General features: G+C 39.9%; 4 protein-coding genes and 1 pseudogene across 9 annotated transcripts; 4 read left to right on the forward strand and 1 right to left on the reverse strand.

Moving 5' to 3' along the window:
* Window positions 1-10,499: 10,499 nt before the first annotated feature.
* On the forward strand, window positions 10,500-56,336 carry ZMYM6 (zinc finger MYM-type containing 6). 6 transcript variants are annotated; one of them, XM_005204865.4, is made up of 16 exons: window positions 10,500-10,661; window positions 11,757-11,918; window positions 21,223-21,307; window positions 22,123-22,372; window positions 26,008-26,182; window positions 26,281-26,472; window positions 31,323-31,473; window positions 32,096-32,211; window positions 33,044-33,316; window positions 33,488-33,638; window positions 34,484-34,656; window positions 36,386-36,536; window positions 39,066-39,200; window positions 39,642-39,682; window positions 51,613-51,757; window positions 53,641-55,594. In XM_005204865.4, exons 2-16 carry the CDS (start codon window positions 11,826-11,828, stop codon window positions 55,470-55,472), a joined length of 3,963 nt encoding a protein of 1,320 aa, XP_005204922.1. In that variant the 5' UTR covers window positions 10,500-10,661; window positions 11,757-11,825; the 3' UTR covers window positions 55,473-55,594. The 6 variants fall into 6 exon arrangements, with proteins under 6 accessions (XP_005204922.1, XP_005204923.1, XP_059740881.1 ...); XM_005204866.5 differs by lacking the exon at window positions 10,500-10,661 and adding an exon at window positions 10,731-10,883; XM_059884898.1 differs by lacking the exons at window positions 10,500-10,661; window positions 53,641-55,594 and adding exons at window positions 10,731-10,850; window positions 46,685-48,496 and having other exon boundaries at window positions 51,613-51,699.
* LOC132344947 (small ribosomal subunit protein eS12-like) lies at window positions 13,543-14,870 on the reverse strand (annotated as a pseudogene).
* LOC101904946 (ribonuclease P protein subunit p20-like) lies at window positions 15,913-21,216 on the forward strand. The gene has a single exon (XM_010803823.4). The coding sequence runs from the start codon at window positions 19,107-19,109 to the stop codon at window positions 19,536-19,538; it is 432 nt and encodes a 143-aa protein (XP_010802125.2). The 5' UTR covers window positions 15,913-19,106; the 3' UTR covers window positions 19,539-21,216.
* A 761-nt stretch (window positions 56,337-57,097) lies between the features above and the next one.
* On the forward strand, window positions 57,098-60,367 carry TMEM35B (transmembrane protein 35B). Its single transcript, XM_002686553.7, has 3 exons — window positions 57,098-57,228; window positions 58,679-58,859; window positions 59,813-60,367. Exons 1-3 carry the CDS (start codon window positions 57,121-57,123, stop codon window positions 59,908-59,910), a joined length of 387 nt encoding a protein of 128 aa, XP_002686599.4. The 5' UTR covers window positions 57,098-57,120; the 3' UTR covers window positions 59,911-60,367.
* A 986-nt stretch (window positions 60,368-61,353) lies between these two features.
* On the forward strand, window positions 61,354-67,349 carry LOC101907642 (platelet-activating factor receptor). Its single transcript, XM_024989862.2, has 2 exons — window positions 61,354-63,887; window positions 64,429-67,349. The coding sequence occupies exon 2, from the start codon at window positions 64,442-64,444 to the stop codon at window positions 65,444-65,446; it is 1,005 nt and encodes a 334-aa protein (XP_024845630.1). The 5' UTR covers window positions 61,354-63,887; window positions 64,429-64,441; the 3' UTR covers window positions 65,447-67,349.
* Window positions 67,350-126,157: the final 58,808 nt, after the last annotated feature.

Genomic DNA, 126,157 nt, shown 5'->3' on the forward strand with positions numbered 1-126,157 from the left:
GCAGATTCTTTACTGTCTGAGCCACCAGTTCCTTTTAGTTTTTATTTATCCTATTTAGTATGAAGTCATGAAGTTTTTATAATGTATTTGGTTATGAGGTGCTGCCAAATTTTAAAAAATGGTGACATAAATATGCTACAGGATATATTGTACAATACAGGGAATATAGTCAATATTTTATTATAACTATGAAAGGAATATAAACTTTAAAGATTGAGGGGACTTCCCTGGCAGTCGGGTGGTTAAGACTCAGCTTCCACTGCAGGGAGTGCAGGTTCCGATCCCTGGTTGGGGGAACTAAGATTCCACGTGATGTTGGGTGCAGCCAAAAAAATTAGAATTTTGAGTCACTATGTTGTACACCTGAAACTTATATAAAACTGTACCTCAAAAAAAGTCACCCAGATTTCAAATGGACTTCCTGGTATAAAAATAAAAAAAGGAGTAATTTATAATAAACAGTAAATATGTAAATTTCAATACTATTGACTACATTTCAGCTTTAATGAACTAGAAGTATGTTAAAAAAAAAAGTTGTTGAAGTAAGCCAGAAAAAAAAAACACCAATACAATATACTAACGCATATATATGGAATTTAGAAAGGTGGTAACAATAACCCTGTATACGAGACAGCAAAAGAGACACTGATGTATAGAACAGTCTTATGGACTCTGTGGGAGAGGGAGAGGGTGGGAAGATTTGGGAGAATGACATTGAAACATGTAAAATATCATGTATGAAACGAGTCACCAGTCCAGGTTCGATGCACGATACTGGATGCTTGGGGCTGGTGCACTGGGACAACCCAGAGGGATGGTATGGGGAGGGAGGAGGGAGGAGGGTTCAGGATGGGGAACACATGTATACCTGTGGCGGATTCATTTCAATATTTGGAAAAACCAATACAATATTGTAAAATTTAAAAATAAAATAAAATTTAAAACATAAAAAAAAAAAAGAAAAAAAAATAAAGTTGTAACTGATAGGCAACTCTCCAGTTCATAAGCATAGTGCAGGAGGTGTAAGTGGGAAAAATTCTAAATAAAATAATTCCAGGCATGAAAAAAACAAGAAACAAAAACTTACAAAAGAAAAAGATTAGACTAGCACTGAACTTCTCATCTGCATTACTAAGACAGAAACTAAAATCCAAGAGTGTTAGACACAGTCAAGGCATGATTCATCAAGGCCAACTGATGACATTTCGGAAATACTGTACAAGGTATGGTGGAGATAGCAAGCCTTCTAGTAAAATTCAGTCCTCTTTTTTTGGGATTATAACTGTAGTGTGGAACGTGACACTAGTCCCTCCCTCCACCCTCAGTGCAGCTTTACACGGCCATGTGGACAAAGCTGTCTCTAACAGAATGTACTCAGATGTTATGTGCCATTTCTGAGCCCAGCAACTTAAGACCCATATGTGCCTACTCCACACTCTTAGGAAGATGTGCCTATACCCAGATTCAATAATGGAGAAACAATTTGGGAGGACGCTCTTTCTGTAAATGATTGTGTGGAATCACTACTGCTAATGACCCAGAACACATGCACTGAACTGTGCCATGAGAGAAGGAGAAACTTCAGTTTTACTTGACCAATTACATTTTAGAGTTTCTTTGTTATAGAAATTTAGTCTTTAACACACAGAGTCAACAAACTTATCATTGGGGTTCCCTGGTGGCTCAGAGGAAAAGACTCCCATTTGTCATGGGCTCCATTCCTGATCTAGAAAGATCCCACACGCCGTGGAGCAGCCAAGCCTGTGTGCCACAACGACGGAGCCTGTGCTCCAGAGCCTGGGAGCCCCAGCTACTGAGCCCTGCAACTACTGAAACCCGCAAGCCATGCCCTGCAACAAGAGAAGCCACTGAAAGGGGAAGCCTGCACACTACAGCTAGAGAGTAGCCCCTGCTGGCCGCAACTAGAGAAAAGTCTGTGCAGCAATGAAGATCCAGCACAGCCAAAAATAAATAAAATATAAAAAATGTTTAAAATAAAAAATTTATCATCTTAACTTTGAGGAAAATAACTCAAGATATCTTCTCACTTCGAGGGGTACTTTTCATTCCCTCCACCCTCCAACAACCTTCTGCATAAATCAAGCCTATGAAGATGAAACTCCTCTGGTGTGGTTCGTTCAGTGCAGCTGCTCATATGCAACATTTTCAGCCCAGAGACCTATGAACTAAAATGACCAGCTGTCTGTTTCCCCTATTTCTTGCCCTACACACTCAATACATCAGATGCTACAGAGACATAATGACTCCAGCAACACTCCTGTGCAAAAGAAAGAACAGAAAGCACATAACAGTCATTGATTCATAATAATTCACAACCTGGGCACCTGTTGTTAGATTCTCCTACTCTAGGGGAAGGAAATGTTCTTTGATTATTCTGTTTTCTGGGAATAGCTTCATAATCCATTTTTCAGATGTGTTTGCTCCTCCTCTCTGGGTTTGTGGCTTTACCTCCTGAGAAAATTTCATTTTCCATAAGAAATGGTCCATTTTGGCAGGTTAGTAGACTTTTCAACTTCTCTGTCCATTGAAAGTTGGAGCCCAGAGATCTTTTTCATTTCAAATTGTCATTACCCCTTATAGTCTAATATTTGTTTATTTGTTTGACTGTGCTAGGTCTTAGCACAGGGAGCTAAGGCACGAGGGATCTTCCATCTCCACTGTGCACATCGAATCTTTTAACTGTAGTATGTGGGATCTAGTTCCCTGACCAGAGATTGACCCCAGGCTCATTGGGACATGGAGTCTTAGCCACTGGACCACCAGGGAAGTCTCTATGGGTGTTTTATGAGGTTTTGCTGGATTCATTCCATGCACCCCCCAAAGCATTTCCATACTTCTTTTTTTTGGGGGGGGGTCATATTATTTATTAGAAATCCAGGGCATGTTTGGCAATTACATGAATCAATCAAAATATAGTATGTTCAAGTTGCTGGATCTTTGATTTCACCATTGTTCACCACAAAATGTAACATAACGTGCAGAAATTTTTCTGAAGATAGAGGTCAAAAGTAGAAATGCACATCTTCATGGATGGATCTGCCACCAGTCTTTGTCTTCATATTTGTCTAATGACTTCAGGTAATGAGAGGTTCCCATGTGCGGTAACACAGTTCTAGGACTTGATTTAAAACAAAATGAGCCCTTCTTACTATAAAACAGTCACCTGCAATGTGTCAAGTGAAGATTCTGTAATTTAATGACTTTGCTTATCAAAAGCAGCGCTGGGTTTCTCTAAAGATCTTTAGGGGGTGATTCGGAAAATACTGACACAGATACACATATACAGACAGAGACACTCCTGGCTTCTATGTGGATATTAAACACAATTCTATTTTATTGCAATATGAATGGTTCAAATTTAATATAAAAAAAAAAAAAAACAAGAATTACAGAGGTTTCAAACCTATTAACTTGTTTTTTTTAGAACAAGTTCAAATTAGTAATGATGGTATCATGATGCTAAGGCACATTTTACAATTTTCTGCCCAACACAGGAGACTGAGATTCTGACTCTGGCAACGTTAAAACCTCCCTTTACTTTGAATTAAGGGTGTGAATACTGTGTTTCTCCTTCTGAAATCCATGGTTTATACAAACATGAAAGAAAAGCTTGAAGAGGGAAAAGAAAAAAACGTTGATTCTTATCTGGATCAGTGAGTGAGGTTAGGACTTTTCTCTAAGATGTTCTCAAATAATCTCTATTTTAACCACATCCAGGGCCTGTTCCCTTCCTGAACCTTATTTTTGGAAAGAATTAAAATGTATATCCAACTTCTATTTCCAATATGAAACTGGAAACAATTTTCAGCAGGGTAGAATGCTAAGAAAAGTTTAAATCAATTTGCACCTTTTTATTTACATCCCTCATTCCTTAGAAACGTAACTGCCGCTTTTATGAACTTTGTTTTATGGATCTAATATTTCAGGACAGGTCTATCTTTTACGTCACAGCAAAAAGGTGAACACACCTACAGACTCCCCCACCATGCATCTCTGGCCAGGCTGGGCCCAGTTTCTTCCACCATCCTTAGGAACCTGCCCTCTCTTGGAGCTCAGGCTTGCCCATCCCTGGACTGAAGGCATGACTGTATAACCTGGAACCTGCAGCTCCTCTGGCCTCTGCTGTTGCCATCGGCCCAGAGCCAGGGTGTCCATGCGGCCCCAGGCTTCAGTTCACTGAGCCTCTCATCCCCACCCCACGCCCATACTTCCTTCTGAGGCAGAATATTCATAAAGCTGGCCTGTGACAGTCGCTTTGACCACACTTTGGGTGTGTCAGATTGCTGTGAGACAACATCCTTACACTTCTTAGAAGCTCTTTTGTCAAATGAGTGAAAGGGTCGATGAGATAACATTTAACCCTTTATGAGTTCTTACAGCTGCATTCTTGAACTGATTTTGACCTTGAGGCCACATTCTACCTGTGATGTCCTTATGCAATCTTTCTTCTGAGGCTGTTTCTTTTTAAAAAAAATTATTTATTTATTATTTCTTTTTGGCTGTGCTGGGTCTTCATTGCTATGCAGGCTTTTCTCTAGTTATAGAGAGCAGGGGCTACTCTCGAGTTGCAGTGAGTGGGCTTCTCAGTGCAGTGGAGCGTGGGCTCTAAGACATGTGGACTTCAGTGGTTGTGGCTCCTGGGCTCTAGAGCACAAGCTCAATGGTCGTGGCACATGGGCTTAGTTGCTCCAGGTCACGTGGGATCTTCCCAGATCAGGGATCGAACCCATGTCCCCTGCACTGGCAGGTGGATTCGGTACCACTGAACCACCAGGGAAGCCCCACAATTTCTTATTTTGATGATATTTTACTAGCTGGAGAGACTGTCCTGGATCCTTTATATATTGTGCAATTTCTGCTTGAAAACAAAATTGCTCTTTCTTTAGCTTATTTCTCTTTTACAATACCTTATCAAAGATGGTTGAAATAAATCATTAGGCACCTTTAATATTCTTTCTGGAAATCTCCTAATCTGATAGATCCATAAATTCATTAAGCACATTTTCTATCTTCTGTGTTAGTACAAGTCGCAGTGTTGCCAAAAATTTTGCCACTACATGATATGGGTTAATCTTTTTCTAGCCTCTAGGTTTTAGTTTTGGCAGTACTCCATTTTTAGATATTAATTTTCAAACAGCTGTCTATTGCTAGATAACAGAGCTCCCCAAAACTTATTTATTTAAAACAAGAATTATTTACTTGGATTAAAGATCTAAACATAAGACCAGAAACTATAAAACTCTTAGAGGAGAACATAGGCAGAACACTCTCCGACATAAATCACAGCAGGATCCTCTATGACCCACCTCCCAGAATATTGGAAATAAAAGCAAAAATAAACAAATGGGATCTAATTAAAATTAAAAGCTTCTGCACAACAAAAGAAACTATAAGCAAGGTGAAAAGACAGCCTTCAGAATGGGAGAAAATAATAGCAAATGAAGCAACTGACAAACAACTAATCTCAAAAATATACAAGCAACTCCTGCAGCTCAATTCCAGAAAAATAAACGAACCAATCAAAAAATGGGCCAAAGAACTAAATAGACATTTCTCCAAAGAAGACATACAGATAGCTAACAAACACATGAAAAGATGCTCAACATCACTCATTATCAGAGAAATGCAAATCAAAACCACAATGAGGTACCATTTCATGCCAGTCAGAATGGCTGCTATCCAAAAGTCTACAAGCAATAAATGCTGGAGAGGATGTGGAGAAAAGGGAACCCTCTTACAGTGTTGGTGGGAATGCAAAGTAGTACAGCCACTATGGAGAACAGTGTGGAGATTCCTTAAAAAACTGGAAATAGAACTGCCATACGACCCAGCAATCCCACTGCTGGGCATATACACCGAGGAAACCAGAATTGAAAGAGACACGTGTACCCCAGTGTTCACTGCAGCACTGTTTATAATAGCCAGAACATGGAAGCAACCTAGATGTCCATCAGCAGATGAATGGATAAGAAAGCTGTGGTACATATACACAATGGAATATTACTCAGCCATTAAAAAGAATACATTTGAATCAGTTCTAATGAGGTGGATGAAACTGGAGCCTATTATACAGAGTGAAGTGAGCCAGAAAGAAAAACACCAATACAGTATACTAACACATATATATGGAATTTAGAAAGATAGTAAGATAACCCTGTATGGGAAATAGCAAAAGAGACACAGATATATAGAACAGTCTTTTGGACTCTGTGGGAGAGGGAGGGGGGTGATTTGGGAGAATGGCATTGAAACATGTATAATATCTTATGTGAAATGAATCGCCAGTCCAGGTTCGATGCAGGATACAGGAAGCTTGGGGCTGGTGCACTGGGATGACCCAGAGGGATGGTATGGGGAGGGAGGTGGGAGAGGGGTTCAGGACTGGGAACACGTGTACACCCATGGTGGATTCATGTTGATGTATGGCAAAACCAAAGAAATATTGTAAAGTAATTAGCCTCTAATTAAAATTAATTAAAAAAATAAAATAATCTCCCACTTAAAAAAAAAGGATCATTTACTGATTTGTGATTCTACCATTTTTGGCTTAGTTGGGCAGTTCTTCTGTCTGGGCTCACCTATGAGGCTGAGCAGTCATCTAGCAAGGTGGAGGATCTAAAATAGTTCCACACACAAGTATGGGGCATTGGTGCTGACTCTCGGGCCACTCTGCATGATTTTTTTTTAATCATTCAGTAGTTTAACTTATCTAACTTTGATATATTGTGGGAACGTTCCGAGAAAGTAAAACAGAAGCTGAAAGGACTATAAGCTATACACTTGGAAATTCACATAATATCAGTTCTGTAATATTCTATCAATTCAGTATAATTCACAAGGCCCAACTCAGAATCAAGGGATAGGGAGACAGTTCCTTTTCCTGATGGGAAGAGTTGCAAAGAATTTAGCATATTTAATCTCCCACAAGTGACTGCAAAAACTTAAAGCAAATATAGTACCTAATGATTTTATGTTGAAAGCAACACAGCAGGAAGAAGATACACATGCCCAATGTCACTATTCTATTTAACACATTACTAGAGGTTTTAGCCAGAGCAATAAGGCAATAAATTAAATAAATAAATATCATATGCTTGAAAAGGAAGAGATAACTTTTCACTATTCTCTACATAGTTGGAATTAAAAAAGTTTAAATATATAGATAAACTATTAGAATAAATAAATAAATTTAGCAATGGTGCTGGCTTCAAGACCAACATACAAAAGTCAATTGTAGAGATCTCTCTCCCTCTCTTTATAAATATACATACATATATATATATATATATACACATATATATACTGGAAATAAACTATTAGAAAATGAAACTTTACCATTTAAAATAGAATATCAAAGACCTAGAAAAAATCTTTTTTTTTTTAGAAATATAGTACTTTTTAATGTGGACCATTTTTAAAGTCTTTATTGAATTTGTTACAATATTGCTTTTGTTTTATGCTTTGTTTTTTTGGCCATGACGCATGTGGGATCCTAGCTCCCCAACCAGGGATTGAACCCCTTGCATTGGAAGGTGAAGTCTTAACCACGGGACCACCAGGGAAGTCCTGAAAAAAATCTTAAAAAGATATGAGTTCGCTACACTTAAAAAGTATAAAACATTATTAATTGAAATTATACACATTTAAATAAATGGAGAGATATACCATTTTCATGGACTGGAAGAGTCAACCCTATATAGTGCTATCTTAGTCTCCTGGTCCTCCTGTTATAAAGTGCTACAATAGAAATTTATTGTCTCACAGTTCTGGAAGCTTAATATCTAAAATCAAGTTATCAGTGGAGCCATTCTCTCTCTGAAATCTGTATGGGAGAATCTTTCCTCGCCTCTAACAGCTTCCTGTGTTTATCACCAATCCTTGATTCTCCTCAGCTTGAAGCTACAGCACTTTAATTTCTGCTGCAGTTGTCACCTGGTGTTCTTCCCCCACGTGTCTGTCTCTACATCTCCTTTTCATATAAGGACAACAGTTATATTGGATTAAGGGCCAACTCTACTCCAATATGACCCCTTCTTAAATAATTATATCTGCAATAACCCTATTTCCAAATAAGCTCATATCTGAGGGTTAGGACTTCAACATATCTTTTTTGGGGACACATCCAACACAGTGAATAACAAATGCCAATTCTCCAAAACAGGCCTATAGCTTTAGTGTAATCCTAAACAAAATCCTAACTGGTTTTAAAATGCATATAGATATGCAAAGGATCAAGAAGAGTCAAGACAGTCTTGAAAACATAATGGGATGAAGGACTTTTTCTGCTAGATATCAACATTCAGTGGATCTTCCCAGGTGGCTCAAGTGGTAAAGAATCCGCCTGCCAATGCAGGAGATGCAAGAGAGTCGGGTTCGATCCCTGGGTTGGGACGATGGCCTGGAGTAGGAAATAGCCACCTAGTCCAGTATTCTTGCCTAGAAAATTCCACGGACAGAGGAGCCTGGTGAGCTATAGTCCATGGGGCTGCAAAGAGTTGGACATAACGGAGCACATAGATCAAGATTTGTTATATAGTCATTATAGAAATTAAGACAGAGTTGTATTTCTACAAAAAAGACAAAAAGAATAGATTACATAGTCTTCAAATAAGCTAACACATTTATAGACAACTTATATATGTAAAGGTGATGATAAAGAACAGTGGGGGAAAGGACAGACCTTTAAAAAATAGTACTTAATCAGTTTAATATTCACATCAAAAAAATGAAACCTGACTTATCTTACACTCATACACAAAACTCAGCTGGAGATGGGCTGTACATCTAATGAGGAAGGCAAATTAATGATAATTCTATAAATTAATCAGAACCTTTGGTAGGAAAAAATTTTTTTGACAGGATACAAGAAACACTTAAATGTCTTATATATATATATATATATCTATATATATATATATATATATCTATATATATCAAAGTGAAGTGAAAGTCGCTCAGTTGTGTCTGACTCTTTGTGACCCCATGGACTATACAGTCCATGTAATTCTTCAGGCTAGAATACTGGAGTGGGTAGCCTTTCCCTTCTCCAGGGGATCTTCCCAACCCAGGGATCAAACCCAAGTCTCCCACATTGCAGGTGGATTCTTTACCAGCTGAGGCACAAGGGAAGCCCATGTTCATCAAAGGACACCAATAATAAAGTGCAAAGGCTGGCAACGGAGTGGGAGAAGATAGTTGCAACACATGTATTCAACAAGGAACTCATATCCATAAGAAGATAGCAGACAATCCAATACAAAAATGAGTAAGACACTTGAACAGGCAATTCATAAAAGAGGCTATCCAGATATCAAAAAACAGGAAAATGGGTTCAGTCTCATTAGAAACCTAGGAAATCCAAATTAAAATTACAGTAAGATACGACTATACCCCACCAGAATGTTTAAAATTTAAAAGGTGTAAAGCAGGGACAGGGAAGTCTAGCATGTTGCAGTCCGTGGGGTTGCAAAGAGTCAGAGATGACTTGGTGACTGAACATCAACAGTAACAGTAGTAATTATCTGCAGGGATGTGGGGCAACTGAAATTCTTATAAATGGCTGGTGGGAGTACAAATCGAAACCACCATTTTCTAAAGTTGTTTGAGGACCTCCCAATGCAGGGTGTCCAGGGTCAATGGAAAGTAGATCTTGAATGTCACAGCTTAAGATGCTTCATGTCCCATTTAGAAGATCTTGCACATCTTAAGGAAGATCCCATGTGGTACAACTAATATATGTGTCCAACTCTTTGTGACCCCACATACTGTAGCCCACCAAGACCTAGGGCAACCAAATAAATAAATTAAATATCTTAAATAATAAATTTGAAACTATTTGCTTAACTTTCATATAAACAAAACAAGCAATTTCACTGCTATGTATAAACCTAGCATATGTGTCACAAGAGGAAAGAATGTTCACAGCAGTATTATTTCTAATAGCCAGAAATTGGAAATAACTCAAATGTCCATCACTAGCAGATAAATTGTATCACATTCATAAAATGGAATATTATACAGCAGTCAAAATGAATAAATGACAGCCTCACAAATCATAGCTGCATCTCCAAAACAATGTTGAATGCAAATGTACCAAATCTTGACTTTGAACAAATTCATTAATCTCTTCATTTACAGCTCCCAGAGAAACATTTGTACCATTGGAGTTGTAGTCAGGAATAAGTGGAAAGAGTCATACCAAGTGTTTACCAAACACTTGGCTTAATAAATATTAGTTATTACTTATTCAACTTCTCTTAGGAGGTCACCTTTCCGGAAATAAGAATGGTGCAGAGCACTTACAGTACCATCTTAGGCCCCTTAGATTCTTCCCCCAAATCCCTTCCTCTAGCTTCTCACTATTGGATCTCTGTCTCTTTAAGAAGTCAACCATATATGAGGAGAGAGAATGCTGGGAAATCAGCTCAGCTCAGATCTGGAGCATGATGGGAAAGGGCGAAGGGGGCGGGGCGGTAACCGAGGCTGCGCACGCGCAGTTGTATGGTTGTTGCGTTGCGATGCATCGTGTAGAAGAATTCCAGTAAGAGAAAGTAATCATTGTCCCGGCGTGGGGCCCCCAGGTTCTGTCCCCGCTTCCCGGAGCGACGAGGGCTTCTCAGGAGCGACGAGGGCAGCAGACGGTGAGCGCGGTCGACCCCAGCAGGAGGGGCCGTATGGGGCGGGGCTGCGGCCGCGCCACGTGACGAGGCGGGCGCAGGGCGGAAGAAGCGCAGTCTGGCTGGGTGGCTGAAACGTTGGGGTTTCGCCGCAGAGATGGGCTGACAGGCATATGCGGGTCGCGTTCCCTCCATCAGATACAGCGTTGCCGTGTTTGTACCCACTGACAGGCGTGGGAGTTAATGGTGGGGGACGAGATTTGGGGAGCGAATAAGACATGAGCGCTCATAGACTGTTAGAACTGTGGCAAGTGGGCACATAAGTTCTCATCTCTCGCACTGGCTTTTAAGCCTGGCGTTGACCATTTCCATGCCTGGCTTGACTGGGTCAAGACAACTTTGCAGAGTTTTCGTTTGCTTTAGGTGTACTACGTCCAATTTAGTATGTTGACTCCTAGGAGAAGGGAAATCTGCTGAATGACTAATCTTGTTTACGAGAAGACGATTGGGCAATGGAGCTCAGAGGGGCTCCTTCCTGGGCATGGACCCCATGAGACCCTGAAAGGTGCAGGTGGACCACTTTAAGGGTATACCAGTTCATTTGGTGGCATCTTGAGCTTAGAGCTTGTCTTAAGGCCAGAGATGGGGTCCCTATGGAGACCTCCAGTGAAGGCTGAGTTAGAGGTGGGGGTGGGGAGCTTGGTGTGCCCCACTTTGAGACATATAAGCTGGAGGTATGCTTCAAGTACTAATTCTCATGGTCTCAGAAACTGTATTTCTAGGTCCTTTCTTCCAAGAGCTTGGTAACTTCCTCTCCCGTCTTGGTCTTCTAGTCTCAATCCCACGGTAACTTTCAACGTACAAAAAATCAAGAGTGTTTGTCTTTAAGATATCAGGGAAGTGGGAACTATTGTTCTAAGACACTTTTTTTTAAAATGTGAAGGCAGCTACTGAAGGAGAAGGCAGGAAGGAGTATAGTCATGGCCTCAGAAGAGTTGTTTTTTCAAATGCTTAGCCCTAAAATCTTGCGCTCAACACAGAGCTTTTGATACAGATACACATGAAGGAGGAAAAAAACAAGAATAAGCTTGAGTACCAATCCTTTATGTTGTGTTTTAGGAATCCAGCTATCTACCACCAAGAAGAAATCTATTTAGACTGAGAAATCCCTTTACGTAAAAAATTAGGATGAAAGAACCTTTGGATGGTGAATGTGGCAAAGCACTGGCACCACAGCAAGCCCTTCTGGACAAAATTAAAGAAGAACCTGACAATGCTCAAGTAAGCATTTCAGCTTTAATTAAAAAAATTTTTTTTTAAATTTCTTTTCTTGTATCTGTTGAATTCAAATTTTTAGTTAAGTTTCTGACTTGTAACCCAAATTGATTTTTTCCCCACATTAGATGGGTAAATTACCTCTTATGTTCCTTGAATGAAAAAAGATCTTGATAACTCTTTCTTTTTGTGGGAGGAAAGTAATGTGTATTACCCTTTTCCCATTATTTGGTACCTTTACAAAGAATTCTTATGTATCTGATAGTAGTTTTCTTTTATTCTGTAAGTATTTGTGGTCTACTCTATGCTAGGCTTTGGAAATCCAGCAGTGAGCAAGGTCAGTTTAATCTCTTCCCTCATAGAGCTTGCCAGTTAGTAGAGGAAATGGACATTACACAAGTAATTGATCACGTTTATATCAGATGTATATCAGATGTATTCAGTTCAGTTCAGTTCAGTAAATATATATAATTACAAACTATGTCAAATGCTGTGGAAAAAAGGCCTAAAATGGGAGATCTGGCTTAGTTCTGATTGGCAGGTGCAGGCTGGAGGAGGATTTGTAAGCTGAATTTTGCAGAATGAATTGACTAGGCAAAGGCATGGAGGATAGTGTTCCAGACAGAGTGATCTGTATATAGGAAAGCTCTCATCTGGGAAGATGCATGGTTCTTTTGAAGAACTGCAAGACCAGTGGGCCTGGGACATAAAAACTGAAAATGGTGATGACGATGATAATGGTGATCATAATGACAATACTAATAGTGGTATTGATATATCAATATGTAGAGTATATCATAATAACATGACATTATAAATAGTAACTTGTTAAAACTTACATGTGCTTAGACAGTGATGAGCACCACTCTTACAACCTTATCATTAGCCCCATTTTTGAGATGAGGAAACCAAAGTACATAGAGATCAAGGAGTTTACCACAGATCATAGCTCCTAAATGGCAAAAACTGAATTCAAATCCAGGTATCAGACTTGAGAGCCTGTGCTATCCTGCTTCTAGGATGAGGCACTGTAAGTAATTTGAGGCCAGATTATGCAGGACTTTGTTACAAATTTTGGTCTTATGTTGGTCTTATCATGAGAACCTTGTGAAGCCATTGTAGGGTATTACTTGGTAGAATAAGATAAACATGTTTGGAAAGATCATATGGCTACCCTTTAGGGACCCAGATTAGAAATCTGTGGACGTCAATGTAGAGAGACCAGCTAGTTGTTTTGGCAAAAAGTGATTTTTTTTGTCTTGGACAATTCCTTTGCCATATACTCCAGTTACTGGCTTTATTGCAGAAGCAAACCAATAATACTGAAAATATAAATAATAATGATTTTATTTCTCATATTATCTCAAAGGCAGTATCATTCCAGGACAGGATGTCAAATAGTTTGTCTGTTCATCAACTCCACGCCTTCCTAAAGGGCTGTGCTGTGAAGGGTTCGGAGGGAGTGTCTGCAGGATGTGGGGTGGGGGATGGTGGTATCTATGACACTTATTTTCCCTCCAGATAGTAATTCTTCTTCCTTTGCCAGAAGTAACCATTTGTTTGCCACGTTTTGTGGATTCTAACCTTTTAAGAGTTTTTCACTCTTCCTTTTCCTCTCTTCATTATTTCTCATCTGGACTTTTATAACATTGAGTTTCCTGTTAAACATCATCTCTTCAGTCACATTCATGAAAATCTTGTATAGTGATACCATGGTACTCTTTCTCTCTCTCTCTCTTTTTTTTTTTTTGAGTAACAAGAGCCAAGTTTTTAATTAAATCATTTCTTCTATTAGAAGTACCCCTCAATGACATCCTTTGCTTGAGACTCTCTGCTGTAGTCCATAACCACCACACAACTGCAACTATCTGTTTTACAGGGTTTTTTCCCCTCTCTTGTCAGTTTTACAGAGGCCTGCCCTTTCTTCTGTTTTTTTGTTATCATTGTCCTTAATTAGGTTGATTTGTCATTCATTACAAGGGCCTTCACCAACTTGAGATAAGCTCATCAGAGTTAGATGCAAACACAAAAAGATGGGTTTGGCACGTGTCTAAGGCTTTGGTAGCTTTGAAACCCCCCGTGCTGGGCCATCCTGGGTAAGGGTGGTCTTGAGCACCTCTTGTAAAGCGGCTTTAATGTCCATTACACCTCCAGCAGAAATGCCTTCCCCCACCGAGGTGCGGTGGGTTACAGCCATGGTGCCATGGCAGTGGTGGAGCCGAAGCTTGAATGCTCCTAAACCTCTGCCTCCCATGTGACTCACAGCGGCAGGGAAAGAGCCCTAAGGTACTCTTTACAAGTTTGATGACATGGTTCTCTTTAAAGACCTTGTCTCCTCATGTGGGATAAAACATAAACTTTTTCATGTTATATCCAAACTATCCACATTTAGACCTTTGTTTCCCTCTTCACTATCACCACTCATCCTTCCCACCTTTTCTAATCTAGGATCCTGCAAACTATTTGCATTTCACAAAAAGGTATATTCTGTTAATTTTTGTTTCCTTGCCTTTGCACATGCCATTTCTTCTGCCTTTGTATCCTAAACTAGGTAGCTTGGCAGAAAGTTTCTCCTCTTTTAAGATACGGTTTAACTGTCTTGTCACTTAGAATTAGCCACTCTCTCTCTCTCTTTATTCTTTAAATTGTGTGTAGTGCTTTCATTTTTATGAATTTTGTTTTCAGAGTCTGGTCTTACTTGACCTCAGTTGCTTGCACAATGACTGCATGTGCTCAATAATTAAAATAAAAGAGCCTGTGTTTCACAGACGAGGAAACAGCATGAAGGAGTAAGTGACTTCATCAAGGTCTCATGGCAAAGCTGGCATACAAAACCAGTTTTTAAGATTCCAGATCCAATATTTCTTTCATTGTACTTTGCCTGTAGTCGAAAAGTTTAAGAAATATTGAACTATGAATTAATTGAGTATTCTTTCTGAATATAAAAATTGTGGTAAAGAAAATCCCACTGACAGCTTGCAATGTAAATTTATGTGGATGGGGGCTTCTTCAGTTCTCTTTGGTTTATATTAATGCTTGAAGGTGAATGGGCTATGATTTTCCATGATTGAGTGTCGGCTATGATGGAAAAGCCAATTGAACAAATAGTGTGTGCTCCTTTTCATGTTTGCATATTGTAAATATTTGAATACTGGAAAATAGTAGAGAAGAAGTTGAAAAAGTTGGCTATTTCCTCATGTACCAGGGGTCTGCTCTGGATACTAAAGCTATATGAATTGTCACTCAGTGATTCAGTGAGCTTTTATTCCTGCTTATATGACCTATAGCACTTGTTGAACACTGTTGAAAGCAGTTTATACATGACACTCACAAATCCTGTGAGTTAAGTATGTTATTATTCCCGTTTTACACACAAGGATACAGACACACAGATAAAACGTAACACAACCTAGTACATCGATGAGCTAGCATTTGAACCCAAGTGGTCTGGTTCAAGAGCCCAAACCCTTAACCAGGATGCTAAGCTGTGTGAGTTATTTTGTTTTCAGAGGCGCTACAGAGATGAAAAGATAGGGCCGCTGCTCTCAAGTGAATTGATGGCATGAGGGGGAGTAAAGGTATGGAAATGGGAGAGGTATTATTTGTGGTGACTGTGCCCTGCCAAAGGTATGCTGATTGTGTCTTGCCCATTCTCATTTAAACTCTACAAACATAGGAGGGAAGTATCCTTACCCCATTTTAAAAAGGAGGAAACTGAAGGAAGGACAGGTTAGGTAACTTACCAAACTCAAAGGAAGCATCAGAGTTAGAGTAGGAACTTAGCTTGGACTGACTTCAAACGTGTTCTTTCTGTTGCTTTGTGCTCCCTCTGTACAAATACAGAATCTGTGCAGATAATCTGTACAGATACAGAATCAGAATATGATATAATTACCATAATTTTAAATATTGTGTAAGGTGCATGGGGAACATAGGAAAAGGATACCTATGTCTGTCTAGGGAGAAGAGGAAGGTTTCACAGGGCGGGTAGTGCTTGAGTTACAGCAGTTGATTAAAACCTTCAGACAGAGAAGAGAGCATGTGCCAAATCATTGAGGGGTGAGAGAATGTGATATATTCAGTGGTTGGGTATTTCAACAGTAAAGTGGGAGAAGAGAATAAATTTTAGATATTTAGATAGAATTGATCCGACTTAAAGATAGTATATGAGGTATGAGGGTCAAGGAGGATCCAGGAAAACTCAGAGGTTTCTGGCTTCAGTAAGTTCAGTTTGTGATGATACTATTTACTGAGGGGCTAGGAACAGGATTTAAGGGGAAAGAATAAGTGTAGTTGGAGATCTGTTGTGTTCAAGGGGCTCATGGGGGCATTCAAGTGATAATTTTGCCCTCGGAGGCGCCTGCATGTATTTAGAGATGAGAGAGTTATCTGTATGTAGGTATTGTGTTGCCAGTTAAAAACAATGTTCAGTTACATTTGCCTATCAAATGAACAATGAATATTTTTTTCATGTAAGTATTGGTGGAGCTAGTGGTAAAGAACCTGCTTGCCAATATAGGTAGATGTAAGAGATGTAGGTTTGGTCCCTGGGTTGGGAAGATCCCCTGGAGAAGGGCATGGCAGCCCACTCCAGTATTCTTGCCTGGAAGACCCCCTGGACAAAGGAGCCTGGTGGGCCATAGTCCATAGGGTTGCAAAGAGTCGGACACGACTGAAGTGACTTAGCATGCCTGTTGCATGCAGTATTTGGGACTTATACTAAAAAATTATTTGTTGTTTATTTGAAATTTAAAATTAACTGGTTGTTTTATATTTTTATTTGCTCTATTTGGTCACCCTATATAGGTGATTGTTGAAGACATGAAAGTGGATGAGATTGTTCAGGGAACAAAAATAGAAAAAAGAGTAGAGCTCAGGATAGAGCGCTGGGAACTGGATTAATTTAATGCTTCAAAATGGCTTCAAGTAATCTCCCAAGCAGCAGCCTTGTTATTACCTGGGAACCTATTAGAAATGTATGTTCTTGGTGGTTCATGCTCCAGACCTGCTGAATAAGAAATTTTGAGGCTGAAACCCAAAAATCTATGTCTTAACAAGATTTTAAGGGTTTCCAATGCCACTGAATTTGGGACCATTGACTTTGTTGTTGCTTAGTTGCTAAGTTGAGTCCAACTCTTTTGTGACCCCATGGACTGTAGCCCACCAAACTTCTCTGTCCGTGGGATTTCCCAAGCAAGAATACTGGAGTGGGTTGCCATTTCCTTCTCCAGAGGATCTTCCCAACCTAGTGATTGAACCTGTGTCTCCTGCATTGGCAGGCAGATTCTTTACCACTGAACCACCTGGGGAGCCCACCTTTTACTTGGGATGAGTATAAGATTAACGAAGGATACTAAGAAATAGTAATGATGAATTGAAATAACATAATCAGAAGGCAACCAATAGAATTATTGGTGATGTCAGATGTTTTTGAGAGACCAAGAAAGATAAAACCTAAAATTGTTTATTGAATTATGCAATTTGAGATAATTGGTTATCTTTCAGTTGAAGCAACAGCTTGATTGCATTGTGTTCAGGAGGGAATCAAAGTGAAGAAGTAGAGAAAGAATGGAATACTTTTTCTGTTAAGTTTGGTTGAAAAGGGAGAGAGAAGAGAGGTCAGTAGTTCCCTATGGAATAGGTTCCTTATAAGCTGAAGGGAAGAAACCAACATGGAAGTTGTAAAAGGAACAAAGGCAGGAATGACTGAGACTCCTTGAGGGTCATGATATTTGGTACCCATGCCAAACTCTTGCTGAACTCTGTAACGTAAAATTGCTGAATAGTTGCTGAGTTGCCGAAAGGAAAGAACAGTGCTAAGAACTGGACTATTTCCAGACTAAGGAAACCATACCTTTCTCTAGAAACAGATGAGGTGTGCTCGATAACCCAATCAAATGTACAGAACAGATTTATCCTCCAATCCAAATTCTTAGTCAACAGCTTGTGTAAGCCTGCTTGAACTTCCTTCTTTGCCCCGTAAAATCTCCTATGCATTCTCCTCCACTGGGACGCTATTCTGGCTTCCTCCAGAATCTGTGATCCCTGAATTGCAGTTCTAAGAACCCATATAGACTACCTTTTTGCCTCTTTACAGTTCATGCCGCTTTCATTGACAAGGTGGAGAGAGGCTTAGGATATACAAAGAAAGTATGAAGTGCTGTAAGAAGGGGGAGGGAAAGGGACTCCGAAAACAGGCATGGTTTCAGCCATGGCTGAGGAGGTTGCCTTTTCCTGTGAGGTTCAAGGACAGTTTGCCAGCCCGTGTGTAGGCATGGTGGAGGAGGCAGTCAGGATGCTGAGGGAATTCTTACTTAGCTGCCTCTATTTTCTTGGTGAAATAGAAGCATTACTGAGTCAGAAATATATGGGGTTTGGACTTATGAGTGATGGAGGTGTGGAACAGTTACTTTGTGAAGTAAGAGAAACTGACTAGGGAAATGTAGCAGGCATATTAGAAAAATATTAAGAGATTGAGTTGATGATAGACGATCTTTTATTGAGTCGTAAGTGTTCTTTTTGGTTAAGTTGAAGGCAGTCTATATATGTACTTTTAACTTCTCCTTTTTCACAAGTGCCAGTAAATGAATATTGTTATTTAAGTATAGTGTTTAAGAATGTCCACTTTGAATTGCCAGGTGGTTCAGTGGTAAAAGACTCTAGTATTCTTGCCTGGAAAATTCCGTGGACAGAGGAGCCTGGTGGGCTACAGCCTATGGGGTTGCAAAGAGTTGGACACGACTGAGTGACTGAGCACACACACACACTTTGAATTGAATGAATTTGGACTCACTCATTCAACAAATATTTATTCGGTGTTATAATTATGAAAACAATAATAAGAGCTAGCATTTTGCTGATGAGTCATATTTAACTTTTGGCTAATTGTAAGGCATCATGCTATGTACTTTATTTGTTTTAAATCATATGTCCCATAAATTCACTCCAGTGAGTTAGGTAATACTGTCTTTTTAGATAAGGAAATTGGAACTGAAAAAGATTAAATAACTTGTTCCTAAATACTGGGATTGCTAGCGTTGTCATTCCTGCAGCGCACCCTTTCCTTCTCTCCCTTTCTTAGAGCTGGGGGTTGTGGACAGCGTCTTGTATCCCAGCCAATTGCTTGAGTGGCCTGGCAGGGGAGTGGGCCACGAGCATGTGGAGGGCACTGTGGACTGAAGAGAGACACACAGCATGGCTGAAAATCGAGAGCCTATTGGGGTTGTCAAGGCTGAGCCTGACCCAGTGGAGTATACCCTGTGGGAGCGGCTTCCCCACCGCCTGCCCTGGAGGCCCAGTGACATTTATGTCCACAAGAAGACTGGCCTTATGGTCCAGCTGGCCTGCTGCCAGAAACTGCTAGGCCGAAGGGCAGGGATTCAGAGTGCCTGCACTGAGATCTTCACCCACCACTTGGGCCTGCCTGTCACCCGTGTCGTTCACATTGCCCTACAGCTGCAGGCTGGCAGCTTCAGGTCTTTGCACACGGCTGCCAGAACCTCCGCCTGGGAGCTTGTGCATGAGTGGGAACCAGGGCCGGGTACAGGAGAGCCGCCGCTCCAGGTCTGCAACAACTCAGCCATCCCTATCTGTGTCTTCAGGGTCACCCTCAAGAAATTGAAATGAGGCTGGCCCGCCTTAGCCACCCAGCCGCCTACAGCTAGACTCAGATGTGGCTCTTCTTGTATCGATTACTGTCATGGACCTTCTGCTAGAGCCGCGTAGGAAAAAGCCTGTCCCCTTGCAGCCCAGAGAACTGTGAACTGAGCAGGCAAATAGTGTCTTTTGTTGGGCCCAAGCAGTGGGTTTTCCTGAATCTTTGTGTTCTGTAGCCATCGTCCTATACGATAAAAAGTTTCAAGTTGTGTCCGTGCCTGGCCACCCCACTGCAAAAAAAGAACCAGGATTGCACTTGTTTCTGTCTGTCAGAGCCCTTAGTCTTCTCCGTTGTGTAATGTTGACTGTGCTGGGTGTTGAATGTACAGAAGTGGAAAAACAGATAGGATCCCTGCCTGTGGTGGACACGGTCCTTTCAGTCTAGTGTGGGAGGAAGAGGGATGTTAGACATTAAGCAGATTATCACCCAAATAAATATGAAGTGATGAATTATGACAAGTGCTGTGAGTGAAAGGAGATGGGAGAGCCTATACCAGGGAAACTTCACTTGGGGGCCAGGGTTGGAATTCATTATTGTAATTATGTTATATTGTATTTGTACATTTGTGAGGGAGAGAGCATGGGTTTTGAAACAGACCTAGGTTTGATTCCCATTTGTGCACTTGCTATTTTTGTGACCTTGTGCAAGTTGATGAACGTCTCTAAAGCTCACTTTTCTCATCCATAGAGAAGGTTCAGTAGGTCTTACGTTATAGGCAGTAGCTTGTTTGGTGCCATGGAAAGTGGTAAATTAATGCAGTGGTTTTTAATCTTTGGCATTTACTATTCCAGAGAAATGCCCGAGTAACTTTGGAAACTGATACATCAGTTATTTTGCTAAGTACAGGGAGATTAAAACAGTTACTGCTTATTATCACCATTGTTTCAAAAAAAGTAAGACTATTTTTAAAAAAGCTTTTTATTTTGAAATATGTAGGGCTATTTTAACATCTGTTCCCTCCCCCCAAATGTAGGATAGTTCATATCTCAGAATAAAGGGCAGTCTTTTCCAAGGGAGATTCGTGTATTTAAATTTTTTTCCATGATTATATATTATTTTAAAGCATTTTGAAGAATATATTAAAGATAAATCTGATTTAAGCTGTGATGATTTTGTATATAATGAGCAGATTGCATTGAAACACATATCTTTTCTGCCATTAACAGATATGACAGCTTGCAAATCTGTTGGATAAAATTACTAATGTGATCCAAACTCGAAATCACTCAGATTTAATTTCATTTATTGCTCCCTTATAAACACAGCCTAAAAAAAAGTAGTGCTCAGCATTGAAATATCTGTGTATAGCAAGATTAAATTAAAAAAAATTTTTAATTGGAGGATAATTGCCTTACAATATTCTGTTGGTTTCTGCCATATAGCAACACAGGTATACGTATGTCCCCTCCCTTTCAAGATTACATGTGGTAAGTAAATATAAGTATCATAAAAGATTCTCCAGTTACAGGATCCTTTTTGTAAAGATTAAATCAGCCTAATAACTCGTAAATTTTGACTTTTGAAGTATTTGTGAAGGTGACTAGGATTATAAGGTAGAAGAGATAAATATGACGATTATTTTTTTTGTTTGAATTTCTGGTTTACTCAGGTACTAACACTATACTGTTTCTCTGTCTCTTCTTTTTCTTTAAGGAATATATACATGCTTCAAAGCCCAAAGCTCAGGAAAGTGAACTGAAAATCAGTGCTGTGTTTTCAGTCAGTGATAGTCCTCTTGGTAAGAAGCAGAACTGTAAGTTAGTTGCGATCCGTATCTGTTCTATTCTGACTAGTAGAATGGATGGAAAGTACCTCCTCGTGTAAGTCTGTTTTCTTCCTTTAGACAAAGCAGTGCTTTTCAGACTGGCTGGTTGGTCTTGACCACAATTGTAAAAAGTGGAATATGATTACAGTTGATCCTTGAACACATGGATTTGAATGGGTGCAGGTCAGCTTATTTGGGTGATTTTTTTCAATAAATACAGTACCAGTATTTTCATTTTATAGATCTGTAAATTAAGTATGGGGAGATTTTTATGTTCAGTTGGAAATCGCAATATGTGAAATCAAAAGAATTAGAGTTTGAGTCCTGATTCTATCCAAAGTTTCAGCTGCCTGCCCTTGGATGAGTCATTTGTCTGTTCTTTTGGTTTTGAGGCAGACATAGCAGGACATGGATTTTCGACTGCATGGGGTTGGCACCCCCGCCCCTGAATTGCTCATGGGTCAACTGTATATCAGAGTGTGATGCATATAGTAAGGAAACATATTATTTCATAAAACTGTTGTTTCAGCTATTTAATTTTGTATGCTTATTCACATACATACAAATCTGCGTATGTGTCTCCTGGGTTGTAATGTGAAATGTGGTTCTTTCTGTGTGTCACGGTTAAATAAATTGGAAATCACCTGTTCTGGAGTGGTTCATTGTCTCAATATTGGATTTCCAGACTGAGGGAATTTGTCCTAAAAAATAGAGAATGTATATATGTTCATGTTGATATGAAAATTTTTTTTTTCTGTTTGTTTCTTTTTCTTATTTTGTTTTTATAGCCCAACAGTTGACCCCAGGCTTTCAGCTTTCTCTTGCATCATCTGGCCCAAATGTATCACTTCCTTCAGTTCCAGCTGTAGCTCTTCAGGTTTTTTGCTCTGGTTGTAAAAAAATGCTTTATAAAGGTCAAACTGCATTTCATAAGACAGGATCTACTCAGCTCTTTTGCTCCACAAGGTGCATCATCGGACATTCTTCGTCTGTCTGCCTACTACCTCCTCCCAAGAAAACCTGTGCAAACTGCTCAAAGTATGAGTTTCTTAATTATATCTTTTTATTTTTTTAGTGTATTTAGTTCAAACATACTATCACTACTATAAATTTCTTTAGCACATTTCTTTGGAAATATTTTTTAGCTAATTGAGAAATTTGCAAATTCTAAAGTTTATAAAGTTAAATAAGTGACTTGATGTAAAAAAGGATTGCCTAACCCAGTTTTCCTATGTCTTTCAATTTAAATTTTACTAGAAAGAAACTCTTTGAGAGATTGCAGGATCACTCATATATTGTATGTCTGTTGTAATTGTAGACAACCATTTAAAATTATTTGTTATCTTGAAAGTTACTGAAGTATAGAATGAAATAATATCACCCTTATAATGGTATTTGAAAGTTATTTAATTCTTTAGAAGGTAATTGGCCACAAAAGTAATGCATTTATTCCTGAGAAGTCCTTGTGAGCTTTTGTTGGAGGTCACTGTTGCCTTGTAATAACGCGTAGATGCAGAGAGAGGAAGAAGTAGCAACAGCGTCCTATAAATTTCTTTCTTGGGAATTACTTGGTGGTCCAGTGGTTAGGACTCTGCACTTCCAGTGCGGGGGGCATGGGTTTGGTCCCTGGTTGGGGAACTAGGTAAGACCCTGCGTGCTAGGCATGGTGTGGGCAGAAAAATAAAAAATAATAAAGTTAATAATAATCATAAACTTATCTCAGGAAGTTTGAAGAATTTGGCATGTTTTGCCTATTTGTGAGGTACTGTAATTCTAGGAATATAGTGAGTTGTGGAGTAGTCACTAATGTGGAGCAAGAAACAAGCGTGGTTTTAGATTGTATTAATAGCTCTATCACTTACTAGCTGTATGACCTTGGGCTAGATATTTAACTTTTCTCAGCCTCAGTTTCTTCATGAGTAAGTAATATCTACTTCCTCAGGTTTTAGTGAGAAAGTGTTAGCACAGGACCTAGCACATAGCAAATGCTTAATAAGTGGGATCCTATTATTTTAAATAATAAATTTGATATTATGTATAGTTAACATATAATTTGTGACCTCTATTTTGTCTTTGGAGACATAACGATAGTTTCTTTATCTGATTGGTTGTGTTGACCTTAGGTATCTAAAAGTAGATCCTATTAAAATGGAAATCCCCAACTAAAAGGAAAGAGAAATTTTAAAATACTTTACTTAAATATTCAGATTTACTTTTATTACAAAATGCCCAATACCTTACTTTAACTTTTTTGTGTCATTCTCATGAAACTGATCTGGAAGAATAAATTCTCCTCTGTCTCCCAGTTTGTTCAAGGTCGTGTCCATTGAGTTGGTGATGCTATCTAACCATCCCATACCATTTCATTCTCTGCTGCCCCCTTTTCTTTCTGCCTCAGTCTTTCCCAGTATCAGGGTCTTTTCCAGTGAGTTGGTTCTTTGTATCAGGTGGCCAAAGTATTGGAGCTTTAGCTTCAGCAGTGATCCTTCCAATGAATATTCAGGGTTGATTTCCTTTAGGATTGACTGGTTTGATCTTGCAGTCCAAGGGACTCTCAAGAGTCTTCTCCTGCACCGTAGTTCGAAAGCATGAATTCTTTGGTGCTCAGCTTTCTTTATGGTCCAACTCTCACATCCATACATAACTACGGGGAAAACCAAATTTAGTTTTCTGATTTTAGGTGTTCAGCTTCAGTATATCAAATATCAAGAGGAAATTAATTAAATTTTACTTTATTTTATTTTTTGACCAAGTCACACGGTACATGGGATCTTAGTTCCACCCGAAGATTGAACCCATGCCCCCTGCAGTAGAAATGTGGAGTCTTAACCACTGGGCCGAGGAAGCCCAAATTAATTAAATTGGAAAGAATAGAGCATGACTTATACATCCAAATACATATTATTTTCTTAAAAATAGTCACTCTTGTCATTGGCTTTTTACCACAGTACTGTTGTTGAGAAAAATTTTTTGTCTCCTGATCTGGCATTGCCTTCAGAGACTGTGAAACATTCCTTTAGGCTAAGTTAGGTGATAAATCTATCTTTTCAGCTAGGGTTTGATTTTTGCAAGTTGCCAGAAGTTACTTGATGTCTCCAACTGACTGTTGTAGATGATTAAATTGAGTCATACTGTTAAACATGATATCTGACTATAAAATTAAGAAGTTGTGCTTAGAGTTCTTATAAACTAAATGAGAAATTAGAGAAAGTGTTTGAGCCATGTTGTTGTTGGAAGAGGTATAGTTTTTCTAAGGTGAATGTTTAGGTGTAGCATATACATTTGGATGTGTAAGGTTTAGAATGCATTTATATTCATGTGCACAGATTTTCATTAAAAAGTCATTCTCATTGGTATATGTATGTATACATGGCACTTGTAGGTTTTCATTATTAAATGAAATTCTTAATTGCTTTGATTTTAGTAGAAGAATCACTTTTCAGTATTAGTATTTCATGTGCATGTAAGCATATCCACTTGGTCCTCAAGATTGACTATTTTTTTATTAAGGCTGAGTTATAGAAGATTAAAGTAGTGCTCTGTCGCCTTTGGAATTCTTTTGTAGTTTACCATAGAATAGTTAAGTGTGGTGAAGGTGCAGGATGGAAGGTAGAGTAGTGAAATGATGAGCTGCGTAGATGGTAGAATCAGCGCTTATCCAGCTTCACTGCTTATCCAGCTGAATGACTTTGACAAGCTATTTAACCTTTCTGATGTGGTCTCCCAATAATACTTACCTTATAGAGTTTTTTGTGATCATTAGATTGGATAATTTGAGTCAAGAGAACAATATCTGGCACATAGTAATTACCCAGTACGTTATTATAGTACATAATATTATTGCCAGTATTATTCTTTACTATGTGGCCTGCACTAGTGTTTCTAATTAATGACTATTTCCTTCAGTTTTTTATACTTGTCAGAAGAATGGCAGTAACTTAGCCTCTGTTTTTACTGGCAGTGCTTATTGTAACAGTGAGCTCTCACAAAATAACTCTAGGAGTCTCCTAGAACAACTCAGTTATTTCTGTTCTTTTTGTCTCATTCTTGTTTCCATCTGTCCTCTGATACCAAGCCTTAATAACCCTTGTTTGTCATTTGTTTCTTGGATCTCTTCAGTTACAGTGAAGTTTTCTATATCATGCTAATTTTTAATGCAAATCTTTGATAATTTGTTTCTCAAATCTTACATTTGAATAAAAAATTTTTTCATTCGTTGTTTCATTTATGCTTCTACTCTTGGCAGCTGCTGGCTCATAGGAGGACAAGTGTTTTGTGGTCTGGTTGTGGGATGGACACTTGTTCTTTTTGGCTCCAGTAGATGAAACTTGGTTGGAACTGGAAGCCTCAATGTTTTTTTCATGAGCATCTGGCTGGATATCTTTTAAATGTAATTCTCCCTCAACACGTCTATAAATTAAGTTTTATGAACTCCATTTTATACATGAGGAAATTGAGCCAGTAATTGCCTGTTGCCTCACTCATTGTCCCTCAGCTGAGAAGTAATAGAACTAATCATCAAACCCAGTTTTCCAGAAGCCTGTCGCAGGGCCAGCCATTTTCTGCTTATACAATAGCTGTCCTTAGTAAATGTAGTTATTTTAGCTCACAAAGAGGAAGAAATTACAATTAGGGAGAACACATTTCATTTTGCCTTTGTTATTTATTTTTAGAGACATTTTAAATCCAAAGGATGTGATCACAACCCAATTTGAAAATTCCTCTCCTAGCAAAGATTTCTGCAGCCAATCATGCCTTTCTTCTTATGAGCTGAAGAGAAAACCTGTTGTTACCATATATACCAATAGCATTTCAACTAAGTGCAGTATGTGTCAGAAGAATGCTGATGTAAGTTCTATTTCGTCTTTATTCAGATTCTGTTCACAGATCAGAGGTTTTCTACTGGCTCTGCTTACTTTGTATCTCTGTGTGTTTTTCTTTCCTAGATTCGATTTGAAGTTAAATATCAAAATGTGGTACATGGTCTTTGTAGCGATGCCTGTTTTTCAAAATTTCATTCTACCAACAACCTCACCATGAACTGTTGTGAGAACTGTGGGAGCTACTGCTACAGTAGCTCTGGTCCCTGCCAGTCCCAGAAGGTCTTTAGTTCCACAAGTATCATGGCGTATAAGCAGGTACGAACGGCAGGCTCCTGTGCCCTGTCAGGCGCGCCCCTTTCCAGGTGGCGGCACAGGGACAAAGCGCAGAATAGAGGGAGCTCTGCCCATCAGTTGATCTTGTGTGTGATTTCCCCTCCAGAAAAATGGGATAGATTGTGAAACTTTAAGGGTTGATTTTGATAGGAAGATAAGATAGATGAACTAGATCGTTCTTCAGGGTTTCCTTCATGGCCACGAATTCACAAACATAATTTCATGAGTGTGAAATATTTTGTGCTCTATTGATAGTGAAGAAAACCCCATATTATTGTGGATAAACTATGACCAAGAGTTAAAAAATGATACAATCAGCAAATATAAAACATATCTTTTTCATTTTAGAAAGTATGTATTTTAAATGTGTTTTGGAATTAATTATCATTATTTTGGCAACATTGCTTTATTAGGATGCTTTAGGTATTTTTTTTTTTTGGATTTTTCTGTTTTCCAACTGCCTTTTTTTTAACTTTAGCTAATTTTTATTTATTAGTTTTGTTACTAAATGTATTAATTTGTGTCAATTTAATCATTGCTGAATATTTAAGAAATAAACTGAAAATTTATTTTTATTTATTTATGTTTTGGCTGTACCATGTGACATGTGGGATCTTAGTTCCCTGACCAAGGATTGAACCTGTGCCCCCTGCATTGGAAGCACAGAGTCTTACTCACTGGACTACCAGGGAAGTCCTAAAAAAAAGAAGTTATTATTTTCAAAAAACGTGTAAATGATAATTAAATTTTTTTTTCAGTTAGGGAGTTTGGTTTAATTCCTCTGAGCAGTTAGTAATGGACATTCATCTTTATAAAGTATCCTTTTTCTAGGAACTTAGCCACTTTTGGCAGTCTGCTTACTATTTTCGCAAGAATAGAATCCATGTTATATGTGTATGGATGTGTGTGTGTGTGTGTATAGTCCTCAGATCAGTTCCATTCCTGATTTTGTTACTGGTATTGTATTCTGTCCACTTCGTAAGTGGTGTTCCTCTTTTACCCAGAGGATTATGTAAAGAAACTTTGCAATTTATGTTTTCCTACCTTTTACTTCCCTGTGTAACTTATTAGTGAAAGATTTTACAGTGTGCCAGTGACAGTATAGGCTAGTGGCTAGGAGCCTGGACTTTGGATCCAGATGAAGTAAGTTCAGTCTCCTACTTTTCTGGTTTTTGGTTTTTTTTGGTTAAGTTAATTAAAGTTACAGTTTATTAATATAATTTTTTAAAGTATCTCACTATGTTATTGGAAGGATTTTACGGTACAGTGTACATAAAATTGCTTAGTATGGGGCCTGGCTCATGATGAGCACTCAGTAAGTAATAATATTTTTAATTTATATAAATGGTGGCCAGTATTATTGTGTTTCTTAAAACGTGAATAAACTTATAGGCAAATTTTATTGTGAAACTCAGCTTGAAAAACAGGTAGTTCTGCAGAATCTCCTCATATACATTAAACATCTTTTTTGTCTCCTGCTAAAGAGTTTTACTAGTTAAGTGACCTTCAAGGTGGTAGACTATCTCTTAGACTGATGTCCAAGTCTCTCCTGGGGGTGGTCCTTAGGTTTGTGGATTACTTGGTCTCTGATTATTTGTGATGAGAAAAGTATGTTATGACTAATTAATTCATTATTTTTAATGTATTTTGTTGCTAATATATTTGAATAGTTATTAATTTTTTTCAGTTTTTATTTTACAGACATACTTCAGGAATATTGTGAGTTTGGTTCTAGACTGCAATAAAGGAAGATTATATTAGCAATTCTTATATACATATATACACAAATATAATGTATATATATATATACACACATATATGTCATTTATATATATTTGGTTTAAAGAGGTATGTTTCAGGTCTCAGTGGGTCCTTTCAAAAAGTGAACAACTTATCCTTAAATAATTCCAAAATGTTATTTATAGAGTTTTCATCAGTTAAGAGTTTTAGAGGTATAATTGAGTTAATCCAGTTTCTGTAGCTAGGAAAGCAGCTTACTAGATAACTTAACTTATTCAGAATGTGTCTTTTCCTCACCTTTAGAAAGAGAGTGTTTATAGGCATACCTCAGAGATATTACGTGTTCAGTTCCAGACCACCACAGTAAAGCAAATGTTGCAATAAAGTGACGCATGAATTTTTGATTTCCCAGTGCATATAAAAGTTTATTTACACTATACTGTGTAAATACTATGCCGTGTGCAGTGGAATTATGTCTTAAAAAATAATGTGCATACCTTAATTTAAACATACGCTATTGCTTAAAAATGCTAACCGTTCATTTGAGCCTTCGGAGAGTCATAATCTCTTTGCTAGAAGAAGGTCTTGCCTCGATGTTAATGGCTGCTGACTGCTCAGCATGGTGATTACTAAAGGTTGGGGTGGCTATGGCAGTTTCTTAAAATAAGACAGCAATGAAGTCTGCTGCATGGATTGACTCTTCCTTTCATAAACAGTTTCTCTCTAGCCATACAATGCTGTTTGATAGCGTTTGACCCACAGTAGAACTTCTTTCAAAATGGGGGTCAATCCTATCAAACCCTGTCACTGCTTTATTAACTAAACTTACTTAATATTCTAAATCCTTTGTTGACATTTCAACAATCTTTGCAGCATCTTTACAGGAGTAGATTTCATCTCAAGGAATCACTTTTTTGTGTGCATTAAAGTTTTATGATGAGATAGCAGAAATTGAGTCACATCGTTGGGCTCTACTTCTAATTCTGGTTCTCTTGCTATTTCTACCAGTCTGCAGGGGCTTCTGCTCTGGCTCAGCGGTAAAGAATCGCCTGCAGTACAGGAGCCTCAGGAGACATGGGTTCGATCCCTGGGTCGGGAAGATCCCCTGGAGGAGGGCATGGCAACCCACTCCAGTATTCTTGCCTGGAGAATCCCATGCACCGTGGAGCCTGGTGGGCTACAGCCCATGGGGTTGCAAAGAGTCGGACATGACTGAAGCGACTTCACATGCACAGTTACTTTATTCACGGAAGTCTTAAATCTCTCAAAGTCATCCTTGAAAGTTAGAGTCAACTTCTTCTAGACTCCTGTTAATGTAGATATTTTGACCTTTTCCCATGAATCACTATCTAGAATGGTGAATCCTTTCCAGAAGGCTTTTCATTTACTTTGTCCAGATCTATGAGAAGAATCACTATCTATGGCAACAATAGCCTTATAAAATGTATTTCTTAAATAATGAAACTTGAAAGTCAGAATTACTCTTTGATCCATGGGCTGCAGAATGGATGATTTGTTAGCAGGCTTGTTTTCAGACAACATTAATTTCATTGTACATCTCTGTCAGAGCTCTTGTGTGACCGGTTGCATTGTCATTGAACAGTTGTATTTTGAAAGGAATCTTTTTTTCTGAGGAGTTGGTCTAAACAGTGGGCTTCGAATATTCAGTAAACTGCATTGTCAACAGATACACTGTCATTTAGGCTCTGTTGTTCCATTTACAGAGCACAGGCAGAGTAGAATTAGCCTTATTTTTAAGGGCCTTAGGATTTTTAGAATAATAAGTGAACATTGGCTTCCATTTCAAGTTACCAGCTGCATTAGCCCCTAACAAGAGAGTCAGCCTTTCCTTGAAGCTTTGAAACCACACATTGGCTTCTTTGTAGGATGAAAGTCCTAGATGGAATCTTCTTCCAATGGAAGGCTGTTTCATCTGTGTTGAAAATCTGTTGTTTAATGTAGCCATCTTTGTTAATGATCTTAGCTGGATCTTCTGAATAGCTCATAGTTTCTGCATCAGCACGTGGTGCTTTGCATTGTACTTTGATGTTATAGAGATGATGTCTTTCCTTAAAACTCATGAACCAACCTCTGCCCGCATCAAACTTTTCTTTTGAAGTTTTCTCACCTGTCTTGGACTTCATCGAATTGAAGAGTGGTAGGGCCTTGCTTTGGGTTAGGCTTTGATTTAAGGGAACATTGTGGTTGCTTTGATCTTTTTAGACACTAAAACTTCCTCCATATCAGCAGTAAGACATTTTTGCTTTCTTAACATCTGTGTGTTCACTGGAGCAGCATGTTTAATTTCCTTCAGGAACTTCTTCTTTGCATTCAGAACTTGGCTAACTGGCACAAGAGGCCTCACTTTGGGCCTGCCTCAGCTTTTTATGTCTTCCTCTCTAAGTTTAATCATTTCTAGCTTTTGATTTGAAGTGAAAGATATGTGACTCTTCCTTTCACTTGACTCTCTGAAGACCATTGTAGGGTATTAATTAGCCTAATTGCAGTATTGTTGTGTCTCAGGGAACAGGGAGGCTTGAGGAGAGGGAGAGTGACCGGAAACGAGCAGTCAGTGTAGCAGTCAGAGCACACACAACATTTACCAGTTAAGCTTGTCTTAAATGGCTGTGGCTCATGGCAGCCCCAAAGTAGGTACAATGGTAACATTAAAGATCACTGATTACAGACAACCATAACAAAATAATGAAAAAGTTTGCAATATTGCGAGATTTACCAAAAATGTGTCACAGTGAGCAAAGGCTGTTGGGAAAATGGCACTGATAGACTTGCTTGACGCAGGATTGCCACAGAATCTTCAGTTTGTGAAAAATGCAGTATCCGCAAAGCATAATAAAGTGAAGCACAATGAAATGAAGTGTGCCTGTGTTAGTAGATGAAAGAACTTATTTTTCCCACATCCCAGTTTTAGGAAAATCTATACTTGGTGTAGCTGCTATCATTGTCAAATATCATGCTCAGATACTTTAGCCAGAGGCTTTGGTTGTAGGTAGCTTTTCCTTTTTTCTTTCCTTACAGCATATGTATATATGTGTGCTTGTACTTGGTATTTAAATGTTATTTTATTTTAATAGAATTCAGCCCAAACTCCTCCATATGCCTTGGGAAAATCATTGAGGCCCTCAGCTGAGATGATTGAGACTACGAATGACTCAGGAAAAACAGAGCTTTTCTGCTCTATTAATTGCTTATCTGCTTACAGAGTTAAGACAGTTACTTCTTCAGGTAATGTTTAATTCCATACATTTATAGATTTTGTAACTATTGAAGAGGAATGTAACTGCTTTTTTTTCCACTTTATTACAAAACTAAAGCAATCTGTGTGGTTTAAATAAAGACCCAAGGTTGCTTTTGTTTCAAAGAGCTGATTTTTTTTTTAAGTTTTTTTTGATGTGACCATTTAGAAAAAATTTCATTGAATTTATTAAAATATTGTTTCTGTATTATGTTCTGTTTTTTGGCCACAAGGCATGTGGAATCTTAGTTCCCCAACCAGGGATCGAACCCGCACCCCCTGCATTGGAAGGTGAAATTTTAACCACTGGATGCCAGGGAAGTCCCTCAAAGAGCTGATTTTTAAGCAGCAAAGTTTTTCAGTGATTTTCTTGATCAAAGTATTTATTTTGTAATTTCATATGTGAAAAGAGCGAAAAACACATATACATTCCAAGTTAATTTTTGTGTAAGTGGGACTTAATTGTAGTTAGCTGTACATGTTACTATAAAGTTCTTTCATTTTCGTTTTGCATATTCCTGAATATTTGATATTTTTACTCCCCTAATACATTTTTGGTTTATTTGTTCATCTGTGTAACTTAGTCATTGGGTTTTGTTTTTTGTTACCAAGGTGTCCAGGTTTTGTGCCATAGTTGTAAAACTTCAGCAGTCCCTCAGTATCACCTGGCCATGTCCAATGGAACGATACACAGCTTCTGCAGCTCCAGCTGTGTGGTGGCTTTCCAGGTATGACCTTAGCTAGTGCTGTACCCTTGCAGTTCTCTTAGGCAGTGGTCTGTGGCAAAATGTTAACTGCCGAAGGGACCATCCTTATCAAAGATTAAGCTTCAGTTAGGAAGAAGAGATTCTGTTCAATTACAGTCCAAGAGGTCATTTCTGCAAAATGTCTGAGCCCAAGATTTGAGCTTTAGTCCTTCTTTATTCAGCGTTCTCACCTAAACTGCGTTTCTCTTCCACTTTCTCCCTTGGCTGTCTCCCTTTCAAAAGAATGGAAGTAGGCTGTGGTTTGGATAGGTGGCATGGTGATGGGCACCTGTGTCCGTTCCTCTCATCCTGGGCCAGATACATCATGACTCCTGGCACAGAATAGGAAGCCTCCACTTGTCACATTCTCTCCTTACTCTCTAATACACAGAGAAAGGGTAGAATTTAGTGATCCTCCTGGGTGGGAAGATCCCTGGTGTGGTATCCTTGGCCCCAGGGAGAAAGCAAAGTGGCCACTGTGCTCTTAATAGCTAGGAGATTCTGGTTGGTAATAGGTGTGCAGGTGGAGGGAAAGAAGAAGCCTGGTCTTACTTATTAGAGTTATGTACTAGAGATCTTTGTCTGGAAAGCCTGAATTTTAGTCTGCAGCGTTTTTTTTTTTTTTGCAACCTTTTAGTGCTACATTCCTCAGTCCTATTCTGGGAATATGCCATTTCAACTCTTCTGTGAACTCCTTAAGAAAATTTTGCAGAAACATTGGGGGAAATTAATTTATTAAAATGAGAAAATGAAAATGACCAAGTTATCTTATTTCTTACTTGATACAATCTTTGCCTTATCTGTATTTATTCAGAATGTATTTAACAAGCCAAAAGGAGCAAACTCTTCGGCAGTGCCTGTATCTCAGACCCAAGTGATTGTAAGCCCACCCTCTGGGTCAGCAGTGTCAGCCGGAAGAGGTCACACCTCTGCCTTTTCCCCCCGCTCCGTCAGTGGCTCTGTTGCAGCCAGTCTCCAGCCTCCTGCTCAGTTCCAGCAAGTTGCTTTAACCCATAGGATTGTCAGACTCAGGTGTCAGCACTGTAACCATCTGTTTGCGACAAAACCAGAACTTCTTTTTTACAAGGTAAAGAGAGATCATAAAAGGGATTGAATATATGAGTTTATCCAATAGAAGCGTTTTTGTCTTTTCATGTTTGACAGTCACTCACTCAGTTTTCTTTGAAGTGAGAAAGAAAAAGATTTCTTAAAAATAAAGCAACACTTTAATTAGATATTAATGACTGTTCTTCTGCAGGGGAGAATGTTTCTGTTTTGTGGCAAGCTTTGCTCTGATGAATACAAAAAGAAAAATAGAGTTATGGCAATGTGTGACTACTGTAAACTACAGAAAATTATAAAGGAGACTGTACGATTCTCAGGAGTTGATAAGCCATTCTGTAGTGAAGGTAAGAAAAAAGCTCAGTTGTAGCCATAGAGCATGTGGTGGTTATGAAGTAATTTGTGATGAGTTGGGCTGCTGCTGCTGCTGCTAAGTCGCTTCAGTCGTGTCCGACTCTGTGCGACCCCATAGACGGCAGCCCACTAGGCTCCTCTGTCCCTGGGATTCTCCAGGCAAGAATACTGGAGTGGGTTGCCATTTCCTTCTCCAATGCATGAAAGTGAAAAGTGAAAGTGAAATCGCTCAGTCATGCCTGACTCTTAGCGACCCCATGGACTGGAGCCTACCAGACTCCTCCGTCCATGGGATTTTCCAGGCGAGAGTCCTGGAGTGGGGTGCCTTATTAATCCACAATTAATTTTCAAGAAATTTCTTTTTTGAGGTATAATTTGAAGCTTTTTTATTGAGTTTATACTTAACTCACTTCTAAGTCTATCCTTTTAAATGTTATAATAATCTCAATAAAGAAAACCTTTCCAAATATAATTAGAACAATGGTCTTAGTATGGAGTATAGAAAATCTCTTTGTAAGTTTAACTTCAGAGATCTTTTTTTGTACCCTTTCATAAACGGGGTACTTGGGCAATTACTGCTTCTCGGCTTAAGGAACTTTTATACCTCTTATGTTTCTGAATATAGATAACCTAATATTTACAGTGTATGTTTCAAAGGTGATACGAGTTTGTTTTGTGAATACAGATGGGACTATCTTTTAACTTAGAGCCAAATAATTGTGTCCAGATTTAGAAGTTAGCTTAAGGCTGGTATTATTGAAGACTGTAGAAATTCACTTCACTGCCTTCTGGTTAATGTAAACTTGATGTATCTTCCTTTTATCCTTCTGGTTCTCAGTTTGCAAATTCCTCTCTGCCCGTGACTTTGGAGAACGATGGGGAAGCTACTGTAAGATGTGCAGTTATTGTTCACAAACATCCCCTAATTTGGTAGAAAATCGACTGGAGGGCAAGTTGGAAGAGTTCTGTTGTGAAGATTGCATGACCAAATTTACTGTTCTGTTTTATCAGGTAAATATGATATAGCTCTTTGACTTTCTGAAGTTGGTACAGTTATTTTCTATTTAAAATATATTCAGATTATGTGAAGAGAAATTGGTTGTTTAGAACTAGGTAAATAAATAAATTATGGGCTGTGGGCTCCTAAAGCAAAATTCAGTTGACTACAAACATGAAATCTTTGGGGTCAAGAAGATAGGATTTTTGGAGATTTTATTGTTGTTTGGGGAACTGTTCCTTTTATTTTTTGCTTTCTTGTAAGGCACACGGATCTTATTTATAACTTTTAGTTCTTTGTAGTTGAAATTTTACACAGTTATGTTGCCTTAAGTGGCTCTCTCATTCAGAAGTGGTTCTGAGGAACTTGAAGTGAGCCTTTGCTCTCACTTCATGAGTTAAATGACTCTGACCTCCCTACCCTTCATCTGCCTTCTTTTTTTAAAATTACTTTTTTGAAAGCCTAACAAGAAAAGCTGCAATTAAACCACTAATACATGTCTGGTGCTTCATAAATATTATTTCATTTAATCTTCACCACATTCCTTGGTGGCTCAGATGGTAAAAGAATGTGCCTGCAGTGTAGGAGATGTAAGTTTGATCCCTGGGTCGGGAAGATCCCTGGAGAAGGAAATGGCTACCCACTCCAGTTTTCTTGCTTGGAAAATCCCATGGACAGAAGAGCCTGGTGGGCTACAGCCCATCAGGTTGCAAAGAGTTGGACACGACTAAGTGACTAACACTTTCACAATCCTAAGAGATAAGGTATAGTATTGGCTGTTGTTAGGTTGTTCTGGTATTGCCTGTTTATAAATAAGGAAAAAGAATAAGGTCCAGGGAGGTTATGTAATGTTCCCATCAAGAATCTGGTAGGAGAGGAACAGCACCTGTAACACTCCAGTAAAATCACCTGTTTACTTGTCTAGCTACCTAAAATATAGTTTTCTTTGAGAGAAGGTATGTCGTTTTCATAATTATATGACTAGGACCTATCTCAATGCTCAAGACGAAGGAAACCTAGTTAGATATTTTTTGAATGAATCTAAGTCTTTATGACCAGAAAGCCCATATTCTTTTTTTTTTTTTTAACTTATTTTATATTGGAGTATAGCTGATTAACAACAATGTATCAGTCCGCGTGCACAGCAGAGTGACCATAGCCCATATTCTTTATACTGCAGTAGGCTGCCTCTTGGAGAAGGCAATGGCACCCCACTCCAGTACTCTTGCCTGGAAAATCCCATGGGCGGAGGAGCCTGGTAGGCTGCCGTCCATGGGGTCGCTGAGGGTCGGGCACGACTGAGCCACTTCACTTTCACTTTTCACTTTCATGCATTGGAGAAGGCAGTGGCAACCCACTCCAGTGTTCTTGCCTGGAAAATCCCAGGGACAGGGGAGTCTGGTGGGCTGCTGTCTATGGGGTCGCACAGAGTCAGACACGACTGACGTGACTTAGCAGCAGCAGCAGGCTGCCTCTTAACCTTAAAAAAAAAAAAAAAAAAGCCTATCTTTTGATTCCTTCACCAGTAATTTTGAAAACAGGAGATCAATTTTTATATCTTCTCAATAAAATGAATAGTGTATATATTTTTGACTACAATATCTTGAGGTAGGAACCTTACATTTTGTGATCTCAACTGACTCATACATTCTGTTTTCATAGTTCCTTCTAGTTTTATGATTAGTGTTATGTTTTCATTGTTTTATAGTTTTCAGCCTATCCTGTTTCACATTTCTTTCTCAGATGGCCAAGTGTGATGGTTGTAAACGACAGGGAAAGCTAAGTGAGTCCATAAAATGGCGAGGAAACATCAAACATTTCTGTAACCTATTTTGTGTCTTGGAGTTTTGTCATCGTCAGCAAATTATGAATGACCCTTTTTCACAAAATAAAGGTAAAATTAAACTTGGTTAATGGGCTCTTTCTGTCACTGCTAAGTTACTGTCAGCACTCAAAGTTGTAAATAATATAATAACAAAATTTCACTGCATTCAGATAGCCTAAATTTACTTAAATTTTCCTTTAAGAATCCTTAAAGATTGCCCTAGTGGGCAAATTAATCTTGATGCTTTTTGTTTTCAAAATCAAACATACCAAGGAATCAATAAATATATAAGCAGTAATTTTCTAGGAAAATTAGATTTGTTTGCTTTTGATTGAATTTATCTGTATATAAATAACTTACACTAAGTGATATGTTGCTATTCAGTTAATAAAGCAGAAATAAAAATAGAAATCAGGGCAAACAAAGGAAGAGGATATGTTAATATAGTGGCTGTTACTGGTATGAGATTTGATTCAGAGCTTGCTTGTAGCCAAGGGAAAAAGAACAACACATTAATTATATCAGAAAGAATAAAGTAGACCAGTTCTTCATGGGTAGCAAAGTTTTTCCTGGCTAAGAATAAAATAATTTTGCAAGTAGGACAGCTAATGTGGTCAAAATATCCAGATGAATAGATATGTGGCATGTTCTGAAAGTAGCTCTCTGAAGTAGCACTTCTCTGAGTTAGGCTAAAAACATTTGATGTTATGTTCTCTTATCAAAGCCTGGAGTGCTCCTGAATTGACAGGATTCACATGCTCTGGCTTTATGGTCTGGCCTTTGTCTACTTTTGCAATCTTATTAATCATCACCTTGACCACATATGCCTTGAGCTAATCTTTTGTGTTATCATCCATTCCCTAAGACCAGTCCGGGTAATGGTGGAATTTTCATTCTATAATGTGGGTTAACAAAATCAGTGTTCTTATGTGGATGAAGAGCTACGTCACCAACTTATTTATAAAAATTATCAGGTTAAATTTTTATTTGAATCAAGCTTTCGGTGTAGAAATTTTAACATTCACTAATGGAAAAGTCCAGTCAATCCTGAAGCCGATAACTGTATTTTTATACATTAAGTATTTGAAGTTTCTAATTTTAGAGAATTAGGCACCCTTTAAGTCCCAGTGAACACTAAACAGGATCACCCAACCCAACATTCAGTTCAGTTCAGTTCAGTTGCTCAATTGTGTCCAACTCTTTGCGACCCCATGGACTGCAGCACACCAGGCCTCCCTGTCCATCACCAACACCCAGAGTTTACTCAGACTCATGTCCACTGAGCCGGTGATGCTATCCAACCATCTCATCCTGTCTTCCCCTTCTCCTCCCGCCTTCAATCTTTCTCAGCATCAGGGTCTTTTCAAATGAGTCAGTTTTTCGCATCAGGTGGCCACAGTATTGGAGTTTCAGTTTCAACATCAGTCCTTTCAATGAATATTCAGGACTGATTTCCTTTAGGATGGACTGGTTTGATCTCCTGCCTGTCCAAGGGACTCTCAAGTCTTCTCCAACACCACAGTTCAAAAGCATCAATTCTTCGGTGCTCAGCTTTCTTTAGTCCGACTATCATATCCATATATGACCACTGGAAAAACCATAGCCTTGACTAGACGGACCTTTGTTGACAAAGTAATGTCTCTGCTTTTTAATATGCTGTCTAGGTTGGTCAGAACTTTTCCTCCAGGGAATAAGCGTCTTTTAATTTCATGGCTGCAGTCACCATCTGCAGTGATTTTGGAGCCCCCCAAAATAAAGTCTGCTACTGTTTGCATTGTCTCCCCATCTATTTGCCGTGAAGTGATGGGACTGGATGCCATGATCTTACTTTTTTGAATGTTGAGCTTTAAGCCAACTTTTTTACTTTGCTCTTTCACTTTCATCAACAGGCTCTTTAGTTCTTCTTTGCTTTCTGCCATAAAGGTGGTGTCATCTGCATATCTAAGGTTATTAATATTTCTCCCGGCAGTCTTGATTCCAGCTTGTGCTTCATCCAGCCCAGCTTTTCGCATGATGTACTCTGCATATATGTTAAATAAGCAGGGTGACAATATACAGCCTTGACGTGCTCCTTTTCCTGTTTGGAACCAGTCTGTTGTTCCATGTCCAGTTCTAACTGTTGCTTCCTGACCTGCATACAGATTTCTCAAGAGGCAGGTCAGGTGGCCTGGTATTCCCATCTCTTGAAAAACTTTTCACAGTTTGTGGTGATCCACACAGTCAAAGGCTTTGGCATAGTCAATAAAGCAGAAATAGATGTTTTTCTGGAACTCTTTTGCTTTTTCGATGATCCAGTGGATGTTGGCATTTTGATCTCTGGCTCCTCTGCCTTTTCTAAAACCAGCTTGAACATCTGGAGGTTCATGGTTCACATATTGTTGAAGCCTGGCTTGGAGAATTTTGAGGATTACTTTACTAGCATGTGAAATAAGTGCAATTGTGCGGTAGTTTGAGCATTCTTTGGCATTGCCTTTCTTTGGGAAACCCAACATTATGCAGTTATATATTTGTATTGCCTTGAAACTTCGTTGTTAAATAGAGTTTTTTTAATGTGTGCATGTGATCCTTTTGTCTTACCTTTTTGTTTATTTTAATCAGTAAATATTTCTAAGGCACACATTGCTTCAGTGGCGCTCCCTGCTGCAAGGACAAATACAACACCAGTTATAACCAATGTGGTGTCATTGGCAAAAATATCTCCTGCCCAGCCCACAGGGAGTGGTGTTTCAAAAGGTATGACTTGAAGTAAAGGCATTTGGGTAAACTGTAGAGGTTTTTTCCTAGTGTAAACAGCACCTACTGGTAATACTCGCATGTACATTTATATGAAGAAACATGCCCCTCTGTCCCTGAGGGAAGTGGGTAGCAAGCAGGGTGGCGTGCATAGAGAAGGAAGTGGTATGTATGATTTATTTTTTAAGGAATCCCAATGATTTAATATAGCTACCTTTAACATCAGAGATTCTAACACAGTATGTTGGGATTGGGACCCAGGAATCTCTTGCCTTTACCAAGCACCCCAGGTGATATTGATGCCAAATTTCCTTGTACTATTTTTTGAGAAATTCTGGACTAGACTCTAGACCACCTTAGAGAGAGGAAAATGACCTCTTGGTTTCAGTGTTTACTTGTGTATATTCTAGGGATAATAATGTATGTTTTAATTTATAACAGGTGCAGTTGTTACTAAAGAGGCAACAAAGATCATTGAAAATGTAAGTTTTATTAATTATCTTCCTGATTAATGTTCCTTGGGTTTAGTTTCATTTTGATATATAGCTTCTAAGGTATGTCTGAGTATATTTCTATTTGCTACTTAGTTGTTTTAAAAAGTGGAGTAATATACTATGCACTAATTTTTGTTTTTGAATTTTAAAGTTAGATTGTTAATAAGAATGCATTTCTGATTTGTTTTACTGTTTGTGTTCTGGTTCCTTAGTTTCTTTAAATACTTGTTAATTCCATCTGGCTGCTTATTTTTCTCTTACTCCTTTCAAGTATTTTTCTTTAAGACTAGAAGGTTCTGGAAAAGTTCACTGTATTGTTTTATGCATCTTTGGATTATGTGAAGCTGAAAATAGTGCAAAGTAAGATAATATTTAAATTCTTTATTGTGGAACTTCCCAAAATTAAAAAAAAATTTAAAGAAATGCATAATTTCAAATCTGGCAGGCTGAAAGAGTTGCAGACTATGTCACTGTCTTATGTCAGCATCACTTTAGCAGGAAAACAAAATTCCTATCATCCTTTATCAATATCACACAAAACCTAATGTGTCATATCTTGGGTTAATGTTTTCGTTATTGTGTTGCTCTCTTAATATTTGCTCTTGATACAATTAAAAGTCTTTTAAAAAATGTCAGGTAACAATGTGATTGAGGTTCATTAAGTGGTAGTGCTGTACTAAAAAAGTGTGCCCCAAATTCAATAAATTTGGAGAAGTTAGATGTGATAAAACTCTGTGAAGAAGGCTAGACCATTGCTATGATATCTCATGCTGTTAATTTAGGAGAGTGCACCCTGCAGGGTCTTAGAGATAATGTTCAAAAAACCCCAAAGTGGTTTTAGAGCAGATACACCCTTTAGTTCATGAAATTATCTTGTAACCAGGCAAGGATGATGGAATAAATTGAAAAAGTCCTGGCAACACAGGTGTAAGATCAATGCTGCCATAATGTGCCCCTAAGGCCAAGCTCTCATCTGTGCTAAGACATGAAGTATTTTTGATGATTTGAAAGGAGGTGACACTGAGACAAAAAGGTTTACTACAAGTCATGGCTGGCTTTTCAAGTTTAAAGCCCACCAAGGTTTTAAGAATATAAAAATGAGCAGGCAAGCTATATCTGCTAGCACTGAAGCTATCAAAACATTTCAGCGTTCAGTCAGTCAGTCAGTCAGTTTAGTTGCTCAGTCGTGTCCGACTCTGCGATCCCATGGACTGCAGCATGCCAGGCTTCCCTGTCCATCACCAACTCACAGAGTTTACTCAGACTCATGTCCATTGAGTTGGTGATGCCATCCAACCATCTCACCCTCTGTCGTCCCCTTCTCCTCCTGCCTTCAATCTTTCCCAGCATCAGGGTCTTTTCCAGTGAGACAGTTCTTTGCATCAGGTGGCCAGACTATTGGCGTTTCAGCTTCAGCATCAGTCCTTCCAATGAATATTCAGGACTGATTTCCTTTAGGATGGACTATTTATTTCAGCTTTACCAGAATTTAAAGAGTCTTTAACTTGGAAGACAACATAACATCTGCTAATACAGAAGCTTTTAAAATGGCAAAGAAGGTAAATTTGTGCAAGGTTGATGAAAGGGATGTTGAGATTTTACTTGGGTTGTTTCCCAGGGATTAATAAAGGAGGACTTGCTAGAATTAGAAAAACAAAGGTAATAGGAAGAGGGCCCCAGCAATTAGCCTGGGTCTTCAGCGCATCAACTAGCAGCGAAGCGACTGGCATAGACTTTGGACCATATTTCAGCAACAGTTGCTAGTTTTGAAGATGATCCATATGTGGATTGCACTCCATGGTGGTGAAGTGAAAGATGGACAAGTGTCTTTGCATATGAAGAAATCCTCAGTGGGGAAAAAAAGAGCAAAAACCCAAACCATGTTAGATTCATTAGCTTCATTCTTTAGCAGAAGTCTTCCAGGAAATCAGACCAGCCTTCGCCATAATGTGGAGAGAGAGTTTATCCTACTTAATTTGATATCTCTTAACTCTCCCATTATTAAGATTGTTGGAAGAGGATAATGATAACACTAGTTAATTATTTTTAGGCAGTATACCACATTAGTTAATGAACTGTCATTAAGTTAATTTCATATTTATATGTATATTATGTATTGTACTTTAAATTATTTTAAAATTACATGATTAACAAATCACTGTTATAGAATTAATAATTTTATGAACTGCTTAATTATATAATGAATTATTAATGTATTGTGCCTTAAATTAATGTGTATTGTCATGAAATAAGTATTGTTATGTATTATGTTATATATTATGAAAATATTCTATATTATAAGTTTATATTCTGTGATAATGCATCCTTCCTCTATGTGTATGGGACAATTAGTCTTAAATTATGTTGGTTTTGAATTATTCAGGAGCATATTTCTCATATTAAATGTGACTGCCCTACATATGTTTTCCCTATAAGGAGTACTTCTGTAATTCACCCAGTCATTTAAACTGTGTTACAGAATAGTTCTGGTTAATATTTTCAGTTTAGTCTATAAAAGGTATAATAATAAATAATGTAGTATTTTTATGATTTTAAAAAAAGAAAACCGGACTGTTTTAGAATCTTTTTCTTTGTTTCCTGGATTCCTTCAGGTTATTTAAGTGGTCCTAAATTTGGGGGAAAGGTGAGGTACTGGGAAGTGCAAAGAAGAAAACATCCTGCAAATGTCAGCAAACTTCTGTAAAGGTCTAGAGAGTAAATTAGACTTTGCAGGCCATGCAGTCTCTGTTCCAACTCCTTACTTCTGCCACTGTAGTGCAGAAGTAGCCATCGATAATACCTGAGTGAGTGAGTGGCTCTGTTCTAGTAAAACTTTAAAACACAAATGATGGGCTGATGAACCAAGCTTTGCCAACTCCGTGTTCTACGGTATTCCCTCCATCCATAATTAACCATTGATAGATTTGGCTTATTTGCTCACAGTTTTTTCTTTTCTTACCCTCCCTGTTTAAAAAATGAATCACTGCCCCCAGTCCTTTTTCACATCCCTAGAGGCAGCTACTGTTACGAATTCGGTGTGTGTCCTTTCAGACTGCTTTTAATCTTTCACGTTCATATATACACATCCATGGAAAATAATTTATTTTTTAAAATACCCATCTGATTCTGAATAGATTTAGTGCATTTCTACTGCTGCTGATAATATTGTATATTTTGTTGTTCTGCTGCTGGGTTGTGGTCTGACTCTTTGCACCCCATGAACTACAGCATGCCAGGCTCCTCTCTCCTCTACTATTGCCCAGAATTTGCTCAAATGCAGGTGCATTGACTCAGTGATGCTGTCTAACCTCTGCTGCCTGCTTCTCCTTTTGCCTTCAATCTTTCTCAGCATCAGTGTCTTTTCCAGTGAGTCGGCTATTCGCATCAGGTGGTGAAAGTATTGGAGCTTCAGCTTCAGCAAAATTTCTTCCAGTGAATATTCAGGGTTGATTTCCTTTAGGATTGACTGGTTTGATCTCCTACATTGCATGTAGATACCACATTTTATTTATCTATTGCCCTGTTGATAAGCGTATGTTGCTTCACTATCAAAAATTTCTGCTCAATGAATGAACATTCTCGTATACGTCTTCTCGTGCATGTGTACAGGTGTGTTTGTCTAGTGTAGACATGGAAGAGTGGAATTTTGAGGACAAAGTGTATTTGCATTTTAGTTTTCAAATCACCCTGTTGAGCGGGTGTTCCAGTTTTTATTTCCACCGGCAGTTTCTGTTTGTACTCATTTCCTACAGCCTTAGTATCATTTTATGTTTTCAGATTTAAACTTTTTTTTGCCAGTCTTCAGTAATATCTTATTGTTTTATTTTGTATGTCACTGATTACTAGTGAGTTTGCTTATATTTCTGTTTGTGAACATTTGACTTTTCTTTGAATTTCCTCTTTTTAATTATTCCCCATTTTTGTATTTGTCTTTTTTCTTATGGATTTCTTTCTATATTCTGGATTTGTCTTCCTTTCTACTCATCATTTTTATCAACACAAAAACATGTGGTATTATTTCCTACCTGAAAAAAATCCTTCTTTAATACCATGGCCTTTCAGTTACTATCCCATTTTTCTGCTTTCCATTTTGGAAAAAAATCCTTTAAGGGTGGCCTCTGCTTGTTGCATCATTTTTTTAATCTGTTTTCCTTCCTTAGCTCACTCTAGTCAGGCTTTTATTTGTACCACTCTGCTGAAATATTTCTTGTCAAGATCTCCATTAGTCTTTATTTTGCCAAATCTAGTGGTCCGTTTTCAGTTCTCATTCTCCTCATGCTTTCAGTAACATTTGATACAGTTGATCTCTCTTTCCTTCCTTGAAATACCTTCAACTTCTAGGTCATCATACTTATTATTTCTTTTGTCAATCTTCACATTTCTTTATAGGGGACTCATACAGTCTTCTGGTTTTAAACCACCTGGATGGTGGCTGATTACCAGACTTACTTCTCTTGCCTTGACGTCTGAGCTCTAGGTTCACGTATCCATCCAACTGTCTGCATGACATCTACTGTTAGATGATGAATAGCCATCTCAGGTAAAGCTGAGTCCTTTTATTTCCTGCACACTTCCTCTGCAGTGTTCCTTACTTCTTATTACTGCTGGTGCCATCTTCTTAGTCTGAGCCACCACCATCTTTCTTCTGTATTATTGTGGTGACCTGCTGCTTGTCTTTCTCCTTCCATTCTTGCCATTTTCAGTTTTTTTCCTCCACAGTGTTGCCAGAATGATCATTTTAAAACACAAATCAGATTGTCACTCTGATGCTTTAAAAACTTTCAACAAAATTCTGAAAAAGAAGAATAAAGAAGGGGAAGAGCTAGTTCCCCAAATTATAACTACAAATTTAAAAAAAAGTTTAAAAAATTTTATTAGCATATTGTTGATTTACAGTGCTGTGGTAGTTTTAGATGTGAAGTGAATCATTTATACAATAGATTTTATAGAGCTACATAGTTGAAACAACAGGAAGCCACGGAGAGACAGTTCAATAGAAAAAAAGTCCAGAAATAGACCTAAATATATAAAAATATATATATTTATATTTATTAATATCTAATACATACAATATATTTATATAAATATTTAATAATTTTTTATTTAATAAAATTTATTTTAAAATTATATATAATTATAAATGTTATAGAAATGTTATATATATTATATATAAATCTGGAGAAGGAAATGGCAACCCACTCCAGTTTTCTTGCCTAGAGAATCCTGTGGACAGAGGAGCCTGGGGGCTGCTGTCCATAGGGTTGCACAGAGTTGGACACGACTGAAGTGACTTAGCATGCATGCATGCATGCATAAATATATATATATATATAATTATATAAAATTATAATATATATGTAAATATATATATATGTATGTGTATATATATATACACACATACACATGACTTTAGAAATAATAAAGGTGGCAGTTCACATCATTAGGAGAGATCTAGATTATTCAATAAACAGTGTTGTGACAACTGAGTAGACATATGGAAGAAAATACCATAGGATTTCTACCTCCTAAGTTAAACCAAAATGATGCCCAGATGGAGAACGGTTTCAAGTTTAAAAAATAATGAAAGTATTAGGAAAAAGTATAGGAAAGAATTTTAATGCAGAAGTAGGGAAATCTCTCTAAATATGTCGCAGAACCCAAAAGCCATAAAAGATTTGTGAGGAAAATTCAACTACATTTCAAAGTCAAGACACATGAGAAAAATGAAGAAGTTGCAATTTATGTTGTAGAAGGCAATTTTTTCCCATAAGTAAAGAGTTTCTGTGAGTCAGTCAGAAGACCCAACACCCATTAGGAACATGGGTAAGAGTATGATCCATAATTTTACAGACTTGGAAATAAAAATAGTTCTTAAACATACACAAACATAATTCAGCTTCAAGATTAGAGAAATGCTATTTAGAACTATAGTTTTATCAGATGGCAAAGATAAAAATGCCAATAGCAGTTGGTAAAACTGCTACAGAGGGCAGCTTAGTAAAACCTGTTAAAATTTAAAATGTAAGTACTCTTTTACCCAGGAGCTCCAATTTTAAGAATTTACCCTTCAGATCTATTCTGCACATGTATGAAATGATGTACAAGGATAACAGTTGCAGTATTGTTTGTAGTAGGAAAAGCCTGTAAACATCTTGGTGGTTTCATTGGTGATCAGGGCTGTTGTGAGTTCATCCTGAGATATTGTATAAATTAGAAAAAAAAAAATAGCCCTAGATAGAGAGTCTGAAATGCATCCTCTCCAATTCCACACTTAGTCACATGGCCTGGCAAGTGGAGTCCCTTGCACGCATACACAGCTGCTCTGTTCAGACTGTAGTTAAATATACCGTATCCCGTGCAGTGGAATATCATGCAGTTAAAAAGAATGTGGTGGCTCTTTATGTACAGACACAAAGCAGTCTTATATATGTTTTGTGCCTGTACGTTTGTATGGAATACCTCTGGAAGGCAGCCAGTAATGAGACAGCAGTGATTACCTCTGAGGAGAACTGAAAGACTGGGAGAGAATTTTAACAGGGAGAATTATTTTTTCATTATTTGCTATTTGAATTTTTGGGTTTGTCCCATATTATACTGCCCATTAAAAAACATGCCTAGAATTAAAAGATAAAGGAAAACCAGGAAAAGGATATGAATAGACAGTTCACAGAAGAGGAAATATAATAAATAATGCTTAAACATGAAAAATATCTAACCATACTACTATTACATAATTTCTCACTTATTGAGAAACAGCAAAAAACATTTGATGGTGTTTAACAGTATTGGGAAACAGACAGGCTCCTTTACATTGTAATATACAGATTTTCATATACTTTGACCCACCAAATAGCACTTACACGACCTTATTCTAGTCAGCACGCCTGGCAGTCCTGCGGATCTGTCTCTTGTTTCAATAGGGTCTAGCTGGAATAGACCCAGGGACTCCTCTTCTTGCAGCCTCTGACCACCCTCCAACCTCTTTTCCAGTCCTAACCTTCAGAACCATCTTCTCAGCTATCCACTGTCTCCAGGACCAGCCAACATTGTCTTTATTACCACCAGTCAACCAAGAACTCCCAGATTAATCAGAATTATTCCACCAAGGTGGAGGCCAGCATGAAATGCGTGGTCAACCTGCATCTGCAGGCCTCCCACACGTACTGCTCTCTGAGCATCCATTTCCACCATGGCACTGTGGCTCTGGAGAATGTGGACCACTTCTCCTGAGAGTTGGTCTCTTGAAGATACAAACCTGGTGCAGTGGCTGCATCCTCCTCCAGGGTGGCCGAAGCTGTCCCACGATGAGTGAGGTAGAACCCTGGACACTGTGGACACTGCTGTGGTCGTGGAGAAGAACCTGAACCAAGCCCTTTTGGGTCTTCATACCCTGGTTCTGCCTGTGCAGACCTCCGGCTCTGTGACGTCCTGGAGAATCACTTCACAGATGAGGAGGTGAAACTCAGCAAGAAGTTGGGCATCCACCTGACAGATTGGCTGCCGTTGGGCCGGCACGTGTCCCTTTGAGGGGTCAGCCTCAACTCCAGAAGGGCTCAGAGCCTCTGGCCCAGCTGCCTCTGAGGGGCCACTGTGCATCCCCCAGGTGTCAGGACTTCTGCCTGAACATCTTCCTAAAGCCACTAGGCAGCTTTTTAATGACCCAGGAGCCCTCTCCCAAGCCATGGACCAAATGGAGACAGTAAAGGCTTTGCAGGAAAAGAGAAAAGACCTTAGTCTATAGATACACTAGCACATGCAGAATCAATTTGTATGTAACGATATTTATTTGTTTATGGTAGCAAAAGATTTGTAACATTTAATGTTCAGCAGCAGGGACTTTTCAAATTACATATAGTGCATTCAGTGTATAAAAGTGTTAACAGGCAGCTTTGTATAAAGTTATATGAAAATACTTCCAAGATAGTTAGCTAAGTGGCAAAGCAAGGTGCTGACCTTGCTAATAATATGCTACCATGTGTAAAGGCTGAGTGCTGAAGAATTGATGCTTTTGAACTGTGGTGCTGGAGAAGACTCTTGAGAGTCCCTTGGACAGCAAGTCAGTCCTAAAGGAAATCAACCCTGAATATTCATTGGAAGGACTGATGTTGAAGCTGAAACTTCAATACTTTGATGTGATATGATATGCCTACCTGATATGATAGAGCCTGATATGAAGAGCCTACTCATTGGAAAAGACCCTGATGCTGGGAAAAATTGAGGGCAGGAGAAGGTGGCAGCAGAGGATGAGATGTTGGATAGCATCATTAATTCAATGGTCATGAGTTTGAGCAAACTCCAGGAGATAGTGAAGGACAGGCGAGCCTGGCTTGCTGCAGTTCATGGCGTCACAAAGAGTTGGACACGACTGAGCAACTGAACAACAACATCGTGTAATCAGAAGCAACTTAATTATATAGCCCATCTCTAGAAGGATGTATAAGAGACTGAGAACACTGTGTTCAAGACTGAGTTTGGATACATGGCACACAGTTGTAGAAAACTTACTTTTCATGCATATACTTTATGAATGACTACATCATTCAAAATTATTGCATCTAACATCTATTGTGGCTTTCCCTGGTGGCTCAGACAGTAAAGCGCCTGCCTGCAGTGCTGGAGACCCATGTTCAATCCCTGGGTTGGGAAGATCCCCTGGAGAAGGAAATGGCAACCCACTCTAGTACTCTTGCCTGGAAAATCCCATGGACAGTGGAGCCTGGTAGGTTACAGTCCATGGGGTCACAAAGAGTTGGACACGACTGAGCAACTTCACTTTATTTTCTTTCAACATCTATTTAAAAAGTAAGTTTAAATAACAGTCTTCCCCTTATCTGTGGGGAATATGTTGCAAAACCCTCAGTGGATGCCTGAAACTATGGACAGTACCAAACCCAATATATACACTAATTTTTTTCCTATATATACACATCTATGATAAAGTTTAATTTATAACTTAGGCAGAGTAAGAGATTAACAACCATAGCAATAACAGAACAGTTATAACAGTATACTATCATGAAAGTTACATGAATGTGATCTCTGTCTCAAAATACCTTATTGTACTGTATCACCATTGTTGGATGATATGAGATGATTGAGGTGAAGTACGTAGGCATTGTGATGAAGTGTTACGCTTTTCCCTTTGCACTTGAAGGATGTACTTTAGGACTTCTCTTTGGCGTATCTGAATTGCTGCTCTTGTGTTTTGGGATGCCATTATCAAATACAATAAGAGTTATGCTGTGCTGTGCTCAGTCACTTCAGTCATGTCTGACTGTGACCCAATGGACTATAGCCCACCAGGCTCCTCTGTCCACAGGATTCTCCAGGCAAGACTGGAAGTGGGTTGCCATGGCCTTCTCCAGAGGATCTTCCTGACCCAGGGATTGAACCTGCGTCTCTTGTGTCTCCTGCATTGTAGGCAGATTCTTTACCCACTGAGCTATCTGGGAACCTAAATACAGTAATAGTTACTTGACCACAAGCACTGTGATACCACGGCAATTGTTTGACATCCTTGATGGCTGAAAGTGGAAAAAATAGTGGAAGTGTTAATTGCTTCAGTCATGTCTGACTATGAGATCCCATGGACTGTAGCCTGCCAGGTTCCTCTGTTCATGGATTCTCCAGGCAAGAATACTCGAGTGGGTAGCCACTCCCTTCTCCAGGGACTCTTCCCAGCCCAGGGTTCAAACCCAGGTCTTCTGCATTGCAGGCAGATTCTTTACTGTCTGAACCACCAGGGCTACGAAATGACTAATGGGCAGGATATGCCGGACAAAGGAATGGTTCACTTCCTCTTCAGGACAGAACGGGACAGCAGGAGATTTTATCGTGCTCCCCAGAATGGTGCACAGTTCCGTAACATAAACTTGTGAATTGTGTATTTCTGGAGTTTTCCATTTAATACTGTATTTTCAGACTGCAGTTGACCATGGGTAACTGAAACCAAGGAAGCAGAACTGCAGACGTGGAGGGACTGCTGTGTACCATTGGTGGTTTCCCATCACTCTTAAAATACAATCCTAATTTTCTGGCTTTTGTTTTTAAATTTAAGACCTTCCAGGGCTAAGAACAGTGCCTGGCTTGTAGTAAACATTCAGTAAATGTTTACTGAATGAAAGAAGATGTTTTAAATACATTCGCCCATTCTGTTGTTTGTCCTTTAACTTTAAAGGCCTTTGTTTGCAAACGTTTAAAATTTCAAGGTAGTCAATTGTATCAGCCTTTTCTGCTTGTAGTCTTTCATGTTTTATTTAAGAATACTTTCTCTGTTGTTGTTGTTCAGTCGCTAAGTCCTGTCTGACTCTGCGATCCCCTGGACTGCAGCATATCAGGCTCGCCTGTCCTTCACTATCTCCTGGAGTTTGCTCAGATCCACGTTCATTGAGTCGGTGATGCTAGCTGACCGTCTCATCCTCTGCTGCTCTCTTCTCCTTTTGCCTTCAGTCTTTCCCAGCATTAGGGTCTTTTCCAGTGAGTCCGCTCTTATCAGATGGACGAAGTATTGGAACTTCAGCTTTAGCATCAGTCCTTCCAATGAATGTTCAGGACTGTGCTTTAGGATTGACTGGTTTGAACTCCTTGCTGTCCAAGGGACTCGCAAGAGTCTTCTCCAGCATCATAATTCAAAAGCATCAATTCTTTGGCGCTCAGCATTCTTTATGGTCCAACTCTAATGTCTGTACATGACTACTGGAAAAACCATAGCTTTGACTATACGGACCTTTGTTGGCAAAGTGGTATCTCTGCTTTTTAATACACTGTCTAGGTTTGCCCTAGCTTTTCTTCCAAGGAGCAAGTGTCTTTTAATTTCGTGGCTGCAGTCACCATCTGCAGTGACTTTGGAGCCCATGAAAATAAAATCTGCCACTGTTTCCACTCTTTCCCCTTCTGTTTCCCATGAAGTCATGGAACCAGATGCAATGATCTTTAGTTTTTTGAATGTTGAATTTTATGCCAGCTTTTTCACTTTGCTCTTTCACCCTTATCAAGAGGCTCTTTGGTTCCTCTTCACTTTCTACCATCTAGTATCATCTGCATCTCTGAGGTTGTTGATATTTCTCCAGGCAGTCTTGATTCCAGCTTGTGATTGATCCAGCCTGGCATTCGGCATGATGTACTCTGTATGCATGCACGCTACGTCACTTCAGTCATGTGCAACTCTTTTGGACCCTATGGACTGTAGCCCACCAGGCTCCTCTGTCCATGGGGCCCTCCAGGCAAGGATAATGGAGTGGGTTACCATGCCCTCCTCCAGGGATCTTCCTGACCCAGGGATTGAGCCTGGATCTCTTATTTCTCCTGCATTGGCAGGCGGGTTCTTTACTGCTTATGCCACCTGGGAAGCCCTATGTTCTTTTAAGTTAAATCAGCCTTGTCATACTCCTTTCCCAATTTTGAACCAGGCACAGAAGAAAGGGAAAGGAGAAAGAAGGCAAGGGAGAAAGGGAAAGATATACTGAATGCAGAGTTCTCGAGAATAGCAAGGAGAGATGAGAAGGCCTTCTTAGATGAACAGTATTTTCTCTGAGTTCTGGTTATTTGAAAATTCTCCATTAATTTTAAAGTTTTATTTTTTGTGTGTTGAGGTCTTTAATCCATATGAAGTATTTTTTTGCATATGGTCTGAAGTTTGATCCAGTTTTTCTGAATATCCAGTTGTCCTAATCTGCAGATTGTTTTCGTTGTACTTACTGTAGGCAGAGTACTTTTAAAAATCAATAAATGGTACTGGTCCTGATTGAAGAATTAGTAATTAGTATATATTTTCCAAAGCAGTTTTATTGTACCACTCTTTCAGAGAATTAGATTTCTTTTTATATATATCACCTTTCGATCAATAGCAATTATAGTCAGTGAGAAGATACTAAAAAAAAAAAAATCTGTCTTTGGTTTCTGAATTTGTTTTTAACTAGGGAAGTGTGCAGACAGATGCCATGAAACTTCTGTCTTCCCAGTCTTCAAAACTTTTAAAGAACAAAGCGTTATTGTGCAAACCTGTCACACAGACCAAGGCTACCTCTTGCAAACCACATACACAACACAAGGAGTGTCAGACAGGTACGTGTTGTGCTTTCCACACTTAGTAAGTGTGTTCTCTGTTTTGTGTGCTTGTTTTGATTTTTTAACAAAGAAAAGTCATGGGGAGTTTCTTAAATGTGAAAACATTAGTTCTTGGATCACTTACTTTGAACGTCTAATTTATTCCTTTTGTTAATGACAATAAACACTAATAACTACTAAATTGAATCCATACATACCAAAGCGTTATGTGGACAATATCTTCTGAACAAGCATCTCCTGTACATGTGCATTGCTCTTGAGATGTACTGACAGGCTGTTATAATTACTAAATACAAATTTAGTTACAAGCTTTAGTGGATTAACCTTGGTTCTTTTTTAAACACTGAATTAATTTACTAAAAGTATAACTATGTGTGTGAGGTATTGGTGATCAGGAAAATTATTTGAAAATGTTGTATACTCTTGCCCCAATCCATGTTAACTGCTTTTAATCCCACTACCCTTTTATTTTCAGGTATTTTTATAGCCTATTCTGCCTAAAACATTTATTTTAACTTTTTATTTTATATTGGAGTTTATAACCAATTAACAATATTGTGATAATTTCAGGTGGACAGCAAAAGTACTCAGTCATAAATATACTGCTGAAAACTTTTTTTGCTATTTCTTTTTAATGATAATTTTACTTCACAGAATATACTATATTTAAAAGCTTATTCTGTCAACAACTAACCATGAGTTTTTATGTAGGATGTCTTTCTTTTGGTAGGAGTCAAGGAGAATTGTTTTCCTTCCTCAGTAAATCTAATTTGTTTTATATTCCTGTTAAAATGATACACTCTTTGTTTACCTGTATTTTATATTAAATACACATCCACATATGGAAGGTAGTAAGGGATCTGTGGACAGCTACATATGTGGGTATGTGTGTGCTTATTACATTTTTTGAATGTCTAGATTCTATTAGGATGTTTTCCATATACTGTTGTAAACTACTTTTTTACTTGATATTGCATGAAAACATTTCATATCAGCATAAATTTAAATATATATTGCGATTCTTAATGGATGCACAGATCCCAATGTATATAACATACGGATATGTATATAACGTGTATCCATCCTCCTTAGGTTGAACATTTAGATTGCTACTGGTTTTTTAGTGTTATAAACAGTATTGAGTTAAGGGTGTATAAACAGATCTTTCTCCACTTGTATAATTATATCCTTAGGATAAATCCTAAGTAGTGGGATTACTGATTCAAAAGCTGTCATAGATTGTTAAGGCATAGATTTTGATGTGTTATTGCAGAATTACCCTCCTGAAAAGTTATATCAATTTATGCTCCAGCCAGCAATGTTTGATAGCATCCATTTCTCTGCACTTTGACACTGGGTATGAAACCCCTTTCCCCTCAACTTTAATTTTGAAAAATTCAAAATTTTGAGATTGAAAATACAGCACAATGAACACCCTTGGAAGAATATATGAATATACACAATGAATATACCCTTCATCTAGATTCACTCAATATTAACTTTTTTCAACATTTTTTTTCTCCTCTTACTCCCGTCCCCACATCTTTTAAAAAGTAAAATAGTTTATTTTTAACTTGGTGTGTTCTACAGACATCAGCCCTAATTCCACTCATGTATTGAATGCATGGCATTGCTAGGACATGAACGACTGCCCTCGGCTTTATTAATACTATTGTCAGGGACCAAGCTTTGAACAAACAGAAATTCAGCTAAAAACTGAATTAAAAATGGCATCATGGAAGTATTATGGTTTGTGTTTAAACCTTAATTAATATATGCTCTTGACAAATATAAATAGTAACAATGTAAATTTTAAATGCTTGGGGGATAAACATAAATTGCTTATTCTTGAAAATAACTGATTCAAATATTTCATTCAGATTTATCTATGCCTAATGAGAAAAATGATGTGGAACTTGATTCTCCACCTGCAAAGAAAAAAAGAATAGGTTTTTTCCAGACTTACGATGCGGAATATTTAAAAGTTGGTTTTATTATCTGTCCGGGATCAAAAGAAAGTTCACCGAGGCCACAGTGTGTCATCTGTGGAGAAATTTTATCCAGTGAAAACATGAAGCCAGCAAATCTTTCTCATCATTTGAAGACAAAGCATTCAGAATTAGAAAACAAACCAGTAGATTTTTTTGAAGAAAAATCTCTTGAAATGGAATGTCAAAACAGTGCTTTAAAAAAGTGTTTACTAGTTGAAAAGTCACTTGTTAAAGCTTCTTATTTAATTGCTTTCCAAATTGCTGCCAGCAAAAAGCCATTTTCCATTGCTGAAGAATTAATTAAACCATATTTAGTAGAAATGTGTTCAGAAGTTTTGGGTTCCAGTGCTGGAGACAAGATGAAAACCATTCCTCTTTCTAATAATACAATTGGACACAGGATTGATGAACTATCTGCAGACATTGAAGATCAGCTGATACAAAAAGTCAGAGAGTCAAAGTGGTTTGCCCTTCAGATAGATGAATCATCAGAAATCTCAAATACTACCCTTCTTTTGTGCTATATTCGTTTCATTGATTATGGTTGTAGTGATATAAAAGAAGAATTATTATGTTGCATTGAAATACCTTGCCAAATGACGGGTTTTGAAATATTTGAACTAATAAATAAATATATTGACAGTAAATCTCTGAATTGGAAGCATTGTGTTGGTCTCTGTACAGATGGGGCGGCAAGTATGACTGGTAGGTGTTCTGGTTTAAGGGCAAAAATTCAAGAAGTTGCCACGAATACGGTGGCATTTACACATTGTTTTATTCACCGTGAACATTTAGCAGCAGCAAAGTTGTCTCCATGCTTACATGAAATTCTTTTGCAGTCAGCACAAATTTTAAGCTTTATAAAGAGCAATGCGTTGAATTCACGAATGTTGACAATTTTGTGTGAAGAGATGGGGTCTGAGCATGTGAATTTACCACTTCATGCTGAAGTGCGTTGGATATCAAGAGGAAGAATTTTAACAAGATTATTTGAATTACGACATGAAATTGAAATATTTTTAAATCAGAAGCATTCAGATTTGGCCAAGTATTTTTTTGATGAGGAATGGGTTGCAAAGGTGGCCTATTTATCAGATATTTTTTCACTTATAAATGGATTAAATTTAAGTCTCCAAGGAACTATGACTACACTCTTCAATTTGTATAATAAAATCGATGTGCTTAAGAAAAAGTTAAAAACGTGGTTGAAGCGCACACAAGAGAATGATTATGACATGTTCCCTTCATTTTCTGACTTCTCCAGCTCATCAGGCTTAAATATGAGCAGTATGGCAGGCGTTATATTAGAGCACCTGGAAGGACTTTCTCAAATGCTCAATGATTGTTATCCACCAGAAGACGACGTGCGTTCAGGAAATCTGTGGATAATTAATCCTTTTACGAATCACCAAAAGAGTAATCTCACGGACTTGGAAGAAGAAAAATTAGCACAATTATCATCAGATTTAAGGTTACAATCAGTATTTAAATCAATGTCTGTAACTCAGTTTTGGATAAACGCAAAGGCAAGTTACCCAGAACTCCATGAAAAGGCGATGAGATTCTTATTACCGTTTTCAACTATTTATTTATGTGATGCTACCTTTTCAGCTTTGACTGAGTCAAAACAAAGAAATCTGTTGGTTTCTGGCCCTGCACTACGACTTGCTGTCACATCTTTAATTCCGAGGATAGAAAAATTGGTAAAGGAGAAAGAATAGTAATCTGCATATTCCTTATTATCAAAGTCTATAATTTTGTGTTAAATTTTGTATGAGTATCTGAAAATATAATTTCCTAGTGTGGATATATGTTCTCGGTGATTAAATACGTGTTTTAATAATTCTTCTCTTTTTGTTGAGGAATTTAATAATTACACATTTATACATAACTATATATAATTTTAATAGTCCAAGGTAGAGAACTTAGCTATTTTATTGATGGATCAGTCATTTGGATTAGTGACAAAGATGTAGGTAATGAAAGGCCCGGTTTGTTTTTGTTTTTTTTGGTTGGTGTTTTTTTTTTAACTTTTTATTTTTTGTTGGGGTATAGCCAGTTAACAGTGTTGTCAGTGTTGTGATAGTTTCAGGTGGACAGCAAAGGGACTCAGCAAAAGGCCCAGTTTATAATGTAATAGCTAACACACTTGGATGTTGAAACTGCTTGGCCTTTAGAAACACATGGGACATTTCAGTCTTCAGCCAGCCGGTTGTGGGTAGATAGAAAACCAGATCCAAGCAGCTTGGCTAACAGGAAATGGAAGCAGCAGGAGAATTTGAGACCCCTGTTAGGGGCCTCTCAGCTCTCTAGACCTGGCTTAGCGAACCTTTCTCATAAGAGGCCAGGTCGTGAATATTTTAGGTTTTGCAGGCAATATGGTGGGAACTACTCAGTTCTCTTGTTGCATCACAAATGGAGTGGTAGACAATACACAAACTGTGGTTCAATTAAACTACTTATTTATGAACACTGTAATATGAATTTCATATATTTTCAAGTGTCATGAAAGCTACCTTAAATTTTTTAAAAAATCATTAAAAAATGTAAACAAGCATTGTTAGCTGGGGGTGGGGGTTAGTTAGAAAAAAAAAAAAAGCACTTTCTAAATTCGTCATAGTTTTCTCATCCAGGTTTAGATAGATTTCGGTAAAAGAAAATGGGCCAGGAGTGGACTGCAAGGTTTTGTTCAGTGCAAACGCCTCTACCCACCGCTGCACATAGCTGAATTTTCAAACACCTTTCACATTGGAATTTCAACTGAGAGATATTAGAGCGAAAATGTATTTCAGGCAAAGATAAGAAACAGCTTATTTTATAATCACTAGCAATTGATTTATTCCTAATAATTTCACAAATAATTTACAAATAATTCTTTGTGTCAGGCGTTGTGCTGTATCTCAGGACTGATACTGCGCTATCCGCATTTCAGATGAGGACACCACTGGGGCCCGCTGAGGTTAGGTGACAGCTCCGATCGCCAAGCTAGCGTGGCAGGGGCAGGAGCGACCCCCTGCCCCACCGTCTTTTGACCCAAATGGAGCTTTTTTGCAAGCCACGTCCAGATACCCGTGTTTGATTCTTCTGCTCTGTCCATATTGGCTGGGAAACTTTCCCTGAATTCAGAAGGGACTGTTTAGTGTCAGTTAAGAGCAAGCGGGCGTCAGTGTCCCCAGCTGTGAGATGGGGATGCCCTGCCCCTGCGGTGCCTCTTCAGGCAGCCGGTGCCGGGCCGAGGGAGGGAGGCAGCCCCGCTGGGAGGCGAGGTCTTCCGGCCGCCCGGGGAGAGAGGCAACGCCCGGGCGGCAGGGGGCGGGTTTTCGGCGGCGCCCACCCCGGGGCGGGCGCGGCCCGCATGCCTGCGCGGCCATGGCGCTCCCGCTCACCGCTCTGCGCGTGCTGCTGGGCAGCTTCTTCGCGCTCACGGGGGCGGCCAAGCTTTCGGAGCAGATCTCGGCTCCGGTGTCGGAGCAGATGGTGAGCGGCGCGGCGTGGGCGGAGGGCGTTCGGGCGGGGGGATCGACCGCGCGGCAGCGGGGGCTGCAACCCCGGCCGTTACCCAGGTGCCCGGCCGGCCCCCGCCCCGCCTACCCGCGCCCCGCGGACCCGCCTGCCTTCGGGCTAGACGGCGCTAGCGCTGGGGGAGAGCGGCCAGCTCTCCGGTACACGTGGGCACTGGCCTGGGGAGTTCCTGCGAGTTCTCTGCCATCCCCTTCCCATCGGGTATCCCCTTCCAGGCAAATCTAGAGCCGGAAGAGGAATGCTCGGGGACCCTTTGCGGGAGGGAGTAGGACCGAGCTCCCTTGCTGCCCTCCTTCGTTTGCTTGAGTTCTCGGAAAGTTCTCGAGGCAGAGGTTTAACTAATCCCTCCTTGACAAAATAGGAAACTTGCCCTGAAGGTGGAGTGTTTCTGCTAAAGGTTACACAGCTAGTCAGGAAGCAGGACCCAAACTTTAGACCTTCAACTACCTTAGGGAAGCCTGGCGTGCTGCCGTCCGTGGGGTCGCAGAGGGTCGGAGGCGACTGAGCAGCTGAACTGAACTGAACTTAGAATCCGGAATCCTTCCTGGGGCCGGGAGGGAGGCCTAGAAGTCGCCCTTCGGCTTCCTGTCTAGTTCCACTCTCGGGAATGCTGACATGTCTTTCTGCCCACCAATCCACCCATCCCCTTAAACCAGCCAGATTTTCTAGACAAAGTACTTCCCACCTCCCCGCCCCTGCCCCCGTTTGGCCTGGCTTAGGGTGGGTTGTTTGGGGAAACATCCTCAGAGCCTGACGGCTTAGAGTTTCTTCCTTAGAGCCCCGAGTAGGGAAGGTAGAACTGAGGTTGGGGAGCAGGAAAAAGCCACCCTAAGGGTCCAGGTGAAGTCATGTCGCTCAGGACAGAGTTTGAGTCAGAGAGTTGAGTCACTCTGAACCCCTCAACCTCCTGTCTGCTGCAGTGAGATCCAGGTCCCAGCATATGATATTCAGTAGAACCTGTTTAATGAACAATACAATCTCTCTTTCCATCCCCTTCCTCATCTCCAAATACTCCCTTGCGTAGTAGCCTGAAGAGAAACCAGGCCATGCAGAAGGAAAGAGAAGTCATGAAGTTCCCAAGCCTTGGCACTAGATGAGAGGGGCCAAGCCTAGCTTCCTCTTCCTGGAATCTGGGGCTGGGTTGTAATCTGGTGAGAAAGTTCGTCCATCTGTGTACCACCATCCAGCCCTTTTTGGAGCATAAAGTGTTTTCTGATGCCAAAGCTCGGCCCCTCAGGGAGGCCCTCTCCTTTCCAGGCTGGCTGAGGTCAGCCCTGGCCCTGGCCTAGAATAGTAGCTCCTTTGCTGGGGGAGTTAAGGGTGCTGGCACAGAATGCCCCTGCGGAGCATCTGGGAGATGGATCCTTGGTGACTGTGGCTGACAGGCATTCCCTGCCACCTCTAGAAAGCCCTGTTCGTGCAGTTCGCTGAGGTGTTTCCGCTGAAGGTGTTCGGCTACCAGCCAGATCCCATGAGCTACCAAGTGGCTGTGGGCTGGCTGGAACTGCTGGCTGGGCTGTTGCTGGTCCTGGGCCCACCGATGCTGCAAGAGATGAGTAACTTGATTTTGACGCTGCTCATGATGGGTAAGGGGGTGGGGGAGGGGTGTGCAACCGGGCTGGTGAAATGGGGACTTCTGCGGGAGGAAAAAATCTGACTGCTCACTTTACTGTTGCCACGCTTTTTTCTCTGGAACCAGAAGCACTTTCTACTCACTTGCAGTTTCCATGGTCTTCAGACTAGGATAGGTGCTTTTAAAACTTACACTATAACAATTGTCAGCAGTTCTATTGGCTGCATGATATTTCTGTCATAAGGATATATTGGAACCTAAAAGCCCCTACCCCTTTCTCTTCACCCCTACCCTGAGATGAGGGAAGGAAGTAGCAGCTGCCACCAGACTCATGTGTCTGGCAGGTGGAACGGCAAGAAAGCCGGGCCCCCTGAACAGAAAGGCGGATGATTCCTGGAGGGCCCCCTTTCAGTAGCTCTCCCCACAGGAACTGCCAGTGTACAAAGACAGCTGCTGCTTCAAAGGCCAGACATCTTCAGGCTCTTCTGTATCCCCTGGCTTTGTGTCACCCTTGCTGCTGGCGCTCCTGCCCTTCTTCTAGGCTTTCTTTCCATCTCCGCAGCTTGCCCCATTTTCAGCTCTTCCCCACCATATCCACCACCAGTCCCTGGGCCTTCCCTTCCCTTCACTGGGGTTGAGAAAGGAGAAGGATCAGGGGCAATCTGATCCTTCAGAAAATGCCCACCTACTCACTCCATGCCCTGTTTGGTTGGATTGTTCCTGTTTTCTTTTTTGCCACCTGAGAGGGGCTGTGTTAGTTTAAGAAACTTCTGATTTCTGGTTCTGCTTTTTCTGGGGGATCAGAGGGTTGAGAGCAGCTAGTTTAGGGTGTGTGTATGTGGGGAGGGGGACGGTGTTCAAGAGAGGGCTTAAGCTCGAATGAGTCAACCTTGGCTGGAGGGCTCTGATCTCCTGGATCTCCCAGGCATTCCCTGGGAGCCTCAGGAACCTCATTTTCCATTCTAGGGGCTATCTTCACTTTGGTGTCTCTGAAAGAGTCACTGAACACCTGCGTCCCAGCCATCGTCTGCCTGGGGCTCCTGCTGCTGCTGGATATCTGCTAGCTCTAAGTCCAAACCAGAAAAGATGTCCAGACCCACTAGGAAGAAGTCTCCAAGTCCATTCAAGGAATCCTGGGAGTAGAGTATCTCTTGTCCCTTCAGGCCATATCACTGTCAAAGCAGAAACATGGTGGAACACAGAATGTCACCTTGTTACCCATACAGTCAAGGGTGGCCAGTGTTGAAGTAGACATCTGGTCTACCTGGCTCTGCTTTCTCAAGTAGACATGTGGTCTACCTGGCCCTGCTTTCTCTTGGACACTTTACTGCTCTTTTTTTTGAAGAGTCCATGTTACATACTCTTAGCGTTCCTCATGTCATGTGAAAGTAAATTTAAATGACCCAAACTTTTAATGCCCCCAAATAACTATTGATACTTTCAATTCCTTTGTATAACTGTACCTCCCAACTTTTTCATGTGTCTTTATTCGGATATATTTTTAATGAAAATGAGACTATATGTACTACTTTATTTTCCTTGCTTTCTAAACCTAACACACTAACTAACACCATTCCACGTCTATTTTATCTCATTGATGTTAATGGTTGCGTAGTATTCCATTGTAAGGGTGCAGTGTGATCACCATTCCACGTCTGTTTTATCTCATTGACGTTAATGGCTGTGTAGTATTCCATTGTAAGGCTGCAGTGTGATGTATTTATAAAGGCCCCCACTAGGAACATTTGGATTGTTCCCGATTTTTTTAGCTATTGTAAACCTCACAGTGAATCACCTCTACATACTTATTTTCTTTCCTTTGAAGCGAGAGTGCTGATTCAAAAGGCATGCATGTTTTTAAGATTTTATTATAAGCTTAGAATTTACACACTGAGTATGGCAGAATATTAAGAATACCTGCTTTTGCCTGCTGAGCCACATGAGATAATCCCTCCCATTCCTTTTTATCTCATGCACTTTAGAGTCACAAAGCTAACAAAAATGGGCATTGAGTCATCATTTTACAGGATCTGAAACCGCCAGGGCACTCAGTGCAGTGCTCCTTGGACATCTATGTAGAGGCAGGGGACAGCCAACTCCAAAAGGTGTTGTTAAAGCAGTGTGTTAAAGCAGTGCCGGAAACCGGGGATGAATCGCAGAAGCCCTAGGGAGTCAGAAGCGGGCGTGTAAGACAGTTCTCAAGGGCCAGTGACCATGTTAAGGTGCCTACTGTCATATCCCCAACCGCCTTCACCTAGGTAGGGAAATGATGTGCTTCCTATCAAGGAAAATAATGAAGAAAAAAGTTCATTTATTTATACAAATACTCTAGCCACAGCCTACAGCTTGCTTTTGGGGGTAGGGACAGTGGCTTTTGCTAGCCCACAGAAGTAAAAGAAGTAAAAGTAAAAGAAAAGAAGTGTATATTACTCCATTTCATCTTCACTATAGAACGGTAATTTCTGCTCTGACACTGACAAGCTGGGAACCTCAGGCAAACTGGCACTCTTAGGTCTGGTGTCTGAAAACACAGTGATGCAATCTATCTATAGTAGGTGTGTGTGTATGTGTATATATATGCATACTACGTATGCTGGTGCTGCTCAGTCCTGTTTGACTCTTTGTGACCCCAAGGACTGTAGCCTGCAAGGCTCCTCTGTCCATGGAATTCTCCAGGCAAGAATACTGGAGTGGGTTGCCATTTCCTTCTCTGGCGGATCTTCCCAACTTGGGGATCAAACTTGTGTCTCCTACATTGCAGGCAGTTTCTTCACCTGCTGAGCCATCTGGGAAACCCTCTACATATACAGAGTGTCAAAACAATAAGGAACCTTTTTCTGTTATGGGAGGTCCAGAGATAACATAGCTTCAGTTTCAATGTTGCATATTTTGGCTGCTTTACGATGACACCAGACTGATATTCTTTCAACTTTGTCCTCTGCTTCTTTCAATTTATTGACTACTGACATCAGGGTTATAAAATAGCTGCAGCAGCTCCAGACAACACATTTGCATATAATATACCATGATGAAAAGAGAGAGGAAAGCTCTTTTAGAAGACCCCTAGGTTTCCCTCATATCCCACTCTGCAGAATTATGTCATATTTCCATTCTTAAACCAATCACTGGCATGGGGAATGGAATTCCCATGATGGACTTAGACTAGTTAAGATTTACCCACACTGGTCAAGTGGTCAGCAAGAGAAGGGAGAGAGTAGGTAGTGCCTCTTACCACTTAATATGGATAATAATGGCAAAGATTTTTATAGAGTTGCTGTGAAGACTTAGTGAGTTAAAGTGCTTACAATAGTGCCTGCACATAATAAGTGCTCAGTAAATGCTGTTATTAAATAGCAGTTCTACAGATGGGAAAGTGGATTCAGAAAGCTTAAGTGCCCACGTGTCAGTGCTGAGACTAGAATTAAGGCTTGATTGACTCCAGAACCCAACACTTCCCACCGCACCAGCTGCCAAAGTCAGAAGTGGGCAAGCGTGGTACCCCTGCTCTTCAACTTTAAGGTAAATGGGATGATCAGTCCAACGTAATTAAATCTGCATTGCTTCCCAGAATTGCCCCTCTGCATGGATATTTTGAAGCTCTTGAAAGTAGAGCCTGGACACCCTAGGAGCCCGGCCTCTTCCCATCTCCACCCCTTCCAGGATTCCACAGCCAGCCTGTCTCCAGCCGGGACTTTGAGTAAAATCTCTCACAGCTGGCATTAGATTGAAGGCTCCTGTTTACCAAGGCCTGGCCTGTAAGCAGATTAGAAGCAACAAGGCCCTGCAAGCTTGACTCTAGGGCCCAACCAGCAGCTGCAGGAAAGGCTGGGTGCTGGAGAAGTAGGCTGGCCAGCTGGTATGGAGGAGTAGTTGGGATTGACAGCAGCAGGAGTATCTTCAGCTTTAGCAATGCTGCCTCAGTTGCAGGAGAAGCCAGGCCTTAGGAAATGGCACCCTCCTCCCCAAACCACAGCCTAAGCATTGGTTAGGTCAGCAGAATGACATTCAGCAGCAAGGCCTTCCTTATACGGTTTTATCTCCCTCCCTGTGCCCCCAGGCCTTGCATACTCCTTTCCTTTGGGGCTCTGGCCGCATCCCACACACCCCACTCATAGCTGCCACAGGTGGACCCCGCCCCTCCAGCTGTTGCTCCCATTCTTCATGTCCTGTCCAGGATTAGTTGGTTGATGGGAGGGTCTAGGATGTGTGGGTGGGAGTGGATTCTGCTCTGTCTCAGCTCCTTAGACCCCGGGCCCCAGAGAGAGCTGTAGCAGCCAGAGCAGCAAGAGGTAGGAGTGATCTGGTGGGATGGCAGGGAGACGTTCAGAGTGGGGAAATGGAGGGACAGAGACTTGGTGGACAGAGCCTAGAGAGAGGGGGAGAAAGGAATAGACTCATTCAGGATCCCAGAAAGGATGAGCCTGCGAAGCTCAAAGGCAGAAGTACAAATTTTGGTATTGGAGGAACCAAGTTTTGGGATATCCTAGGAGTGTGACTGTGTGCCAAAAATAGGAACAGGACATGGGCTTGTGCCCGTATCCCCCCTTGGAGAGAGGGGCAGTACGCCCAGATGTCTTTGTGCTGTTTGACTGAGGTGTCTGTCTCTAACACTGTGTGTGTGCCTGTGTGAGTGCACACATTTATCTGTGTGCTGCCTAGAGGGGAAGGGAGCTAATGGTTATGAAGTATCTCCCCAGTGTCAGCCAGTGCTCAGAGTTTTACTTATGTTTTCTCATAATCCTCCGAACAACCCTGTGAGGTAGGTATTTTAATCTCCATTTTACAGCAGAGAAGACAGGCTCCGTGAAGCTGAGTAATTTGCCCAAGGTCACATGGCAGATAAATATGTGTATCTAGAATCTGCCTGATTTCTGGGCCTGTGCTCTTTTGCTTTGCTGTCCAAAGTTCCAAATCAGACCCTGGACTTCTTTGTGGTCAAAAGACGAGGGGGAAGGAAACAGGCTGGAAAGCCTGAGATGTGAAAGCTTTTCAGCCCTGCCCAAGGTGCTCCAGGCAAGCCCCAGAGAGGACATTCACCAAGGTAAGTCCAAGGTCACTGTGCAGGGGCCTGTCTCCTGGGTCACTGCATCCTACGGCCGTAACTCCATCCATGCCTCTCCCCTACTGACCTGGATGGCACTGGAGCTGGAGGCTTGGGCTTTTTCGGGGAAGGAGTCTGTATTCCACCCTGGTTTCTCTGACTTCCTGTTGGCTCAGCCTTGCTGGGGCTTGATGCACATGCCCCTGCCCCACGAAGTGGAGCCCTACTCCACCTATAAGGGGGCACTTCCACCTTCCCAGTCGCCAAGGTGAAAAATTTCCAAGCTGTCTGGGATTCCTGACCCGCCCTCATTTCCCACATCTTTCACCAAGCTCATTCTACTAACTCTGTAGTCCCCTCTGCTCCACCTCCAGCGGGCACCGGCGGAACTAATTCCTCAGCCCCTCACAGGGGCTTCCCGGCTTCTAGTCTCCTCCCACCACGGATTTTGGAAGAGAGGACTGGGGTCTGGCGAGGAAAGGCGGGGTGGAGGGCTTCTTGTGCGGCTGGCCTCCACAATGACCTCTCTTCCTCTTGCTAGTACAAGGTCCGAGATGAACAGGAGCGTGGGGGACCTGGGTGTTGGCGGCTGCAGACCCTGGGACGACCCTGCTCGCTTCATTGTGGTGCCTGCGGCCTATGCCTTGGCGCTGGGCCTGGGGCTGCCAGCCAATGTGGCGGCCCTGGCGGTGTTCGTCCGCAGCGGCAGGCGCCTGGGCCAGGCCCTTCGTCTCTACCTGCTCAACCTGGCCCTGGCCGACGTGCTCTTCACGCTCACGCTGCCGCTGTGGCTCACCTACTACCTGGGCCCGGCCCACTGGCCCTTCCCGGAGGCCGCCTGCCGCGCAGCCGGGGCCGCCTACTATGTGTCCACCTACGCGGCCGTGGCCTTCGCGGCGCTCATCAGCGTGTGCCGCTGCAGCTCCGTGCACCGGCCCGGGCCCAAGGCGGCCGCCCGCCCGGCCCTGCGCCGCCGCGGCCCGGCCCGCGCCGCGTGCGCCGCCGCCTGGCTGGCAGGCCTGGCCTGCGCCGCACCCTCGCTGGCCGCCCCGCACGCGCTGAGCCCCGGGCCGGGCGGCGCCTCTCGCTGCCTGGAGCGCGGCTGGGCGCGCGCCGGCCTGGCCTACACCACCGTGGCCTTCTTCACCGCCGCCTTCCTGCTGGTGCTCGCGGCCTACGTGAGCCTGGCGCGGGCGCTCGCTGCGCCCTCGGGCCCGGGCCCAGCCCGCGCTGGTGCGCACCGGCGCGCGGCCAGGACGATGGTGTTGGGGCTCCTGCTGGTCTTCGCCCTCTGCCTGGCGCCCTACCACCTGCTGCTGGCGCCCTGGGTAACGGGGCAGGAGGTCGCCGCGAGCCGCGAAGGCGGCGGATGCCGGGCCACCTCCACGCTCGACGTCCTGCACACCCTCAGCCTGGCGTTGCTGAGTCTCAACAGCTGCCTGGACCCTCTCATCTACTGCTTCTCGGTGCGCCGCTTCCGCCGGGACTGCTGGGCGCTGAGCTGCCGTCTGGGGGTGGGGGCACCTGGGGCGCACTCGGCCTCCTTGGCTTCTTCCTAGAAGGGTCCCTGGCCCACTGCCTGCTTCACCCTTGCCACCCTCCCAGCCGAGTCCTGGGTGGTGGAAGCTCTTTGCAAGGACGTGGATTCCAATTCTGACACAGCCACAGACTAGCCGCCTGTAACTGTAGACCTCCAGGCTCTGCCAAAAGGGGGAAAACTTTGTAAGCGGAAAGTTCCCTAGACTTTACCATTGTTTGGATACGCATAGTATGCCATTGTTTTTAAAATCTCTTGGGATAAACCCCAAAGTCCTTAAAAGGTCCTCCAAGGCCTGACTGGCTCCAGCTTCACTCTCCGCATCCTCTCATCTGCATCTTCCCTCTTCTCTACCACGTCTGCGTCCCCGTGGGTTGAGTCACATTATCAGTCCCTGGAACAGACCAGTTTCCTGCCCTTCAAGGCCTTTGGAATTGATTGCCAGGAATGATGTCCCTCGGTCTCCTTCATTAATTCCTTTTCATTATCACCTCCTCAAAGGTGGAAGTTTTCTTGATCAGCACCACATACGCCTTACCCTAGACTGGATTAGATATGATTGCTCCCTTGTCTTTCCATAATTGCAATCAATTAACTGGATAGTTCTTTCTTTTTTTTTTTTTCTTGGTTTTTCTGCCTGTAGTTCTTTCTCTTTTCAGAATGTGTTTATGTTGATCCATAAGAAAGTGCCATTTTTTTAGACCCAGAAAGGTTGAATAGTGGCAGTTTTATTTTTATCCAGTTCAACTTAATGAATTCCATGTTTGCCTTATTTACTGCTTGCTACTGTTCTTTGCACGTAGTAACACTTCAGTATGTCAGATGAATGCATGAAACGTGAATATCATTAGCTTAAAATGCCCAAGGACTCATTCAGACACTCCAGTCTCAGATTTTCTTCAAGTGTTTCTGGGATTCTCTAAGCTTATATTACCCAGATGCATTCCTGACTGAGTACTGATGATTGCTTCCTTTTGCTGTTGCTGGTTATCTGCAACTCGTCCATCACCTCCAATGTGCCAAGATTCCAGGGCCAAGACTTGGTGATAACCAAGCTGGATATCCATCCTGCTATTGCCTGGGAGAGGGATTGGCCAGACTTGCTGCCTTCAGCTTCAGCTGAGCAGAGAGACTGTCGGTGCAAATCCCTGCCAATGGTTCTGGCCTCTGGTTCTTTCTCTCCTTGTGCCTTGATGACTTAGCAGTTGGCTTCAAGTGGGAAAGGGAACCTCTCCCTCTCTTCAGCCATGTTACTGGGGGCTCCATAGCAAGACTGCTTGGGTCTCGAGTTTAATGAGTGAGGGCAGCATATTCACGTTGCCAAGTCAGCTGGGTCAGGACAAGTTCACCGATCAGCCACCATGTCATACTGACTTCCAGTCCTATTACTGAATTTGCCTTCTAATAGTAAATTTGAGAAATTTCTTCTTTTATTTTTGATAAATTACCTTTCATTGGTCCTTTATTCCTTATTTAAATGTTTTCTTTTGCATTTTAAAAGTAATACACATTCATAAAAATAAATTCAAAGTACTAGAGAAAAATGCAAAATAGAAAATAAAGGTCCCCCAGTGGTAACCACTGTTCACAGTTTCTTGTGGTGTATATCTTTCCAGAGGTTTTCTATTTCAGTACAAATACATGTATAGTCAATTTCCTCCAAAAATCCACAAATGGGATAGTAGTACAAGGCTTTTCTGTGCTTTCCTCATTTAATATATCTTGTACATCTGTTAATATCAGCACATATCAATCAACCTCATTTTTTGAATAAAAGCAAAGTATTTATTTTACTCAATTGGTCCCCCTGTTAATGTGCATTTGTTTCTACTGTTTTACTGTGATAAATAATGATGCAATGAGTGTCGCTGTCCACAAATCTTTGCATACTTGTAAATCTATAGAATAAATCCCTGGCAATGAAATTGCTGTGTCAAGGAGTATGTATGTGCACTCAAGTTGTTTAATCACATCACCAAATTGCCTCCAAAAATGGGGTACCAATTACATACCAATCAACAACTTTGTAACACTCCCTGTTTTACCACACCCTCACTAGAAATGGATATATTCACTTGCCTCTCTGGACTTCTGTCTGTATTTCAACTGTGAGCATAGTTAATTTGTTCTTTTTCCTAGAAGGCTTCTCAGTCTCTTCCATATTTGTTTGAAACCTGTCTGGGGCAGGAGTAGGAAGAGAAAGGGTATCACCTGAGACCTCGCAGTAGCCAAACTTTACCCTGTCTTTCTCACTGGAGGAATTAAGCAAGAGCCCAAATGCCCACTGGTAGGTCTGCAGTAATTGTCATCCTTCTTCCCTGGGAGTTTCGTTGGCTCATTCCATGCAACACTAACCATCATCTCAGGCCAAGGCCAGCAGAAACAGCTTGAGCCCACATCATGAATTCACTTGCTTTGGTGGAATGAATTGCTCATCCCCAGGGACTGTGCAAAGCTGAGTCTGAGAAATGATCCTGTGTCCACACTAGAGCCAGCTGAATCTCCTGAGGCTGAATTTTATTTTGTCCAAATAAAAAATGATTCCCTGTGGCATCATCCATCCCTGTGGTCTTGTACTATCTTGCTTTTGATGTGACTTTTCCCTTAGTGAAGTAGTTTCCTTTGGGAGATGTCTAACTTAGTCTTATTTGTCCGGCCTAGGGAAAAAGAACTTGAGAGTCGATTGCCTCTGGGAGGTCAGGCACAATGGAAAGAAGGCATCTGTCTGGAGTTACTGTGTGTTGGAATTCTCTCCCTGCTGACTCAGAGGAGTGGGAACTTGGGGAGATAACCCAGAGGCAAAGAGCCTGAGGGATAAGAGAGACTAGACTGCTTTGCACTGTCAATCCTTTTGGATTCTTGGTTGCCTTATTTATTCTAAACTTTCAAGAATTTGACCTAAGACCCACTCTCAAACCAGGATGAAAAAGAAGGAGCCCAGGTTGGTCCTTGATTAGATGCTGGACACCCACTTTCTCTAGGATCCAGGAAAAACTCTGCCGACTGTTTCCAGAAGCTGGTGGCGTCTAGCGCATGTTTTCAGTATGCCCTAGGCCCCTGTCCCTCTAGTGAAGCCAGAAATGCCCAACTCTCACCCCGACCCACCCAGGCCACACCCTGTGGCTGTGGGGTGCACATGTGGTGCAGAGAAGCTGCTCCTGACTCAGAAGAAAGTTTCCCTTCTCTACTGACCCCTGCTCTTTCCCTCAATTCAGTTACTGTCCAGGTCTCTGGATCCAACCCCTTGGGCTCTGCAAACACCTGCTTAGAGTCCCTCAGCCAGCCCCGCATCCTCTGTGACCCTGCTTGCTCTTCCTGAGTCCTACCCTGGAGACCAGGCCCCACCTGCTCCTTCCACCTCTGTAGGGAAGCCTGTCAGACTTCAGCTGGTTTCTCTCTTGTCCTCAGGCCCTGGCCCCAGGTGTGCTCTCTGCAGCTGATTCTTTGCCTTGCCATCTATTAGCCTTTCTTCTAGACTTAGTGGGAATATAGCGTTTCCCCTTGGGTCCCCTAGGTGCCCCTGTGGCTGCAGCTGTCCTTCACTGGCCCTGAAACCAGCTCCATGGACTACATTCCAGCTTCAGGGACTGGGACCTTCTTCCCAGAACTGTCATTCTAGGACTCTCCCAGTACTATTCTGCCACTGGTGTAGCACATGACCACCATCTGGCCTTAATGCTATCTTTTTTTTTTTTTAACATTTAAAATATTTTTTTGCCTGCCCTGGCTGCTGTGTGCAGGCTTTCTCTAGTTGCGGCGAGCAGGGGATCTTCTCTAGTTGCGGTGCACAGGCTTCTTCTTGCGGGGGCTTCTCTTGTTGCGGAGCACCTACTCTAGGGCATGCGCAGGCTTGAGTAGTTGTTGGCACAGGAGCTCACTAGTTATGGCTTACAGGCCCTAGAGTGTGCAGGCTTTGGTATTTGTTGTGCCTGGGCTTAGCTGCCTGCGGTATGTGGAATCTTCCTGGACCCAGGATGGGTCCCCTGTCCCCTGCGTTTGCAGGTGGATTCTTTAACCACTGGACCACCAGGGAAGTCCACTAATGTGATCATTAAAGCATACTTCCTCACCTCTAATTCTTACTGAGCACCAGTCTAGTTCTGAAATGTACTGGTTGGGCTGCTGGGTTCATGCTCGTCCCTAGCCTTTGTGGGATCCTGGGCAAAAGTATAGATGGAGGCCCACATATTATATGTCTAAATATTTGCAAGTTATAAATTAAGCAAGCAATGAAAGTGTGTGTGCTCATTCCTGTCTGACTTTCTGTGACCCAGACTGTAGCCTGCCAGACTCTTCTGTCCATGGGATTTTCTGGGCAAGCATACTGGAGTGGCTTGCCATTTCCTCTTCCAGGGCATCTTCCTGATGCTGGGATTGAACCCATGTCTCCTGCATCTCCTGCGTTGCTAGCGGATTCTATTACTGCTAAGGCAAAATTAAGCAAATTAATTAAGCAAACACATTGTTAAATAAAATGTGTTTCATCCATCTATCTTGACAAGCTGTGGTTTTTCAAGACTGAAAGTCAGCAAATTATCAAAGACGATTGAATTTAATTCTACATATTATGTTTAAATATTATATTTGGGTGGTATTTAATAAATTATTATTACAGAAAATATGTTACTTTAATTTCATTATATGTGTTACTATAATTTATAATTTTTTTTTTTTTACCATTTCTTCAAGCCATTTCTATTCTCACACAGAAATTCTTGAGTTTTTTTAAAAATTTTCAATAATAAAATTTAATTTTAAAATAACAGAAAAGGACACCTTGTTGCTAAATTTCTTCAGCTCTTTCTTCAATCAGGGTTATAACTCAATCTACAGTGGCCACAAAGTAGCCTCTATAGAAATTTGTTTTGAGATTATTGGTCTGAATCTTATTCATTGTCAGACAAATATTTTCCTTTCATTGTTCTAACTGCCTTATATTTTAGTGAGATCTCATTATGGTTGTATATTTCACATGCTGTGTTTTTTAATTTCAAAAAAACGTTTTCTGATATGTATAGAAATAGAAATGCATTTTTGCAAAAAAAAGCAAAATGGCTGTATGAGGAGGCCATACAAATAGCTGTGAAAAGAACAGAAGCAAAAAGCAAAGGAGAAAGGAAAGATACACCCATTTGAATGAAGAGTTCCAAAGAATAGCAAGGAGAGCTAAGAAAGCCTTCCTCAGCGATCAGTGCAAAGAAATAGAGGAAGACAATAGAATGAGAAAGACTAGAGATCTCTTCAAGAAAATTAGAGATACCAAGGGAACATTTCATGCAAAGATGGGCACAATAAAGGACAGAGATGGTATGGACCTAACAGAAGCAAAGATATTAAGACAAGGTGACAAGAATACACAGAAGAACTGTACAAAAAAGATCTTCATGACTCAGATAACCATGATGGTGTGACCACTCACCTAGAGCCAGACATCCTGGGATGCAAAGTCAAGTGGGCCTTAGGAAGCATCACTACAAACAAAGCTAGTGGAGGTGATAGAATTCTAGTTGAGCTATTTCAAATCCTAAAAGATGATGCTGTGAAAGTGTTGCACTCAATATGCCAGCAAATTTGGAAAACTCAGCAGTGGCCACAGGACTGGAAAAGGTCAGTTTTCATTCCAATCCCGAAGAAAGGCAATGCCAAAGAATGCTCAAACTACCGCACAATTGCACTCATTTCACACACTAGTGAAGTAATGCTCAAAATTCTCCAAGCTAGGCTTCAACAGTACATGAACCATGAACTTCTGGATGTCCAAGCTGGTTTTAGAAAAAGCAGAGGAACTAGGGAAGGGATCAAATTGCCAACATCCGTTGGATCATCGAAAAAGCAAGAGAATCCCAGAAACACATCTATTTCTGCTTTATTGACTATGCCAAAGCCTTTGACTGTGTGGATCACAATAAACTGTGGAAAATTCTGAAAGAGATGGGAATACCAGACCACCTGATCTGCCTCTTGAGAAATTTGTATGCAGGTCAGGAAGAAACAGTGAGAACTGGACATGGAACAACAGACTGGTTCCAAATAGGAAAAGGAGTACGTCATGGCTGTATATTGTCACCCTGCTTATTTAACGTCTATGCAGAATACATCATGAGAAATGCTGGACTGGATGAAGCACAAGCTGGAATCAAGATTTCCAGGAGAAATATTAATAACCTCAGATATGCAGATGACACCACCCTTATGGAAGAAAGCGAAGAAGAACTAAAGAGCCTCTTGATGAAAGTGAAAGAGGAGAGTGAAAAAGTTGGCTTAAAACTCAACATTCAGAAAACGAAGATCATGGCATCTGGTCCCATCACTTCATGGGAAATAGATGGGGAAACAGTGGCTGACTTTAATTTTTTGGGGCTCCAAAATCACTGCAGATGGTGACTGCAGCCATGAAATTAAAAGGTGCTTACTCCTTGGAAGGAAAGTTATGACCAAGCTAGACAGCATATTCAAAAGCAGAGACATTACTTTCCCAACAAAGGTCTGCCTAGTCTAGGCTATGGTTTTTCCAGTAGTCATGTATGGATGTGAGAGTTGGACTATAAAGAAAGCTGAGTGCCAAAAAATTGATGCTTTTGAACTGTGGTGTTGGAGAAGACTCTTGAGAGTCCCTTGGACTGCAAGGAGATCTAACCAATCCATCTTAAAGGAAATCAGTCCTGAATATTCATTGGAAGGACTGATGTTGAAGCTGAAACTCTAATACTTTGGCCACCTGATGTGAAGAACTGACTATTTTGAAAAGACCCCATTGCTGGGAAAGACAACAGAGGATGAGGTGGTTGGATGGCATCACCGACTCAATGGACATGAGTTTGGGTCAACTCCAGGAGTTGGTGACGGATAAGGAGGCCTGGCATGCTGCAGTCCATGGGGTTGCAAATAGTCAGACATGACTGAGTGACTGAACTCAACTGAACTGATAGAAATATGTTTTAGTTTTAATACTGAACTAGTCAGCTGTTTCTATAAACTTTTACTGCTGCTAAGTCACTTTAGTCATGTCCGACTCTGTGCGACCCCATAGATGGCAGCCCACCAGGCTCCCTGTCCCTGGGATTCTCCAGGCAAGAACACTGGAGTGGGTTGCCATTTCCTTCTCCAATGCATGAAAGTGAAAAGTGAAAGTGAAGTTGCTCAGTCGTGTCCGACTCTTAGCGACCCCATGGACTGCAGCCTACTAGGCTCCTCCATCCATGGGATTTTCCAGGCAAGAGTACTGGAGTGGGGTGCCATTGCCTTCTAACATTTTTAATTAACAAGCAATAGTATAAATCAAGTAACTTGGTAATACCTATTTAAAATTAATATATTTTTCCATCAATGAGTATGGTTTGTTTTTCATTGGAGAATTTTAATTGTTTCATTTAATTTTTCTGGTATATATCTTAAATTAAATATAATTAATGGCATTTAGTTGAGGTTTCTACCATGTGTCTGAAAGTGACACTGAGGTCATATCTGTTGTATTTCATCAATGTATTCCATCTTTGGGAATTTCCAGAAAATATTGTGTATAATCTGAATTACTCCAAAAAATGTCACTGCTATCAGAACAACTTGAAACTATCAGTTCAGTTGAGTTCAGTCATTCAGTTGTGTTCGACTCTTTGCGACCCTGTGGACTGTAGCACGCCAGGCTTTCCTGTCTGTCACCAACTCCCGGAGCTGGCTCAAACTCACGTCCATCAAGTCGGTGATGCCATCCAACCACCTTATCGTCTGTCATCCCCTTCTCCTCCTGCCCTTAATCTTTCCCAGCATCAGGGTCTTTTCCAGTGAGTCAGTTCTTTGCCTCAGGTGGCTAAAGTATTGGAACTTCAGCATCAGTCTTTCCAATGAATATTCAGGACTGATTTCCTTTAGGATTGACTGGTTTGATCTCCTAGGTATCCAAGGGACCCTCAAGAATCTTCTCCAACACCACAGTTCAAAAGCATTAATTCTCCAATACTCAGCTCTCTTTATGATCTAACTCTCACATCCATACACGGCTACTGGAAAAACCATAGCTTTGACTATACAGAACTTTGTTCGCAGAGTAATGTCTCTGCTTTTTAATATGCTGTTTGGTTTTTCATAGCTTTTCTTCCAAGGAGCAAATGTCTTTTAATTTCACGGCTGCAGCCACCATCTGCAGTGATTTTGGAGCCCAAGAAAATAAAGTCTGTCACTGTTTCCTTTGTTTCCCCATCTATTTCCCATGAAGTGATGGGACCAGATGCCATGATCTTCGTTTTCTGAATGTTGCGCTTTAAGCCAACTTTTTCACTCTCCTCTTTCACTTTCATCAAGAGGCTTTTCAGTTCCTCTTCACTTTCTTCCATAAGGGTGGTGTCATCTGCATATCTGAGGTTATTGATATTTCTCCCAGCAATCTTGATTCCAGCTTGTGCTTCTTCCAGCCTAGCATTTCTCATGATGTACACTGCATAGAAGTTAAATAAGCAGGGTGACAATATACAGCCATGACGTACTCCTTTCCCTATTTGGAACCAGTCTGTTGTTCCATGTCCAGTTCTAACTGTTGCTTCCTGACCTGCATATAGGTTTCCTAAGAGGCAGATCAGGTGGTCTGGTATTCCCATCTCTTTCAGAATTTTCCACAGTTTATTGTGATCCACACAGTCAAAGGCTTTGGCATAGTCAATAAAGCAGAAATAGATAGTCACTGGGTATTTTCTTCCCTGGGCATTTGCTCATTCTATGCATGAATTGAGCTTGACTCATGCAGAGAGCTTCTGCTGGTAGAAAAAGGAACCACCAGTCTTTTGGCAGTTAAGTGGGGCTGTTGTGAAAAGTTGGGATCTCTAAAACATGCTGGTTATAACTATAGGATATTTTCTGAGTTCAGAGTTTGAGTATGAAAGGCTGGAAAGGTAGGATGAGTGCTTCCAAAAGCCCAAGCAAAGTCTCTCATAATCTTGAGATGCTTGGGACACAAAGTCCAACTAGAAGAATGAGGCCTGTTGTAAAAACATTGCTGATATTCCTCTCAAGAAAGTTTCCAGACTTAGAAGATGTTAGGGTAAATAGGAAGTAGAAAAAGAGGCTAAAGGGCTAGGTGCAGAGTCTTAAAGGGCAGAGCTGAATCTCCGGCAGGTCTTTCAGGGTTGAGGAGACAGAGAGCCTCTGGACTCTTGGTCAAAATCCAGAGAAACACCACCCTGAAAGCAGAAATGAATTGTAAGTGGGCCGAATCATACTAAAACTGTCACCCAGTTCTGTCTTAGTTAACTTCTGGCTGGATTGAGGTGATCAGTCCCTTATCCTGTCTGCCTAAGAGATAAAAGATGGAATTTTCTATGATGGGAGATACCATACAGAGCTTCTACATGTCTTTTACAGACAATGTCTGGCATACAATAAAGTTACTAGGAATGCAAAGAGGTAGGAAAATGAAACTGATCAAGAGAATAAACAGAAAATAGAAATGGATCCATAAATGATCTAGGTGTTGGAGTATAAGACAAAGACTTTAAATATTTAAAATTAATTAAAAGGATTAAAGAAAATAGAGGAAAATAAGGACAAAATGTATTAAAAATAGACATTTTCAGTGGAGAATTAGAATTCTCAAACAGGAATCCAATGATTGATTTGAGAACAATAGAGAGAAGGTAATATAGGCAACCCTTGGGATTTTTTTTAACAGAATAACAGTTAACAAGCAGAATTCACATATCTAATTTCACCCAGTCAAAAACCTATATATAAAAGTAAAACAATTAATCTCTTGCTAGAAGCAAATCTATCAGTAAACATGAGCAATTAGTGTTACAGAATAAAGTTTTACCATAGTAATTTTGGGGGGAAGAAAGAGTCATTAGCATTTCAACACTGATGGAAACAACATAGGAAAAGTCTATCATCAAATAATTTATTGGCCTCTGGCACGCAAAATGATGAGTCAAATAACCTTCTTAGTTGTAGCCTGTCAAGGCTTCTGTCTTGGAGCATCAGAGATAATCAGAGCTGGGGTTGAAAATTCAAAACTGGCAGCAGTTTACATAGGGAAGGCATAAGCCATATAAGCAAACTGTCTTTGTAAAAGCGCCAACTGAGGAAAAAAAATGATATATTACTATGATTTGGAAGAAAATACAAAATCTAATATTCCAATACATTCAAATTATTTTGCTTGGATTGTTAAATTTTTCTTGGAAATTAAGGCATGACAGAAGCATGGGATACAGACGGGGAAAAGCATGGGATCTGGAGTTAGAGAGACCTAGGATAGAATCCCGGGAGAAGGCAATGGCACCCCACTCCAATACTCTTGCCTGGAAAATCCCATGGACGGAGGAGCCTGGTGGGCTGCAGTCCATGGGGTTGCTAGGAGTCGGACACGACTGAGCAAATTCACTTTCACTTTTCACTTTCATACACTGGAGAAGGAAATGGCAGCCCACTCCAGTACTCTTGCCTGGAAAATCCCATGGATGGAGGAGCCTGGTGTACTGCAGTCCATTGGGTCGCTAAGAGTCGGACATGACTAAGCGACTTCACTTTCACTTTTCACTTTCATGCATTGGAGAGGGAAACGGCAACCCACTGCAGTGTTCTTGCCTGGAGAATCCCAGGGATGGGGGAGCCTGGTCAGCTGTCGTCTATGGGGTCACTCAGAGTTGGACACGACTGAAGCAACTTAGCAGCAGCAGCAGCAGGATAGAATCCCACTTTTACCATGTTCCAGATACAGGACCTTGGCAAAGTACTGCCCCTTCATATGATCAATTTTACTCAGATGTAAAGGATGAGACAGCACCCATAAGGTGTCTCTTCTAATACTTGGATATTGGACTTTCCTGGTAGTCCAGTGGTTAAAAATCTGCTTTGCAATGCAGGGGACAAGTGTTTGATCCCTAATTGGGAAAGTAAGACCCAATATGCTGCAGAACAGCTAAGCCCGTGTTCTGGGGATTCTACGTGCTGCAATAAAAGATCCTACATGACACAACTAAGACCTCAGTTCAGTTCAGTCGCTCAGTTGTGTCCGGCTCTTTGCAACCCCATGAGCTGCAGCATGCCAGGCCTCCCTGTCCATCACCAACTCCCGGAGCCCACCCAAACTCATGTCCATTGAGTCAGTGGTACCATCCAACCATCTCATATTCTGTTGTCCCCTTCTCCTCCTGCCCTCAATCTTACCCAGCATCAGGATCTTTACTATTGAGTCAGCTGTTTGCATCAGGTGGCCAAAGTATTGGAGTTTCAGCTTCAGCATCAGTCCTTCCAGGACTGATTTCCATTAGGATGGACTGGTTGGATCTCCTTGCAGTCCAAGGGACTCTCAAGAGCCTTCTCCAACACCACAGTTCAAAAGCATCAATTCTTTGGTGCTCAGTTTTCTTTATAGTCCAACTCTCACATCCATACATGACCACTGGAAAGACCATAGCCTTGACTAGACAGACCTTCCTTTGTATGCAAACTAAGACCTCAGGCAGCCAAATAAATGAGTAAATAAAAAATTTAAAAATACTTGAAAATGGAAAGGTGTCAATAGACGGTGGTGCTAATTCTTGCAATTGTGATGAATCTAGTGGTTGAACATTAAACGCTCAGTTTGAAAATTTTGTTTTTAATTTGGACTTCTTTGCATAGATTTGCTTCTATAGTGCTGTAGGAATAAAGTGTAATATGAAAGTGAAAGTCACTCAGTCATGTCTGACTCTTTGAGACCCCATGGACTATACAGTCCATGGAATTCTCCAGGCCAGAATATTGGAGTGCGTAGCCATTCCCTTCTCCAGGGGATCTTCCCAACCCAGGGATCCAACCCAGGTCTCCCACATTGCAGGCGGATTCTTTACCAGCTGAGCCACCAAGGAAGCCCAAGTATAATATAATGGAATATAAAACGTAGCATCTAAACACTGGTCACACTCAGGACAGACACTGAAGCTGAATATTGACTAGGAAATTTGGATATGTAAAAATGAATTATATCCCAGTATTTTTCAACATGAAACAGAGAAGCTGGAATGTAACAGTAAGAAGAAACTTATTGTTAGCACAATGTCAGAAGTGGAGATGTTTGAGATTTTGTATTATAACTGATCTTCTACATTATGAATTTTAACTAAAACCAGAGGATGTACTGAAAAAAACAGGTTCCTCTCTCTGGCTGACTCAGGTGAGTGACCATTCTGAAAAGGCTGTTGTTATTAAGAAACGGGACAGGGTTAAACAAACAGGGATAGTAGCTTATATCCTCTGCTAAAAGAAGTGCTCACATATTTCCATTGCAAATGAAACAGAGAATGTTGTTAGAAGGGAGAGTCCCTTCTGACAGTACCTGCTGATGAGGACTGTGATTGTCTATGACTGGTCATAGCCGGGACTTCCAAGTTGAGACTATAGCCCACCTTTGTCTAAACCCCCCAGCTATCACTATTTGCCAAGAAAAATGAAAACTAATCTGAATTTCTTTACTTTAAAAATCTACGACATTAAAAAAGAAAGAAAAGGAATCAAATAAACATTCTAGGACCTGAAATTAAGACCTCATTGGATGGACTCAACAGCAGATTGGACATAGATTATAAAATTAGCAAAATTCAAGAAAAGCCAATAGAAAATATTCAAATAGAAGAGCACAGAGAATAAAGAAGAAAAAAAAGTGTAAGAACAGAGCAAAAAATATGAGATTAATGAAAACTCCAATATGCTTGTAATGGAGAGCCAGAGAGAGGATATCCAGGAGAGGATAAAGAAGATAGGGTAAGGGATAAATCTGAAGAAAATAGAGCTAAGAACTTTTCAAAATTGATGACATACTTTGACTCACAGTTTCAAGAACTTCAGTAAACTCCAAGTATGATAAATAAAAACAAACAACCAAAAAAAACCTCACAGACATATTTTAGTCAAAGAGTTTAAATTCAGAGAGTAGAAAGTCTTAAAATCATACAGAAGACTCATTACATTCAAAGAAGCAATAGTAAGATTAAAATGTACTTTTCCAAAGAAAATGTGAGAGGTAGAAGACAATGGAATGACATCTTCAAAGTGTTGGGGAAAAAACTGACAACCTAGAAAAAAAGTCATTCAAAAATAAAGGTGAAATTGGGACTTCCCTGGTGGTCCAGTGGTTAAGAATCCACCTGCCAGTGCAGGGGACACGAGTTTGATCCCTGGGCCAGGAAGATCCCACATGCCAAGGAGCAAGTAGGCCTGTGTGCTGCAACTACTGAGGACCACATGCCTAAAGCCTGTGCTCTGCTCCTAGAGAAGCCACCCCAGTGAGAAGCCTGTGTGCCTAATGAGGAGGAGCCCCCACTCGCTACAACCGGAGAAAGTCCACCTGCAGCAATGAAGCCCCAGTGCAGCCAGAAAAAAGGTGAAATAGAGACAAGCAAAAACTGAGGAAGGCATCACTAGTATCCCTACAATATAAGAACAACTAACGTAGGATAGACTGTCATAAGTCAAGAATGCATATTGCAACCTCTAGGCTAAACACTGAAAGAATTATAGAAGAATATATAGCAATAGAAGGTGATAGAAGTGAAAAATAGAAAATGAGAAACACCAATTAATTTTAAAAAGGCAAGTAACATAAAAGAGCAAAGAAATAAAGGGACTGAGAGAAAACTAACAGCAAGATAGTAGAGTTAAGCCAAACTATATCAGTAATTACATTAAATGTAAATCACAAAATGATCAAATTAGGAGTCAACACTGGTCTGATCAGATAAGAAACAAAACCCAATGATTTGCTTTTTATGAGATACACTTTATATTAAAGGATGCAGACAAGCTGAAAGTGAAAATATGGAAAAGATATATGAATATTGATTAAAAGAATGCTGGTGCAGCTATATTAATATTAAAGTAGACTTTGAGTCAAGCAGTATTAATAGAGAGGAAAAAGGATACTTCTTAAGGGGCTTCCCTGATGACTCAGATGGTAAAGAACCTGTGTGCAATGCGGGAGACCCAGGTTCAGTCCCTGGGTCAGGAAGATCCCCTGGGGAAGGGCATGGCAATCCACTCCAGTATTCTTGCTTGGAGAATCCCATGGACAGAGGAGCCTGGCTATAATCCATGGGGTCACAAAGAGTTGAACACCACTGAGTGGCTAACACAGCATGACAACAACTCAATGATAAAAAGAGTCCATCCAAAACACGTACACAGCAAATCTAAATTTATATGATCTAAGGGAGGAATATCAATAACCTTAGATATGCAGATGACACCACCCTTATGGCAGAAAGTGAAGAGGAACTCAAAAGCCTCTTGATGAAAGTGAAAGAGGAGAGTGAAAAAGTTGGCTTAAAGCTCAACATTCAGAAAATGAAGATCATGGCATCCGGTCCCATCACTTCATGGGAAATAGATGGAGAAACAGTGGAAACAGTGTCAGACTTTAGTTTTGGGGGCTCCAAAATCACTGCAGATGGTGACTGCAGCCATGAAATTAAAAGATGCTTACTCCTTGGAAGGAAAGTTATGACCAACCTAGATAGCATATTCAAAAGCAGAGACATTACTTTGCCAAAAAAGGTCCGTCTAGTCAAGGCTATGGTTTTTCCTGTGGTCATGTATGGATGTGAGAGTTGGACTGTGAAGAAGGCTGAGCACCAAAGAATTGATGCTTTTGAACTGTGGTGTTGGAGAAGACTCTTGAGAGTCCCTTGGACTGCAAGGAGATCCAACCAGTCCATTCTGAAGGAGATCAGCCCTGGGATTTCTTTGGAAGGAATGATGCTAAAGCTGAAACTCTAGTACTTTGGCCACCTCATGCGAAGAGTTGACTCATTGGAAAAGACTCTGATGCTGGGAGGGATTGGGGGCAGGAGGAGAAGGGGACGACAGAGGATGAGATGGCTGGATGGCATCACTGACTCTATGGATGTGAGTCTGAGTGAACTCCGGGAGCTGGTGATGGACAGGGAGGCGTGCTGCAATTCATGGGGTCACAAAGAGTCGGACACGACTGAGGGATTGAACTGAACTGAACTGAACTGAATAATACATCTTAAAACTATGTACGAAATATGTAAAGGAAGAACTGACGGGACTAAAAGGGGGGATAAAGATATCTACAATTAGACTGGAGATGTAGCATTTTTCTCTCAAAAACTTATACAATACATAGACAAAACTTCAGTAAGAATTTAAAATGTTTAAATGACACAGTATCAACTGCACCCAATTGACATTTATAAGACACAACCAGTTCAGTTCATTTGCTCAGTTGTGTCCGACTCTTTTTGACCCCCATGGACTGCAGCACTCCAGGCTTTCCTGTCCTCCACGATCTCCCAGAGTTTGTTCAAGTTCATGTCCATTGAGTTGGTGATGCTATCTAACCATCTCATCCTCTGCCACCCTCTTCTCCTTTTGCCTTCAATCTTTCTCAGCATCAAGGTCTTTTCCAATGAGTCTGCTATTCGCATCAGGTGGCCAAAGTATCAGAGTTTCAGCTTCAGCATCAGTCCTTCCAATGAATATTCAGGACTGATGTCCTTTAGGACTGACTGGTTTGATCTTCTTGCAGTCCAAGGGACTCTCAAGAGTCTTCTCCAACACCACAGTTCAAAAGCATCAATTCTTCATCGCGCAGCTTTCTTTACAGTCCAACTCTCACATGACTACTGGAAAAACCATAGCCTTGACTAGATGGATCTTTGTTGTCAAAGTAATATCTCTGCTTTTTAATATGCTGTCTAGGTTTGTCATAGCTTTTCTTCCAAGGAGCAAGTGTCTTTTAATTTCATGGCTGCAGTTACCATCTGCAGTGGTTTTGGAGCTCAAGAAAATAAAGTCTTTGGAGCCCAAGAAAATAAGGCAATACTCAACAACATTTTTTTTAGGTGTAACATGATATAGCAGGAAACAATTTTCAGCAACTTTCAAAAGTTGCCCTGACCTCATGCTCTGACCACAGTGAAATTATATTGGCAATCACAAAAACCCTTCAAATATTTGTATTTTAATCAATTCACTAAGACTGGTGGGATCTTAGTTCTCCAACCAAGGACCTCAGGAGTGAAAGCATGGAGTCCTAAGCACTGGACTGCCAGGGAAGTCCCACAATTCACTCTTAATTAATCCATGAGTCAAAGAAGAAATCACAAGGTAAATCATAAAATATTTGAGTTGAATGATACTGCATTTTCATTATCATTATCATTGAGCTCCAAATATTTTGTTATACTTGTGATAGTCAGCTAAAGCAATGCTTAGAAAGGAAATTACAGCTTTAAGTAAATATATTAGAAAAGAGGAAAGATTTAAAACCAATAGTCTAAGCCTTCATCCCGAGAAACCACAAAAAAGTACACAAATTTAACCTAAGGAAGTAGAAGAAAAGAATAAGGAACAGAAATCAATGCAAAACAAAGTAGACATTCAAAAGATAAGGTCAACAAAGCCAAAAGTTGGTTCTTTGAAAGGATTGATAAAATTGGTAAATAACCTGCAAAACTGATACAAATATAAGATTGAAAAGCCAAATTATCAATATAAGTAGCAATAAGGGAAGTAATTGTAGGAAATATTTAAAAAATAATAAACCTGAAATGAGAAAATCCTCTGAAAGACATAATTCTGCACTAGAATAAAAAAATTAGAACTTCTCTCTTTATACAGTAAATAATATGAATCTACAAGTATAGCCTTCCCACAAAGAAGGTTCCAAGTCCACATGACTAGTGAATACTTTTAGAATTTAAGGAAGAACTAATACCATTAGTCAAAAACTTCCAGTGAATAGAAAAAAGAGCAAAAGCTTCTCAATTTTGTGAGAACACCATAGCAATGATATTTGATAAAGGCATTATAAGAAAGGAAAGTTACAGACCAATATCCTTCATGAACAGAGGTGCAAAAATCACAAGCAAGATTCTGACAAACTTTATGATATACAAAAAGGATAATACATTACAAGTGAGGAGAGTTTATTCTAAAAATGCAAGATGTGATTTAACATTAAAAAGCAATCGATGTAGTTTACCATATTAGCAGAATAAATAAAAACTTTATAGATTCAGAAAAAACATTTAATAAAATTCAATACCCATTTATGACAAGAAGTCTCAGAAAATGAGGAATGGAAGAATTCCTTATACTGATAAAAGCTACTTGCCAAAAGCTCTAAACCTAATCTTATTCTTCATTATGAAATTTTGAACCCTTTATTCCTGAGGTCAGAAATAGATAAGGATGTCAGCTGTCACCATGTCGTTCAACATGTTATTGGAGATTCTAGTGAGGAAAAAAGGGAATAAAGAAGGAAAAAGAAATGTGTTAAAACGATTGGAAAGGAAGAACTAAACCTATTAATATTTGTAGATGATTGTGTATAATTCTAAAGTAACAAAATATTAGAATATTAGAATTAGAATATTAATTCCTAATTAATATTAGGAAAATATTAGAATTCAAGAAAAGCGAATTTTCTTGCTGGAGAAATACCAACAACCTCAGATATGCAGACGATACCACTCTAATAGCAGAAAGTGAAGAGGAGCTAAGAGCCTCTTGATGAGGATGAAAGAGGAGAGTGAAAAAGCTGACCTGAAACTCAACATTCAAAAAACTGATATCATGGCATCTGGTTCCATCACTTCACGGCAAATAGAAGGGGAAAAAGTGGAAGCAGTGACAGCTTTAATTTGGCGGGGCTCCTAAATCACTGCAGATGGCGACTGCAGCCATGAAATTAAAAGACGCTTGCTCCTTGGAAGAAAAGCTATGACAAACCTAGACAGTATATTAAAAAGCAGATATCACTTTGCCGACAAAGATATAGTCAAAGTTATGGTTTTTCCAGTAGTCATGTATGGATGTGAGAGTTGGATCATAAAGAGGGCTAAGTGCTGAAGAATTGATGCTTTTGAACTGTGGTGCTGGAGAAGACTCTTGAGAGTCCTTTGGACAGCAAGGAGATCAAACCAGTCAATCCTAAAGGAAATCAGTCTGAATATTCACTGGAAGGAGGACTGATGCTGAAGCTGAAACTCCAATACTTTGGCCACCTAATGCGAAGAGCTGACTCCTTGGAAAAGACTCTGTTGCTGTGCAAGATTGAAGCCAGGAAGAGAATGTGGTGACAGAAGATGAGGTGGTTGGATGGCATCACCAACTTGATGGATGTGAGTTTGAGCAAACTCCGGGCGATAGTGAAGGACAAAGAAGCCCGTCAGTCCATGGAGTCTAGAAGAGTTGGACATGACTTAGCGACTGAAAAATGAATAACAACCAAGGTTACTGGGTACAAGATCAGCATGCAAAAATAATGGTATATCTGTATAACAACAGCAAGCAATTAGGAAACAAAATAATATCATTTACCAATGTGTATGTATGCACACACACAGATTCTATTAATAAATTCAATGAAAGATGTGCAAGACTTTCTAAACTGAAATATCTTAAGATAGTCTTAGGGAAGAACCAAGTAAGTGAAGGGACATACCACATTCATAGACTGGAAGTCTCAATGTTATTAAGATGTCAGTGCTGCTCAAATTAATCTATAGATTCAATTCAATCTCAGTGACAGTCTAAGCATGATTGTTTTTATGAAAGTTGACAGCTGATTCTGAAATTTATATAGAAATATCGATGGCTTAGAATAGCCAAGCAATAATAGCAATCTTAACAGGACTTTGGAGGACTTACACTTTCAGATATCAAGACATATTTTTTAATATAATGTTTTATTCAGTTTGCTAATATTTTGCCTAGGGTTTTTTGTGCCTATATTTATGAGAGATATTGATCAGTAGTTTTATGTTTTTGAAATATCTTTGGCCTTTATATTGCAATAATTCTGTTCTTATAAACAAGTTGGGATGTTTTCTCACCTATTTTCTGAAAGAGTTTTGTTTATGATGATTATCTAATTTTATTCATGAAGGCTCTGCTCCCATGACCTAGTTAGCTCAAAATGCTCCACTTTGTAATAACCATCACATTGAGGAGGCGGTCAGATTTTGACAAATGAATTTTGGGGGGACACAAGCATTTAAGTCCATTGTATTTCATCCTTGCTGCCTAAGCCCCTGCCAAATTCATGACCTTCTCATAAGCCAAATATATTTAATCCAGCCCAACATCTGCAACGGTCTTAACTCATTTTTGCTTCCCTGGTGGCTCAGAGGGTAAAGAGTCTGCCTGCAAGAGGGGACACCTGGGTTCGATCCCTGGGTTGGGAAGATCCCCAGGAGAAGGAAATGGCAACCCACCCCAGTATTCTTGCCTGGAGAATCCCATGGACAGAGGAGCCTGGTGGGCTGCAGTTCATGGGATTGCAAACAGTTGGACACGACTGAACGACTTCACTTTCACTTTCACTTTAACTCATTTTAGTGTCAATTCTATAAAGTCGTCTCATCTAAATCATATATGAATGATACTCAAGGTATAATCCGTTCTGAGACAAAATTACTCTCCAGCTGTGAACCTGTGAAACCAAACGAGTTATGTGTTTCCAAAATACAAGGTTGAATAGGCATAGGAGAGATGTTACCATTCCAAAAGGGGGACATAGGAAGCAAGGAAGGAGCAATGGGTTCAAAACAGTAAAAAATCTAGCAAGGCAAGCGTTACAAGATTTTAAGTCTGGAGAAATTTCCTCTTGGTTAGATGTGCTGCCATTCAGACACACTGTGGTGGCAACACCATCCCCACAGCTTGGTGGGGTTCTTTCTACCCACTTGAAATTGTTCCATCAGTCTGTTCATTTTTCCTAGTCTTTTTTATCCCCTCTCTCTGTCTTCATTTTGGAGTTTTATTGTGTGTTGTCAGCTTCACTGATCTTTTTTTCTCCAGTGTCTGATTTGTGATTAGCCCCATCCAGTGGCTTTTTCATACTATAGTTTTTATGTCTGGAAATTCCACTTAGTTATCTTCAAGTCTTCTATTTCTCTTATTATTATGTTCCATTTTCCTTCACATTCTTCATTATATTGAACACATATATGATGGATATTTAATGTCCTTGTTTGATAATTCCATTATTTTTCTCATTTCTGATATTTGTATCTATTTACTATTTTTTTCTTTTCATTATGGGTCACATTTTTCTAGCATGTATATTACTTTTGGGTTAGATGTTGGGCATTGTGAAAGTTATGTTTTCATAAGTTACACCTTCAAAAGAAAAAGTTACGCTTTCAAAAGAAAGTCATATATGAAAGTTATGTATATGTGTGTGGACGTTATGTTATTGAGTTTCAGTGTCTTCTTTTAAAGAGCTTTGTACTTTGTACTATGAGGCAACTAAATTATTTCAAATCATATTGATCTTCTTGAGCACTGTTTTAAAGTTTTATCAGGGCTAGTTTGGAGTAGCTTTTGCTGTAGGCAAAATTTAGCCTTACTACAAATACATGATCCTCCTGAGAGCTTTACTGAATGCCACAGTTGTTAAACGGGGACTCTCCACTCTAACTGTTCAGAGTTTGGATGTCTCCAAAACTTGTGTGAGCTCTGATAACTTTTAATTTTACAATTATTTACATGTTCTTTGCCCCGTGGTATTCCCCTTTTTGTGTATGGTTTGGAGGTTAGGATAAACCCAAGGGGACCTTTAACCAGATTTCTAGAGCTCTTTTTCTTCAGGGTTCCTTTTATTTATAACTTTGCCTGTGAGTTGAAGCTAAGTCAGGCTCCATGAATCCCAGTTTCTATACCCAATTAAATAAGACTTCTGTATTCTGCTTAGGATCAGATCATCTACTCTGTACCATGGTCCAGAATATATCTCCAAGCAGATTTCTGGGGAATTCATAGGGTTCACCATACTTGTTTTCCTTCTCTCAGGGTCACAGTTCTGCACTGTGTGTCCAATGTATGAAACAGTTGTTTCATATACTTTGCCATGTTTTCTACTTCTTTTTGGTGGAAGAGTAATCATGGGGCCAGCTATTCCACCATTGCCAGAAGCTGAAGTCAAGGTGGACATTGCTTTAAGATATTGTGTAATTGGCACCAAAATTGACAATTAGCTCAATGGAGCACAGTAGAAGAGAAGAAATAGATCCACACCTATATAGTCCTCTGATTTTTAACTAAAATGCTACTGTGATTCAGTGAGGGTGAAAGTGGGTCTTTTGAATTAACAATAAAAAAAAAAAAATAACCTTGATCCCCACCTCATGCTGTACCTAAAAACTAATTGGAGATGAAGCATAGACCTATGTGTGAAAGATGAAATGGTAAAGCTTCTAAAAGAAATCAGAGGAGATATCTTCATTACCTTCAGGTTGGCAAAGATTTCTTAAACAGGACTTAATTTAAGGCTTGTAGTTAAAAATTAACTATAAAACGAATATTGGTAATGTTGATTTTGTTCAAATTACACATTTTTCTTCAACAAAATGACAAAATTAGGGATTGTAAAGGCAAATCACAAACTTATAGAGAATGTTTGCAGCATATATTTAGAAAAATAATTAATAACAGGAATATATCAGGAACTCTTCCATTAGTAATATTAAAAAAAATACAACTGAAGTCTTAAAATGGTAAAAGTATTAATGAGTTGTTTACAAAAGAGGATATCCAAATGGCTAGTAAACATTTGTAAAATTGTTCAACATTATTATGTTTTAGATAAAGGCAAATTAAGACTGCAGTGGGATACCACCTCATACTCATCTGATTTTGGATGGCTAAAATTAAAAGAACTGATTAAAATGTACAGTGCTCAACAAAATATCACAAAGAAACAGGAAATTGTAGCCCATTCAATGGAAGAAAAATAAAACAATAGAAATTACCCCTGAAAAAGATCTCATGGAAAATATATTAGACAAAGATTTTAAAACAACTGCCTCAAAGATGCTCAAAGAAGAAAAAGAAAGTGTGGAGAAAATCAAGAAAGCAGTATAAACAAAATGGAAATATCATTAAACAGAAAATCTAAAACAAGCAAACAAACAAACAAAAAAAGACATTCTGGAGATGAAAGTACAAGAACTTCAAAGAAAAATTCACTAGAAGAATTCAAAGGCAAATCTGAGCAGGCAGAAGAAAATATCAGTGAACTTGAAGATAGGACAATGGAAATTATTGAGGCTGACAAACTGAAAAAGAAAAGATTGTAGAAAAGTGAACAGAGTCTAAGGGACATGTGGGACACCACCATGTGTATCAACATAAGCATCATAGGAGTCCCAGAAGAGATGGAGAGAGACAGAGAAGCAGAGAGAATACGTGAGAAAATACTGGCTGAAAACTACTCAAATGTGATGAAAGGTATGAATATAAAGATCCAAGAAATTTAACAATCTCCACGGCAGATGAACTCAAAAAGACTCATGCTGAGAGATACTATAATCAAATTTTCAAAAGACAGAGAGAGAGAGAGTCCTGAAACCAGCAAGAGATAAGTGGCTTGTCACATCCAAGGGATCATCAATAAGATTATCAGCAACTTTCTTATCAAAAAACTTTGGACACTAGAAAGTGAAAGTGAAGTCACTCAGTTGTGTTCAACTCTTTGCGACCCCATGGCCTGTAGCCTACCAGGCTTCCCGGTCCATGGGCTTTTCCAGGCAAGAATACTGGAGTGGGTTACCATGAGTGGCAAATAAATTTAAAGTGCTAAAAGAAAAAAATAACCATCAACAAAGAATACTATATTGACAAAACTGTCCTTCAAAAGAGAGGAGTAAATTAAAATAAGACTTACAGGAAAACAAGAGCTGAAGGAGTTTGTTACACTATAATCTGCTCGAGGGCATCTTGCAAAGTGAAACAAGAGGACACTAGATAGTAACTTGAGGCTGTATGGAGAAACAAAGATGTCAGTAAAGGTAAATAAATGGTCAATTATAACAGCAAGTATTATTGTAACACGGAAAAGGCGATGGCACCCCACTCCAGTACTCTTGCCTGGAAAATCCCATGGACAGAGGAGCCTGGTAGGCTGCAGTCCATGGGGTCACGAAGAGTCAGACACGACTGAGCGACTTCACTTTCACTTTTTACTTTCATGCATTGGAGAAGGAAATGGCAACCCACTCTAGTGTTCTTCCCTGGAGAATCCCAGGGATGGAGAGCCTGGTGGGCTGCCATCTATGGGGTCACACAGAGTCGGACATGACGGAAACGACTTAGCAATTATTGTAACAATCACTTATAACTGTATTTTGTTTGCTTTCTCTGTAATTTAAGATACTAACACTTTTTAAAAGTTATGAGTGCAAAAGCTGTTATTACTGTAACTTTGGTTTTTTACTCCAAATCTTCTTTTCTACATAATTTAGAATACTAATGAATTTAAAAGAACTATTAGTTTATGTTTTTAAGCATGAATTGTATGAAGATATAATTTTCAGACATCAACAGCTGAAAGAGGTTTGGACAGTGCTATAAAGGAGCAATTTTGTATGTTATTGGAGTTAAGCTGATGTAAATACAAATTATAGTGTTATAATTTTAGGATGTTAAATCTAATTCCCATGGAAACCACAAAGGAAATAGCTCTAGAATATACATAAAAGGAAATGAAAAACAAATCTAAATGTTTCACTAAAAAAAATTCAGCTAAACACAAAAGAAGACAGTAATGCAGTAAACGAGGGACAGAAAAAGCTAGAAGGCATATGGAAAACAAATCGCACAATGACAGAAGAGAGTTGCAGTAATTAAAATATAAACAGATTAACCTCTCCAGTCAAAAGACGGAACTTAGTAGAACAGATAAAATATATGATGAGACTAAGGGGACGACAGAGGATGAGATGGCTGGATGGCATCACCGACCCGATGGACGTGAGTCTGGGTGAACTCTGGGAGATGGTGATGGACAGGGAGGCCTGGCGTGCTGCGATTCATGGGGTCGCAAAGAGTCGGACACGACTGAGCGACTGAACTGAACTGAATTGAATATGCTGTCTATGAGAGATTCACTTGACATCCAAAGATACAAACAGGTTGAAAGTGAAAATATGAAAAAAGATTATCTCATGCATCAGTAACCAAACGAGCTGTACTAATATCAGACAAAACAGACTTTAAATAAAAAAATTTACAAGAGATTAAAAAGGACATTATATATTAATAAATGGTTTAATACAGCAAAATGATAGAACAATTATAAAATTTGCCACCAAATTACTGTCAAAATATATGAAGAAGAAGCTGAAAGAATTGAAGGGAGAAATAGATAGTTCCACAATAATAGCTGAAGACTTCAATACTCCACTCTCGGTAGTAGATGGATCAACCAGATAGAAGTACAGAAACAGAAGACTTAAACACTACAATAAACCAAAATAATCTAATAGACATGTACAAAACACGCTCTATCAACAACAGTAGCATACATACTCTTCTCAAGTACTTATTGGCCATTTTTCAGGATAGACTGTATGTTAGGCCACAAATTAAGCTTCAGTAGATTTTATTTTAAAGATTTTTTTTTAATGTGGACCATTTTTCAAGTATTTATTGAATTTATTACAATATTATTTTTGTCTTATGTTTTAGCTTTTTGTCCATGAGGCATGTGGGATCCTAGCTCTCCTAGCAGGGACTGAACCCACACTCCCTGCTCTGGAAGGTCCCATTCCTGTTGGACTGCCAAGGAATCCCAAATTTCAACAGATTTTAAAAGTTATCAAAAAAGTGTCTCTCTGATCACAGCAGATGAGGTTAGAAATCAGTAACAAAAATAAAACTGGAAAATTCACAAAGTTGTGGAGATTAAACAATTCTCTTTTTAAACAACAAATATCAAAGATGAAATCACAAGGAAAATCAGAAAATTCTTAGAGGGAAGTGGTCAAGATGGTAGAATAGGAAGACCCTGAATTCACCTCCTCCCACAGAGACACCAATTACAACTCCTTACAGAGCGACTATCTATGAGAATGACCTAAGGATTAGCAGGAAAAAAGTCCCACAACTAAAGATGTAAAAAAAGCAACTGCCACAAGACAGACAGGAGGTGGAGATGTGGGATAGTCAGGACTCACGCATCCGGGTTGAAAATCCACAAATATAAACTGGGGCTCAGGTGTTTCTGAAAAGAATCCTCTTCCCTTTGTATCCATTTGCATCTACTGATTTACACAAGGTCTTGATGAACCCCTGAAAATAAGTCATGAACTCTTTATGAATATATGTAACCATGACCCAAACAGAAGTCTGGTGATAAGAAAGGAGACCAAAAGCTACTAAGGGGGAACTCCTGAAGCATAGAAAAAGGAGTTGAGTACAAGAACCAGCTCTAGCAGTAGATCCTAAGTAATGAAGAGAGTTCTGGTTCCAGGTACAAGACAGTGGCTGATACTGGAGGTGATTCTAGTCTAGCCCCTATGGTGGTGGGTGTGCATCCTGGGAGACATGGGAAATAGAATTAAATTAGAAGAACCAAATCATTGATCTCTATAACAATGTGGGGCTTAGTCAACCTTGCTATAGCTTCCCTCCTCTCTTCCACTGATAATTCATTAAGAGAGTTTTCTTTCTGACTTTCAAGGAGTGAAGACATGGATTTTTTGGCCTTGAGTACCATATAGGGTCCAAGTTTCATGGCCTTCGGGCTACAGCTGAATTCCAGCTCTACCAGCATGTCGCATGGCTGAGTTCCTGCTTCATTGGTTCCCAGAGCTGGTGGTGGTGATAACATCAATAGGAATGGAGTTTCAGCAGGAGTGTGACTCTCATGGAATTATTAGGGCCCGAGGTTATGGAGTCCCTGCCTGGATATCCATGGCAGTGAGGAGAAGAATGACCTAACTAACAGCTCAAGCAATTTCACTGCAGGACCTCTCCAACTGAGCACAACATGGAAAAGAGATAACGTTAACCTCAAAGATCAAGCCAAAGCAGCAGTATTTCAATTCCATTAACGATGAGACATAGTAATGAGTGAGGCGCCAGTGCCGGTGTGGAGTGGAGCTTCCACAAAAGGTTGGATCCTGAGTGAGCAGGTTTCTGGCTTGGCTAGTCATGGCCTAAAGCTCCCACTTTTTGCTTGCTTTCAAAAGGTCTGGGGTGTTTTGGTTCTTTATTTTATTTTTTTCTCAGTCTTTTTTTTTTTTTGAAGGATAATTGGTTTACAGAATTTTGTTGCTTTCTGTCAAACCTCAACATGAATCAGCCACAGATATACATATATCTGCTCTTTTTGGAACCTCCCTCTCATCTCTCGCCCCATCCCACCCCTTTAGGTTGATACAGAACCCCTGTTTGAGTTTCCTGAGTCATATAGCAAATTACTGTTGGCTATCTATTTTACATATAGTGATGTAAGTTTCCATGTTACTCTTTCCATACATCTCACCCTCTCCTCCCCTCTCCCCATGTCCGTAAGTCTATTTTCTATATCTGTTTCTCCATTGCGGCCTTGTAAATAAATTCTTCAGTACCATTCTTCCAGATTCCGTATATATGCGTTGGAATACGATATTTAGCTTTCTCTTTCTGAGTCACTTCACTCTGTATAATAGGTTCTAGGTTCATCCACCTCATCAGAACTGACTCAAATGGATTCCTTTTTATGGCTGAGTAATATTCCATTGTGTATATGTACCACAACTTCTTTATCCATTCATTTGTTGATGGACACCTAGGTTGCTTCCATATTCTAGCTATTGTAAATAGTGCTGCAGTGAACAATGAGATACATGTGTCTTTTTCAATTTTGGTTTCCTCGGGGCATATGCCTAGGAGTGGGACTGCTGGGTCATATGGTGGTTTTATTCCTAGTTTTTTAAGGAATCTCCATACCGTCTTCCATAGTGGCTGTATCAATTTACATTCCCACCAACAGTGCAAGTGTGTTCCCTCTTCTCCACACCCTCTCCAGCATTTATTGTTTGTAGACTTTTTGATGATGGCCATTCTGACCAGTGTGAGATGATAGCTCATTGTAGTTTGATTTGTATTTCTCTAATGATGTTGAGCATCTTTTCATGTGTTTGTTAGCCATCTGTATGTCTTCTTTGGAGAAATGTCTATTTAGGTCTTTCCCCCATTTTTTGTTTGGGTTGTTTGTTTTTCTGGCATTGAGTTGTATGAGCTGCTTGTATATTTTGGGAATTAATCCTTAGTTGTTTCATTTGCTATTATTTTCTCCTATTTTGAGGGTTGTCTTTTCACCTTGCTTGTAGTTTCCTTCACTGTCCAAAAGCTTTTAAGTTTAATCAGGTCCTACTTGTTTACTTTTGTTTTTATTTCCATTACTCTAGGAGGTGGGTCATAGAGGATCTTGCTTTGATTTATGTCAATGAGTGTTCTGCCTATGTTTTCCTCTAAGAGCTTTATAGTTTCTGGTCTTACATTTAGGTTTTTAATCCATTTTGAGTTTATCTTTGTGTATGGTGTTAGGAAGTGTTCTAATTTCATTCTTTCACGTGTCCAATTTTCCCAGCACCATTTATTGAAGAAGTTGTCTTTGCCTCATTGCACATTCTTGCCTCCTTTGTCAAAAATAAGGTACCCATAGGTGCATGGGTTTATTTCTGGGCTTTCTATCTTGTTCCATTGGTCTAGATTTCTGTTTCTGTGCTAGTACCATACTGTCTTGATGACTGTAGCTTTGTAGTATAATCTGAAGTCAGGAAGGTTGATTCCTCTAGCTCCATTCTTCTTTCTCAAGACTGCTTTGGCTATTCAGGGTCTTTTGTGTTTCCAAATGAATTGTGAACTTTTTTGTTCTAGTTCTGTTGAAAATGCCATTGGTAATTTGATAGGGATCACACTGAATCTGTAGATTGCATTTGGTAGTATATTCATTTTCACAATATTTATTCTTCTACCCACCAGGAACATGGAATATTTCTCCATCTATTTATGTCATCTTTGATTTCTTTCAATAGTGTCTTATAATTTTCTGTGTATAGTTCTTTTGTCTTCGTAGGTAAGTTTATTCCTAGATATTTAATTCTTTTTGTTGCAATGGTGAATGGGATTGATTCCTTAATTTCTCTTTCTGATTTTTCATTGTTAGTACATAGAAATGCAAGTGATTTCTGTGTATTGATTTTGTATCCTGTAACTTTGCTAAACTCACTGATTAGCTCTAGAAATTTTCTGATACTACCTTTAGGGTTTTCTATGTACAGTATCATGTCATCTGCAAACAGTGAGAGCTTTACTTCTTCTTTTCCGATCTGGATTCCTTTTATTTCTTTTTCTTCTCTGATTTCTGTAGCTAGAACTTCCAGAACTATGTTGAATAATAGTGGTGAAAATGGACACCCTTGTCTTGTTCCTGATCTTAGGGGGAATGCTTTCAGTTTTTCACACTGAGAATAATGTTTGCTGTAGGCTCATCATATATGGCTTTTACTATGTTGAGATAGTTTCTTCTATGTCTATTTTTTGAAGAGTTTTAATCATAAATGGGTGCTGAATCTTGTCAAAGACTTTTTCTGCATCTATTGAGATTATCATATGGTTTTATCTTTCAATTTGTTAATATGGTGTATCACATTGATTAATTTGCATATATTGAAGAATCCTTGCATTCCTGGAATAAAACCAACTTGATCATGGTGTATGAGCTTTGTGATGTGCTGCTGAATTCTGTTTGCTAAAATTTTGTTGAGGATTTTTGCATCTATGTTCATCAGTGATATTGGCCTATAGTTTTCTTTGTCTGATTTTGGTACCAGGGTGATGGTGGCCTCATAGAATGAGTTTGGAAGTGTTCCTTCCTCTGCAATTTTTGAAAGAGTTTTAGAAGGATAGGCATTAGCTCTTCTCTAAATATTTGATAGAATTCTCCTGTGAAGCCATCTGGTTTGGGCTTTTATTTTTGGGGAGATTTTTGATCACAGCTTCAATTTCAGTGCTTGTAATTGGGTTGTTCATAATTTCTCTTTCTTCCTGGTTCAGTCTTGGAAGATTGAACTTTTCTAAGAATCTGTCTATTTCTTCCAGCTTACCCATTTTATTGTCAGATAATAGTTCATAATAGTCTCTTATAATCCTTTGTTATTTCTGTTGTAACCTCTCATTTTTCATTTCTAATTTTGTTGATTTGATTCTTCTCTTTTTTTCTTGGTGAGTCTGGCTAAAGGCTTGTCAATTTTGTTTATCTTCTCAAAGAACCAGCTTTTAGTTTTATTAATCTTTACTGTTGTTTCTTTCACTTCTTTTTCATTTATTTCTGCTTGGGTCTTTATTATTTCTTTCCTTCTACTAATTTTTGGGATTTTTTTTCTTTATCCAGTTGTTTTAGGTGTAAAGTTAGGTTGTCTATTCAATGTTTTTCTTATTTCTTGTGGTAGGATTGTATTGCTATAAACTGCCCTCTTAGAACTGCTTTTGCTGCATCCCTCAGGTTTTGAGTTGTCATGTTTTCATTGTCATTTGTTTCTAGAATTTGTTCTAGAATTGATTTCCCTTTTGATTTCTTCAGTAACCTGTTGGTTATTTGGTCACGTGTTGTTTAATCTCCATGTGTTTTTGTTTCTCACAGTTTTTTTCTTGTAATTGATATCTAGTCTCATAGTGTGTGGTTGGAGAAGATGCTTGATATGATTTCGATTTTCTTAAATTTACTGAGGTTTGATTTGTGACCCAAGATGTGGTCTATCCTGGAGAATGTTCCATGTGCAATTGAGAAGAAGCTGTATTCTTCTGCATTTGGATGGAATGTCCTGAAGATATCAATGAGATCCAACTCAACTAATGTATCATTTAAGACGTGTTTCCTTATTAATTTTCTGTTTTGATGATCTGTCCATTAGTGTGAGTGGGGTGTTAAAGTCTCCTACTATTATTGTGTTACTTTCAATTTCTCCTTTTATGTCTATTAATGTTTGTCTTATGTATTGAGGTGCTTCTATGTTGGGTGCATAGATATTTACAATTGTTATGTCTTCCTCTTGGATTGATTCCTTGATCATTATATAGTGTTCTTCCTTATCTCTTATAACATTCTTTATTTTAAGGTCTATTTGTCTGATATGAGGATTGCTACTTCAGCTTTCTTTTGCTTCCTATTTCATGGAATATGTTTTTCCATCTTCTCATGTTCAGTCTATATGTGTCTTGAGGTCTGAAGACAGCATATATATGGGTCTTGTTTTTGTATCCATTCGGCCAGTCTGTGTCTTTTGGTTGGAGCACTTAATCCATTTACATTTAAAGTAATTATTGATATATATGTTCCTATTGCCATTTTCTTACTTGTTTGGGGTTGATTTTGTAGATCTTTTTTCTTCTCTTGTATTTCTTGACTATATAAATCCCTTTAACATTTGTTGTAAAGCTGGTTTGGTGGTACTGAATTCTCCTAAGTTTTGCTTGTCTGGAGAGCTTTTTATTTCTCCATCAATTTTGAATGAGATCCTTGCTGGGTACAGTAATATTGGTTGTAGATTTTTCCCTTTCAGTACTTTAAATATATCCTGCCATTCCCTTCTGGCCTGCAGAGTTTCTGCTGAAAGATCAGCTGTTAAGCATATGGGGTTTCCCTTGTATGTTACTTGTTGCTTCTCCCTTGCTGGTTTTAATATTCTTTCTTTGTGTTTAGTCTTTGCTAGTTTGATTAGTATGTGTCTTGGCATGTTTCTCCTTGGGTTTATCCTGTATGGGATTCTTTGTGCCTCTTGGACTTGATTGACTATTTCCTTTTCCACGTTGGGGAAATTTTAAACTATAATCTCTTCAAAAATTTTCTCATACTCTTTCTTTTTCTCTTCTTCTCCTGGGACCCCTATAATTCGAATGTTGGTGCATTTGATATTGTCCCAGAGGTCTCTGAGATTATCCTCAGTTCTTTTCATTCTTTTTATTTTATTCTGCTCTTCAGAAGTTATTTCCACTATTTTATCTTCCAGCTCACTGATTTGTTATTCTGCTTCAGATATTCTGCTATTGATTCCTTCTAGAGTATTTTAAATTTTGGTAATTGTGCTGTTTGTCTCTATAGGTTTATTCTTTAATTATTCTAGGTCTTTGTTAATTGATTATTGCATTTTCTCCATTTTGTTTTTAAGGTTTTTGATCATCTTTACTATCATTATTCCGAATTATTTTTCAGGTAGTTCGCCTATTTCCTCTTCATTTATTTGAACTTCTGTGTTTCTAGTTTGTTCCTTCATTTGTGTAGTATTTCTCTGCCTTTTCATTATTTCTTTTTTAAATTAATGTGTTTGAGCTCTCCTTTTCCCAAACTTCAAAGTTGAATTCTTTCTTCCTTTTGGTTTCTGCCCTCCTAAGTTTGGTCCTGTGGGTTGTGTAAACTTATAGGGTGAGGTTTGTGCTGAATTTTTGTTTGTTCGTTTTTCCTCAGATGGGCAAGGCTGAGTGAGGTGGTAATCCTATCTGCTGATGACTGGGCTTTTATTTTTGTTTGGTTTGTTGTTTAGATGAGGCGTCCTGCACAGGGTGCTACTGTGGTTAGGTGATGCCAGGTCTTGTATTCAAGTGTTTTCCTTTGTGTGAGTTCTCACTGTCTGATACTCCCTAGGGTTAGTTATCTGGCAGTCTAGCATCTCGGAGTCAGTGCTCCCACTCCAAAGGTTCAGGGCTTGATCTCTGGTCAGGAATGAAGATTCCACAAGTGGTATATTATGGCATTAAGTGAAATTAAAACAAATATCCAAAAATGAGAAACTAAAGATGAACCCCAGACAAATGGCAGTTACAAAATCAGGCAAATAATAATTAAAATAATGGAATATACACATACACACACACACACATATATATATATACACCCATGAGCAAAGTCAAACAATCCAATAAAAATAAAGTACAGTAGATTGACCTGGTGAACAAAGGAAATAAAAATTATATTTAACAATTAAGAACAACACTAACTAAAGCACAAACTGGAAAACAAAACTAAAGGAAGGTGCCAAGTGGGGAATAAAGCAATGAAAACAAAACTAACAAATATGTTGGGAAGAAAGGAATGAAAGAAAAGAAAGAATAGATATTCAAAGTTAAATAGAGGTAGATGAAGAAGATTTATATACATTAAAATTAACTGCAAGGGGAAAAGAACAGTAAGGAAGACAAACAAAGAAATAAACATAGAAAAATATAATAGGTTTAAAAAATTAAAAATTAAAATTATAAAAAAGAGAAAAGTAAAAAAAAATGGAAGAAGAAAGAAAAAAGGAAAAGAGAAGAAAAAGGGAAACTCCACAGAACTGCAAAAGCCCAATGTAGAGGCAGAGGTTTATAACAACAATAAAAAGTGTGACTGAATATACTCATATACGTATGCACCTATAAGCAAAATCAAAACAGTCCAACAAAAATAAAGTACAATAGATCGACCCAGTGAACAAAGGAAATCAAAAATTATAACTACCAGAACAAAACTAACTAAAGCTCAAACTGGAAAACAAAACTAAAGCAAGGTGCCAAGTGGGGAATAAAGCAATGAAAATAAAACTAACAAATATGTTGAGAGGAAAGGAAAGAAGGAAAAGAAAGAAAGAATAGATATTCAAAGTTAAATAGAGGTAGATAAAGAAGATTTATATACATTAAAGATTAACTGCAAGGGGAAAAGAACAGTAGGAAAAGCAAACAAAGAAATAAATGTAGAAAAAAATAGTTTTAAAAGATTAAAATTTAAAATTAAAAAAAGAGAAAAGAAAAAAAAAGAAAGAAAGAAAACTGCATAGAACTGCAAAAGCCCAACACAGAGGCAGAGGTTTATAACAAGAAAAAATGTGACTGAGAAAAAAAAAAAGCTCAAAAGCTTAATTAGATTTCATAGTGTCAATAAGGCAATGGCACCCCACTCCAGTACTCTTGCCTGGAAAATCCAATGGACAGAGGAGCCTGGTAGGCTGCAGCCCATGGGGTCGTGCAGAGTTGGACACGACTGAGCGACTTCGCTTTCACTTCTCACTTTCATGCATTGGAGAAGGAAATGGCAACCCACTCCAGTGTTCTTGCCTGGTGAATCCCAGGGACAGGGGAGCCTGCTGGGCTGCCATCTATGGGGTCGCACAGAGTTGGACACGACTGAAGCCACTTAGCAGCAGCAGCAGCAGTGCCCATAAAATCGACAACTACAACAGAGGAGGGAAAAAAGGGGAAAAAAAATCCAAAAGAATCTACAGAACAAGTCAAAATCTAAGAATAATAAATGTTTTTCTTGAGTCACTGCTGTCAGAGTCCTTTACCTCTCTGGGAGTCACGGTCCAACTCACCTCCCTAGCATGCCCTCCAACGCTGTGCTGATCTCTGGACCTGCTGTGGGGGCAGCTCAGATTCTAATCTGGTCCTACTCCTGTTTGTTCTTGCCTCCAATGTCCACGGCTATCAGGACCAGTGCGTTTTCTTTTGTGGGAGCTCTCAATGACCTTTTGTATATTCCATAGACACAGAGTCTGCCTAGTTGATCATGTGGACTTAATCTGCACCTTGTACAGCTGGTGGGAAGGTTTGGGGTCTTCTTCCTTATCCACACTGCCCCTGAGTTTCAATTGTAGTTTTATTTCCACCTCTACACATTGGTCGTCCACTGGGGTTTGCTCCTGTGGCTGCCCTGGAGGACCTGGGTTTGCCCCTGTGAGGGCCAGGTGTGGAGGTGGTGCAGTTGCTTGGGTCGCAGGGGTTCTGGCAGCTCCAGGTACTCAGGGGAGTTGTCGACTAGGGCAGCAGGAAATATAGTGCTTTAGAAGGGCATGGCAACCAGTACTGGCCAATATGCTCCCGTATTCTTGCCTGGAGACCCCCTCCCTGACAGAGAAGGCTGGCAGGCCACAGTCTACAGGGTCACAGAGTTGGACACGACCTAAGTGACCCTGTGTGCATAGTTGCAAGACTTTTTTTTGCCTGTGGCAGCTCTGCCCCAGTGAGAGTTAAGCGTGAAGGTGGCACAGCTGCTTGGCTTGTGGGGATCCTGGCAGCGCCAGGTGTGCAGGGACACAGACTGCCTTCGCCGCAGGAGTTATGGCCCTATCAGAGTCTTTTTTCCAGCCTCTTGTAGCTGGCAATCAGAAGGCCTCTTTGGCCAGTCTTTCTCTGTAGCTCCACCCATTCAGGCACTTAGAAGTCTCCCTTGCCTGGGGTCCTTCTCTGCTGTCCGGCCCATCAAGCACTTAGAGGGCCCCCCCTGGCTGGGGTCCTACTCTGTAGATTGGTGCCTCAGGCACTTAAGGCCTCCCCACCTTTGGTGGGGTCCTGTTCTGTAGTTCGGTGCATCAGTCACTTGAAGGAGCACCCTCGGTGGGGTCCTGCTCTGTAGTTCAGTGCGTCAGGTGTTTGATGGCCCAGCCTCTCTATTGTTCAGGTGCCCATGCTGGCATAAGAGGAGAGAGAGGCTCTGATAATGGCTCCACCCTCTATGTGTGACTCAGCAGTATTGCCTTGCTTCCATGGCTGCCTGGTTTTTCTCCACAGGCATTTCCCACCACAATCTCCTCCCTCACATCCCCTCGATCTGTCTCTCTGCAGTCAGTAGCAGCTGTCGCCCTGGGATTGCTCCACAATCCCTGAACTCCAGCTCCCAGCCTCTGCACCTTCCAGGGGACCTGCATCCCTGTCTGGGGTCTGTATGACTGCGGCCAGGACTGTCTGATTCTGATTCCATTTAAGCTGCCACAAGTCAGCTGTTTAACTCTCAGCCTTAAAATGTTTCTCCTCTGACCCAGACAATTGCCCCGATGTGGGGTTTGGACCTCTGCTTCAGTTCCCCCACCGGCAGAAGGCAGGCCCAGTCCTACTAACACTCCTGTTTTCTCCCTAGTTCCTTTGTCCTACCGAGTGTTTGCGTGGTTCTATATATTCTTTTCCTCTGGTCAGGTACTCCTGTCCTCTCACAGCTGGTGTTCTGCATGCACTTCTGTGTGTGAAGGTGTATTCCTGATGTATCTGTGGAGAGAGATGTACTCCACGTCCACCTACTCCTCTGCCATCTTGTTCTCATGTTTTTTAAATTTTTAATTAAAATAAAATTTTGGCTGCACTGGTTCTTTATTGTGAGTGTTGGCTTAGTAGACCCTCAGCATGTGGGATCATAGTTCCCTGACCAGAGATGGAACCCACATCTCCTGCAATGGAAGGTGGATTCTTAGCATTGGATCATGGAGAAGTCTCAAGGTCTGGGTTTTAAGCTACCAAGATTTAGTAGTGAATGTCAATGGGAGACATTTGTATTCCTCTCCTGGCAAAGTCTGAGATTTCTGATTATCTTTGTGAGATTTTATATAAATGTGTGAGTGTGTATGTACATAAAATCTAGTCTATATCCACACTGTTGTTAAAGAGCTGTTTCTTAAAGCAGATCTGATCATGTTCAGTTCAGTTCAGTCCAGTTGCTCAGTCGTGTCCGACTCTTTGCCACCCCATGAATCGCAGCACGCCAGGTCTCCCTGTCCATCACAAACTCCCGGAGTTCACTCAGACTCAAGTCCATCGAGCCAGTGATGCCATCCAGCCATCTCATCCTCTGTCATCCCCTTCTCCTCCTGCCCCCAATCCCTCCCAGCATCAGAGTCTTTTCCAATGAGTCAACTCTTCGCATGAAGTGGCCAAAGTACTGGAGTTTCAGCTTCAGCATCATTCCCTCCAAAGAAATCCCAGGGCTGATCTCTTTTAGAATGGACTGGTTGGATCTCCTAGCAGGCCAAGGGACTCTCAAGAGTCTTCTCCAACACCACAGTTCAAAAGCATCAATTCTTTGGTGCTCAGCCTTCTTCACAGTCCAACTCTCACATCCATACATGATCACTGGAAAAACCATAGCCTTGACTAGATGGACCTTTGTTGGCAAAGTAATATCTTTGCTTTTGACTATGCTATCTAGGTTGGTCATAACTTTCCTTCCAAGGAGTAAGCGTCTTTTAATTTCATGGCTGCAATCACTATCTGCAGTGATTTTGGAGCCCAAAAAGTAAAGTCTGACACTGTTTCCACTGTTTACCCATCTATTTCCCATGAAGTGGTGGGACCGGATGCCATGATCTTCATTTTCTGAATGTTGAGCTTTAAGCCAACTTTTTCACTCTCCTCTTTCACTTTCATCAAGAGGCTTTTCAGTTCTTCTTCACTTTCTGCCATAAGGGTAGTGTCATCTGCATATCTGAGGTTATTGATATTTCTCCCAGCAATCTTGATTCCAGCTTGTGTTTCTTCCAGTCCAGCGTTTCTCATGATGTACTCTGCATATAAGTTAAATAAGTAGGGTGACAGTATACAGCCTTGATGTACTCCTTTTCCTATTTGGAACCAGTCTGTTGTTCCATGTCCAGTTCTAACTGTTGCTTCCTGACCTGCATACAAATTTCTCAAGAGGCAGATCAGGTGGTCTGGTATTCCCATCTCTTTCAGAATTTTCCACAGTTTATTGTGATCCACACAGTCAAAGGCTTTGGCATAGTCAATAAAACAGAAATATATGTTTTTCTGGAACTCTTGCTTTTTCCATGATCCAGCAGATGTTGGCAATTTGATCTCTGGTTCCTCTGCCTTTTCTAAAACCAGCTTGAACATCAGGAAATTCACGGTTCACATATTGCTGAAGCCTGGCTTGGAGAATTTTGAGCATTACTTTGCTAGCGTGTGAGATGAGTGCAATTGTGCAGTAGTTTGAGCATTCTTTGGCATTGCCTTTCTTTGGGTTTGGAAAGAAAAGTGACCTTTTCCAGTCCTGTGGCCACTGCTGAGTTTTCCAGACTTGCTGGCATATTGAGTGCAGCACTTTGACAGCATCATCTTTCAGGATTTGAAATAGCTCAACTGGAATTCCATCACCTCCACTAGCTTTATTCATAGTGATGCTTTCTAAGGCCCACTTGACTTCACATTCCAGGATGTCTGGCTCTAGGTGAGTGATCACACCATCGTGATTATCTGGGTCGTGAAGATCTTTTTTGTATAGTTCTTCTGTGTATTCTTGCCACCTCTTCTTAATATCTTCTGCTTCTGTTAGGTCCATACCATTTCTGTCCTTTATGGAGCCCATCTTTGCATGAAGTGTTCCCTTGGTATCTCTAATTTTCTTGAAGAGATCTCTAGTCTTTCCCATTCTGTTGTTTTCCTCTATTTCTTTGCATTGATCACTGAGGAAGGCTTTCCTATCTCTTCTTGCTATTCTTTGGAACTCTGCATTCAGATGCTTATATTTTTCCTTTTCTCCTTTGCTTTTAGCTTCTCTTCTTTTCACAGCCATTTGTAAGGCCTCCCCAGACAGCCATTTTGCTTTTCTGCGTTTCTTTTCCATGGGGATGGTCTTGATCCCTGTCTCCTATACAATGTCATGAACCTCATTCCATAGTTCATCAGGTACTCTATCTATCAGATCTAGGCCCTTAAATCTATTTCTCACTTCCACTGTATAATCATAAGGGATTTGATTTAGGTCATACCTGAATGGTCTAGTGATTTTCCCTACTTTCTTCAATTTAAGTCTGAATTTGGTAATAAGGAGTTCATGATCTGAGCCACAGTCAGCTCCCAGTCTTGTTTTTGCTGACTGTATAGAGCTTCTCCATCTTTGGCTGCAAAGAATATAATCAATCTGATTTCAGTGTTGACCATCTGGTGATGTCCATGTGTAGAATCTTCTCTTGTGTTGTTGAAAGAGGGTGTTTGCTATGACCAGTGCATTTTCTTGGCAAAACTCTATTAGTCTTTGCCCCGCTTCATTTTGTATTCCAAGGCCAAATTTGCCTGTTACTCCAGGTCTTTCTCGGAGAAGGCAATGGCACCCCACTCCAGTACTCTTGCCTGGAAAATCCCATGGATGGAGGAGCCTGGTGGGCTGCAGTCCATGGGGTCGCTAAGAGTCGGACACGACTGAGCGACTTCACTTTCACTTTTCACTTTCTTGCATTGGAAAAGGAAATGGCAACCCACTCCAGTGTTCTTGCCTGGAGAATCCCAAGAACAGGGGAGCCTGGTGGGCTGCCGTCTATGGGGTTGCACAGAGTCGGACACGACTGAAGCGACTTAGCAGCAGCAGCAGCAGCAGCAGCAGCCAGGTGTTTCTTGACTTCCTACTTTTGCATTCCAGTCCCCTGTAATGAAAAGGACATCTTTCTTGGGTGTTAGTTCTAAAAGGTCTTGTATGTCTTCATAGAACCATTCAACTTCAGCTTCTTCAGCGTTACTGGTTGGGGCATAGACTTGGATTACCGTGATATTGAATGGTTTGCCTTGGAAACGAACAGAGATCATTCTGTTGTTTTTGAGATTGCATCCAAGTACTGCATTTCGGACTGTTTTGTTGACCATGATGGCTACTCCATTTCTTCTAAGGGATTCCTGCCCGCAGTAGTAGATATAATGGTCATCTGAGTTAAATTCACCCATTCCAGTCCATTTCAGTTCGCTGATTCTTAGAATGTCGACATTCACTCTTGCCATCTCTTGTTTGACCACTTTCAATTTGCCTTGATTCATGGACCTGACATTCCAGGTTCCTATGCAATATTGCTCTTTACAGCATCGGACCTTGCTTCTATCACCAGTCACATCCACAGCTGGGTATTGTTTTTGCTTTGGCTCCATCCCTTCTTTCTTTCTGGAGTTATTTCTCAACTGATCTCCAGTAGCATATTGGGCCCCTACTGACCTGGGAAGTTCCTCTTCAGTATCCTATCATTTTGCCTTTTCATACTGTTCGTGGGGTTCTCAAGGCAAGAATACTGAAGTGGTTTGCCATTCCCTTCTCCAGTGGACCACATTTTGTCAGATCTCTCCATCATGACCCGCCTGTCTTGGGTTGCCCCACGGGCATGGCTTAGTTTCATTGAGTTAGACAAGGCTGTGGTCCTAGTGTGATTAGATTGACTAGATTTCTGTGAGTATGGTTTCAGTGTGTCTGCCCTCTGATGCCCTCTTGCAACACCTACCATCTTACTTAGGTTTCTCTTACCTTGGGCGTGGGGTATTTCTTCATGGCTGCTCCAGCAAAGCGCAGCTGCTGCTCGTTACCTTGGACGAGGGGTATCTCCTCACCGCCGCCCTCCCTGACCTTCAGCATGGGATAGCGCCTCTAGGGCCTCCTGAGCCCGCACAGCCACCACTCCTTGGATGTGGGGTTGGTCCTCCCGGCCACCGCCCCTGGTCTTGGGTGTGGGGTAGCCAGTCTCACCTAAATCAAAACCTCACTGACTCCGCATTGCTTAGGTGTCCGACACCTCAGCTGGGCTCCTCAGACCCTTTGTAATCTGACTTGCTTTATCATTAATCTCATCTTCTATCATCATGCCCACAGCCTAATCATCTTGAAATGCTACTGGGATTCCCACTTTCATCGAGGATATTTATTTCAATTTTTCTACAACTGTTTGGGAAGTATTCTATTCTTTTTTTGACTACTTCAGAAAATTTAACATATATACTTATCAAATTCTGAAGTTAATATATCTCTTTATCCTCCTCTCCCCAAATACTAGGGTCTTAGAAACTTTAATTCTGTTCTTTTCTTTCTTCTCCAGAGGTATATACTATTGTTGACGTATGTTTTAATTCTATCTTTGAAAAACCCACAAACCTGTTTTATTACTGTTTTATACAGTCAAGTCTTTTTCATATGTATCTGCATATTGACTATTTTCTTTGTTCTTCATTACTTCTTGCATCCCAGCCTTCCATCTGAGATCACTTTTACATGAAAGGATATTTTGTCTAAAGAACTTCCTTTCTATTTTTTATTGGAGTATAATTGCTATACAATGTTAGTCTCTGCTGTAAAACAAAGTGAATCAGCTATATGTATACATATAGTCCCTCTCTTTTGAGCCTCCCTCCCACCCCACCCTCCCCATCGCACACCTCGGGGTCATCACAGAGCATCCAACTGAGCTCCTTGTGCTATAGAGCAGCTTTCCAGTAGCTATCTGTTTTACACGTCATAACGTATATATGTCAGTGCTACTCTCCCAGTCCGCCCCCCCACCAATGTGTGCATGTATCTGTACTCTATGTCTGCATCTCTATTCCTACTATAATTTTCTTTAGTGAAGTCTGTTAATGGCAATCTTTCGATCTTTTTCTTCTCTGAAATATCTTTATTTCACCATGATCCTTGAAAAGTCTTTTTTAACGGGGCATAGATTTTAAGTTGACCGTTTTGTTTTCTCAGCCCATTGAACATACTGATCCATTTTCCTCTGGGTGTCTGTTGTTGCTTTGTGAGGTCAGTGGTTAGCTTGTCTATTGCTTCTTTGAAGACAACCCGTCTTTTCTTTGGCTGCTTTTAAATCTTCTTTTTATCTCTGGTTTTACAGTTTTAATATGATGTTGTAGGTGTGTATTTATTTCTATTTGTTTACTTGAAATTTGTTGGAGATTTACATCTTGATATATTTATCAGTTCTGGAAAATTATCAGCTGTTATCTCACCATTTATTGCCTCTGCCCTGTTCTCCCCCTCTTTTGGGTGGCTTCTGATTAGAAGTATGTTAGGTCACCTCATGCTCCCTTCACATCCCTTAGCCCTTCTTTCTCAGAGCTTTATTTCCCTATGCTGCTTCCTGCATGTATTTTTTCAGCCCTGTCTTTCTGTTTCACCAGTTCAGTTAGCACCTGCATCCACTTGGCTGTTAAACCCATTTATTGAGTTTCTAATTATAACTATTACAGTTTTCATTCCTAGAAATTATATTTAGTTCCTTTTCTTATCTGCTTGGTCATTCTTTAAAATTCCTTGCTCTTTGCTCATATTTCAAAATCACCTTTTACTTTTCAATGAGTCTGAGACACACAGAATTGGATAAATCTTTACCCTTGGTTCATAGTCAATGGTATCATTGGACATAGACCTCTGATTTGAATATGTATGTATGTACGAAAGTGAAAGTGTTAGTCTCTCAGTTGTGTTCAGCTTTTTGCAATCCCATGAACCGTAGCCTGCCAGGCTCCTCTGTCCATGGAATTCTTCAGGCAAGAATACTGGAGTGGGTGGCCACTCCCTTCTCCATGGCATCTTCCTGACCCAGGGAGTGAAGCTCGGTCTCCCACATTGCAGGCAGATTAATTCCTCTCTGAGCCATCAGGGAAGTCCAATGTAGTGAATACCTACAGTCCCACCATCCAACAACCAGAAGAGCTACCTATCTGCTCCTCTTCATCTTATAACCGTGCTTCCCTCTTCCTAAATTTGTGATGATTATTCTCTTTCTTTTTTGTTTTTACAGTTTTTTAATCTATCTATGTGACCTAAATATATTGTTCAGTTTTAGTTGTTTTTGAACTTTATGAAAAAAAAAAAACAACATATCACAGTGTATATAATCTCCTGGGACTTAGAGAAAAATTGACATTATATTAACTAAGATTTACCCATATTTCGGCATGCTCTTTATAATTCCATTGTGTGACTATTCCATGATTATTTTATTCATTTTTCTGTTACTGGGAATTTTGATGAGGCATTAAGAGCTACTAACTAATTCATAGTCTTGCTATGAATATTCTTATATCTATCTCTGTATAAACAGGAGCAAGTTTCCACTGTGTATGTAAATAGAGGTGGAATGCTGAGTTGTGCTGAAAACAGGATTAGTAATAAGCCAGTGCACACCAGTAGAACTATTGGCTAGCATCCAGTCTGGTTGGGCAGGCATCTGTTTTAATTGGGCAGTACCCATGTGGTGTTGGTTGTTAATACTTCAGTATTATCCTTGAGGGTCTATGAAATAAACTTTGTAGCCTAATTATTTTAAAATGGTTGTTCGAATTTATACCTCCACAAGAAATACAGGAGATCTTGTTGATCTACATTCTCTCCAACATTTCAAATTGTCAGATATCTTAATTTTTGCCAATCAAATAGGTGTAAGTTAGTACCACAATGTGGTCTTGATTTTCTGTTTACTAATAAGTTGGAGCATCTCTCTGAGTGTATACTGGCCATTGGCCTTTCCTCTGAGAATTCCCTACTCATATATCTTGCTCATGTACCTTACTCTTGTACCATGTATTTTTCTATTTGATTATCTTTTTCTCATTCATTGGAAGAAATTCATATAAAGAAATTACAAAATCCTTGATGCCAATTCTTTTTAATTGAAGTGTAGCTGATTTACAATGTTGTTAATTTCTGCTATACAACAAAGTGACTCAGTTATACACATACATACATGCATACATACATATATATATATATTCTTTTTTATATTCTTTTCATTATGGTTACCCCAGGACATTGAATATTGTTCCTTGTGTTATATAGTAGGGCCTTGTTGTCCATCCACTCTATACATAATAGTTTGCTTCTGCTAGCCCCAGGCTCCCAGTTCATCCCTTCCCCACCCTCCCTCTTGGCAACCACAAGTCTGTGCTCTATGAGTCTGCTTCTGCTTGGTAGACATGTTCATTGTGTTATATTTTAGATTCCACATATAAGTGATGCCATATGGTATTTTCTTTTTTGACTTACTTCACCTAGTATAGTATAGTAATCTCCAGTTGCATCCATTTTTCTGCAAATAGCATGATTTCATTCTTTTTTAAAGCTGAGCAGTACTTAATGGTATATTATGTATCTATTATATATGTATCTATTATATATCCATTAGGCTGTTTTCATGTCTTGTCTATGGGAATAGTGTTGCTATGAGCATAGGGGTGCATGTATCCTTTTGAATTATAATTTTGTCAAAATATATACCCAGGAATGGGATTGTTAGACCATATGGTAATTCTATTTTCAGTTTCTGAGGACTCCGTATTGTCTTCCATAGTGAATGGACCAATTTACATTTCCACCAACAATGTAGGAGGGCTCCCTTTTCTCCAAACCCTCTCCAGTATTTGTTACTTGTAGAGTTTTTAATGATGGCCATTCTGACTGGTGTGAGGTGGTACCTCATTGCAGTTTTGATTTGCGTTTCTCTAATAGTGGTATTGAGGCTTGATGCCAATTCTTAGTCAGTTATGTATGTTACAAATGTCTCCTCATTTGTAGCTTGTCTTTTCATTTTCTTTAAGATGATTTATGAATAGAAGATTTTTAATATAGTCAAGTGTATCAGTCTTATCTTTCCTAGACAGTGTTTTTTGTTTGTCTTATTCAAGAAAATCTTCTTAATCCAAGTTTGTGTGTGCGCTCAGTTGTGTCCAACTCTTTGTGACCCCAGGGACTACAGTCTGCCAGGCTCCTTTGTCCATGGGTTTATCCCAGCAAGAATACTGGAGTGGGTTGCCATTTCCTGCTCCAGGGGATCTCCCTGACCCAGGGATGAAACCCACGTCTCTTGCATCTCCTTCATCGGCAGGTGGATTCTTTATCACCAAGCCACCTGGAACTAATACAAGTTCAGAATAATATTTTCTTATACATCTACTTCTGCTTCATGGGCTCTGCTAAAGGCTTTGGCTGTGAGGATCACAACAAACTGTGGAAAATTCTTAAAGAGATGGGAGTACCAGACCACCCTTCCCATCTCCTAAAAAACCATAAGCAGGTCAAAAAGCAACAGTTAGACCCACCATGGAATAACTGACCAATTCCAAATTGGGGAAGGAGTATGCCAAGGCTGTATATTGTCACTCTGTTTATTTAGCTTATATGCAGAGGACATCATGCTAAATGCCAGGTTGGATGAATCACAAGCTGGAATCAAGATTGCCAGGAGAAATATCAACAGCCTCAGATATACAGATGATACCACTCTGATGGCAGAAAGTGAAGAGGAACTAAAGAGCCTATTGTTCAGGGTGAAAGGAGAGCGAAAACTGGCTTGAAATGCAACATTAAAAAACCTAAATCATGTCATTCGGTCCTATCACTTCCTGGCAAGCAGAAGGAGAAAAAGTGGAAAAATTGGCAGATTTTATTTTTAGGGGCTCTAAAGGAAAGATATAAACATCTGAATGCAGAGCTCCAAAGAATAGCAAGAAGAGATAAGAAAGCCTTCTTCAGCGACCAATGCAAAGAAATAGAGGAAAACAACAGAATGGGAAAGACTAGGGATCTCTTTAAGAAAATCAGAGATACCAAAGGAACATTTCATGCAAAGATGAGCTCGATAAAGGACAGAAATGGTATGGACCTAATGGAAGCAGAAGATATTAAGAAGAGGTAGCAAGAATACACAGAAGAACTGTACAAAAAAGATCTTCACGACCCAGATAATCACGATGGTGTGATCACTGACCTAGAGCCAGACATCCTAGAATGTGAAGTCAAGTGGGCCTTAGAAAGCATCACTACGAACAAAGCTAGTGGAGGTGATGGAATTCCAGTTGAGCTATTCCAAATCCTGAAAGATGATGCTGTCAAAGTGCTGCACTCAATATGCCAGCAAATTTGGAAAACTCAGCAGTGGCCACAGGACTGGAAAAGGTCAGTTTTCATTCCAATCCCAAAAAAAGGCAATGCCAAAGAATGCTCAAACTACCGCACAATTGCACTCATCTCACACGCTAGCAAAGTAATGCTCAAAATTCTCCAAGCCAGGCTTCAGCAATATGTGAACCGTGAACTTCCTGATGTTCAAGCTGGTTTTAGAAAAGGCAGAGGAACCAGAGATCAAATTGCCAACATCTGCTGGATCATAGAAAAAGCAAGAGAGTTCCAGAAAAACATATATTTCTGCTTTATTGACTATGCCAAAGCCTTTGACTGTGTGGATCACAATAAACTGTAGAAAATTCTGAAAGAGATGGGAATACCAGACCACCTGATCTGCCTCTTGAGAAATCTGTATGCAGATCAAGAAGCAACAGTTAGAACTGGACATGGAACAACAGACTGGTTCCAAATAGGAAAAGGAGTACGTCAAGGCTGTATATTGTCACCCTGTTTATTTAACTTATATGCAGAGTACATCATGAGAAACGCTGGACTGGAAGAAACACAAGCTGGAATCAAGATTGCTGGGAGAAATATCAATAACCTCAGATATGCAGATGACACCACCCTTATGGCAGAAAGTGAAGAGGAACTGAAAAGCCTCTTGATGAAAGTGAAAGTGGAGAGTGAAAAAGTTGGCTTAAAGCTCAACATTCAGAAAACGAAGATCATGGAATCCGGTCCCACCACTTCATGGGAAATAGATGGGGGAACAGTGGAAACAGTGTCAGACTTTATTTTTCTGGGCTCCAAAATCACTACAGATGGTGACTGCAGCCATGAAATTAAAAGATGCTTACTCTTTGGAAGGAAAGTTATGACCAATCTAGATAGCATATTCAAAAGCAGAGACATTACTTTGCCAACAAAGGTTCGTCTAGTCAAGGCTATGGTTTTTCCAGTGATCATGTATGGATGTGAGAGTTGGACTGTGAAGAAGGCTGAGCACCAAAGAATTGATGCTTTTGAACTGTGGTGTTGGAGAAGACTCTTGCAAGTCCCTTGGACTGCAAGGAGATCCAACCAGTCCATTCTGAAGGAGATCAGCCCTGGGATTTCTTTGGAAGGAATGATGCTAAAGCTGAAACTCCAGTACTTTGGCCACCTCATGTGAAGAGTTGACTCATTGGAAAAGACTCTGATGCTGGGAGGGATTGGGGGCAGGAGGAGAAGGGGATGACAGAGGATGAGATGGCTGGATGGCATCACTGACTCGATGGACATGAGTCTCAGTGAACTCCGGGTGTTGGTGATGGACAGGGAGGCCTGGCATGCTGTGATTCATGGGGTCACAAAGAGTCGGACATGAGTGAACGACTGATCTGATCTGAAAATCACTGGAGGGGCTTCCCTCGTAGCTCAGCTGGTAAAGAATCGCCTGCAATATGGGAGACCTCAGTTCAATCCCTGGTTTGGGAAGACCCCTGGAGAAGGGAAAGGCCATCCACTCCAGTATTCTGGCCTGGAGAATTCCAGTCCATGGGGTTGCAAAGAGTCGGACACAACTGAGCTTCTTTCACTTTCACTTTCAAAATCACTTGAAGATGGTGACTGCAGCCATGAAATTAAAAGACACTTGCTCCTTGGAAGGAAAGCTATGACAAACCTAGACAGTGTATTAAAAAACAGAGACATCATTTTGCCAACAAAGATCCGTATAGTCAAAGCTACGATTTTTCCAGTAGTCATGTGCAGATGTGAGTTGGATCATAAAGAATGCTGAGCATTGAAGAACTGATGATTTCAAATTATTGGAGAAGACTCTTGAGAGTCCTTTGGACTGCAAGGAGATCAAACCAGTCAGTCCTAAAGGAAATCAACCTTGAATATTCATTGGAAGGCCTGATGCTGAAGCTCCAATACTTTGGCCACCTTATGTGAAGAGCTGACTCATTGGTAAAGACCTTGATGCTGGGAAAGATTGAAGGCAAAAGGAGAAGGGATCAGCAGAAGGGGGATGGTTAGGTAGCATCGCTGACTCAATGGCCATGAATCTGAGCAAACTCCAGGAGATAGCGAAGGACAGAGGCGCTTGGTATGCTGCAAGCAGTCCATGGGGCTGAAGAGTTGGAAACAACTTAGTGACTGAACAACAACATACTTCTGTGATGGTTAACTTTATGTGTCAACATGACTGGGTCATAGGATACCCAGATATTTGGTTAAATATTGTTTCTGGGTAAGTCTGTGAAGGTGTTTCTGGATGGGATTAACATTTGTGAAAAGCAGATTTCCCTCCTCAACCTAATGTACTGAAGCCTGAATAGAATAAAAAGGCTGAGTAAGAAAGAATTCTTTCTCTGCCTTACTGTCTTTGAGTTGACATTGGTCCTTTCTTGTTTTTGCTCAGACTGGAACTTGTACCAAATGCCCTTCTTGTTCTCAGGACTTTGGACTTGGATTAGCACACTATATCAGTGATTCTCTTGGGTCTCCAGCTTGCCGACTATAGGCTTGGGGACTTCTCAGCCTTCATAATGGCATGATATAGTTCCTTATAATAAATCTTTATATATATCTTTAATAAATAGATGTTACATAATTAAACATTTATTGGTTATACAATTATATATTTGATATGTATTTATATAAATATACAAATAAAAAATTAAAAGGACCCTGGCTCCTTGGAGAAATTGTTTCTTTTTTCAGATCTAGACAGAAAATGTACAAAATGAGTTGAAATATTTTCTTACATTAAAAAGTAAAGAAATCACCAAGATTTCTGGGGTTGAAAATTTCCCAGCCATCAGCTTGAAGAGACTCCATTTGGTCAAAGACGGGGAAAAAGAGAGCAAAAGTAGAATAACTAATTCAGTGTATTAAAATACGTCAAGTATGTTTAAATCCATGAGGTTGCAATGATATTTTAAAAATCCTCATTGGTCCCCTTCAGAATACTAGTGAACCAAATCATTACTTTTATTCAATTATCTTAATTGTGGTTGAATTTAAATAACCCATAGAGCGCATCTTAAATGTATAGATCTGGATATGTACAATCTGAAGTATTATCTTATATGTATAGATTGGTGAAAATTTACATGTATATACATTTACTTATGGAGAAGGCAATGGCACCCCACTCCAGTACTCTTGCTTGGTAAATCCCATGCACGAAGGAGCCTGTTAGGCTGCAGTCCATGGGGTCGCTAAGAGTCGGACACGACTGAGCGACTTCACTTTCACTTTTCATTTTCATGCATCGGAGAAGGAAATGGCAGCCCACCCCAGTGTTCTTGCCTGGAGAATCCCAGGGATGGGGGAGCCTGGTGGGCTGCTGTCTATGGGGTTGCACAGAGTCGGACACGACTGAAGCGACTTAGCATACATCTACTTAACTATCAAAATAGTGCTTCTCAAATCTCAATGTGTATTTGCATCAACTAGTGAATTTGTTAAAATGCAAATTCTGATTCAGTAAGATCTTAGATGCTGTATTTTAAATAAATAATCTCCCAAGTGATGCTGATACAGCTGGTTTGTGGACCACATTTTGAGAATGTGGTTATAACGTTTTCAATGTTGTAGCATGTAGCAGTAGTTTGTTCTCTTTATTGCTGAGTGATTTCCATTGTATTAATAGTCTAACATTTATTTACTTATCTTACCATTGATGGACATTTTGTTGTTTTCAGTTTGGGGCTGGTATGAATTAAGTTGCTATGAACATTCATGTACATGTCTTGGGATGAACATATGCACTCATTTTGGAGGGATATATACCTAGGAGTAGAATTGCTGGGTCATAGTGTAGGTGTGCTTAGCTTTAAGAGATATGGTGAAAGAGTTTTCTAAAAATGATTGTACCATTACACCCTTACCAGTAATACACCAGAGTTCTAGTTGCTCTACATTTCACTGGCACTTGGTATTGTTCTGTTAAAAATATGGTCATTCTATTGGGTGTGTGGTATCCAACTGAGGTTTTTTGGCTAATGAGAGATCCTCTTTTGAGAACTACTCAAGATTTTTTTCTCATTAAAATTTTTGGCTTGTTATTTTGTTTCATCTTGATTTGGATGGATTCTTCCTATATTCTGGATATGAGTTCTTTATTGGATACATATATTGCAAGTATTTATTCCCAGTCTGTGGTTTGCCTTTTCATTCTTTTAACGGTGTCTGTTAGTGAACATCTGCTTAATTTAAACAGAATTCAAATTTGTTAATATTTTTCTTCAGTTAAAAAACTGTGGTAATCTACATAGAACGTAAAATTTACCCTCACAACCATTTTTAAGTGTGCAATTTAGTGGTATTAAGTACATTCTTGTCGCTGTACAACCATCACTGCCATCCATATCCAGAACTCTTCTCCTTTTGCAAAACTGAAACTCGATACCTATTGCAACAGTTACTCCCCAGTCCCTCTTCCGGTCACTGGCCATCACTATTCTGTTTTCTGTCTTTATGATTTTGACTACTCTAAATACCTCACATAAGTGGAATCATGTAGTATTTATCTTTTTATAACTGGCTTCTTTCACTCAGCATAGTGTCCTTCTTCGTCTCTTGTAATGCATTTTGATTTGAATTTTATTTTGTCTGACATTAGTATAGCCACTCTTGTTCTTGCATTATTATCTTCTTTTGTGCTTAGGTGTTTTTTTCTTTGCAGTGAAATATTTAAATTCCTTTCTCATTTCCTTTGTGTGTACTCTAGAGCTATTTTCATTGTGGTCACTATGGGGATTTCATTTTAAAATCCTAAAATTATAACACAATAATTTGAACTTACTAACTTAACTTTAATAACATACAAAAAGCTCTGTCCCCATCTCTTTCAGTTGTTCATGTCACAAAATTTTGTCTTTATGTAGAATGTGTCCCATAATATAAACTAATAATTCTTTTAAATTCATTAGTATCCTAAATTATGTTGAAAACAAGATTTGAAGTTGCAAGCCAAATTAATAGTAATATTAGCTTTTATACTAATTTTTCTTTAAATGTTTAGTCTCTTGCATCATGTAGAAAAAACCCCAAATATACAATTATGAATCACTGTTACAATAATACTAGCTTTTATAATTGTCTATGAATTTACCTTTAGTGAGATCTTATTTCTCCATACAGCTTTGAGTTATTGTCTAGAGTCCTTCCATTTCAACTCGCAGGACTCTTGAGCATTTCTTGCAGGGCAGGTCTGATAGTAACAAACTTCCTCAGCTTTGTTTATCTGTAAATGTCTTAATTTCTCCCTCTTTTTGAAAAAGAACTTTGCCAAACTTTGTTCTTTTTAACACTTTGAATATATTGGCCACTTTCGTCTGGCCTCTAAAGTTTCTGATGAGAACTTTGCTTACTATTTTAATCATGATCCCTTGTTTGTGACAAACTGCTTTTCTTTGATATGTTTTCAAAATTCTCTTTGTCTTTATCTTTTAAAAATCTAGTTATAATTAGTCTCAGTGTGGGTCTTTTTGGGTTCAACCTACTTGGAATTCACTGAGCTTCTTGAATGTTTATATAGATGTCTTTCATCAAATTTGGGAGATTTTAAAATATTCTCTCTGCTCCTTTCTCTTTCTTGTCTCCTTCTAGGACTCCTACAATGTTCTCCTTCCCCAAAGCCCCTTAAGGTGCCCCATAGGTCCCTTAAGCTCTGTATATTTTTCTTCAACCTCTTTTTCCCCGTTCCTCAGCCTCAAGACTTTCCATTGCCCTATCTTCAAGTTCACTGATATTTTCTTCTGCCTGCTCACATTTGCCTTTGAAACTCTCTAGTAAATTTGTATTTCAGTTATTGTATTTTTCATCTCAGAATATCTTTTTGTTTTATTTTTATTGTCAGTTGTTTTAAAGTCTTTGGCTAATAAATCCACCATTAGGTCTCTTTTGGGGACAGTTTCAGTTGGCTTATTATTTTTCTTTGAATGAGCTATACCTCTCCATTTCTTTGTGTGCTTTGTGACTTTTTTTGTTGAAATCTAGACATTTTAATCTAATAATGTGGCAATTTTGGAAATCAGATTTTGCCTTCATCCCCAGGGTTTGCTATTGTTTTTTTAAAAATAAATTCTTGTAGGCTGTTTCTGTACCAAGGATCAACATGTGGTGTAAAGTTAATATCTTCTTAGGTATTTTCTGAGCCTGTATCTTTTCCTGGGCATGCATGGTGACACTCTAATTTGTCTTAAATATGTAGTTGCTTTTAAATATCTTGGTATTTAATGTCTATGTTCCAAAAATGGAAAAGAAGAAAATGAAAGGGAAAAAGAGGCTCCAGTCCCATAAATCCACTGGAAATCACTTTAGCCAGAGGGGTTGGGTCTTGCAATAATAGGAGGAAATCCAGAAACAATGGCCACTTCTTCTTTGTCTGCTGCTGCTGCTGCTGCTAAGTCGCTTCAGTCGTGTCCAACTCTGTGCGACCCCAGAGACGGCAGCCCACCAGACTCCACCATCCCTGGGATTCTCCAGGCAAGAACACTGGAGTGGGTTGCCATTTCCTTCTCCAATGCATTAAAGTGAAAAGTGAAAGTGAAGTCGCTCAGCCGTCTCCGACTCTTAGCGACCCCATGGACCGCAGCCTACAGGCTCCTCCGTCCATGGATCTTCCAGGCAAGGGTACTGGAGGGGGGTGCCATTGCCTTCACACGTTCATTGAAAAAAATCTGCGTATAAGTGGACATATACAGTTCAAACCCATGTTGTTCAAAGGTCCACTGTACAATGTATGAGAAGCCAGAAAATTTGATTGGCTGTTTCCCTAGATGTTTGATGATATTAAGGGATTGTCAAATTTTAAAAATGTGATCATTATATACATACTAAAATATGTATTAATAAAATGTGTTTATGACTTGCTTCAACATAATATGGAGAGGGAGACTAGAAGATATAGATTAAACAAAATTGGCCAGGAATTTATAATAATTGAATATAGGTAATAGATCATGCAGGTGGGGGGATTATAGTTATCTCTCTACTATATATTTGTGTGTATGTTTGATATTTTTCATAATAAAAAGTTTAAAAGAATATGTCTTAGTTGTTCTTGGTTCTTTAGTTTTCCATAATAACTTTAGAATCAGCTTATCAAATTTTTTAAAATTGAAATAACGTTGAACGGGAAGAACTGAGATCATTAAAAAAATTATAATTTTTTATCCATGAATGTGAAATATCTCTCCATTGATTGGGCCTTTTTTTAAATGACTTTGAGTAAATATTTATGCTATTATGTATCTTTTATTAGATTTAATATTAAATATCTAACATCTCTATAGCTATTATAAGTGACATACTTTTACAAATTACGTGTTTTATTATTGTGTTAATGTAAAAACATGCAAGTGACTCTTGTAAATTGGTCTTCTATCCAGACACATGGCTAAATACAATTAGATCTAATACGATAATTTGTCTTTAGATTATTTTCTAGGCAGACAATTATATCATCTGAAAAAAATGATAGCTTTATTTTTCCTCTTTAATCCTATCATGCATGCACCTAACAAAGTAGCCTTAAACCACATAAAGAAAATTTGATAAGGCTGCAATATAATATAGACAAATCCACTGTCACAGGAGGAGATTTCAGCACATTTTAAAAAATTGTGGGCAAGTCAAGCAGATAAAGTTTCAATAAACATATTGAAGATATAAAAAATAAAACTGAATGAACAGAAGCTTGACTGTACATAAATCTCCTTTCTACAATTAGAGAGTACAAAATCTTCTCCAAAACGGTCTTAGTTATCCACTGCTGTACAGACTCAGTAGTGTAAAATGAAAATAAACATTCTAAAAATCTCTAAGTGTCTGTGGGTCAGGAATTTAGGATCAGCTTGGCTGGGTAGTTTTCGCTTAATATTTCTCATGAGAGTCACATAAATGTTGTAAGTGGCTGCAGTCTTCTGATGACTTGCCTGGAGCTGGAGGATCTGCTTTTAAACAGACTCACCCACATAACTAGTAAGTTGGTGCTAGTGGTTGGAAGGAAGCTTTGGTTCCTTCCCGTGCAGTTCTTTCCACAGGGCTGAGTGTCTTCAGGACATGGCAGCTAGCTTCCCTCAGTGTGAGCAACTTCAGACTGAAAGATAGACACTGTGAAATGTTTTACGATGTAGCTTCAGAAGGCACATACTGTTATTTCTGCAGTGTCCTATTGACTGTACATAACAGCCCTATTTCATTGTGGGAGGGGACTACCCAAAAGAATAAATACCTTGAGAGGAGCATAACGGGGGGTCACCTTGGAGACTAACTACCACAAGCACACACGTAACCTTTACAAGCATTGATTAAGTCACAGCAGTTTCAAAGAATAAGTATCGTGCAGGCAGGATTCTTTGATTACAATACAATGAGGTTAGAAGATAATAACAAAAATGTACATTAAATAATGCTATTTGGAAATGATTAACACACTTCCGAATAACTCACAGATCAAAGAAGAAATCACAATGATAATTTTAGAATATTCAGAATTGAATGATAATGAAAACATGTGAAATGCAGTGAAAATAGTTTTTCAAGGGTAATTTTTTGGGGGGAGTTCAGTGCCTCAAGGCTTGTGGGATGTTAGTTCCTCCATCAGGGATGGAATCAGGCCCTCACTTAGCAGTGAAAATGCCAAGTTATAACCTCTGGACTGGCAGGGAATTTCCAAGAATAATTTATAGCCTTTCTATTTATATTTAAAAAGAGGAAAAAGTGGGACTTACCTGGTGGTCCAGTGGCTAAGACCCCATGCTTCCAAAGCAGGGGACCTGGGTTTGATTCCTGGTCAGGGAAGTAGATCCTGCATGCCTGCAACTAAAGATCCTGCACGCCACGAGGAAGAACCCACACTTGGCAATGAAGGTACTGCATGAAGCAACTTAAATCCAGGGCACCAAGAAAAAAGAACTGTGGAACATTTAAGAAAAAACATAAGAATAAAAGGAGAAGCCAAAAGTTAAGAAACTACGTTTCCAATTTAAGCAGTGACTTAAAGAAGGAGTAGACTTGAAGAAAATAGAGGGAAGTAGACAATAAAAATAAGGGCAGAAATCAAGAAATTAGAAGATACAGTAGAGAAGATCAACAAAGCAAAAAAAAAATATCCTTTACAATAATTAAAATATGGACAAGTCTCTGGCAATGAGAATCAAGAAAAAGAGAGATGGCACGAATACATATTATGAAGGAGGCACAATTACAGAGGAAGCAGATTCAAAAGATAATATACATACAATGGAATATTACTCAGCCATATAAAGGAATGAATCTGAGTCAATTGTAGTGAGGTGGATGTAACCTAGAGCCTGTTATACAGAGTGAAGTAAGTCGGAAAGACAACAACAAATATCATATATCAACACACATATATGAAATCTAGAAAAGTGGTACTGATAAACCTATCTTCTGCAGGGAAGGAATGGAGATGCAGACATAGAGAATGGATTTGTGGACGCAGCGTGAGAAGGAGAGGGCAGGACAAATTGAGAAAGTAGCACTGACGTGTATAGCATAGCATAGCACTGACGTGTATACACGACTCTATGTAAAAGAGACAGCTAGTGGGAAGCTACTGCGCAACACAGAGCCCAGCCTGGCACTCTGTGATGACCTCTGTCATGACCTAGAGGGTAGGGTGGGGTAGGGCAGTGCGAGGGAGGCTCAAGAGGGAGGGGAGATATATATACATAGTTATGACTGATTCATACTATTGTATGGCAGAAACCAACACAACATTGTAAAGCAATTATCCTCCAATTTAAATAAAAAGAGAATTTCATCATTAACTTTATGACAATATGTTTGAAAACTTAGACAAAATAGACATTCGTAGCAAGATATAAATTCTTAGAATTGATGCAGAAGAAATAGAAAACTTGAAATAGTTCTGTAAATAGTCCTGTTAGGGAATTCCATGGTGCACCAGTGGTTAGGACTCAGCGCTTTCACTGCCAGGGAACTAAGATCAAACAAGTCACACAGGGCAGCAAAAAAATAAATGAAGGTCTTGTTAAAGAAACAGAAGTAATAGTAAAACAAAACAAAACAAGGCCAAACAAAAAACTTTCCATTAAAACAAAAAAGCACCAGTTCCAGATGGCTTTACAGATGTGTCTCACCAAACTTACAACTATCAAATCATCCTATTCTTATACAAACTTCTTCAGAGACAAGAACACACTCTATGAAGCTAGAATAACTTAGAAACCAAGTCCTAAATAACAAAAAACAGGAAAACATCAGGGTTAATTCATTTATTAATACAGGATGCAAAAATCCAAAACAAAACACTACTAGATCAAATAAAATAGTATATGTAAAATAAATGCTAAACTCCTCAAGTAAGTTTGGTTTATCTCAGGAAAGTAAATTTAATATTAGTGAAATTTAATATTAATATTAATAAATGTCCCATCACCTCATGGCAAATAGATGGGGAAACAGTCAAAACAGTGGCTGACTTTCTTTTTCTGGGCTCCAAAATCACTGCAGATTGTGATTGCAGCCATGAAATTAAAAGATGCTTACTCCTTGGAAGGAAAGTTATGACCAACCTAGACAGCATATTCAAAAGCAGAGACATTACTTTGCCAACAAAGGTCCGTCTAGTCAAGGCTCTGGTTTTTCCTGTGGTCATGTATGGATGCAAGAGTTGGACTATAAAGAAAGCTGAGTGCCGAAGAATTGATGCTTTTGAACTGTGGTGTTGGAGAAGACTCTTGAGAGTCCCTTGGACTGCAAGGAGATCCAACCAGTCTATCCTAAAAGAGATCAGTCCTGGGTCTTCATTGGAAGGACTAATGTTGAAGCTGAAACTCCAGTACTTTGGCCACCTGATGTAAAGAGCTGATTCATTTGAAAAGACCTTGATGCTGGGAAAGATTGAGGGCAGGAGAAGGGGACGACAGAGGATGAGATGGCTGGATGGCATCACTGACTCGATGGACATGAGTTTGAGTGAACTCTGGGAGTTGGTGATGTACAAAGAGGCCTGGCATGCTGCGGTTCATGGGGTCGCAAAGAGCCGGACATGACTGAGTGACTCAACTGAACTGAACTGAAATGGAATTGATTGTAATAGATTAAAGGAGAAAAACCATATGATCATGTCAAAAGATGCAGAAAAAACCTTTGAAAAATTCAACATATGTTTGATAAAACTTGTAGTAAATTAGCAATAAAGTGGAACTTCCTTTACCTGATCAAGAGAGGTATTCAAAAATCCCACAATAAGTATCATCCTAAAGAAAAAGTGTGGAGCATTAAAATTCTGAACAAAACAAACATACCCACCATCACCACTTCTACCTAACATTGTTCTGTGGCCAGCACAATAAGACAAGAAAAAAAAAGCCAAAAGCAACAGGATTATTTTCTCTAAATATATCAAACATATATTATAATCTGTGTCTCATAATTCTAATAACTGGTTCCTTTGTAGATGAGTTTCTGCTATTTGTTGCTGTTCATTTTCTTTGGAATTTTATTGCTGGAAATTATTTGAATCCTGAGATGAAAGTGAGTTCCTCTAACAAAGATTTATGTTTTCTTCTGCTAGATACCTGGGGTACTACCTATCTGGGAACATTTTATTTACTTATTTATTTTTGTTGCCCATAGTATTATATTTGTTTATTTAAAAAAATTTTTTTACAATGTTGTATTGGTTTCTGCTGTACAACAATGTGAGTCAGCCATATTTGTACATATATCCCTCTTGAGCCTCCCTCCCGTCCCCGCTGTCCCACCCGCTTAGGTCATCACAGAGCGCCAGATGGGGCTCCCTGTGTTATATGGCAACTTTTCATCAGCTATCCATTTTACACGTGATGGTATATATATGTTGATGCTGCTTTCTCCATTCGTCCCACTCTCTCCCTCCCCCACTGTGTCCACTAGTCCATTCTCACATTTGCATCTCCATTCCTTCCTTGAAAAGAGGTTCTTCAATACCCTTTTTTTCCCTAGATTCCATATATATATATGCATTAATGTATGATATTTGTTTTTCTCTTTCTGACTTCAGTTAAGTCAGTTCAGTTCAGTTGTTCAGTCGTGTCGGACTCTTTGCGACCCCATGAATCGCAGCACACCAGGCCTCCCTGTCCATCACCAACTCCCAGAGTTCACTCAAACTCATGTTCATTGAGTCGGTGATGCCACCCAACCATCTCATCCTCTGTTGTCCCCTTCTCCTCCTGCCCCCAATCCCTCCCAGCATCAGGGTCTTTTCCACTGAGTCAACTCTTTGCATGAGGTGGCCAAAGTACTGGAGTTTAAGCTTCAGCATCAGTCCTTCCAAAGAACACCCAGGAATGATCTCCTTTAGGATGGACTGGTTGGATCTCCTTGCAGTCCAAGGGACTCTCAAGAATCTTCTCCAACACCACAGTTCAAATCATCAATTCTTCGGCACTCAGCTTTCTTCACAGTCCAACTCTCACATCCATATGTGACCATTGGAAAACCATAGCCTTGACTAGATGGACCTTTGTTGGCAAAGTAATATCTCTGTTTTTTAATATGCTATCTAGGTCAGTCATAACTTTCCTTCCAAGGAGTAAGCATCTTTTAATTTCATGGCTGTAATCACCATCTACAGTGATTTTGGAGCCCCCCAAAATAAAGTCTGACACTGTTTCCACTGTTTCCCCATCTATTTCCCATGAAGTGATGGGACCAGATGCCATGATCTTCATTTTCTGAATGTTGAGCTTTAAGCCAACTTTTTCACTCTCCTCTTTCACTTTCATCAAGAGGCTTTTGAGTTCTTCTTCACTTTCTGCCATAAGGGTGGTGTCATTTGCATATCTGAAGTTATTGATATTTCTCCTGACAATCTTGATTCCAGCTTATGCTTCTTCCAGTCCAGCGTTTCTCATGATGTACTCTGCATATAAGTTAAATAAGCAGGGTGAAAATATACATACTCCTTTTCCTATTTGGAACCAGTCTGTTGTTCCATGTCCAGTTCTTGCTTCCTGACCTACATATAGCTTTCTCAAGAGGCAGGATGGGTCGTGGTGGAGAGGTCTGACAGAATGTAGTCCACTGGAGAAGGGAATGGCAAACCACTTCAGTATTCTTGCCTTGAGAACCCCATGAATAGTATGAAAAAGCAAAATGATAAGATACTGAAAGAGGAACTCCCCAGGTCGGTAGGTGCCCAATATGCTACTGGAGATCAGTGGAGAAATAACTCCAGAAAGAATGAAGGGATGGAGCCAAAGCAAAAACAACACCCAGTTGTGGATGTGACTGGTGATGGAAGCAATGCTGTAAAGACCTTTCTGATGCTGTAAAGAGCAATATTGCATAGGAACCTGGAATGTTAGGTCCATGAATCAAGGCAAATTGGAAGTGCTCAAACAGGATATGGCTAGAGTGAATGTCGACATTCTAGAAATCGGTGAACTAAAATGGACTGGAATGGATGAATTTAACTCAGATGACCATTATATCTACTACTGCAGGCAGGAATCCCTTAGAAGAAATGGAGTAGCCATCATGGTCAACAAAACAGTCCGAAATGCAGTACTTGGATGCAATCTCAAAAATGACAGAATGATCTGCCTATTTTCCAAGGCAAACCATTCAATATCACGGTAATCCAAGCCTATGCCTTAACCAGTAACACTGAAGAAGCTGAAGTTGAATGGTTTTATGAAGACCTACAAGACCTTTTAGAACACCCAAAAGAGATGTCCTTTTCATTATAGGGGACTGGAATGCAAAAGTAGGAAGTCAAGAAACACGTGGAGTAACAGACAAATTTTTGGCCTTGGAGTACGGAATGAAGCAGGGCAAAGGCTAATAGAGTTTTGCCAAGGGAACGCACTGGTCATAGCAAACACCCTCTTCTAACAACACAAGAGAAGACTCTACACATGGACATCACCAGATGGTCAACACTGAAATCAGATTGATTATATTCTTTGCAGCCAAAGATGGAGAAGCTCTATACAGTCAGCAAGAACAAGACTGGGAGCTGACTGTGGCTCAGATCATGAACTCCTTATTGCCAAATTCAGACTTAAATTGAAGAAAGTGGAGAAAACCACCACACCATTCAGGTATGATGTAAATCGAATCCCTTATGATTATACAGTGGAAGTGAGAAATAGATTTAAGGGACTATATCTGATAGATAGAGTGCCTGATGAACTATGGACTGAGGTTCATGACATTGTACAGGAGACAGGGATCAAGACCATCCCCATGGAAAAGAAATGCAAAAAAGCAAAATGGCTGTTTGAGGAAGCCTTACAAATAGCTGTGAAAAGAAGAGAAGCAAAAAGCAAAGGAGAAAAGGAAAGATATTAGTATCTGAATGCAGAGTTTCAAAGAATAGCAAGGAGAGATAAGAAGGCCTTCCTTAGCAATCAATGCAAAGAAATAGAGGAAAACAACAGAATGGGAAAGACTAGAGATCTCTTCAAGAAAATTAGAGATACCAAGGGAACATTTCATGCAAAGATGGGCTCCATAAAGGACAGAAATGGTATGGACCTAACAGAAGCAGAGGATATTAAGAAGAGGTGGCAAGAATACACAGAAGAACTATACAAAAAAGATCTTCACGACCCAGATAATCACGATGGTGTGATCACTCACCTAGAGCCAGACATCCTGGAATGTGAAGTCAAGTGGGCCTTAGAAAGCATCACTACGAATAAAGCTAGTGGAGGTGATGGAATTCCAGTTGAGCTATTTCAAATCCTGAAAGAGGATGCTGTCAAAGTGCTGCACTCAATATGCCAACAAATTTGTAAAGCTCAGCAGTGGCCACAGGACTGGAAAAGGTCAGTTTTCATTCCAATCCCAAAGAAAGGCAATGCCAAAGAATGATCAAACTACCTCACAATTGCACTCATCTCACACACTAGTAAAGTAATGCTCAAAATTCTCCAAGCCAGGCTTCAGCAATACATGAACCGTGAACTTCCATTGTCCAAGCTGGTTTTAGAAAAGGCAGAGGAACCAGAGATCAAATTGCCAACATCTGCTGGATCATGGAAAAAGCAAGAGAGTTCCAGAAAAACATCTATTTCTGCTTTATTGACTATGCCAAAGCCTTTGACTGTGTGGATCACAATAAACTGTGGAAAATTCTGAAAGAGATGGGACTACTGAACCACCTGACCTGACTCTTTCTGACTTACTTCACTTCATATAACAGGCTCTAAGTTCATCCACCTCACTAGAACTGATTCAAATTCGTTCTTTTTAATGGCTGTGTTATATTCCACCGTATATATGTACCACACCTTCTTTATCCATTCTTCTGTCAATACATATCTAGGTTGCTTCCATGTCCTGGCTATTGTGAATAGTGCTGCAATGAACACTGGGGTACATGTGTCCTTTAGAATAGTGGTTTTCTCAGTGGCTCCAATTAATAAGCATTATTATTACTCAACAGTCCTCGGACCGACTGAGTGGTTCTTCTCATTCAGCTGGTCTCACTTAAGTGTCTACAGTCAGCCACAGTGAGATATATGTCTCTGTTGCTCTTGGCTGGACTCTCTCACATGTTTGGGGGTCAGCTGGTTACAGGCTGGTCTATGATGACCTTGTCTTGGATAGCAAGGCTCTCTTGCATCTTGTCTCTCATCCAACAGCAGGTTACCAGGCTTGTTCTCACAAAGAAGGCAGAAGACCAGGAGAAAGAGTAGAAGCAGGCAAGCCTCTTACAGCTTAGGCTCAGAATAGACACACCATGACTTTTTCCATATTCTGTTGGTTAAAGCAAGTCACAAGTCCATCCAGATTTAAGGAGTGGAAAAACAGAGCCTTTTCTTGATGCAGGGAGTTGCAAAGTCATATGGCAAAATCATGGATTCATGGAGGGGTAAATTAGTGCCACTTTTGCAACCAAGGTATTATAGTCCCCAAGGCTAAAGTTGGCTTCAGTGCTCTGCTTACTTCTCTGGTTCTGTCTTCACTTAGATTTTGGCTGGAGGGATTTTTATTTTTTTTTTACCAGCTCATTGATGCATTTAAGAAGATTTAAAAATATATTTCATCTATCATTAAAAAAAATCATTTATCATGTTTTCAGTGGGAGGATCAACCAGGCACCTAGTCTGCCATACTGCTTGACTGACATTTTGATGAGTTTCTCTGTCTCTGCACCTGTGTGGCTCTCTAATTCTCTCTTCTAGTCTTGGAGACTCTATTCAAATGCTTCTGTTATGCTTCTTGACTTCTTTGACTACCTTTCTTCACCCAGACAGAGCTCTAGATTCTAAAAGTATTTAGTGCTCATCTCTATTAAGGCATGGAATTCTTAACACAGCAGTCATGATTTGTGGAGTGCAAGGTCCCTTGTTAAAGAAATTATTGAGAATTTCAAAACAGTGACAGCAGAGCATAAAGCTTGTAAGTGTGGGGCTCTGTGTGACTGCACACTCATACTCCTGTGAAGCTGGCCCTGAGAGTAATGACTGATTTACCTCTCCGTCTCCCTCATACACTACTGGATGGGTGTGAGAGAACACTGTCTAAAGTCTGTCTGACTAATCTTTATGCCCCAGCAGGCTAGCAAGGTGCCAGGTACAATCAGTAAATATT

Source organism: Bos taurus, chromosome 3 (assembly GCF_002263795.3).
Source record: "Bos taurus isolate L1 Dominette 01449 registration number 42190680 breed Hereford chromosome 3, ARS-UCD2.0, whole genome shotgun sequence".
NCBI classification, from domain to species: domain Eukaryota; kingdom Metazoa; phylum Chordata; class Mammalia; order Artiodactyla; family Bovidae; genus Bos; species Bos taurus.

Excerpts from the sequence above, each read along its gene's own strand:
- ZMYM6 (XM_005204865.4), top strand. The coding sequence starts at position 11,826 with ATGAAAGAACCTTTGGATGGTGAATGTGGCAAAGCACTGGCACCACAG. Across the intron at positions 21,308-22,122 it reads AGTCAGTGATAGTCCTCTTG|CCCAACAGTTGACCCCAGGC; the intron begins GTAAGAAGCAGA and ends TTGTTTTTATAG. Across the intron at positions 33,639-34,483 it reads TAAGCCATTCTGTAGTGAAG|TTTGCAAATTCCTCTCTGCC; the intron begins GTAAGAAAAAAG and ends TCTGGTTCTCAG.
- LOC101904946 (XM_010803823.4), top strand. The coding sequence starts at position 19,107 with ATGGCTGAAAATCGAGAGCCTATTGGGGTTGTCAAGGCTGAGCCTGAC.
- TMEM35B (XM_002686553.7), top strand. The coding sequence starts at position 57,121 with ATGGCGCTCCCGCTCACCGCTCTGCGCGTGCTGCTGGGCAGCTTCTTC. Across the intron at positions 57,229-58,678 it reads CTCCGGTGTCGGAGCAGATG|AAAGCCCTGTTCGTGCAGTT; the intron begins GTGAGCGGCGCG and ends TGCCACCTCTAG. Across the intron at positions 58,860-59,812 it reads TTTGACGCTGCTCATGATGG|GGGCTATCTTCACTTTGGTG; the intron begins GTAAGGGGGTGG and ends TTTCCATTCTAG.
- LOC101907642 (XM_024989862.2), top strand. The coding sequence starts at position 64,442 with ATGAACAGGAGCGTGGGGGACCTGGGTGTTGGCGGCTGCAGACCCTGG.